Genomic DNA, 144,179 nt, shown 5'->3' with positions numbered 1-144,179 from the left:
AGGCATTCTAGAAACTTCCTCTCTTGGACCCAACTAAATTTTCCCAATCTACCTGCATATTGAAATCCCCCTTGACTATTGTAACATTACCCTTTTGGCATGGATTTCTATCTCCCATTGTAATTTTTAGGTCACATCTTTACTACTGTTTGAGGGTCTGTATACAACTTCCATCAGAGTCTTTTTACCCTTGCAGTTCTTTAGCTCTACCCACAATGATTCAACACCTTCCAATCCTATGTCACCTCTTTCTAATGATTTTATTTTATTTTTTACCAACAGAGCAATGCCACCTGCTCTATTTTCCTGCCTGTCCTTTCCATACAATGTGTATCCTTGGACATTAAACTCCCAGCTATAATCTTCTTTCAGCCATGATTGAGTGATGCCTACTGCATCAAACATGCCAATCTGTAACTGTGCTACAAGTTCATCTACTTTATACCGTGTACTGCACGCATTCAAACATAACACCTTCAATCCTGTATTCACCTGTTTCAATTTTGTCTGCCTTTTACATTGCAACTCATCCTGTTGGCTGCAATTTTACTCCATCAGCAGCCTCTCCTTACTTGGAGTCTCACTACACATTGCCTCTATTTGTAAACTAACTACCTCATCTTCAGCACTATCACTGCAGTTCCCACCCCCCTGTCAAATTAGTTTAAACCCACCCAAACAACTCTAGCCAGCCTGCCATCAAGGATATGGAACGTCCTCCTATCCAATAGAACCACTGAGCCTGCATCTCCAAACTGTTAAAGGGCTCTGGTAGGAAGCAAAATTTATGTCTCTGAAAATCATATATCACAACTTATCCAAATTTAGAAGATTGAGGACAAAGTTCAATTTCAGAGGAAATGTACTTGAACTAAAATTCAAAATCAGATCCTTGAAAACCATGACTCAAAGTAAAAGCCTATGTTTAAAAATGTATTTTTGAATTAATCTCTCAGTTCTGCAATATACAGCATCTGGTCTGGGACGTGGAGCATGGAACAAGAACATGGAACATGAAACAGTGCAAAGTAACGTCAAAGTTAAAGTAAATTGATTATCAACGTCTTGTACAGATAGGTCACCATATACTATTGTGAGATTCATTTTCTTGTAGACATTTACAGGAAAGTAAAGAATTACAATAGAATTTATTTTAAAAAAACTATACATAAACAAAGACTGACAAAGAAACAATGCACAAAAATAAATAATACTGAGAATATGAGTTGTAGAGTTCTTGAAAGTGAGTCTGTGGGTTGTGAAATCAGTTCAGAGTTGAGTTAAGTGAGGTTATCCAGGCTGGTTCAGGTGCCTGATGTTTGAGGGCTAATAACTTCTTCTGAACTTGGTGGTGAGGCTCCGGAGGCTTCTCTGCCTCCCTCCCGATGGGAGCAGTGAGAAGTGAGCATGTCCTGGATGTTGGGGGTTCTTGATGGGCTGTGTGAGCTAAGAACAGTCTTATAAAAGTCTTATGCCATATTGAAATTTGCCAAATTCCTTCTGTCACTGGCTGAATCAAAGATGGTGATGAATGAGCAAAAGGAAGGTGATTGAAAATCTGGCTGAGTGGTAGCACAACAACAACCTGCAAGGCCAAGATAATTAGTGGCTTCAGGAAGAGGAAACCAGAGGTCCATGAGCCAGTCCTTGTTGGGGATCAGCAATGGAGAGAGGCAGCAACTTTAAATTCTGAGTGTTATTATTTCAGCAGATCTGTCCATGGTCCAGCACGTAAGTGCAATTACAAAGCAAGTATGGCAGTGCCTCTACTTTCTGAGAAGTTTGCAAAGATTCAGCACGTCATAAGACCATAAGATATAGGATCAGAATTAGCCCAGTTGATCCATCAAGTCTCTTCCACCATTCTATCCTGGCTAATTTATTATTCCTCCCAATCCCATTCTCCTGTTTTCTTTAGATGTGGGGAGAATGTTTCCCATGGTGGGGGTATCCAGAACTAGTGGGCACAACCTCAAAATTGAGGGGTGACCTTTTAGAACAGAAATAAGGAGGATTTTTTAGCCAGAAAGTGGTACATCTGTGGAATGCTCTGCCACAGACTGTGGTGGAAGCCAAGTCCGTGTGTATGTTTAAGGTGGAAGTTGATCGTTTCCTGAACGGTCAGGTCATCATAGGATATGGTGTGGAAGCAGGTGTATAGGGTTGAGTAGGATCTGGGATCATCCATGATGAAATGGAATAGCAGACTCGATGGGCTGGATGGCCTGATTCTGCTCCTATGTCTTATGACATTATTATTTTATGGTCTCCTTGTGACCTTTGATGCCCTGACTAACTGGGAACCTATCAACCTCTGCTTTGAATATAGCTAATGACTTGCCCTTCACAGACAACCATGGCAAAGAATTCCAAAGATTCTGAGGAAGTGCCTAGGCTCACCCAATATCGGAAACATCCTCTCCGCATCCACTCTGTCTCAGCCTTTCAATACTTGAGAGGTTTCGACTAGGTCTCACGCATTCTTCTGAACTCCAATGAGTGCAGGACCAGAGCCATCAAATGATCCTCATGTGTTCACCCTTTCATTCCCAGAATTATTCTCATGTACCTCTTCTGGACCCTCTCAAATGCCAGCACATCTTTTCTTAGATGAAGAGCCCAAAGGTGCACACATTACTCTGACAAATGCCTTATAAAGCCTTGGCATTACATGCTTGCTTTTATATCCTTCTCCTCTTGAAATGAATGCTAACATAGCATTTGCCTTCTTTACCATCGACTCAACCTGCAAGTTAACGTTTAACAAATCCTGCACAAGGACTCCCAAAAATCTCTGATTTTGAAAATAGTTTATGTCTTTATTCCTTCTACCAAAGTGCATGACCCTACACTTCCCTACATGGTATTCCATCTTTGCTCATTCTCCCAATCTGTCTAAGTCCTTCTGCAGATTCCCTGCTTCCCCAACACTAAATGCCCCTCCACCTATGTTTGTACAATCTGCAAACTTGGCCACAAGATCTTCAATTCCATCATCCAAATCATTGCCACATAACATAAAAAGAAGCGGTCCTATTACTGCCCCTTACAGAATGCCACTAGTCACTGGCAGCAAACCAGAGTAAGCCCCCTTTATTCCAACTGTTTACCTCCTGCTGATCACTCAATGATCTAAGTATGCTAATATCTTCCTTATAATATCATGGGTTCTTATTTTGTTAAGCAACCTCATGTGCGGCACCTTGTCAGAGCCCTTCTGAAAATCCAAGTGAACAACATCCACTGGCTCTCCCTTATCGATCCTGCCTGTTATTTCCTCAAAGAATTCTGACAGATTTGTCAGGCAAGAATTCCCCCCAAGGAAATCATGCTGACTTTGGCCTCCTTTATCATGTGCCTCCAAGTACCTCAAAACTTCATCCTTAATAATGGACTGTAACATTTTCCCAATCACTGAAGTGAGGCTAACTGAGCTATAATTTTCTTTCTAATGCCTCCCTCCCTTGTTAAAGAGTGGAGTAACATTAGCAATTTTCCACTCCTCCAGAACCATTCCAAAATCTGGTGACTCTTGAAAGATCATTACCTCCACTATTCCTTTAGCTACCTCTTTCACAACCCTTAGGTGTAGTCCATCTGGTTTAGGTAACTTGTCTACTTTCAGACCTTTCAGCTTCCCAAGCACCTTATCCCTAGTAATAGCAACCACACTCACTTCTGCCCCTGACACTCTCAAATTTCTGCCATACTGCTAGTGCCTTCCACAGTGAAGATTCATGCAAAAATACTTATTAAGTCTGTCCACCATTTCTTTGTCCCTGATTACTGCCTCTCTAGCATCACTTTCCAGTGGTCTGATATCCACTCTCACCCTCTTTCAATTTCCTCTTTTAATTCAGCATATTTCTGGTGTTTTTCACTTACTGATTTCTGTAAGCTATGTGTGTTTGGGATGGCTATATCTATTAACTAAGTTGTTCTTGGTGATTTATCCTGTGTTATTATATCCAAACAGTTATTATGGATTATCCTATCTGTAATAATGGTTTGGTCATAATATAATTTGTGGTATTCTGACTCTAAAACTGGATCAGTAAGGTATGATTTTTTTTATGAAGTTGTATTTTAAAGCGAGATTTTGGTGAATGATGTTGCCACTTGATTGTGCCTGTGTGAGTAATCAGATTGAGTTAAACTGCTACAGGATCCTGTACTGTGTTGGATTGTTTGTGGATTGTCTTGGCATTTTCTACATTTATCATCTTGAATTTGTTGGTCTTTTATTAGGTATTTTTGATAATTTTTTGTGTCCAAATTTGAGGAAGGACATTCTTGCTATTGAGGTAGTACAGCGTAGGTTCACAAGGTTAATTCCCGGAATGGCGGGACTGTCATATGTTGAAAGATTGGAGCAACTGGGCTTGTATACATTGGAATTTAGAAGGATGAGAGGGGAACTGATTGAAACATATAAGATTATTAAGGGATTGGACATGCTGGAGGCAGGAAGCATGTTCCCGCTGATGAGTGAGTCCAGAACTAGAGGCCACAGTTTAAGAATAAGGGGTAGGCCATTTAGAACAGAGATGCAGAAAAACCTTTTCACCCAGAGAGTGGTGGATATGTGGACTGCTCTGCCCCAGAAGGCAGTGGAGGCCAAGTCTCTGGATGCATTCAAGACAGAGTTAGATAGAGCTCTTATAGATAGCGGGGTCAAGGGATATGGGGAGAGGGCAGGAACGGGGTACTGATTGTGTATGATCAGCCATGATCACAGTGAATGGCAGTGCTGGCTAGAAGGGCCAAATGGCCTAGTCCTGCACCTACTGTCTATTGTCTCAAGTTTTTCCTTTATCACACTATGATCTAATTTCTTTGCTTTTTGATATTCCAGAGACTTATATGTTTCATATTCATCCATCGGTTGTATGGTACCCAGCTGCTCTGTTTGTATTCTATTAGCTCTATTGCATCTTTCTTTATGTTTAACGCTTTGCATTTACCCAGTCCAAAGTTCATGTTTATATCTTTCAAAAATAGTTCTACTATTTCAATTAATTGCTTTAGCTTTATTGATGAAGGAACATATAATTTCGAATCATCCATTTATAGATGTTGTATTAAGGTATAGCTCATTTCATTGTTTCAGATTTGGTACCCAATTTTTGGTCGATTCAGTAAAGCAGAGAGTAGGTTTAAAGTTAGACAGAACCATACTGGACTTAAAGGGTCACCTTGGAAAATGCCTCGGTTTATTTTGTTAATGGTGGTTGTTTTTTGTCGTTGTTAATGGATAGGGTGATTATAGTATGCCAATGCTTCATCAGATGTTGAAGGATTGGGTCTAGTTTATATATATTAAGAACTTCTATTAACCACGAGTGTGGGATGGAGTTAAAGTAGCAACATGAAAGATTTCTGCGTTTCTGCTGGGCTTGATTTAGAATTACAGTTGTTCTTTCACACCCTCCTTTCGGCTCTTCTGTAAGTATATTGTGGTTATCTCAGTGAGTGGTGATTTGTTGCAAGATATGTGATGTTACAATTTTATATATAGTTTGTAAACAGGTAATAGGATGATATTTTGATGGATCTTTTGTGACTTCCCCTTTAGGTAAGAGATGTGTTTTACCTTCTGTCAAAAATTCAGCCACTTTTCCTGGATTTTTAAGAAAATTTTTGATATGCTTTATTAGGTATGGATGAGGGCAAGTAAATTTTTATACCAATAATTATGAATATTACCACTTCCAGTACTTTTCCAGCTGTGGATATTTTTTTAACCTCTTTTAGTATATCCATTGTAACTTCAGTTATTTGCATTTCTTGAATCGTGTGCGTGCGTTCTTTTCGCTCCCTAACCCAGCTTGCTTCTTGATTGTGCGTCACCCTGTTTGACCAGATATTAGACCAAAAGTTCTTTATCTCTGTTTGTTGGTAAGTCTGTGCTGGGGTGGTGATGTTTTGGTGCACCAAATTTAGCTTCAATGTCCTGTATTAACCTTTCTCATTGTTCCTGAACTGATATTTCTGCTTCCTTCATTTCAAGAATAAATCTCACAACGCTCTGACCACATTATCAGTGATGTAACCTGAGTGTTTTGGATCTTTCAGCGTCAGACATCCTCACCCAGGTGACCCAGCAGTGGTTGATCAAGCCGTGACTTGTGTTCAGGTAACGTGCTGCAGATCCCCATGGACTTGTTCTCCTCATCAGAGCCATCCTGAGGCTTTCTCTGCTACCTCAGTGACGTTACTGTTGGCTCTCTCCCTCCTTGTACCAGCGATGCCCATTTATGCTGAGGTTCTCTGTGGAGAGGCTGCCCTGTGAAGGCCTGGCAGCCCACTTCAGCCCACCTCCAGTATTCTCGGACCAGTTCCTCATACCTGGAAGACCATAAGATATAGGAGCAGAAGTAGGCCATTCAGCCCATCAAGTCTACTCCACCATTCAATCATGAGCTGATTCAATTCTTCCAGTCATCCCCACTCCCCTGCCTTCTGCCCATACCCTTTGATGTCCTGGCTAATCAAGAACTTATCTATCTCTGCCTCAGACGCATCCAATGACTTGGCCTCCCCAGCCAATCTCCACAGATTTACCACCCTCTAACTAAAGTAACTTCTCTGCATCTCTGTTCTAAAAGGACGTCCTTCAATCCTGAAGTTGTGCCCTCTTATCCTAGACTCCCTCACCATGGGAAATAACTTTGCTATATCTAATCTGTTCAGGCCTTTTAACATCCAGAATGCTTCTATGAGATCCTCACTCATTCTCCTGAACTCCAGGGAATACAGCCCCAGAGCTGTCAGTCATTCTTCATACAGTAACCCTTACATTTCTGGAATCATTCTCTGGAATCTTCTCTGAACCCTCTCCAATGTCAGTATATCCTTTCTAAAATAAAGAGCCCAAACTGCACACAATACTCCAAGTGTGGTCTCACAAGTGCCTTATAGAGCCTCAACGTCACATCCCTGCTCTTATATTCTATACCTCTAGAAAGGAATGCCAAAATTGCATTTACCTTCTTCACAACCGACTCAACCTGGAGGCTAACCTTTAGGGTATCTTGCATAAGGAATTCTCTCATCTAAATAATAGTCTGCCCGTTTATTTCTTCCATCAAAGTGCATGACCATACACTTTCCAACACTGTATTTCATTTGCCACTTCTTTGCCCATTCCCCTAAACTATCTAAGTCTCTCTGCAGGCTCTCTGTTTCCTCAACACTACCCACTCCTCCACCTATCTTTGTATCATCAGCAAATTTACCCACAAATTCATTAATCCCATAGTCCAAATCATTGACATACATCATAAAAAGCAGCTGTCCCAACACCAAGTCCTGTGGAACTCCATTGGTAACCGGCAGCCAGCCAGAATAGGATCCCTTTATTCCCACTCTCTGTTTTCTGCCGATTAGCCAATGCTTCACCCATGTTAGTAACTTCCCTGTAATTCTATGGGCTCTTATCTTGTTAAGCAGCCTCATGTGTGACATCTTGTCAGAGACCTTCTGAAAATCCAAGTACACCACATCCACTGCATCTCCTTTGTCTACCCTGCTTGTAATTTCCTCAAAGAATTGCAGTACATCTGTCAGGGAGGATTTTCCTTTCAGGAAACCATGCTGGCTTTGGCCTATCTTGTCATGCGCCTCCAGGTACTGTGTAATCTCATCCGTAACAATCGATTCCAACAACGTCCCAACCACTGATGTCAGGCTAACAGGTCTATAGTTTCCTTTCTTCTGCCTCCCACCCTTCTTAAATAGCTGAGTAACATTTGCTGAGCATCCTGGGCAATGCCAGCCACTAACGGTAATCATAGTTTTTATTATGCATTGCACTGTACAGCTGCCACAAAACAACACATTTCACAACATATGCCACTGATATTAATCCTGATTCTGATTCTGTGTAAAAAACATAATCTAGTGTGTGGTGTCACAGTGCTCGAGAGAGAGGGAGGAGCCAAGCCAGATGATGGATCACTACAGGAATATTTGCATATGCTTGTGACAGTTTTGTCTTTTTAACCACTCAGAGAGGTGAATGAGAGCCTTCTGACTCCAGCGGATGTGAACTCATCTAAGTGAAATTAATGAACCTCAGCTCTAATACTCTGAAGTAGCTGAGGCTCACTCCACTCTGCAAGGTGTATTTTTAGCAGGAATTTGCAGTGTTGTGTTTTAACTTGTCTCCAGCACAAGTGTATTCTAGTGGGGAAGGAGGCTAACAGACTCTAAGAGCTTGCCTGGCTGGTACTGAGGGGACCAACCCAGTCGGATGCTTCCTGCATACCCGGAACATCACTCCCGCCGTGCACTGCCCACAGGATGACTGCAACGGGGAAGCCCACCTTTTCGGGGGGTGCTGCCTTGCAAAGGGGGAGTGAAGAAAGATGCAAGGGCCTGTGTGACAGTTCATCCCCAGCAGCTGCATGACAGAGGACTCCCTGATCTACGGGCTGTTCCCAGGGACACACACAGCAAGCGTGCTGGCACACTCATCACTGACTTGGCAAAAGATTCTGTTTTTGTCTGCCAGAAAGGTGTCGGTCTGCCATCACGATGAGACGTCTGCCAGAAAGGTGTCGGTGTGCCAACACATTGGGATGTCCGTGGATGCTGCTGGCTGGCACACTTCAGTCTGCAGGACGAGCTGAGGGGTGCAGCCACGACAAGGGCATAATGAAGGAGGACCACAGAATAGGGGTCTTCTGCTGTTAGAGAGAGGGGCCAGGTTGGGAGAGAAAGCTTCTCAATTATTGTCATCGTTTAGCACACCAGGGGGGTCACATGAGATGTGACAGCTGTCCTACTGGTGTGTAGAAATGGAATAAAACAATACCGAAATTACTGATTATGAATGTAAGAAGGAAAAGGCATTGCATAGTTTATTCTTGTAATTTGTTTATCAGGAATAAAGTTTATTTTGATATTTTAAAAATTGCTGTACCTTTACACCACACACACACACAGTGTTTCTGTTCTTACCAGGAGGAAGCAGAGTCTTTAATTCAGAATTCTATTCTGTAAAAATAATGGTCAGAAGGGATTGAAGTAATTGTGGAGCTGCTATCAAGGTCAATTTTGTTGTTATTCAACCGTACACATGAATACCACCAAACAAACAACATACCTCCGGACCAAGGTTCACAACACGGTAAATATAACTCACACACATAACACATAAAGTAACATTACCACAAATAAATTAACAAATAATTAAAAATAAAACATGACCCAAGAGGCAGCCACTCAGCCCATCGACTAGTAGACTAGTCCAAACAATCCCACTACCAGTTCTCTCCATGCTTCCCTGCAACCTGTTCTCATTGCAGAACTCCGACATTGCTGCTGGCCAGGAGTTCTGGACCGTCAGCAGAACGTGGAGAAACCGGCAGTGTTTGGCTTATGGTATCCGAAGAGAAAAAGGAGACTGAGCTTTAATGAAAATATTCCGAATTATGAAAGAATTTGATGGTATGGACAGGGGAAATGTATCATGGAATGTGGCCATGGAACAGTGAAGTGGAGTGAAGCCATAGTTTTATTTGTCACTTGCATAGAGACATGAAATCATACAGTGAAATGTGTCATCTGCATCAATGACCAACTCAGTCCGAGGATGTGCTAGGTTCAGTTTGCAAGTTTCGCTATGATTCTGGCACCAACATGGAATGCCCACAGCTCACTAATGCTAACCTATACATCTTTCGGATATGGGTGGAAACCGGAGCACCAGAAGGAAACCCATTCAACGGGGAGAATGTACAAGTACAAACTCCTTACGGGCAGCTGTCCGAATAGAACCCGAATCACAGTTGTGTAAACTGTTACGCTAACCACTACACCACTGTGTTACCTTGTTGTCATGTAATGAGCTATTTTGTGTTTTATATTTGTAATTAATTTAGATAACTTTGTAGAGATCTGTTTTCACTTTGGCACAAAAGAGTCTTTTTCTGCTGATCAGTGTCAAAAAAAAAGCCAAATTAGATCCACTGTGATTCCATGTTATAAAACAATAAAACATGAAAACTGCCAAGGCGGTGAACACTTTTTAGAGGTTATATATATATATTTTAAATAAGTAGTGCAAAAAGAGAGAAAAAAAGGTACTGAGGTAGTGTCCATGAGTTTATTGTCCATGCAGAGGGGAAGAAGCTATTTCTGAATCATTGACTGTGTGTCTTCAGAGTCCTTGATGGTAGAATTGAGAAGAGGGCATGACCTTGGATGATGGGGGTCTGTCATGATGAATGCTGCCTTCCTAAGGCATTGCTCCATGGAGATGTCCTGGATTCTGGGGAGGTTATTGCCCATGATGGAGCTGAGTCAGTTTACAACTTTCTGCAGCTTATTTCATTAGTGAGACTGATGGTGGGGAGCTGCGTTAACTCGGTTGCTGCGCCGAGTAAACAATCATTCCTCAGGATCGCCTGTTGCGAAGGAGACAGCAGAGCCTACTGTGCCACTGTGCCATGCTGGTTTGGAGGCTGGACCTGCCCATCAGTGCTGCCCTCTAGTGTGCACTTCTGGGAAGACAAGCTGGATTGCATTTCTCTCTCAAACAAGGGAAAATCTGCAGATTCTGGAAATCATCTTGTGCGCATTGCTTTTGTCTGTGGTTGCACTATGTAATATGAGGAACTACTGCAGCTTGTTCTTGCAGAAAAGTGGCTGTTGGACAATATCCAAGCACCATTAATCCACAAGCCATGACACTCAAGGATTTTGGCTATATTATTATTATTTTTGGTATGTTTTTTGTAACTCTATATTTTTCTGCTATTATATATGCTGTGTGTGACTGTTGGCACTGTATTGCACCTTGGTACCAGAGGGCAGTATGTCTCTCCAGGAGTTACCAGTGGGTGTGAGCTAAGACCAACACACAATCTCTGGAAAAACTCAGTAGGCCAGGCAGCATCTGTGGAGGGAAATGGACAATCCTTGTTTCAGGTTGAGACCCTTCACTGAAATGCCAATTTCCACTTATCTCCATAGATGCTGCTTGACCCATGAGTTCCTCCAGCTTTGAGAGTGTGTTGCTCTAGATTCCAGTATCTGCAGTCTCTTTTGACTCTAGGCTGGGGTTCTCAACCTGTGGCCCATGGACAATTTGGTTAATAGTAGGAGACCATGGCATAAAAAAGACCATAACCATAAGATATAGGAATAGAATTAAGCCATTTCACCATCGGGCCTGCTCCGCCATTTTATCATGGCTGACCAAAATTTCTTCTCAGCCCCAATCTCCTGCCTTTATCTCATATCCTTTCATGCCCTGACCAATCAAGAATCTGCCTTAAATATGCATGCCTGTGGCAACGAATTCCACCGATTCGCCACTTTCTGGCTAAAGGAATTCCTCAACATCCCCATTTGAAAAGGATGCTCCTCTATTCTGGTCTTGGACTCTCCCACCATAGGAAACAACCTGTCCATATTCATTCTATCAAGGCCTTTCACCATTCGATAGTTTTCAATGAGGTCACCCCTCATTCTTCTGATTTCTAGTGAATACAGGCCCACAGCCATCAAATATTCTTCATATGACAACCCATTCAATGCTGGAATCATTTTTGTGAACCTTCTTTGAATCCTCTTCAGTCTCAGCACATCCTTTCTAAGATAAGGGGCCCAAAACTGCTCACAATACTCCAAGCAAAGCCTCACCAGTGCCATTATAAAGCCTTTGCATCACATCCCTGCTCTTGCATTCTAGTCCTCTTAAAATGAATTCTAACCTCGCATTTGCCTTCCTCACCACAGACTCAACCTGCAAATTAGCCTTTAGGGAATCCTGTACAAGGACTCCCAAATACCTTTGCACCTCAGTTTATGTATTTTCTCTCCATTTAGAAAATGGTCAACTCTTTCATTTATTCTACCAAAGTGCATGGCCATACATTTCCAAACACTGTATTCCATCTGCCAATTTTTTGCCCATTCCCCAATCTGTCTAAGTCCTTCTGTAGCCTCTCTGCTTCCTCAAAACTACCTGCCCCTCCACCTATTTTCATATCATCTGCAAACTTTGCAACAAAACCAACAAACATAAACAGAATTTGGTCCCATCATAGACCTCTGAGGAATGCCAATAGTCACCAGCAGCCAACCAGAAAAGGCTCCCTTTATTCCAACTCTTACCCTCCTGCCAATCAGCCACTGCTTTATCCATCTTTCCTGTAATACCATGGACTCGTAGCTTGTTAAGCAGCCACATTTGTGGCTCTTTGTCAATGGCCTTCTGAAAATCCAAGTACTCAACATGAACTGATTCTCCTTTGTCTACCCTGCCTATTATTTTTTCAAAGAATTCCAACAGATTTGTCAGTCAACATTTTCCCTTGAGGAAACCACACTGACTACAGCCTATTTTATCATGTGCCTCCAAGAACCTTGAGACCCCATTCTTAATAGTTATCTCCAACATCTTCTCAACCACTGAGGTCAGACTAACTGGCTTATAGATTCCCTTTCTTCTGTCTCTCTCCCTTCTTGAAGAGTGGAGTGACATTATCAATTTTCCAGTCTTCCAGAACCAAGTGATCATTACTAATTACAATGATCTTTACTAATGTCTCCACTATCTCATCAGCCACTTCTTTCAAAATCTTGGTGTGTACACCATCTGGTCCAGGTGACTTATCTACCTTCAGACCTTCCAATTTCCCAAGAATCCTCTCTCTTGTTATGGTAACTTCACATACCTCACGACACCTGATACCTGGAACTTCCACCATACTGCCAGAGTATCCACAGTGAAGACTGATGAAAAGAACTTATTCAGTCCATCTGCCATTTCCTTGTCCCCCGTTACCACCTCTCCAGCATTGAATTCCAGCAGTCCGATATCACTCTTGCTTCTCTCTTACACTTCATGTACCTGAAGAAACTTTTGGCATCCTCTTTAATATTATTGGCTAACTTGCTTTCATATTCCATCTTCACCTTAGTGACTTTTTAGTTGCCTTCTGTTGGTATTTAAATGCTCCCTAATCCACTAACTTCCCACTAATTTTTCTCTATTATATGCCCTCCCTTTGGTTTTTATATTGGCTTTGACTTCTCCTGTCAGCCACGGTAGTGTCATACTACTTCTTCCTCTTTGGGATGTATACATCCTGTGCCTTCCGAATTGCTTCCAGAAATCCAGTCTTTGCTGCTCTGCCGTTATCCCTACCTATGTTTTCTTCCCCCAATCAGTACTGGTCAACTCTTCTCTCATGCCTCTGTAAATCCCTTTTCTCCACTGTAATACTGATACATCTGACTTAGCTTCTCCCTCTCAAACTTCAGGGTGAATTTGATCATATTATGATCACTTGCTCCCAAGGGTTGTTTTATTTTAAGCTCTCTAATCAATCCTGGTTCAAAAGGTTGGGAGCTCCTGCTCTAGGCTTTAAGTACTGGTTTAATAGGGTTCTGGAACAGTTGGCAATGCTGGGAGGGTTGAACCAGGCAGTCAAATTGAAATATAACAGCATCCACACTCCTAAAAATGAACAGCAGATTTACTGAGCGATAATTCAAAATCAAGTTTAATTGTCATTCACCCATACACATGTATACAGCTAAATGAAACAATGTTCCTCTGGGGGCAAGGTGCAAAACATATGATAATATTGGTAACAATATGTGGCAATAACATGAGACAATATTGCTGATCAACATGTAATCGTGAGATCAGTACATAATGTAACATTACAATGACTGGAGATATTACCTATATCCACAGAAAGCCCTGACAACAGGTAATGCAATTACATTAGACTATGAACAATCCTCAAATTACTTAGAAATAATAATTTTATTGTTGTTTTTGTTGACTTTACATATTATTTATTCTTTCCAGATATAGCCCAAGTAATTTATGAACCTGTTCTCTGATTTAATTTCATGTAATACCCCATCTTCCACTGAGATCCATTAATCCTCTTGCATTGACTTTATTTCATAATCTGATTTTAATATATTTCACTACCCGGTTTTCATTACTCCACACTGCTTGGTTTTATTTTATTTTACAGCCTAATTCTATAACATTTCAATGGCTAATTTAATTACATTCCATCACCCGATTTATATATTTCATAACCCAATTTTATTACATCTCACACTCTGTGATTCTGATAGTATCACATTCATGTGAATTTAATGCTATTGACTAGTCTAATGCTGTAAAAAAAATTGTGGATTTAAAAAAAGACTTTAGTAATATTGGCAATGAATGTAGGATTATATCAAAACGTCAGAGAGAGAATGGCTGGACTTTTTCTTGTCTGTGATCATCTGCTGCCTTTCCACTACCACAGAACTTCAAACTTACTTCAAGAAGAAAAGATTACTAACAGGTGTTGATTTGTGTAACTCTGCAAGCCAGACTGCAAAGCTCAGAACGCTGGGCATGGGATCGGCAACCCCCTCCCTTAAACCCCCAAACTACAGAAACACCAACAGATCTCATTCCAGGGACAGAAAGGATCTCCAAAGATGGACTACACCTGGGGACAACTTGAAAGACTAGGCCCGAATAGAGGATTCTGGCCAACTGCCAGTAGGGGTGATGGGACTACAAAAATTTAAAATAAGGTTTGTGAGATGTTGATTCTTCCTTGAGGTTTTTATTACCAATCAGTTCTTGTAAATTATTCCATCAGTAAGTTCAAAGCGGAGTTTACTGTCATATGCACAAGTACGTGTATATATAGTTGCAGTGAAAAACTTCCTTGCTACAGCATCACAGGCACGTTGCATTAGATCAACAGCGTTGACAGGAGAAACAGAAATTAGGCATAAATTTTATACTGTTTTTACATGAAAGAGGAATAATTAGAACAAAAACAAATTCCACTTTAGTACAACTTGATCAAAGTGGTCATAGTGTTGTTAAATGGTACTGATGAGAGTTTTAACACAAGAGATTCTGCAGTCACTGGAAATCTGGAACAACCCACAGAAAATGCTGGAGAAACTCAGTAGGTCAGGCAGCATCTATGGAAATGAATAAACAGTTCATGTTTTGGGTCAAAACCCTTCACCGGCACTGGAAAGGAAGGGGTTTATCCTGGAAAGGATTAGGGTGTTCAAGAGCTGATGATTGAAGGAAAATAGCTGTTCCTGAACCTGGTGGTGTAACATGGAAAACATGCTTGCAGCAGCATCACAGACAAAGAGCAACATATAAGCAGGATTCACAAGAAAAACCATGTTAAACACAAATTACACATATCTTTACAAGAAAGAAAACGGAACAAGTCCATTTTCCTGCAAAGTGATCAAAATTCTCACAGAGTTGCTAAACTCCTGTGATTATGGTTTTGTTAAGTGTCAAGATCACAGGCCATCCATCATTGATCCTGGTGATTTGAGATACCCTAGTTCTACTGAATGGGTAAAAATCACGGCCCTCCAAAGTTTTCAAAATGGTACGTTACAATGTTTGGAAGTTGACCGCTGAGGGAGGGTGTAGTTTCCAGATGTGACAACAGAGGGCAGCAGAGGGCAAATTGATACCTTGTGAGAAACTCGAAAGCCTATTGTCAGATGCATAAATCCAGGTCTGCGCAGGTGAAATGAATAACATACTCACAGCAGCAACACAGGCACAGAGCATTGTCTAAATAACATTAATGAGAAAATAAAAAATTAAACATAAATTATACACAACTTCTACATGCATTTTGAATAAAAAAAAAAGTTTAGTGCAAAATAATCAAGTTTTCATTGGGTTGCTAAACTGTAGTGATCAACTTTCCCTCTAAGCCTACGACAATCCCGACTTAAACCTAACCTAATCATGGGACAATTTACAATAACCCACCTGGGTCTTTGGACTGAGGAAGAAAACCCACATATTCCACAGGGAGGATGTGTAGACAGTCCCTGGAAATAAACCTCAAACCTCACTGCTTCGAGCTGCAATAGCGTTGTGCTAACCACTACACTATCGTGGAATCCTGTACTGTATTACCAAGTAATGATGACTAATGCACAATTTTGCTGTGTGATCTTGTCATCATAATAACAACTCTCAACACTTAGAGCACAGGGACCTCTTCCATCGATTACATTGAGTGTGTTGTTTCCTCACTGAGATATATCTGCACTTTGAAAGTTGACTGCCTACCCACACTGGAATTGGAACTGTTTTACTGTGGTCACATGCACTATTCCAAATGCCAATCAGACAGATCATTTCATTACAGCAATGCGTTCAGATGGTACAAGTAAAATAATAACAGTTCAAAGTTGAACATAAATGTTTTATCATAGTACATAAACATCATCATATGCAACCCTGAGATTAATTTTCATGTGAGCATAATCAACAAATCTATAGAACTATAAGGGAGAGAGGCAGAAGAAAGGAAACTATAGTCTGGTGAGTCTACCTCAGAGTTAGGAAGATGTCGGAGCTGATTATTTAGATAGATAGATAGATAGATACTTTATTCATCCCCATGGGGAAATTCAACTTTTTTTCCAATGTCCCATACACTTGTTGTAGCAGACAACAAACAACATACAATATTGTATGTTCTAATTACATACAATATGATATGCATCTAAATCAATATCTCAAAAAGCATTTATAATAGCTTTTAAAAAGTTCTTAAGTCCTGGCAGTTGAATTGTAAAGCCTAATGGCATTGGGGAGTATTGACCTCTTCATCCTGTCTGAGGAGCATTGCATCGATAGTAACCTGTCGCTGAAACTGCTTCTCTGTCTCTGGATGGTGCTATGTAGAGGATGTTCATTGCCATTGCAAAGGAAAAAGTGTTAGGCAAACTCATAGGTGTTAAGTTGGATAAATTACCTTTGCCAGATGGACTAGATCCCAGGGACTTGAGAGAGGTTGCCTTAGACAGAGCAGATGCATTGGTCATGATCTTTCAAGAATCATTTGATTCTGGAATGATCCCAGAGGATGGGAAGATTGAAAATGTCACTCCACTCTTTAAGAAGGGAGGAAGGCAAAGGAAAAGAAATTATTGGCCAGTTAGCCTAACCTCAGTGGTTGGGAAAGTATTGGAGTCTATTATTAAGGATGAGGTTTTGGGGTACCTGGAGACTAATGACAAAATAAGCCAAAGTCAGAATGGTTTCTGTAAAGGGAAATCTTGCCTGACAAATCTGTTAGAGTTCTTCGAGGAACTATTAAGCAGGATTGACAAAGGAGAAACAGTGGATGATACGAACTTGGATTCTCAGAAGGCATTTGATTAGGTGGCACATATGAGGCTGCTTAACAAGATAAAATCCCATGGCGTTACAGGATAGATACCAGCATGGATAGAGGAATGGCTGACAGTCAGGAAGCAGTAAGTGGGAATAAAGGGGCCTTTCCTGGTTGGCTGCCAGTGACTAGTGCTGTTCCTCAGGGGTCAGTATTGGGACCGCTACTTTTCACATTGTTTGTCATTGATTTGGATAATAGAATTGATGGCTTTGTGGCAAAGTTTGTAGATGATACAGAGACAGGTGGAGAGGTAGGTGGTGCTGAGGAAGCAATGCTATTGCAGCTGGGTTTAGACAAATTGGGAGAATGGGCAAAAGTGGCAGATGGAATACATTGTTGGGAAATGCATGATAATGTATATTGTAAAAGAAACAATAGCGCAGACTTTTATCTAAATGGAGAGAAGGTTCAAATATCAGAGGTGCAGAGGGACTTGGGAATCCCAGAAGGTTAAGACGCCCAGAAGGTTAATTCACAGGTTAAGTCTGTAGTAAAGAAGGCAAATGCAATGTTGGCACCCATTTCAAGGGGAATAGAATATAAAAGCAGGGAGATAATGCTGGGCCTTTATAAAACACTAATCAGGCCGCACTTGGAGTTTAGTCAACAGGTTTTTTGAACTTCATGTGATGTGCGCTGATGGTGCTCACCAGTGGCAGGCAGAGACTGGGCAGAGCCCTTAGCAATCTCACCCGACACCCATAAACCCCGCCGGCGATCTCACCCGACGCCCCTCGGCCCCGCCGGCAATCTCACCCGACACCCCTCGGCCCCGGCCGGCAATCTCACCCCGACACCCCTCGGCCCGGCCGGCAATCTCACCCGACACCCCTCGGCCCCGGCCGGCGATCTCACCCGACACCCCTCGACCCGGCCGGCAATCTCACCCGACACCCATCAACCCCGCCGGCCATCTCACCCGACACCCATCAACCCCGCCGGCGATCTCACCCGACGCCCCTCGGCCCCGCCGGCAATCTCACCCGACACCTCTCGGCCCCGCCGGCGATCTCACCCCGACACCCCTCAGCCCGGCCGGCAATCTCACCCGACGCCCCTCGGCCCGGCCGGCAATCTCACCCGACACCTCTCGGCCCCGCCGGCGATCTCACCCGACGCCCCTCGGCCCGGCCGGCAATCTCACCCGACACCCCTCGGCCCCGCCGGCAATCTCACCCGACGCCCCTCGGCCCCGCCGGCAATCTCACCCGACGCCCCTCGGCCCCGCCGGCAATCTCACCCGACGCCCCTCGGCCCCGCCGGCAATCTCACCCGACACCCCTCGGCCCCGGCCGGCGATCTCACCCGACACCCCTCGACCCGGCCGGCAATCTCACCCGACACCTCTCAGCCCCGCCGGCAATCTCACCCGACGCCCCTCGGCCCCGCCGGCAATCTCACCCGACGCCCCTCGGCCCCGCCGGCAATCTCACCCGACGCCCCTCGGCCCCGCCGGCGATCTCACCCGACGCCCCTCGGCCCCGCCGGCAATCTCACCCGACGCCCCTCGGCCCGGCCGGCAATCTCACCCGACGCCCCTCGGCCCCGCCGGCAATCTCACCCGACACCCGTCAGAACCGCCGGCGATCTCACCCGACACCCCTCGGCCCCGCCGGCGATCTCACCCGACACCCCTCAGCCCGGCCGGCGATCTCACCCGACACCCCTCAGCCCGGCCGGCGATCTCACCCGGCGTCCCTCGGCCCCGCCGGCCATCTCACCCGACGCCCCTCGGCCCCGCCGGCAATCTCACCCGACACCCATCAACCCCGCCGGCAATCTCACCCGACACCCCTCAGCCCGGCCGGCGATCTCACCCGGCGTCCCTCGACCCGGCCGGCCATCTCACCCGACGCCCCTCGGCCCCGCCGGCAATCTCACCCGATGCCCCTCGGCCCCGCCGGCGATCTCACCCGACGCCCCTCAGCCCCGCCAGCGATCTCACCCGACACCCATCAACCCCGCCGGCAATCTCACCCGACACCCGTCAGAACCGCCGGCAATCTCACCCGACACCCGTCAGAACCGCCGGCAATCTCGCCCGACACCCCTCGGCCCCGCCGGCCATCTCCCTCGGCGTCTCCCGGCCCAGTGTGAGACCTCGCATAGGGACCGTGTATATTTGGTTGAGTCCATTCTCAGTTTTTGACATGTAATGGGGAGGATGTTGATAATTGTTGAGCACTGTACTGCACTGAGGGGAGGATGGTAGGCTGATCGATAGTGAACACTGTACTGCACGGAGGGAAGGATGGTAGGCTGATCGATGGTGAACACTGTACTGCACGGAGGGGAGGATGGTAGGCTGATCGATAGTGAACACTGTACTGCACGGAGGGGAGGATGGTAGGCTGATCGATAGTGAACACTGTACTGCACGGAGAGGAGGATGGTAGGCTGATCGATGGTGAACACTGTACTGCACGGAGGGGAGGATGGTAGGCTGATCGATAGTGAACACTGTACTGCACGGAGGGGAGGATGGTAGGCTGATCGATAGTGAACACTGTACTGCACGGAGGGGAGGATGGTATGCTGATCGATAGTGAACACTGTACTGCACGGAGAGGAGGATGGTAGGCTGATCGATGGTGAACTCTGTACTGCACGGAGGGGAGGATGGTAGGCTGATCGATGGTGAACACTGTACTGCATGGAGGGGAGGATGGTAGGCTGATCGATAGTGAACACTGTACTGCACGGAGGGGAGGATTGTAGGCTGATCGATGGTGAACACTGTATTGCACGGAGGGGAGGATGGTAGGCTGATCGATGGTGAACACTGTACTGCACGGAGGGGAGGATGGTAGGCTGATCGATGGTGAGTGCTGTACTGCACGAGGATGATGGTAGGCTGATTGATGGTGAGTGCTGTATTGCACAGAGGGGAGGATGGTAGGCTGATCAATAGTGAACACTGTATTGCACGGAGGGGAGGATGGTAGGCTGATCGATGGTGAACACTGTACTGCACGGAGGGGAGGATGGTAGGCTGATCGATGGTGAGTGCTGTACTGCACGAGGATGATGGTAGGCTGATTGATGGTGAGTGCTGTATTGCACAGAGGGGAGGATGGTAGGCTGATCAATAGTGAACACTGTACTGCACGGAGGGGAGGATGGTAGGCTGATCGATAGTGAACACTGTACTGCACGGAGGGGAGGATGGTAGGCTGATCGATGGTGAACGCTGTACTGCACGGAGGGGAGGATGGTAGGCTGATCGATGGTGAACACTGTACTGCACGGAGGGGAGGATGGTAGGCTGATCGATGGTGAGTGCTGTACTGCACGAGGATGATGGTAGGCTGATTGATGGTGAGTGCTGTATTGCACAGAGGGGAGGATGGTAGGCTGATCAATAGTGAACACTGTACTGCACGGAGGGGAGGATGGTAGGCTGATCGATAGTGAACACTGTACTGCACGGAGGGGAGGATGGTAGGCTGATCGATGGTGAACGCTGTACTGCACGGAGGGGAGGACGGTAGGCTGATCGATGGTGAGTGCTGTACTGCACGAAGATGATGGTAGGCTGATTGATGGTGAGTGCTGTATTGCACAGAGGGGAGGATGGTAGGCTGATCAATAGTGAACACTGTACTGCACGGAGGGGAGGATGGTAGGCTGATCGATAGTGAACACTGTACTGCACGGAGGGGAGGACGGTAGGCTGATCGATGGTGAGTGCTGTACTGCACGAAGATGATGGTAGGCTGATTGATGGTGAGTGCTGTATTGCACAGAGGGGAGGATGGTAGGCTGATCAATAGTGAACACTGTACTGCACGGAGGGGAGGATGGTAGGCTGATCGATAGTGAACACTGTACTGCACGGAGGGGAGGTTGGTAGGCTGATCGATGGTGAGTGCTGTATTGCACAGAAGGGAGGATGGTAGGCTGGTGAGGAATGTGAAGTTGTTTTTCCGAGCTTTCAACGGACTTGCCCATCTTGGGCTGTGATGTCAGCCTCTCCGTCCAGAATTACCTATTGTCACAACACACTGCTATCTTCACGGAGAGGTGCTGATGTCAAAAACTCTTGGAGATGAAATGAAAAATGATGCTTCAAAATGGTTAACTTTATTAAATAAAGACCAGTTCACTGAAGAATGTTTAAAAAAACTGTGTGAAATCCTGGATAAAAAGCACACCAAATCGCCTGCTACAGACAGAAATCCAGTGGCTTCGCAAAGCAAGAGTTCTCAACTGGGTGTTTGAGCTGGAAGGTGAATTACAGGAATACTTTCAGGAAAATAGTAGGCCAGATTTTGCTGAATGCTTTGAAGATGAAAAATGGTTGCAGAAACTAGCCTACGTAACAGACATTTTTCATCATATGAACCGGTTGAACAAGTCTCTGAAAGGCCCTGGAGAAAATACTTTGACTTCAAGTGACAAAATCCTTGGATTTAAAAGGAAACTGAATCTTGGAAAAAAAAATCATGTTGCAAAAGGAAATCTTGAAATGTTTCTACTGCTGCTTGGGTTTGAGAGTGAGGAAGGATCAGAAAGTCACAATGCTTATTGAAAACCACCTGGAAGAACTGCAGAACAAAATTGAACAGTATTTTCCCTCCCTTTCAACACAAGAGTGTGACTGGGTGAGGCAACCTTTCTCTGAATCTTCTGCTCACCCTGAAAACTTGAGAAGAGGAAGAACTTTGTGAGCTGCACTCTGATCATGCACTTAAGATGGGATTTACTGACCTGGCCCTGGACAAGCTCTGGATTTCTCTGGAAGAAGAGTACCCCGTCATTCATAGGAAAGCAATGAATATGTTGCTGCAGTTTTCAACTTCTTACGTGTGGAGCAAGCTTTTCCTTGTTTAAGAAGCATCAAGAGCAAGGATAAAAGTCACCTCATTTCAGTTGAAAGTGAAATCCGTGTGTGCTTATCTCAAGTTCGACCCAGAACTGAGTATTTATGCAGCAAAAAACAAGATCAGGTTTTACATGCTGGGCCTATATTTGAGCCTGATCTTCTCACTTAGTAAGAAAATGCCTTTTCAAAGTCTCGTATAAAATTGTGTCTTAGATTATATTTTTATTCATATTGCTTTGGCTTTTGATTTTTAGTAACTTTATTATTCAACATTGTCAATAATTTTTCATGTTGTAAATAGCATTAATTAGAATCAATTTACAATTATTTAAATTAAGTATACTGAGCCTACCTTTAGAAAAATTAAAACCTGTTTTGGCTTGAGCCAGGTATTTAACAGAAATGTATTACATTTAACTTGTGAGTTTTTAAAACTTATGAAAGGGAACGAGATAATTTCAAGAAAGGTAAGCTAAGCTTAACTACCTGTTTTTTTTCAAGAAAGGTTGGCTAAAAATTCATTCTCTACTCAAAAGAGAAATTACAAGAACTTTTGGATTATTACTATATATCCACAATTTACTGATCACGCTAACATACCGTGAGCTGAGATATAGTATTTTTTATGCAGGGGTTCCCTGAGACCTGAAAGTTATTTCAAGGGTTCCTACTGAGCAAAAAGGTTGAGAAAGGCCGTTCTAGAGTTTAATTTGCAGGTTGAGTCTGTGGTGAGGAAGGCAAATACAATTTTAGCATTTATTTCAAGAGGACTAGAATATAAAAGCAAGGATGTAATGTTGAGGCTTTGTAAAGCACTGGTGAGGCCTCACTTGGAGTATTGTGTACAGTTTTGGACCCCTTATCTTAGAAGAAGTATGCCGAAACTGGAGAGAGTTCAAAGGAGGTTCACTAAAATGATTCCAGGATTGAATGGCTTGTCAGATGAAGAACATTTGATGGCTCTGGGCCTGTATTCACCAGAATTCAGAAGAATGAGGGATGACCTCATTGAAACCTATTGAATGGTGAAAGGCCTTGGTAGAGTGGATGTGGAGAGGATGTTTCCTTTGGTGGGAGAGTTTAAGACCAGAGGAATTTGCCTCAGAATAGAATGTCCTTTTAGAACAGAGATTAGAAGAAATTTCTTTAGCCAGAGAGTGGTGAATCTGTGGCATTCTTTACCACAGGCAGCTGTGGAGGCCAAGTCTTTATATATATTTACAGCAGTGGTTGAGAGTTTCTCGATTGGTCAGGGCATGAATAGATACAGGGAGAAGGCAGGAGACTGGGGCTGAGAGGAAAATTGGATCAGCCATGATGAAATGGTGGAACAGACTCGATGGGCCAAATGGCCTAATTCTTCCCGTATATCTTATGGTCTTATAACAGAATCAATGAAAGACCACCTAACTTGGGCATTCAACCAGAGTGCAAGAAGACAACAAACTGTGCAAGTACAAAAAGCAGAAACAATTATAAAAATTAAATAAGCAATAAATATCAAGAACATGAGATGAAGAGTTATTGAGTCCTTTGGCTGTGGGAACATTTCAATGACGTGGCAAGTGAGGTTTTGTGAAGTTATCTGTTTTCATTCCAGAGCCTGATAGTTGAGCAGTAGTAACTGCTCCTGAATTGGGCAAACCCTGAAGCTCTTATACCTTCTTCCAGTTGACTGCTCGTTTCCACGGATGCTGCCTGACCTGCTGAGTTCATCCAGCTTGCTTGTACGTGTTGACTTGACCACAGCATCTGCAGTGTACTTTGTGTATACCTTCTTCCTGATGGCAGCAACGAGAAGAGAGCATGGCCTGAGTGGTGGGGTCCCTAATGATGAATACTGCTTTCCTGCGACAGCGCTCTGTGTAGATGGGCTCAATGGTGGGGAGGGCTTTACCCTTGGTGGGCTGGGCTGAATCCACTGCTACAGTTACAGAGAAAGTGCAGAGCAGGTGGACAATAAAGTCCACGGTAGATTGTGACCAATCAAAAACCTATCAACCTTATTGCACTGCAGAACTATTCAAGAGTCTGATAACATTGGGATAGAAGCTCTCCTTGAGCCTGATGGTTTGTACTTTCAGGCTTTTGTATCTCCTAACCAGTGGGAGGGGGCAGAAGAAAGAATGTCCCAGGGTTAGAGGGTCTTTTATTATGCTGGCTGCTTTACTGAGGCAGTGAGAAGAGTAGTCAGAGTCCCTGAAGGGAGGCTGGTTCCTGTGATGTGCTGAGTTATGTCCACAACTCTGAAGTTCCTTGCAGTCACGGGCAAGCAGTTGCCATATGGAAGCTGGGATGCATCCATACAGAATGCTTTTTAAGGCGCATTGATAACGGTTAACGAGGACATGTCAGATTTCTTCAGCCTCTTCAGGAAATATTGAAGAACTTGCGCACATTCGCCACCATATAATAAAGTATCTATCTATCTACCACGACCCCCCCTCCCCTTCCTGATAACTGCGGTGAAGTTTGTCATCTGGCCCGGCAGGTGTCGCTGCGGCAGAGTTTGTTCTCCTCTCCTGCAGGTGTATCTCTGTGCTGTAGATTTCACCATGACGGGGTGTTCCTGACTCTTCCTGCAGGTGCCGCTACAGTGAGAATGAGCCTCCATCTTCCCGGCCTTCGAGGGTCGCTGTGGGACGGTTTGTTCTCGGCAGATGTCACGGGGACGGGAGGGGGTTTGTCCTCCCGCTCTGTAGGTGGCGCTGTGGCGAGAGGGGACTGTCTTCCCATTCAGTAGGGTTTTGTGACTGTGGAATGTGGGTGTAATCCTCCCGTTCAGTAGGTGTCGCTAAGGAGGTTTGTCTTCCCATCAAGTAGGAGTCATGGGTGCTCCTCCGCTCCTGTGGGTGTCGCTGTGGCGAGGGGACCACGGTTCCCGGACGGGCCGCGGTGAAGAGGCAGCCCCGTGCTTTGTTGCCAGGCGGGTCGTAGTGAGAGTCCGGTGCCCTGCCCGAGAGGTGAGGTGGGGGTGGGGGAACTGAGGCCGTACCTGGGCTGCGGGGTGACAATGGGACCCGGGGCTGGGTTTATGTGTAGGGTCCTGACCGCACGGCCGGACCAGGGAAAGACGGGTCTCCCCTGGGTCCGGAGTCCCAATACCTGACGCTGGTCCAGCCCCAGTCCCCTTCTCCTCTCCTCTCCTCTCCTTCCTCCGCGCCCCACTCCCCGCTCAGCTCGGGCAGACATCTTCGCTGTCAAGCCCCGGGCAGCACAGGCCCATCTCCCAGGTCTCTTCGGGCGACCGGCTCGGCGAAGCAGCTCTTTCCGCAGTAACAGGAACTAACCTGCCCACCACAACCGGTCTGCGGGTCGGGCAGCGTCTGTAGGGACATGAGGAATTGTGGACGTTTCAGAATCGGGTCTGTTATCACAGACTTCAGTTTGTTGTTTTGTGACAGTGGTGTAGTGAAAGGCATACAATCAGTGCAAATTACAAAAATAAACAAAAGAATCAGAAATCTGGTGGCAAAGGGGAAGAAGCTGTTCCTGAATCGTTGCGTGGAGTCTTCAAGCTCATGTATCTCCTCCCCAGTGGTAGTAATGAGAAGAGGGCATGTCCTGGATGGTGGGGATGTTTGCATCCATGATTGAGCTGGATAAGTCCACCACCTGCTACAGCATCTGTTAAATTCCAAAGAGTTATTTCAGAAGGTCCATAATTGCAAAGAAAGCACCGCAGCACCTCGGCTTAAGAGTTTGGGGGGATTCTGCATGACGTCTAGAACTTTGACAAACTTATATAGATGTGCGGTGGAGAGTGTACTGACTGGCTGCGTCACAACCTTCTATGGAAACACCAATGCTTTTGACAGAAAATCCTGCAAAAGGTAGTGTGTTCAGCCCAGTACATAACAGTTAAAGATCTCCCAACCACTGAGCACATCTATGTGAAATGCTGTTGTAGGAATGCAGAATCTGTCATTAGAGATCCCCACCACCCCGGCCGTGCTCTTTTCTTGCAGCTGTCATCAGGTAGAAGGTACAGGAGCCTCAGGACTCGCACCACCAGGTTCAAGAACAGTTGCTACCCCTCAACCATCAGGCTATTGAATAAAAGGAGATAACAACACTCACTTGCCTCATCATTGAAATGTCCCTACAATCAATGAGCTCACTCGTTATCTCATGTTCTTGTCATTTATTGCTATTATATTTGCATTTGGACAGTTTGTTGTCTTCTGCATTCTAGTTGATCTTTCATTGATCCTGTTACAGTTACTATTCTATAGATTTGCTGAGTGTGCCCGCAGGAAGATGATTATCAGGTTTTATATGGTGAAGTGTACTTTGAACTTAATCTTGCGAATTGGAGCTTGCATACCAGGAGGTGATTCGACCAGTCAAAATGCTCTCCACCGCACAACTGTAGAAATATGCTAGTTTCTGGTGACATATGTAACAAATCTCAAACTCTTTACAGTTTACAGCTGCTGTTGTGCCTTCTTCATGATTACCTCAATATGTTTGGCCCGTGATAGATTCTTTGGTGTATTGACTCCCAGGAATTTAAAGTTGCTCTCCCTTTCAATGTACTTTTAAGCAACTTAATGATCTTACAGATTTCACAATCTTATGAAGGACTCAGCAGACTTAACTCTCAAGCAAGTAGGTGCGGCATCTTTAAACAGATGAGGGTTCATCACCACAATTGGGAACAAGACAGGGCAGTGAACCTCCAAGCCAGGCTGAAACACAGAGGGATAAGGCCCTCTCTACCCAGCATCTTGCTAGCAAATGTGCAATTGCTGGAGAACAGAACTAAAGACCTGAGGGTGAGATTGCTGTATCTGAGGGAAATGAGAGATTGTTGTGTTCTATATTTTAATGAGGCAGTGCTTACTCTCAGCTCGCCAAATATGATGATCAGACCGGTAGCAATGCATGCAGTGTGCTAGAGGAGCTCAACAGGTCAGGCAGCATCTGGATGGGAATAAACAGTCGACATTTCAGGCCGAGGCCCTTCCAGCAGGACCCATATGCTGATCGGAAAAGACGAGGTGGAGAAGTGTGCTTCATGGTAAACTCTGTACTGCTCTGATGTGGTGGTGGTGGTGTTGAACTCTTCTTCCACAACCTTGAACACTTAATGGTCAAATACCATCCAATTTATTTCCCAAGGGGGTTCTCCATAATCCTGACTGCTGTTTACATACCACAAGTGGCCAACAGCACATAACCTGTAGCAGCAGAGGTCCCAACACAATAAACCACTGTTAAATTACGATGAGGAATGCCTACCATTACATGCCTAGACTGCATTTTGATAAATCTTAACACGTGGCTCTCCTCCTACCTGCATACACACAGAGACTAAAGACCAAATCTCCAGAGATAAGGACAACAAAGAGGGAGGCATAAAAGTGGTTATGGGATTGCTTCGAGTAAGTGCACTGGCCTGTGTTGCAGAACTCATTTGAGGATCGGAATGAAGACAGCATGATTGACTCGGACTTTATTAAAACAGTTGTAGACGAGTGTGTCCCCACAAAATCATTCCCAGTCTGCCCCAACCAGAAGCCCTTGATGAACCATGAGATCCACAACCAGCTGAGGGTAAAAATCAGAGACGTTCAACTCTGGCGACCAGGTAAAATACAAGAGGTCCAGGTACAATCTCTGGAAAAACATCTTACAGACGAAGAGGTAATTCCGGACTAAAATTGAATCAGTGAAATATACTTGACAGTTATGGCAGGGCTTGAATACCTCTTATAAAGTTAAATTGAGCGACATAGGCAACAACAAAGCTTCGCTTCCAGATGCGCTCAATGCCTTCTCTGCTCACTTTGACCATCAAAACATAGAAGAAATATCACAAACTCGCACAGCCCCCAATGATTCTGTGATTTCAGTGTCAGGCTGACGTGTGAGCATCCTTCAAGAGGCTGAACTAAGGGAAAGCATCTGGCCCAGACGGGGTACCTGGCCAAGTACTAAAGACCTGCCTGATCAACCAGCTGGAGTGTTCACTGAGATCTTTAACCTCTCACTTCAGAGTTTGAGCAGGCTTCATTTATACAGGTGCTAAGAAGAACATGGTAGCCTACCTCAATGTAAGTCCAGTAGCACTTACATCCATGGTGATATTTTTTCAGTGTAGGCATTACTGGCAGAGGCTTCGCAGTAGTGAATTTAAAAACGCAAACACGAGGTAATCTGGAGATGCTGGAAATTCAAGCAACACAGTGGCCACACATTTTAATTCCATGTCCCGTTCCCATTCTGATATGTCTATCCATGGCCTCCTGTACTGTCAAGATGAAGGTTGGAGGAACAACACCTTATATTCCATCAGGGTAGCCTCCAAACTGATGGCGTGAACATTGATTTCTCTAACTTCTGTTAATGCCTCTCCTCCCCTTCTTACCCTATCCCTGATTTATTTATTTATTTCCCCTCTTTTTTTCCTCTCTGCCCAATACTCTTTGCCTGTTCTCCATCTCCCTCTGGTACTCTCCTCCCCCTTTCTCCCTAGGCCTCCCGTCCCATGATCCTTTCCCCTCTCCAGCTCTGTTCCCTTTTGCCAATCACCTTTCCAGCTCTTAGCTTCACCCCTCCCCCTCCTGTCTTCTATCAATTCAGATTTCCCCCTCCCCCTCCTACTTTCAAATCTCTTACTATCTTTTCTTTCAGTTAGTCCTGACGAAGGGTCTCAGCCCGAAACGTCAACAGTGTTTCCTTCTATAGATGCTGCCTGGCCTGCTGCGTTCCATCAGCATTTTGTGTGTGATCCATGGTGATAGGTTGTTTTGAGAGGTTGATGATGAAACATATCAGCTCCTGCCTGAGAAGCAACTTGGATCCATAACAATTTGCATCCTGAAGCAACAGGTCCATAGCAGATGCCATCTCAGTTACTCTTCACTCAACCCTGGACAGCAAAGAAGCATACACCAGGACTGCTCAGGGTTCAACACTATCATCCCTTCAAAATTAATAAGCCTCATGACCCTAGCCTCAATATCTTGTGCAGTTGGATCCTCACTTACAGACCTCACTCAGTTCAGATTGGCAACAATATCTCCTCCATAATCTCCATCAGCATCAGTGCACCACAAGGCTGTGTGCTTAGCCCTCTGCTCTACTCACTTTATACCTATGACTGTGTGGCTAAGCACAGCTCCAATGCCATATTTAAGTTTGCTGACAACACCGCTGTTGCAGGCCGAATCACAGGTGATGACGAATCAGAATATAGGGGAGAGAGTGAAAATCTGGCTGAGTGGCCAGATTTTCTCTTACTCAATGTCATCAAAACCAGCTGATTATTGACTTCAGGAGGAGGAAACCGGAGGACCATGGGAATCAGATGCAGAAGGAGGGTCAGCAGCTTTAAATTCTTCAGTGTTGTCATTTCAGAGGACCTGTCCTGAGCCCAGCACGGCAATGCCTCCATTCCCTTAGGATTGCGAAGGTTCGGCATGGCATCTAAAACTTTGACAAACTTCTGTAGATGGGTAGTGGAAAGCCTTGTGTAGAAAAAACCAGTGCCCTTGAATGGAAGACCCTACAAAAAGACAAAAAGTAGTGGAAACAACCCAGTCCATCATGGCTAAAGCCCTCCCTACCATTAAACACATCTACATGAAGCGTAGCCATAGAAAAGCAGCATCCATCATCAGAGACCCCCACCACCCAGGACGTGCTTGCTACTACCATCAAGAAGAAGGTACAGGAGCCTTGGGACCCACACCACCTGGGTCAGGAACAGTTATTACCCCTCGATCATCAGGCTCTTGAACAAAAAGGGATCACTTCAGTTACCCCATCATTGAAGTGTTCTCACAACTATGAATTCACTTTCAATGACTCTTCATCTCATGTTCTCTATATTTATTGCTTATTATTATTATTATTATCTCTGTCTTTTGTATTTGCAGTTTGTTGTCTTTTACACACCAGGTTGGTGTGGTCTTTCATTGATTGTTTTATAGTTAATTCTATTATGCATTTATTGAGTATGCCTACAAGAAAATAAACCTCAGGGTGTATATGGTGACATATATGTACTTTCATAATAAGTTTACTTTGAGCTTTCAATGAAGCCTGGGTGTATTTCCTGACTTCCTCTTCCTGAAGTCTTCAAACAATTCCTTGGTCTGTTTGCTGTTGAGTTGGAGTTGGGACAATGCACTAGAACCTGAAACTTCGCCTATTCCTTATTGCTCCAGGTTCCAGTATCTTGTGTCTGTAGAATATTTTTGATATACTCTCACCAAAGTTTCTATATACTTACAGTTCAACAATTGTACACCTTTGAACAGAATCTGTAGAGGCTGCTGCAAGGTTTCAAAACAAAATGTTAATTATCCCATCTTCATAGATGCAGCCTGTTCACTGATAACCCCCTACCTTCATAGATGCTGTCTGACCTGCTGATAATCTGCTGCCACCCCTGTGTCTTTGCTTGACTTGTAGATGACATCTTGGTCAACATTTCCCAGTCTGTCACATACACTAAGGTAATTGGCACCATTAGTGTTCCGCTCGCTACCCCAATGTCAGCCAGGATTCCCCACCTGAGCCTGTCCCATCTGCCTGCATTTGACCCATCTCCCTCTCTTCTTGCTGTTACCATCAGGTGCAGGATTCTTGGGTCTACTTCGCTAGGTTCGGGAGCAGTTGGTGCCCTGTAGCAATCAGACTCCTGGACCAGTTTCACTCACCTCAGTGCTGAACTCTCTCCGTGACTGCACTCACTTTCAGGGTCTTTGCAGTTCATGTTCTGTGTGTTATTTGTTTACTTTTTTATTGCTTACACAAATTGTTCTTTTCTTTCACACATCGGATTGTCTTTCTGCGTGGGGTTTCTTGTGGATTCTATTTTGTTCCTTTCTTGGTAGCAGCCTGCAAGGAGACAAATATCAAGGTTGTATATGGTGTGCATACTTTGATAATTAATGTACTTTAAATTTCCAATTTATTCAAAGCCTGTTCATTTCATATAGAGTTTATAGAGCATTAGAACACAGGAACAGGCCCTTTGATCTATCTACCTGTACCAAACTTATTATTCTGTGCAGTCCCATAGACCTGCACCTGGACTACAATCCTCCATACCCCTCCCATCCATGTATCTATCCAAACTTCTCTTAAGTATTGCAATGGAACCTGCATTTACCACTCGGTCCACACTCACTCCAACCTCTGAGTGAAGAAGTTCCCCCCTTAGGTTCCCCTTAAATATTTCACCTTTCACCATTAACCAAGATGCTCTTGTAATTGATTATCATGTTGCAGTCTTTGACAGTGTTCTCTCTGCACCTGTTGCAGGCTGAAGATCATGCCAGCTGAAGAAGCCCCCTCAACCCAGACTACAGATGGCCCAGGTCCAGATGAGGCTCCTACTGCCCCAGTGGCTCACCCGGAGAGCCAGCAGTCATTTGGATTCATCACTGAGGGTTCAGCTGACCCTGATGCCTCCAACAGCAGACCATCCACTTCGGCTGCCTTCCCTGTGGCCGAGGTGCAGACTGCTCCGAAGGTACTCCACATCGACCGTCAGCAGATCCAGGTGGTGGAGCAGAGTGCCCAGGTTATGGAGCTGCAGAGCCTGGGAGTGGATGTCTATGACCAGGATGTGCTGGAGCGAGGAGTTTTACAACAAGTGGACCAAGCTATTAATGAAGCCAGCCAAGCAGCCAGAAGAGCAGAAGCAGAAAAGGAATACTATTCATTATTGGACGAGTTGAGGTATGAAGTCATGCTAGAATGAAATGATTGAATTTAACATTCTGTGCTTGGTTTCTGAAGAATGCTTCTAGGCTGTCAGTTTGTGTCCTGTGAATGTCACAAACTCTGGAATGTGATCCCATCAAGCTCTGCAACTCCAAAACCCAAAAGTAGTGTAGCGGCTAGCATAATGCTTCACAGCTCCAGTGATGTGGGTTCAGTTCCAGGCTGGACTTGTACCTTCTCCCCGTGACTGCATGGGTTTCTTCCTTTGTCTGTTTGGAGTTTGTACATTCTTCCCATGACCGTGTGGGTTTCCTCCGGGTGCTCCAGTTTCCTCCCACATTCCAAAGATGTATGGGTTAGGGTTCATAAGTTGTGGGCATGCTATGTTGTCACCGGAAGCATGGTGACATTTGCGGGCTCATTGCCAGCACATTCTTGGACTGTATTTGTTGTTGATGCAAAAGATGCATTTCACTGTATGTTTCAATATACAGTGCCTGTGACAAGGCTAATCTTTCCTGAGGTATTGCTCAGTTGGCAGTTCTCAGTAGGAAAATAGAAATCTTGTTTTGGGATTCAGAATTTATTTTGCCTGAAATGTTCACTGTCAGGGGCACAAAGTGTAGAAACAAGGATAATTCCTTCCGTGGTCAACCATAGCACTCTATCCCATCTCTCCCAAGTTTCAGTGGAACACTTAGAGTCACACAGTACTACAGCATGGAATCAGGCCCTGTGGCCCATCTAGACTGTGCCATGCTATTATTCTGCTAAGTCCCATTGAGCTGCACCTGGACCATAGCCCCCCACATCCTCTCATCCTTTTTACTTAAGCCCATCACTCCTCTTGGGAATCAGCCACCGACCATATCTCACCAGATTCCTCTGTCCCAGATCAGTCTTTTACATTATCTCCAGGGGTATCATCTTGGTGAATCCTTCCACTCCCAGGGAAGAGTTCTCCAGAGCTTCCACTGGCGTTCCTGTAGCACTGGGATGGGTTGCTCAACTCTCTTCCTTTCATAGCCAGTCTCTCCCATCCAAGTACTTAAACAATTTCTCTTCAGTGCTGAAATCGAGCCCACATCCACCACTTCCTCTGTGTGTTCCATATTTGCATTACCTACTGAGTGCCCCTAAAATGTTGAAAAGGGAGAAGGAGCATACTGTTGCAAAGTAAGAAATCACAATTCAAGAATTCTGGATGAAGTTGATAGCTGCTGGTGAATTGAGATACTTCTACTTTTTAGATTTAAAGCAAAAACAAACACTTCAATTTCAGGATCTGATTCAGATTGAGATTCACTTTATTTATCACACATTCATTGAAACATACAGTGCAATGTGTCATTTGTGTGAACAACATCATAAGGATGTGCTGGGGGCCACAAGCTCTGCTGCTAACATAGCCAGGCAACACTTCCACCATGCTCAGCAAAACAATGCAGAACACAACAAGCAACAAAACAACAACAGTAAAATGAGCCCTATTTCTCCCTACCAAGCACCCACATACTCACACGAACACAGTCCCTCCAACCCCAAGACAGGCCGCCTCTGGCCTTCAACAGACTTGCAGATTGTAGACACTGGGCTTCGACTTCCCCAGTGGACTTGTAGACCCAGGCCTCGGCCATCAGATCTCAGCAGTTTGCTTCCACTTAAATGCCACATTCAGCCATGTCTTGTTGCTGATACTGATGAAAAGGAAGTCATTTTGGAACCTTGGATGTGAACAATATTGCAAACTAGCATTTCAGAGTTCCATTACAATACTGACCACAAACTGAGTTCCACCTGACCTCAGCTGTTACACGCTGAAATTTAATTTCATCTCCAAGTTGAGATTGACTACTGATCTGTGTTCTGCCGAGCATTATGAGCATGCTATGTTGGTGTGGAATGTGTGGCAACACTTGCAGCTTTCCCACAACACCTCCTTGGGTGTGTTGCTTGTTAACACAAGCACCACATTTCACTGTATGATTTGATGTACACATAATAATTAAATTTAAATCTTGAATCTTCTTCTGATGGAATTAATGCAGCAATTGCCAGATTAAAAGTTAAGAATGTTTTCTGCTTTGAACTAGTTTGTGTGACACTTTGTATACTTTCCATCCATTGTAGGTCCACTACAACATGTCTGAAACACACCAACAGGATCATTGAGCAGTTGACTCCTCATGCTGCTACAAATAAAGACATAAGCAGGAAGCTGGAGTCCGTGAAGAGGCAGAAAGAAAACAAGGTAAGACCCCTTTGCTCCATATCTCGCACTAGGTACTTGGATTTCAGACCATAAGATCATTCGGTACCACAATCTGCTCCACCATTCCATCATGTCTGATTTATTATCCCTCTCAACCCCGTTCTCCTGCCTTCTCCCCATAACCTTTGACACCCTGACTAATCAAGAAGCTATCAGCCTCTGCTTTAAATTTACTTATTGACCTGGCATCCACAACCGTCTGTGGCAATGAATTCCACAGATTCACCACCCTCTGGCTAAACAAATTCTTCCTCATCTATGTTCTAAATAGAAATCCCTCTATTCTGAGGCTGTGCCCTCTGGTCCTGCACTCACCCACTACTGGAAACATCCTCTCTACATTCCCCACCTAAAGGCCTTTCAATATTCAATAGGTTTTGATGAAATCCCTCCCCCCGCCCCATCCCCATTCTCTTAAATTCCAATGAGTACAGGCCCAGAGCCATCAAATGTTCCTCATACATTAACTCTTTCAATAGGTACATTTAATATCAGGTAAATGTATACAATATAAATCTTGAAATTATTTTTCTTTGCAAACATCCACGAAAGCGGAGGAGTGCCCCAGAGAATGAATGACAGTTAAAATGTTAGAACCCCAAAGCCCACGCATGCACAGGCCACAGCAAAACAACGACCCCCCCCCCCCCCCACGTCCACAAAAAAGCAGCAACGCCCTCCACCGAGCACTTAAGCATGCAGCAAGCATCAATAAAGGCACAGACTTGCAGTACCCCACAGACTACTCACTCACCTGGTCATTCGACATAACTCTGGGTCTTCATCTCCCTCTCTGTCCCCCTCCTCCTCTCCCTCCCCCTATAAGGAAAAAAGAGGTGTCCCTGTTTCACAGCAAGAGGGGAGACGTAACAAACAACTTACTGATTTACGATGTTAAAAGTCTGTCGCTTTGCTTTTTCTGAGCTCTGCACCCAGAGAGTTGTCACCAGAAAGGCGCAGCTCTTTGAACACACAACCCCCGGCAGCTAGCCTGCTGCCCCTGATGTTCCATGTTCTCCCATGACGCTTTAGTCACCATGACGCCTAGAATCAGCATGTCTCCAGAGCCACAGAAATCCGGAACCCAGAAGGCACGCTCGCCTTCCAGGCTGCGTCCTTAGGATATCAAGAAGCAGCTGCTAGTGAGGCCCTGAGAGCTGGTCCCATTCCTGCAAAGAATCCAAGTCAGAGTGTAATCCCAGGTCAGGGTCTGCAAACGAACCTTGAAAAGAAAGATAAGAGATATCAAAGATAGAAATAGAGCTGTTTCCAAAGATGCAAGCAAAGGAGTTGCTGTTTAGCGCCATCTTGACTTCACTCCACCCCTCTGTTACTTCACTCCCGGAATCATTTTTGTGAACCTCCTCTGGACCCTCTCCAATGTCAGCATATCCTTTCTTAGATAAGGGGCCCAAAACTGTCCAAGTGCAGACTGACTGATGCCTTAAAAAATCTCAAACTTTTCAGTACTAACTACTTCTATACCAACCTACACTAATTCTATACAATCTTCTTTCCCTCCGGCCCTCCCTTTGATCTTTGAAGGAAGATTAGTAGGTTCCCAAATCTTTGTCAATGGCATGACAGCTGCTGTGTCCATATGGTGTCCCTAACCTCTGTGGCTCAGCATTTGACACAAGCTAGGATTTTGTGAGAATTCTTTACCTTCATTATTTTCTGAGGAGTGAGTAAAACCCACTTCAGAATTGGCCTATGAGACATTAAATCAGATAGAATAAAATTCATTTATAACAGTGTTCTCAGTAGGTCAGACATAGAACAGCACAGTACAGGGCCTTTGGTCCCAATGTTGCTAGTCCAAGATAAATCTAACCCTTCCCTCCCATATAGCCCTGAATTTTTCTTCCATTAGTGTATCTAAGTCTTTTAAAAGTCCCTAATGTATCTGTCTTTACCACCACCCTTGGCAGGGTGTTGCACACACCAAACACTATGTAAAAAAATCTTACCTCTCACATCCCCCCCCCATACTTTCCTCTTAAGGTAATGCCCCTTCGTATTAACCATTTCTGCCCTGGCACTTGGACAGGTACATGGATAGGACAGCTTTTGCGGGATATGAGCCAAATGCAGGCAAACGTGACTAGCTCAGACAGGCTTCTTTTTCAGCATGGTCTGCATGGGCTGAAGGGCTGGATACCATGCTGTGTTACTCTGTGAATCTGGCAGTTTGAAAGCCGAGACTAGTGAAAGAAAGGTACAGCCTAGTGATTCCATAAGACCATAAGTGATAGGAACAGAATTAGGCCATTCGGCCCACTGGGCTGCTGCACCATTTCATCATGACTGATCCATTTTCCCTCTCAACTGCATTCTGTCCGTAACCTTTCACACTCTGACTGATCAAGAACCTATCAACCTCCGCCTGAAATATACCCAATGACTTGGCCTCCACAGCCACCTGTGGCAACAAGTTCAACAGATTCACTATCCTCTGGCTAAAGAAATTCCTCCTCATCTCTGTTCTAAATGGACATCCCTCTATTCTGAGGCTGTGCCCTCTGGTTCTAGACTCCTCTACTATAGGAAACATCCTCTCAAACAGCCATTCTATTTAGGCCTCTTAGCATTCAATAGGTTTCAATGAGATCCCTCCTCATTCTTCTAAACCCTAGAGAGAACAAACCCAGAGCCATTAAATGCTCCTCATATGATAATCCTTTCATTTGAATTATTCTTGTGAGCCTCCTCTAAATCCTCTCCAATGTCAGCACGCGTCAGCAGCTGAAAACTGCTCACAATACTCCAAGTGAGACCTCACCAGACTTACAAGGCCTCAGCATTACATTCTTGTTTTCATGTTCTAGTTCTCTCAAAATGAATGTTAACATTGCATTTGCCTTCCTCACCACTGACTCAACCTGCAAGTTGCCCTGTAGGAAATCCTGCATGAGGTCACCCAAGTCCCTTTGCATCTCATATTTTTGAATTTTTCTTTGCCCATTCTCTGTCTAAGCCCTTTTGCAGCCTACCTGCTTCCTTAACACTACCTGTCCCTCCACCTATCTTCATATTATCCACAAACTTGGCCACAAAGGCATCAATTCCGTCATCCAAATCATCGATGTATGATGTATGAAGAAGAGGTCACAACAGGACCACCACTACTCACCGGCAACCAACCAGAAAAGGATCCCTTTATTCCCACTCTTTGCCTCCTGCCAATCAGCCAATGCTCTATCCATGCTGGTATCTTTTCTGTATCTTGTTGAGCACCTCGTGTGGCACCTTGTCAAAGGCCTTATGAAGATCAAAGTACACAACATCCACCAATTCTCCTTTGTCTATCCTGCTTATTTCGTCAAAGAATTCCAACAGATTTGGAAAATTTTCTCTTGGTGAAACCATGCTGTCTTTGACCTATTTCATCATGTACCTCCAAGCACTCTTAAGACCTCATCCTTTACAATTGACTCGAACATCTTCCCAGCCTCTGGGGTCAGACTAACTTTCATCCACCTCCCTCCCTTCTTAGAGTGACATTTACAATTTTCCAGTCCTCTGGAACCATGCCAAAATCTAGTGATTCTTGAAAGAATGCCTCCCCACTCTCTTCAGCTACCTCTTTCAGAACATTGGGGTGTAGTCCATCTGGTCACCTACCAACCTTCAGACCCTTCAGCTTCCCAAGCACCTTCTCTGTAGTAATAGCAATTGCACTCACTTCTGCCCCTGAAGCTCTTGAATTTCTGGCACACTGCTAATATCTTCCACAGTGAAGATGGATGTGGTGCAGGCAGGTTCTATTGTTGCTTTCGATTATATTGGTAAGAGAAAACAGATAAGGATGAGCCAGTTCTGAAACAGCTGGAAAAATGGGTTGAAAAAATTCCAGATGGAATTTAATGCAAACAAGTGTGAGGTATCGTACTTGGAGAGGACCAACCAGGGTAGGTACTGCACAGTGAGCGGTAGGGCACTGTAGGATGTGGTAGAACAGAGGGATATGGGAGTACAGATCCATAATTCCTTGAAAGCGGCATCACAAGTAAACAAGTTCATAAAGCTTTTGGCACATTGGCACCTTCATAAGTCAATGTACTGAATACAGGAGTTGGGATGTTATGTTGAAATTGTATAAGACTTTGGTGAGGCTTAATTTGGAATATTAATGTGCAGTTTTGGTCTGATGGAATAAAATTGAAAGAGTACAGAGAAAATTTACGAGGATGTTCCCAGGACTTGAAGATCTAAGTTATAGGATGAGACTACAACAAGAGGTCATGGGTTAAAGGTGAAATATTTAGGGAGAAAATGAGGGGGAACGTCTTCACTCAGAGGGAGGTGAGAGTGTAGAACAAGCTGTCAATGCATGTAGTGGATGTAGGGTCAATTTCAACATTTAAGAGAAATTTGGATAGATAGATAGATAGATAGATAGATACTTTATTCATCCCCATGGGGAAATTCAACTTTTTTCCAATGTCCCATACACTTGTTGTAGCAAAACTAATTACATACAATACTTAACTCAGTAAAAAATATGATATACATCTAAATCACTATCTCAAAAAGCATTAATAATAGCTTTTAAAAAGTTCTTAAGTCCTGGCTATATATAGGTATATATAGGTATATGGATGGGAGTAGTATGGTCCAGGTGAAGGTTGACGAGGCAGATTAATAGGTCAGTACGGACTAGATGGGCCATAAGGCCTGTTTCTCTTCTGTGGTGTTCTATAACTATAAGGGGATTGAGAGGGAATCAGATGCTCTGACAAGCAGTTGGTATAGACCTAATGGGCTGAATATCCTTCTGTGGTATGGCCGTTGTATAAAGTTTTCTAATTACTGCAACAGAGTTAAAAACTGATGCAGAAGGTGGCTAACTTTTTTTTCATTCCTAAGGAGAAACAGTTGAAGAAAATCACTGCGAAACAAAAGCGTCTACAGGTGCTGCTCTCTGGTGCTGATGTTCAGAAGCTTGAAGCTGAATTTGAACCTTGTGAAGAAGGTAACATGGCCAGATTTAGATGCAGAATCATTTATTTATCACAAATACATCAAAGCTTATTGAAATGTGCTGGTTGAGTTAACAACCAACACAACCTAAAGATATACTGGGGACAGTCCGCAGGTGCTGCCACACATTCTGGCACCAACAAAGGATGTTCAACAGAACATGACGTCACAAAACTCAGCAAGCAATAAACAACAACAGCAAAAGAAGCCCTGTTCCTCCCTCCCACCCACCCCTAATCTCTGCATAATAACTACAGTATTTTCTCTAAAGATTTTCATTGCCAAATTTTCATCAAGTTTACTGATATATCTTTTTGTTGACTGATTCAAAATGTTCTGTGGCTTTATTTTATGAAGCTACAGACAAAAATGAAACTGCTTGAAGAATTGAGCCATTCAAGCATCAGGAAAGCAGGCAATGAGAGGATATTGCAGGTAGACAGGATCGTGGAGCTGAAGCGATGAGCAGATCAGCTGTGACCTTATTAAATGGTGCAGTGGGCTTGAGAGGCAAGGATGTCCACCTCCTGCAAACTGGTCACCCAATGTATGTGGCATTCCTCTGATGCAGAAGAAACAACATCATAAGTACAAAATGCAAAACACTTAAGTTGGAAGTGTAAGTGAATTCTAGAAAGTCTGGGGATCTCGGCCCAAAATGTCAACTATTTATTCCCCTTCATTGATGCTGCTTGACCTGCTGAGCTCCTCCAGCATTTTGTGTGCATTAGTCTGGATTTGCAGCATCTGCAGAATCTCTTGTGTAAAGGACAGATGTTGTATCTGTAGTTGCATGGGAAAGTGCTATGAAAGAGGATTAATAGATAGATAGATAGATACTTTATTCATCCCCATGGGGAAATTCAACTTTTTTCCAATGTCCCATACACTTGTTGTAGCAAAACTAATTACATACAATACTTAACTCAGTAAAAAAAATATGATATGCATCTAAATCACTATCTCAAAAAGCATTAATAATAGCTTTTAAAAAGTTCTTAAGTCCTGGCGGTAGAATTGTAAAGCCTAATGGCATTGGGGAGTATTGACCTCTTCATCCTGTCTGACGAGCATTGTAGTAACCTGTCGCTGAAACTGCTTCTCTGTCTCTGGATGGTGCTATGTAGAGGATGTTCAGAGTTATCCATAATTGACCGTAGCCCACTCAGCGCCCTTCGCTCAGCTACCGATGTTAAACTCTCCAGTACTTTGCCCACGACAGAGCCCGCCTTCCTTACCAGCTTATTAAGACGTGAGGCGTCCCTCTTCTTAATGCTTCCTCCCCAACACGCCACCACAAAGAAGAGGGCGCTCTCCACAACTGACCTATAGAACATCTTCAGCATCTCACTACAGACATTGAATGACGCCAACCTTCTTAGGAAGTACAGTCGACTCTGTGCCTTCCTGCACAAGGCATCTGTGTTGGCAGTCCAGTCTAGCTTCTCGTCTAACTGTACTCCCAGATACTTGTAGGTCTTAACCTGCTCCACACATTCTCCATTAATGATCACTGGCTCCATATGAGGCCTAGATCTTTGGTGATCTGGAACTATAAACCAGGGAATTGCTGAGGAAAAAGTTCCTTCAGGACGCTGAAAGGAGAGGACAAGATGTATATTGTGTTAGAATCACATTGAAATTGATGACGCTTATTGAATTTAGAAAGTGAGAGGGCAAGGAGAGTTAAATCCTTGGGAAGAGAAGGGGTTGTCAGAGCAGAGATGTGAAAAATGGAGGAGATGTGGTTAACTTGGCTCACTAATTAGGTATTCTGCTTGACAAATATGTTAATATTTCCATTCCTGAATGATCGAAGTAGCAGATTTTACTGGTTTCTAATATGTTCTATAAAACCCTGGTTAGACCATACTTGGAATATTGTGTTCTGTTCTGATCACCTCATTATAGGAGGATGTGGAAGCTTTAGAGGGGGTGCAGAGGAGATTTATCAGGGTGTAGCCTGAATTAGAGAGCATGTCGTATTAGGATAGGTTGAGCGAGCTGGAGTTTTTCTGTGTGGAGCGAAGGAGGATGAGAGATGACTTCACAGAGGCTTACATAGATTGGACAGCTAAAGACTGCTTCGCAGGGCGAAAATGGCTAATAAGGGGCAAAATTTTAAGATGATGGATGAAAGTATACGGGGATGTCTTGTCTAAGTTAGGTTTTTTACACAGAGGCTGGTGAGTGTGTTGACTGCCCTTCCAGGAGTGCTGGTAGAGTCAGGAACAATAGGGGCCTTTAAAACTCTATTTAGATAAGACACATGGATGAAAGAAAAATGGAGGCTTTGTGGGAGGGAAGGGTTAGATTGGTCTTGGAATAGGTTAAAAAGCTGGCACAACATACTGGGCTGAAGGGTCTGTACTGTCCTGTATTGATTATCTTCTATGTAGAGCATAATTATAACAATTATCTGTAGAAGAAGTATTTCTGTTGAAAATTGCTAAACTCTTGCTGGATTATCCTTGTGTTCATCCCAGAACCAGGCCCTTCAACCCTGGGAAGTATGTTGATGCCTGCGCAGGAAACAGAGTGGGAGCACCTAATCCGTACAGGACAGATGACTCCTTTTGGCACTAAAATTCCTCAGAAAGAAACAAAAAAGGAACCTCGCAAGATCATGCTTAATGACACTTCGGATTTTGAAAAGTACCTCGCTGATCAGGCACAGATGGCGGCAATACGGAGGAAACCACTCATTAAGAAGAGCAAGATAAAGGCAAGAATTAGCAATCAGAATAAAACTATAACTTCCAGCGGCCATGCGTCGGATTCAAAGCATAGCCATAAGAAGAATGGCACCAGGTCTAAAGCAGACCAAAAGCTAAAGAAACATTTGCGGAAATTGCAGAGCAAAGCCCTTGAGATTAAATTTAGAGCAGGAGTCCCAGTGAGGAAGAGCTCATGTCTGCAGTCAATAGCAGAACGAGAGGACAAAGGCTATGATAGTGAGGACTCCCTCTATGTGCCTGACGAGGAGCTGCTTGATCTAGATGAAGTAGCTGATGACAGTGACGAGTTAGTGGATCATGACCGATTCAATAAAGTAAAAAAGAAAAGGCAAAAAGTTCGGCATGTGGACGCAGATTTCTCTGCAAGCTCAGGGGATGAAGCGAAACACAAACTGAGAAAATATGTGGATGATGGAAATGAGGATCTGTACCGGAAACGATTAAGGTGAGCAGGCTTTTGCTTTATAACGAATAAGGCTACTTGACAGTTGCAGCACAGGGTATTGTGTTTATTTTAATTATTTATTTATTGGGGTACAGCACGGAACAGGCCCTTCTGGCCCTTTGAGCCTCACTGCCCAGCAATCCCCTATTTAACCTTAGCCTAATCATGGGATAATTTACATTGACTGATTAAGCTACCACCATTGTACGTGTAGAAACTGGAGCACCTGGAGGAAACCCACACAGTCACAGGGAGAAGGTACGAACTCCTTATAGACAGTGCGTGAATTGAAGCTGTGTTGCTGATACTGTAAACCGTAATGCTAACCGCTATGCTATGGTGCCATTATTTAATCACTGTGTGAGTGAAAATGTGGATGTATTAAAATAAAGCAAATTTGGAGGATTGAATTTTTTCTGAAGGATTCCTGATCCAATGCAGATAATGGATAAAGATCATCCTTGTGAGCCTCCTCTGAACCCTCTCCAATGCCAGCACATCTTTTCTTAGATGAGCCCAAAACTGTTCACAATACTCAAGGTGAGGCCTCACCAGTGCCTTATAAAGCCTCAGCATCACATCCCTGCTCTTGTATTCTAGACCTCTTGAAATGAATGCTAACATTGCATTTGCCTTCCTCACCATCGACTGCACCTGCAAGTTAACATTTAGGTTGTTCTGCACAAGGGCTCCCAAGTCCCTTTGCATCTCAGGTTTCTGGATTTTCTCCCTGTTTAGAAAATAGTCTGCACATTTATTTCTACTACCAAAGTACATGACCTTGCATTTTCCATTTTCTTGCCCATTCTCCTGATCTAAGTCCTTCTGCAGCCTACCTGTTTTCTCAACATTGCCCCTCCACTAATCTTCTTATCATCTGCAAACAAAGCCATCTATTCCATCATCTAAATCATCGATATACAGCATAAAAAGAAGAGGTTCCAACACCAACCCCTGCTGAACACCACTAGTCACTGGCAGCCAACCAGAAAAAGGATCCTTTTATTCCCACTCGCTGCCTCCTACCAATCAATCAACCAATGCTCTAACCGTGCCAGTAACTTTCCTGTAATACCATGGGCTCTTAACTTGGTCAGCAGCCTCATGTGTGGCATTTTGTCAAAGACCTTCTTCTGAAAGTCCAAAAATATAACATTCACTGCATCCCCTTTATCTAACCTACTTGTAATCTTCTCAAAGAATTCCAACAGGTTCGTCAGGCAAGATTTTCCCTGAAGGAAACCATGCTGACTTTGGCCTGTCTTGTCCTATGTCACCAAGTACTCCATCACTTCATCCTTAACAATTGACTCCAACATCTTCCCAACCACTGAGGTCAGGCTAACTGGTCTATAACTTCTGCTGCCTTCCTCTTATTTCAATTTTCCTGTCCTCTGGCACTATGTCAGAATCCAATGATTTTTGAAAGGTCATTACTAATGCTCCACAATCTTTACCGCTAGCTCTTTTAGAACCCTCGGGTGTAGTTCATCTGGTCCAGGTGACTTGTGTACCCTTAGGTTTGAGCATCTTCTCCCTTGTAATAGTAACTGCACTCACTTCTCTTCCTTCACACCGTTCAACACTTGGCACATTGCTAATGTCTTCCACAGTGAACACTGATGCAAAATACTCATTTAGTTCATCTGTCATCTCCTTGTCCCCCGTTATGATTTCTCCGGGTGATTTCTCAGTCAGTTATTTTTTATAGCAGCCCAATATCCACTCTCATCTCTCTTTTATATTTTACATACCTGAAAAAGCTTTTACTATCCACTTTGTTGTGTGCTAGCTTGCTTTCATATTTCATCTTTTCCCTCATAATGATTCTTTCAGTTGCTCTCAGTAGGTTTTTAAAAGCTTCCCAATCCTCTACCTTCCTGCTAATTTTTGCTCTGTTGTATACCCTCTCTTTTGCTTTTAAGTTAGTATTGACTTCCCTTGTCAGCCACGGTTGTACTGTTTTGCCAGCTGAGTATTTCTTCGTTTTTGGAACACATCATTTTTTCCAGAAGCTAATGCCATTGCTGCTCTGCTGTCATCTCTGTCAGGATCTCCTTCCAATTTACTTTGGCCAGCTCCTCTCTCATACCACTGTAATTTCCTTTACTCCACTGAAATAGTGCTATGTCAGACTTTATTTTCTCCCTGTCAACTTTCAAGTTGAACTCAATCATATTGTGTTCAATGTCTGCTAAAGGTTCTTTTATCTTAAGCTCCCTAGGCTTCTTTAATGCTTGACGGGATAATTCATTAGTTTTCTAATCACAAACTCTTAATGGAAATTAATTTATTATGTGCAACACACAAAATGCTGAAGAAACTCAGCAAGTCAGGTAGCATCTATGGAGGAGAATAAGCATTAAATATTGAGAAGATTAGATAAAAAGTCCTTGATGGTGAGTCCATAAGAACAGTTCAGTGATGAGGCAAATGAAGTTAAGTTATCCCCTTTGCTTCAAGAGCCTGATGTGTGAGGAGTATTAACTGTTCCGAAACCTTGTGGGGTGAGTTCTGAGGCTCTTGTATCTCCTGCATGTAGAGAGCATAAATGTGACTTGTGCCTGTCTTACAAGTGCCAAGCACTATTACTTTAATGTTTGTTTGTAATAATGTCATCACCAGTGAGCTTTTTTCCTAAGAGAAGTGGAACACATGTATATTTTTGCTTGAAGCCACTTGTTTTTAAACTTTTAATACATTTCCTTTAATAATAGAAGACGAAGCTGGATGTCAAACTAATTTCTTTAGGAATTTCTTAAGTCAGAGGGTAGTGATCAGTGGAATTCTTTGCCACAGATGGTTATGGAGGCCAAGTCATTGGATATATTTAAAGCAGAGATTGATAGGATCCTGATTAGTCATGGTGTCAAAGATTATGGGGCAAAGGCAGGAGAATGGGGTTGAGAAGGATAATACATCAAACATGATGGAATGATAAAGCAGTCTTGATGGACCAAATGGCCACATCCAGCTCCTATGTCATATGGTCTAATTCCATTAGGTCTTAGTTACATCAACTATGTCAAACACTTCATGTCGATTCATTGTAAGAGTGAAGTTAAAATTCTAAATTCAGCATTTTGTGAATGTACTTGAGGCTTTTAATGGATTACTAGTCACATCTTTAACATTGATTGGTGATTACCATTTCTGTTACAGTTTAACAACAACTATGTATATAGCACTTTGAAATTAACAACAGTGTCCCAAGGTGTTTCACAGTAGAGTTATTAAAGTACCGTAAATCTATTCATTATCCATCTGTAATTGCATGTAATTAAGAATGAGGAGATCAATTCAACCCTTTTATACCTCCTTGCAGAGCAAAATGACAAACTTTTTTTCTCTTAAGGGCCTACAAGTAGTTTTTAGGGAGTGTGGAAAGAAGTTTAAAAAGCTGGACCTTGGAGATAATAATGTTTATGCTGTGTGATAATGAATGGAGAGTTAGAACTGTGGAGCAAATAAATGAGAGGAGAGGGTGCAGGGCTCAGGGCTTTACTTTTCTGAAATTTTGGGATAGATAAAGCCTGTACAAGTCAGTTGGGTTATGTCTCACTGGGTTTGGAATCCAGTATCCCTCTAGGGAGATTTGATAGTGCTTTAGGGAGTAGATATGGAGGGAGAGAGTTGTTACAATTCAAGATACAATTTTAAAATTGTTTTGTGTCATTTCCAGTAGTCAGGTGTAAAGGTGAACAAAGTCATTGTTACTCCCAATCTCGTGCAGCACAAAAGAAAACACAATAACATAAAGAACACAATAAGTGTAAATACATAAGATAACTTACCTACTTGATTGTATGTCCATAACGTGACACTAGGCATAGGACTGACTGTCTGTGCATAAGGTGACTGGCAGGAGATGATAAAGTAGTGGTGGTTGGGAGTGTGGAGGGGTGATGTAGGGGAATGTAACTGGGAGAAATGTACATAATTCACAACCACCAACATTGAGTTGGAGTTTCTCTTTAAGGGCTGATCTGACGTGACGGCATTGTTACGAAGGGATTTTTAGCATGCTTTAGTGTTGAGGCTTTGGAGTTCAATAAAATGTGTTAGGAATTTCCTTAAACATAAAATGTCTCACTTTGTTTTTTTTGTGAAAACCTACATTGATGACCCTGCTAAATGCCAGTTTGGGTTGTCAACCATTGACTTTCTCAGCCATCTTATCTCCACGGAAGGTGTGAAAACCCTCCCATCAAAAGTAGCCACTATTATGGATTCCTTACTGCCCTGCACTACTAAAGAAACTACAGGAGCTTTTAGACATGATGAATTTCTATCACCACTTCATTCCACGAGCTGCTGAACTTATGCCCTCCTAAGAGTGAGTGAGGCCTCTGTCGGTCAGAGTTGATCATGGATGTTGTGACTTGGCTGTCTAGATACACGAGCCTGGGCAGTTTGATATGGAGAATGTTGCCCGTGTAACAAGCTTCCTCTCTCCACGCATCTGGTGAAGCCAAAGGAATAGCAGAGGCTGATAGCAGCAGCATCGCAGGAGTTTCCAGTCAGCATTGAATTCAATGTATTACTGCCTTAGGGGCTCCAGCTCCGCATTTGTCCCTTGGGGTTTACTCCCGAAGCCTTCCCCATGAGTGGATATAGCTGCAAGGTAGCGGATATTTGAAATCAGAGTTTTCCTTCTCCTGATGAGCCCCATCTGCCCAAAGCGACTGCTTTTAAGGCAACAGTATCCCACCTTTTCCCCTTCCCATCAGTAGAAACAGTTCTGCCAGGCTTAGTAGCTAAGCCACACATGGAAGCTGGGAGCTGCCCCTATATAGTGTGCTTAAAGCCATTACCCCTAATCATGTGCTCTACTGATGCCTCAGACTATGCTGTGGGTGCTGTGCATGAACAGTTGGTATGTGGCAGCCACTCGCCTTCTTCATTCGGCAGCTCCATCCCCCTGAGAACACGTTTGACTGTAAGCTTCTTGGTCTGCATCTGGCCGTCCGCCAATTTCGTTTTCTTCTAGGGGGTCGCCATTTCTCAGCATTGGTTGACCACAAACCCCTTGGGCATGTGATGGCCAAAACTTCTTGGCTTGTGGTATAAATCTAAAACTGTGCGTCATTCCTACCGTAAATTATAGTGGAGGTAGCATCATGCTATGGGGGTGCTTTTCAGCATCGGAGACTAGAAATCTGGTCAGGATTGATGAGATGATGAATGCTGCTGAATACAGAGAGATCCTGGATAAAAAACCTGCTAGCCTCTGCCAGAAAGCTTAAACTGGGGAGGAAGTTTATCTCTCAGCAGAACAGCAACCCAAAGCACACTGCCAGAACAACCATGGAGTTCTTGTCCTCGAGTGGTCCAGTCGGAGTCCTGACCTTAAACCAATTGAACATTTTCAGCAAGTCTTCAAGATTGCTCTCTGCTACCACTCCCCAACTAACCTGCCACAGCTTGAGCAATTTTGCAAGAAGGAATGGGCTAATCTTGCTCCAGCACATTGTGCAAAGCTAAAAGCTACTTACCCAAGAAGACTATTGGCGGTAATAGCTGTGAAAGGTGGTTTAACTAAGTACTGAGCAAAGGAGCATGAATACTTTTTGAACAGCTGGCATTTTAGTTTTTCAGTTTTTAATTTTCACACTTTGCAATTTTTCCTGTGTTTTGGGCTTTATCGTGATAAAAGTCAAGTCAAGTCAAGTCACTTTTATTGTCATTTCAACCATAACTGCTGCTACAGTACACAGTAAAAATGAGATAACGTTTTTTCAGGACCATGGTGTTACATGACACAGTACAAAAACTAGAATGAACTACGTAAAAAAAAACAACACAGAGAAAGCTACACTAGACTACAGACCTACACAGGACTGCATAAGTGCACAAAAACAGTGCAGGCATTACAATAAATAATAAACAGGACAGTAGGGCAAGGTGTCAGTCCAGGCTTCGGGTATTGAGGAGTCTGATAGCTTGGGGGAAGAAACTGTTACAAAGTCTGGTCATGAGAGCCCGAATGCTTTGGAGCCTTTTCCCAGATGGCAGGAGGGAGAAGAGATTGTATGAGGGGTGCATGGGGTCCTTCATAATGCTGTTTCCTTTGCGGATGCAGCGTGTAGTGTAAATGTCCATGATGGCGGGAAGAGAGACCCCAATGATCTTCTCAGCTGACCTCACTATCTGCTGCAGGGTCTTGCGATCTGAGATGGTGCAATTTCCGAACCAGGCAGTGATGCAGCTGTGATACACAGGAAAAAAAGGATAGGATTCACAGGATAAAAGGAGCATGTGATTCACAAATAAAAATTATCAGTTAAATTGACCAAAATCCTGGTTATAATACTCATTTATATGAGCAAAGTGTTGGGGGCTAAATATTTTTACAAGCACTGTATAATAGAATTCACTCTAAAGTTAGATATATCAGTATTACAGTGGAGTAAAAGGAATTTGAGGCATGAGAGAGGAGCTGGCCAAAGTTGATTGGAATGAGACACTAGCAGGGTGATAGCAGAACAGCAATGGCTGGAGTTTCTGGGAGCAATTCAGAAGGTGCAGGAAAGATATATCCCAAAGATGAAGAAGTATTCTAAAGGGAGAATGAGGCAATTGTGGCTGATAAGGGAAGTCAAAGACAGCATAAAAGCAAAGGCGAAGGCAAATAATTTAGCAGAAATTATTGGGAAGGTGTAGGTTTGAGAAACTTATAAAAACCAACAGAAGGCAACTAAAAAAACCATATGGAGAGGAAATATGAAGGTAGGCTAGCCAGTAATATAAAAGAGATACCAACATTATTTTTCAGATTTATAAAGAGTAAAAGAGATATGAGAGAAGATATCAGACCATTGGAAAATAATGTTGGAGAGGTAGTAATGGGGGCAAAGAAATGGCAAACGAACTAAAATATTTTGCGTCAGTCTTCACTGTGGAAGACACTAGCAATATGCCAGAAATTTGAGAATGGTAGGGTCAGAAGAGAGTGTCGTTATTACTAAGGAGTGGGTGCTTGGGAACTTGAAAGTGGATAAGCCATCTGGGGTAGATGGACTACACACCAGGGTTCTGAAGGTAACTGAAAGGATTGTGGAGACATTAGTAATGATCTTTCAAAACTCACTAGATCCCGGAATGATTCCAGAGGACTGGAAAATTGCAAATGTCACTCTAAGAAGGGAGGAGGGCAGAATAATGGAAATTATAGTCCAGCAGTTAGTCTGATTTCAGTGGTTAGGAAAGTGTTGGAGCCCATGAATAAGGATGAGCTTTAAGGGTACTTGAAGGCACATGATAAAATAGGCCGAAGTCAACATGATTTCATTAAGGGGAAGTCTTGCTTGATAAATCTGTTGGAATTCTTTGAGGAAGTAACAGGCAGGATAGACAAGGCAGAGTCAGTGGATGTTATTTGCTTGAATTTTCAGAAGGCCTTTTACAAGGTTCCATGCATGAAGCTGCTTAACAAGATAAGGGCTCATGGTATTACAAGAAAGATACTAGCATGGATAGAAGATTGGCTGACTGGCAGGAGGCCAAGAGTGAGAATAAAGGGGGCACATTCTGGTTGTCTGCTGATGATTAGTGGTGTTCAGTGTTGGGACTGCTTCTTTTCACGTTATATGTCAATGATATGATTGATGGCTTTATGGCCAAGTTTGCGAACAATGTGAAGATAGGTGGAGGGGCAGGAAGTACTGAGGAAGCAGGGAGTCTGAAGGAGAATGGACAAAGAAGTGGCAGATGGAATATAGTAAGAAAGTGTATGGTCATGCACTTTGGTAGAAGGAATAATAGCATAAGCTATTTTCTAAATAGGAATAAAATTCAGAATCAAAGATGCAAAGGGACTTGAGAATCCTTGTGCAGGATTCCCTAAAGGTTAATTTGCAAGTTGAGTTGGTGGTAAGGAAGGCAGATGCGATGTTAACAACACACACAAAATGCTGGTGGAACGCAGCAGGCCAGGCAGCATCTATAGGGAGAAGCACTGTTGACATTTCAGGCCGAGACCCTTCGTCAGGACTAACCGAAAGGAAAGATAGTAAGAGATTTGAAAGTAGGAGGGGGAGGGGGAGAAAGTAGGAAAGGAAAGATAGTAAGAGATTTGAAAGTAGAAATGCGAAATGATAGAAGAAGATGGGAGGGGGTGGAGTGAAGCTGAGAGCTGGAAAGGTGCTCCCCTCCTCCTTTCTTTCTCCCTAGGCCTCCTGTCCCATTATCCTTTCCCTTCTCCAGCTCTGTATCCCTTTTGCCAATCACCTTGCTGCCTGGCCTGCTGTGTTCCGCCAGCATTTTGTGTGTGTAACTCATCTCCTTCTACCTTAGGTCACAAACTTATCAATCACCCCTGCTGTGGACACTTTCTGGAGGTCCAAGATCCATATCCTCCATGACCGCTGGACTAAGTGTGTAAATGTAGGAGGGGACTATGTTGAAAAATAAATGTGCTAGGTTTTCTAAAATTGACTTCTCCCTTATCGATCACCCCTTGTAGATTGTCTATGATTAAGTTAGGTTAAATCGGTGGGTTGTTGGGCAGTATGTCTTGAAGGGCTGGAAGAGCCTGTTCGGTGATGTATCTCTAAGTAAATATTAGATATTTCAAACTGCAGGGCAGTGATTTGAGATTTCTGAAGGGTACATTTCTGTTACTAAACAGCTGTAATGCAAGGGAAAAAAATCACTGGAGACTTTGGGATTAAAATCTGACAAATCAGAATAACTCCCCAGTTTGCAGTGCAGAGTCTTAAAGCTCTGTTGGATATTTTAAGTTTCCTGTCAGTTGTTTGAAATAACTGTATTTGAAAGCTAAAGTGTGTGATTTGTTATATAATGGCAGTGTTTATGCAGCATCACATTCTGAGAGTAATTGATATGCCAATTGAAAAGTTGCCCAGTGAAGCTGCCTTGGAAGATTATAACTAGTTTGACAACAATGCAAACTGCCTTTTTATTAGCAAAATGTAATCTGAATGAGATCTATTGGAGGCAGACTGAATTGAGAATCCAATTTTATACAGCAGTGTCCTCTAGTGGTGGAGAACACTGACACTGGTCCCAGCCGTCATCCGACCTATTGTGTGTATTGTGTGCCTCTTATAACTCAAGGCAGACTTATCAAAAGGACTCACTACCAGAGACTGTCGTTTGTGATTCTAAACAACAATTAGCTTCTAAACTGCATTAGAGGAAGTTCTATTCTTGCCGTAGTGAAAATACAAATAGTAAACTTGACTTTTACAAAAACAATGTTTAAAATTAAAATATCAAAAATTAAGGTTGCCCCTGATTTGCCACAGACAATGTTTTCCCAGGAGTGTACCATATAGTTGGTTGTTCCATCACATCCTTTGTTACAGATTGACTCAGATCAGCTATCAGCAACGCAAAGCCATACATTTCCAACACAGTGAAAGGCCTAGATAGAGAGGATGTTTCTTATAGAGGGAGAGTCCGGGACTAGAGGGCACAGCCTCAGAACAAAAGGACGTCCCTTTAGAACAGAAATGAGGAGGAATTTCTTTAACCAAAGGGTGATGAATCTGTGGAATTCATTTTCAGAGATGGCTGTGGAGGTCAAGTCATTAGGTATATTTAAATTGGAGTTTGATAGGTTTTTGATAAGTAAGAGCATCAAAGCCATGGAGGAAAAGACAGAAGGGTGGGGCTGAGAAGGAAGATAAATCAGCCATAGTGGAATGATGGAACAGACTCAGTGGGTTGAACAGCCTAATTCTGCTCCTATATCTTATGCACATGCTCACATGCTATTTCAAAATTTGGAAAAGTAACAGAAAATGTTCAGAACACTCAGCAACCTAGCAAACATCAGTGGAAAAAGAAGCAGTCAATAAAGACAGAGGGTGCTGCTGGTTGTTTTTGTAATTGGGTGTCTGTGAGTGGGGTGTTGCTGTTTGTCATAAAAATGAATGATTTGATGTAGATGTGGTCAGTAGGTTTACAGGTAATGCAAAGTTTGGTGGTGGTAGTATTGATTTAATGGGTCTTAAATGACATATAGTACCAATATGTTGACCAAATAGCACTGTAATCCATATGAAGGGGGACCTCACTGAAACCTATCAAATGTTGAAAGGCCTCAATAGAATTGATGTAGAGGGCACATTTCCGATGGTGGGAGAGTCTAGGACCGGAGGACAGTCTCAGAATAGATGGATGTCCATTTAGAACAGAGGTAAAGAGGACTTTTGTTTAGACAAAGGATAGAAGAGAGATGGCCTTATAAATAGAAGAGGATGCATTTGGGAGTATTAATGAAACTGGGATTGAATGTTGGAATGCTAAGGAGTTGTGGGGATATTGGTTATAAGCCCAAAGGTCAGTGAGGAAGGCAACACAGATAAAATGAATAGCTACGATGGCGTATGGGATACTGGCTTTCATTTGTTAGAGCATTGAACATAAGAACAGGGTGGTCATCCATTGGGCAGAACAGCTGGAGTACTACATACAGTTCTGGTCACAACACTACAGGAAGGATATGTTGGAGCTATAGAGGGTGTAGAGGAGTTTCATCAAGATGTCGCCTGAGATGGAGCAGTTCAGTTGTATGGAGAGACTGAGCCTGTTCCCCCGTAGCAGAGTATCTTAACAGGAACATGATTAAGGTATATAAAAATTATGAGGCGTGCAGCCTCATTCTGCACTTCCATTCTATACTTAACTTTTTTAAAATGTACATTACTTTGCTTAAAAACTGTCTTGATTCTCACAAAAGCAATTCTGCAGCAAGTTTTTTGCCAAGGCATAAAAATAGTGATGGTACATATATTTTGAAATGGCCGAACAGGGAATTAAACGATGGAAGTTATTTTAACCTCGTTATGTACACCTTTAATTTCTTGCTCAAGTGTATAATTAGCTTTATCAATCTTAATTTGCTGGATGATTCTAGACCAAATAAATGCTTGCATTATGGCACTTAAAACACATCAATGAAATGCACTCAGATATGACATGTAACTGTGTCTCCATCTTAGTTTTATTGAATAGCCCAAATACTAAATTAGAGAAGTCAGCTGAGAATGCTGTGTTGAATTAAGTGGATGAGATATTACCTTAACAGGCTAACAATATTAAAAACACAGTATGGAGCCAAGAAAAGAAGTACTTCAAGAAATCAAATTCCAATTCTTATTATCCTTTTATAGCGGAATAATTCCTGTTTATGAATGCTTGACTAATTTATTCAAACTCAAATGAAATACTGCCTTCAGTTCTTTCAAGTCTACTATTTCTGTCTTTCCAAGACATTTGTACAAAAGTTGCAGGTTTTGTTTGCTACTTCATTACAATCACTGAGAAATTATTGTGGGGTGCACTTTTATTTTTAAAATGTACAAATTTATTATCCACCCATTTTTTGTTTAGTTTTTCATTGCTTTAGCTCACAGCCAATCTCCTCTCAGCTGACAGGTTATAGAGTCTGATTGGGAACTTTGTCACAGTGAATATGAACTGTAAGTATTGACACGATTATGAAGAGGGCACACCAGTGACTATATTCCATTAGGAGCTTGAGGAGATGAGGTATATCACCAATACTCTAGCAAATTTCTACAGATGTACAGCGGAAGCCATCCTAACTGGAAGGGCCATCACACAGGATCAGAAAAAGCTGCAGAGGATTGTAGACTCAGCCAGCTCCATCATGGACACTTACCTCCCCATCATCGAGGAGATCTTCAAAAGGTGATTCCTCAAGCTGATATCCATCATTAAGGACCCCCACCACCCGGGACATGACCTTTTCTCATTGCTACCATTAAGGAGGAGGTATAGGAGACTGAAAAAAACAGACAGGACATTTTAAGAAGAGCTTCTTCACCACCACAATCAGATTTCTGAATGGACAGTGAACCAACCTGTGAACTCTACCTCAATATTTTTGCTCTCCTTTTTTTTGCATTACTCATTTAACTTATATTTCTTACTATAATTTATAGTCTATGTGGAGCTTCTTCACACAGAGAGTGGTGGGAGTGTGGAATGAGCTACCAGTTGAAGTGGTGAATGCAGGTTCACTTTTAACATTTAAGAAAAACTTGGACAGGTACATGGTTGAGAGGTGTATGGAGGGATATGGGCCAGGTGCAGGTCGGTGGGACTTGGCAGAAAAATGGTTCGGCACAGCCAAGAAGGGCCAAAAGGGCTGTTTCCATGCTGTAATGATCTATGGTTCTTTGCACTGTACTGCTGCCATAAAACAACAAATTTCATGCTATCCTTCAGTGTTAATAAACCTGATTCTGATTCAGAGACAGATCCTTCAGTTTTTTCTCTTTCCCAGTAGAAGTTGTTCACAAGCCTCTTCAAGAATAGGATAACAAAAGAATAAAAAAAACAGGATTAGGAACAATAATCTCTCCCACTTTTAATATATCAGCCCAATATATTGGCCTCTCAAAGTTCAAAGTAAATTTAGTTTCAAAGTACATATACATCACTGTATAGAACCCTGAGATTAATTTTCTTGCAGGAATTCTCAGTAAATCCTTTAACCATAACAGAATCAATGAAAGGCCACACCAACAGAGCAGACAACCAGTATGCAAAAGACAACAAACTCTGTAAATACAAAAAGAAAGAAAAAAAAAGAGATAATAATAAATCGGTAAGCAATAAATATCGAGAACATGAGATAAAGAGTCCCTGAAATTGAGTCCGTAGGATATGGGAACTGTTCAGTGTTGGGGCAAGTGAAGTTACACCCTCTGGTTCATGAAGCCTGATGGTTGAGGGGTAATAACTGTTCCTGAACCTGGTGGCGTGAGTCCTTAGGCTCCTATACCTTCTTCCTGATGGCAACAGTGAGAACAGAACATGACTTGGCTGCTGGGGGGTTCCCTGATGATGGATGTTGCTTTCCTGCAACAGCAATCCATGTGTATGTGCTCAATGATGTGAAGGTTTTTACCCATGATGGACTGGTCTGTATCCACTACTTTTGGTAGGATTTTCCATTCAAGGTCACTGGTGCTTCTATACCAAGCTGTAATGCAGCCAGTCATACACTACACATCTACAGAAATTTGTCAAAGTTTTAGATGTCATGCCAAATCTTCGCAAACTCCTAAGGAAGTAGAGGTGCTACCATGCTTCGTAATTGCACTTACGAAGACAGATTTTCTGGAATTATAACACTGAGGAATTTAAAGTTCCTGATCTCTGATTCCTCCAATGAGAACTTGGCTTATGGACCTCTGGTTTCCCCCTGAAGTCAATAATCAGCTCTTTGGTCTTGCTGACATTGAGTAAGAAGTTGATGTGACACCATTCATCCAGATTTTCAATCTCCCTCCTATATGTTGAATTGTCTCCACCTTTGACTCAGTCTGCAACTGTGGTGCCATCAGCAAACTTTAATACGGCATTGGGGCTGTGCTTAGCCATCCAGTCATAAGTGTAAAGTGAGTAGAGCAGGGGTCTAAGTACACAGTGTTGTGCCCATGTGCTGATGGATATTGTGGAGAAGATGTTGTTGCCAATCAACTTTCATTGTACTCTTAATTTTTTACTGGCATTTAACCAAGTTGAGAGTTAAACATTCTTAATTAAAAGAGACATGAAGGTCACTATGAAATGATTATGGTACATTTTTGCAATATCTTATTCTGATCAATAAAACCAACTGCAGCTTGAGTATCCGTTATCTAAAATGCTTGGTGCCAAAAGTGTTCTGGATTTTGGGACATATAATGAGATAGCTTGGAATCACCATCATTCCCAACTATGTGCTACTGGTAGGTAGTCTTTGTCTTACACATGTTCATCACACATGTACTGATGCAGCTGTTCAGCATGTTAGATTTTCATCATCGAAGATCTTGGCAAACTCATCAATGAATTTCTGTGCTGCTTCATGATCAGGGAGATGTGTTATTGCCATAAAACTTTTAAACATTAATGCCAAGCGTTTTCTTAAATTTCCGCAACCACTCTGTTGAATATTCACAGTTACCTTCAATTTTCAGTTTCTTGTGTTAGATATTTGCTTGTTTTATGATCAGCATGCTGTTAAGCAGCATATATTCACCATAGTTGAAAACTATTCAGAAGGTGACAGGCTTTGTGAGACACTTTGATTTCAGGTGAGTAATTTCAGATTTGATTTTCTTTTCCCATAATTTTATCTACAGCAGATTGTTTTGCTGCTTTTACATATTAAGAGCATTGACATTGCTATTAGTAAATCCACCACCAATAATGACTTGACGTTGATCAGAACTTAACTGAACTAGTCATATAAGTCCAGAGGTTGAAGCCCATCGGCCAGAGCCAAATCTCAGCAAGTCCACTGAGGCGGTCAAGGCTTGATATCTGCACGACTGAGTCTGAATCCGCTAAAGGCCTGTCCTGGCGTTGAGGATCTGTGTGTGTGGCTGGGAGGGAGGAATGGGGCTTGTTTTTTCTCTTGTTGTGTTCTATGTTGTTCTGCTGAGCATTGTGGGGATGCTATGTTGGCACTGGAATGTGTGGTGACTCTTAAGGGCTGCCTCCAGCACACCCTTGGGTAATTGGTACATATAGCGCATTTCACTGTATGTTTCTGTGTACATATGACAAATAATTTTGAATCTTCAATCTTGCTGCTGTACCAAAACCAGGTTAAAGGCTGAGAGTGATGAGTGATTCATCTTTCTCAGCTGCTAGGAGATGACCAGCAAGATTTAAAATGATTTGCACCTTTCCAGACAAAACAGCCCCTCTAATTATCATCTTATTAGAGCAACGTGGTAACATAGCAGTTAGAATGCAGAACATAGAAATCTACAGCACATTACAGGCCCTTTGGCCACAATGTTCTGCCGACTATGTAACCTACTCTAGAAATTGCCTAGAATTTCCCTATTGCATAGCCCTCTGAGCTCCATGTACCTGAGTCTCTTAAAAGACCCTATTGTATCAGCCAGAACTACGGTTGCTGGCACTGGATTCCTCGCACCTACCACTCTATGTGAAAAGCTTACCTCTGACATCCCCCACCCCCATACCTACTTCCAAGCACCTTAAAACTATGCGCCCTGTGTTAGCCATATCAGCCCTGGGGAAAAGCCTCTGGCTATCCACAAGATCAATGCCTCTCATCATCTTATACTCCTCTATCAGGTTACCTCCCATAAGACATGCTCCCCAATCCAGGCAATATCCTTGTAAATCTCCTCTGCACTCTTTCTATAGTATCCACGTCCTACCTGCGGTGAGGTGAGCAGAACTGAACACAGTACTCCAAAGGTCTGACCAAGGGTTTAAATAGCTATAACGTTACCTCAAGGCTTTTGAACTCAATCCTATGGCTGATGAATGCCAACGCACCATTAGACTTCTTAACAACACTGTCAACCTGCGCAGCAGCTTTGAGTGTCCTATGGACACGAACCCCAAGATCTCTTTGATCCTCCACACTGCCAAGAGTCTTGCCATTAATGCTATATTCTGTCTTCAAGTTTGACCTCCAAAATGAAAGTGTTAGCGCAAAATGTTAGCATAAAGCTTTACAGTTCTAACAATCAGAAGTTTGGAGTTCAGTTCCCGAAGCTGTTCTCAAGAGTTTGTACATTCTGTCCGTGACTGTTTTCTCTACATTATAAAGACATACCAGTCAGGATTAGTGGGTTGTGGGCATACTGTGTTGGCGCCAGAAACATGGCAATGCTTGCAGACTGTCCGCAGCACATATTCGGAGGGCACCACAGTAGTGTAACAATCAGCATGATGCTTGGTGGGCAAGAAGGGCCTGTTCCATCCTGTATCTCTTAATAAATCAATAATAAATCCACTGATGGATGCACAGTTGATCATCTACAAAGTGCACTGTGGTTACTTGCTTACCTTCCACACTGGAAGCGCACAGCAAACCTCAGATGCTGTGGAAAGGATAAGCTGTGAAGCCACAGGGAAAACACTTCAGGCTGGATTATCTTTAAGACAGAGTCTTTTCCGAATTGGAAATGTGTTGTCCATTCTTCATTGTTGATGGGTGAAAATTATCAGTCTCTGCATAACAGAACTGTGGGAGTACCTGAGGATGGCATGGTAGACTAGCAGTTAGCGCAATTGCTTTACAACACTAGAAATCAGCAATTGAGTTTGATTTGATTCCCAACACTATCTGAAAGGAGTTTGTCTGTTCTCCCTGTGATTGCATGAGTTTCCTCAAGGTGCTCCGGTTTCTTCCCACATTTCAAAGATGTAAGATGTATGGCTAGGATGAGTGAGCTGTGACATGCTATACTGGTGACAGAAACACTTACAGGCTGCTCCTAGCATATCCTCAGACTGTGTTGGTCATTGACACAAAATAACCCATTTCAGTGTATACTTCTGTGTACGTGTAACAAACAAAAATAATATTTAAAACCTCCACGATGTGTTTACCGTGGTAGCTCAAGAATGAGACACATCACTGTCTTCTCAATTGGGTTAAAGATGGGCAATAAATGGTGATCTTGTCACACTTGTGATGTGAATGAATGGGGAAAAATAGCTCTTTTGTGACCTTTATTATTCTGATTTCTACTGCATCCTGAACTTCAACATTCACCACCTTTTGTTCACTTCTTTTACCTCTCAGGAAATATATTTTAAGTCTTAGAGCTGCTCAGCTCTACCTCTGTACATAAAGGGGATGCAGTGGATGTTGTATATTTGGACTGTCAGTAGGCCTTTGACAAGGTGCCACACATGAGGATGCTTTACCTTCCTTTTCCCTTTTTACCTTCTCGTTTTGATAAAGGCTTTGCCCATTTATTTTACAGTTCTGTTTTTCTGTGTTGCTTCCCTCCACAGCTGCCAACAGACTTGCTGTCTGCCTCTGCCATAATCTGTTTTAGTTTCAGGTGGACAAGATCCATATTTTTTCACTTCTATTTTGATTCTAAATTAAAGTTAATGCTTCAGTCATAACTCATTGATTCCATATTCGGGGTACTACTCCTTATTCCCTGCTGCTCACTTGATATAAACCAAAAATGAGAAGTTAACAGCAGCCAAATTCCACGTTATTACAGAGACAAGGAGAAATTTTTTTAGCCAGAGGGTGGTATTCATTGAGCAGTTTTGGGCCCCTTCTCTAAGAAAGGATGTGGTAGCATTAGAGAGGGTTCTGAGGAGGTTGATGAGAATGATTCCAGGATGAATGCATTAACGTGTGAGGAGCGTTTGATTGGTCTGGGTCAGTACTTAGTGGAGTTTAGAAGAATGAAGCGAGATCTAATTGAAACCTATCAAACACTGAAAGACCTAGACAGAGTGCATGTAGAGAGGATACTTCCAATAGTGGGGGAGTCTGGGACCAGAAGGCACAGCCTTAGAATAGAAAGATATGCCTTTAGAACAGAGATCTCAGGTGAATGGAGCACCATTTACCCAGGTGAATGGCGCTAAAGCTGAAAGAAGGAAAAATTGAGACCACAGGAAGGGGTGTTCAGAATTATTAAAAATCCAATCTAATTCATTGGAGCCAGAAATGTATTTATATGATCAGATAAACTTTACATTCATCTCCTTTCAGTCTAACCATTTTATATGCCCAAATAATTCCTTGATCCTCCTCATTTTGGATTTTTTTTCAGATTCCAGCTTTTGAAGTAAATATGCATAGCTGTCGTTGCACAAGTAACGTGGGTTATGATTACGAGTCTTATATTGAACATGCATAACCCTGTCTGCTGCATTCCATAGATCTGAATTCAGCTGTTTAAGTGCTCTCGGTGCTGCTTATAATGAATGGCTTTTGGGAAAAGAAATCAATCTACATAAGTTACTGTAGCACTTGATTGATTTTTTTCTCTAGTGTTGAAAATCTAGCAGTGTTTTTGATTAGCACTACCAGAGTAAGTTTCAAGGGTCCATGAGTGATAAGATTCTCCATTTTGTCTTGATTTCTTTTGCAGATTGAGGGTGGATTGGTGAACAGACAACATACTGAGAGTTGGGAATGAAATGGGTCAAATCGGGTTGGGAAGTCATAGTGAGTGGGATGGGACCCCTGCTGGCCACATTCACTATTAATGCTTTGGATGGGGACCAAGGATCATATATCCATGCATGCTATTGATGCAGACCTGTTGGTGATGGGGTGGCAGTATGAGATATGAGGTGCATGCAGACAATCTTCATGGAGACACAGAAATATTTCAGATCCAAGAAATGTCAGGATCTGAAATCTTGGAGGCACTCAGTAGATCAGGCAGCGTCTATGGAAAGGAATGGGCAGTTGATATTTTGGTTTGAGATCCTACATTGGGACTAAAGAAAACTACTTTAAAGACTGCCCAGAAGAACTTCAGAATCAGGTTTATTACCACTGACATATGAAATGAAATTTGCTGTTCAGTAGCAGAAGGACAGTGTAAGACATAAATTATTGCCATAAAAATAATAAATAAATATTGCAAAAGAGAAATCGTGAGGAAGTGTTCGTGCACTCTTCAGAAATGGAAGAGGAGAAATGTAGACTATAGCTCTTCAGCAGTAAAGTGGAGATACAAGAAATTCTATGGATGCTGGAAATCTGGAACAACACACAAAACTCAGAAGGTCAGGCAGAATGTGTGGAGGGAAATAGACAATGAACATTTCAAATTGAACCACTTCATCTTGATGAGGAGTCTTGGCCCATAATGTCACCAGAGAGTCTTCAGCCAGTTAAATTAATTAGTGAGGGCAAGGTGCAAGGGTGGCATGGTAGTTTTGTATTTGTCAGTGACAATAACACTGGTTCAAATCTGCCACTGTCTGTAAGGAGTTTGTACGTTCCCCCCTTGACCGCGTGGTTTTTTCTGGGTGTTCCAGTTTCTGCCCACAGTCCAAAAGGTTGGTTGGTTAATTTGTCATATGGTATAATTGAGTGGCACAAACTCGAAAGACTGGAAGGACCTGTTAGCATGCTGTATCTTTAAATAAATTAAATTTATGTTAGAAAATGTGGAATCATTTTGTAGAGAAAAATTAAAACACAGCTTTTTTTCCACAAGTTGGGAGCTTGAAGTTTAGAGGGTCCTGGATGCCTTTGTGTTTAAACCACTGAATGGTGATGTTCAGATACATAGAAACATAGAAAATAGATGCAGGAGTAGGCCCTTCGGCCCTTCGAGCCTGCACTGCCATTCAGAATGATCATGACTGATCATCCAACTCAGAACCCTGTACCTGCTTTCTCTCCATACCCCCGATCCCTTTAGCCACAAGGGTCATATCTAACTTCCTCTTAAATATAGCCAATGAACCAGCCTCAACTGTTTCCTGTGGCAGAGAATTCCACAGATTCACCAGCAAGCAGGTAAAAATATTAACTTTATTGTCAAAGAATTTGAGTGCAAAAGTGGAGGTATATTGCCGTATCTACTGTATACAGGGAGATGTGGGTCTACAGATGCTGGAATCTGGAGCTATAGACAATATACTGAAAAAACTCAGATGACCAAGTGGTGGGAGGAAAGGAATTAGCTGTGTTTTAATACATCAATGTTTCAACCTGAGATAACAACAGTTTCTCCCCTCACAAAGGTGCTGCTTGACTAACTGAGTTGTTCCAGAAGATTGTTTGCAGTAACTATATTGGGTCCTGGTATTTGAAATTTTCTTGTGTAGGTTTGGACTCCCTATCCAAGGAATGATATACTACAAATGAGAACACAAGAAATTCTGCAGATGTTGGAAATCCAGAGCAATACACACAAAATGCTGGAGGAACTCTGCAGGTCAGGCAGCATCTATGGAAATGAATAAGCAGTCAATGCTTTGGGGCTGAAACCTTTCACCAGAACTGGAAAAGAAGGGGGAAGATGTCAGCATAAGGACATGGGCAGAGGGGAAGGAGTCAAGCTAGATGGTGATAGGTGAAGCTCGCCCAGCGAAGGGAGTGGGGGATGAAGGAAGAAGTTGAAAAGGTAAAGGCCTGGAGAAGAAGGAATCTGATTGGAGAGGAGAGTGGATCATGGGAGAAAGAGAAGGAGGAGAGGCACCAGGGAGAGGTGATAGGCAGGTGAGGAGAAGAGGTAAGAGGCTAGAATGGGGAATGGAAAACGAGGGGAGGGGAAAATACTGGAAATTGTAGAAATTGATGTTGGAGGCTATGCAGACAGAATATGAGATATTGCTCCTCCAACCAGAGAGTGGAGAGTGGTCTCATTGTGGCAAAAGAGGGGGCTATGGACTGACATATCAGAATGGGAATTGTGATTGGAATTAAAATGGTTGGCCAGGAAGTCCTGTGTTTTGGATGGAGGTGATTACTCTTTATATATTCCCATAGATACTATAAACGAAGGTGTGCAGTGAGAATTCACCAGATTGACTATTGTCATATTAGAAATGCCCCTATGAAGTGAGTTAAAGCAGTCTGGGCTCTGTTCCTTTGAATGGAACTCTCATTGAAATCCATAACGTTAGGTCAGATGTGATGTTTCTTCTGGCTAGTGTCTAGAACTGGAGGTCACAGTCTCAAATTAAGGTCTTCTTCCTTAATGATTCTTCAGAATATTATTCTTGAGATGTTTGTGAAGATTCAATCACTGAGAATATTCATGACCCAGATCAATAGATCTTTGAATGTTAGTGGAATCAGCATGTTGTAGGGAACTGGCACACAGTTAAGAGATCAGGCAGAATTTTATTAATAAGTGGATACTGAACATCAAGCGGACAATTGGTTTTTTCAATTCCATATGTTCTTCCCCTTTTTTTGTGTGTATCCTGAGAAACCCACGCAAAATTCTGGAGGAACTCAGCAGGTTAGGCAGCATCTATGGAGGAAAATAAACATTCAATGTTTCGGGCTGATGACTTTTGTGTTTATCGTTATGTTGGCTGTCTGTAGCTCTCCTGTTTTCTCCTATGTTGTTGCTCCATTTTGGGGTGTATTTGGTTAGTCAAGTTGCTCCATTGTTGCTCCATTTTGGGTTCATATTCATAAGTCAAGTAGAATTTTTCATCTGTTGTACCTGGTTTCTGTACTCCTGTACTGAATTACTGCACTTAAGGTAAACTTTTACAAAATCTGCATGGTGTATAGCTCCTGATTCATGAATATGGTATATTAAAAGTAAGACCATGGACTAATGTCACAAGCACAAGGAGCTAGAATAAGTAAAGTGACAGAGATTTTCCGAGGATCATCACCTTGTCGTGGTAAAGAGGTGTCTGACTTCCTGAGATCCCAGGAGCGATCCCATTTGGAGTTTATCTCCTGTTAGGGTCCCCATGGCAATAAGGTCAAGGGAGAGGCTCCAGACAAAGAGCAATCCAACCATGACCTGATCAGTGGAGCTGGCAGAAGATGATGATACATCACAACAGCAGTGAAGGCAAAGGAAGGCTGCAGCAGTGAAGGGTCTCCAGTTGTCTTGCGTTCCATGCCAGTGGACCTTGACCTCAATCTGTCAAGGACTGTATGGTGTCTGCAATCGGTCTCCCCACCTAGTCACACTCAGGCGTTCTCCGTTAAGGGAATAATCCCATGTGAGGTAATACTCAAATTGACTGATTGCACTACTATAAAGTAAGAAAATTCGGTGCGATCTTCCAACCCAGCAAGAACTGCTTCAGTAAAGCTGAAGGAAGTTAGGTTCTTATTAGGAATGTAATGATAGCTAATACAATAAGAAATCTTATTACCTGTCTGTCCCATCAGGGGCAACAGACTCTGTTCTGTAGGGAGAGCATGCAGATTAGCAATCTTTGCAGCGCACAACAGTTTGTTCAGTGCTGTCTTCAAATTACTGTTAGAATCAACTTGTTAATCTACCAAGGTGCTTTATCAGGTGTTGGTGTATATTGTGTTTTACCTTCCTTCATATCCTACTTGTGGTTATGTATCAGAATCAGATCCAGAAAATACTCAAAAGAATTTAAATCCTGAAATTAGTAGTAACAAAAATGCTGTTAAGTAGCACTGCTTAGGTTTTGTACGGTGTGTTTACAAGGCAATAGACCTCTCTTTACCAGAAGAATTTAAGCTTTGAAACAGCATATTTCTTTATAGGAGTAATAGAACAGGCTTGAATTAGCAGTGATCTATGAACGGTGGCTACTTTATCAGGAACAGTATACCTGTACACCAACTTGTTAATGTAAGTATCTGATCAGCCAATTATGTGGCAGCAACTCAATGCATAAAACATGCAGGCATGGTCAAGAAGTTCAGTTGTTGTTCAAACCAAACATCAGAATGGGGAAGAAATGTGATCTAAGTGACTTTGACTGTGGAAGTATTGCTGGTGCCAGACAGGGTGGTTTGAGAATCTCAGAAATTTCTGATCTTGTGAGGTTTTCACACACAATAGTCTCTAGAACAGGGGGAAAATAATAATAAATAAAATAAAAATAATAATATTAAATAAGTAAGTAAATCAATTACAGTATATGTATATTGAATAGATTTAAAGAACGCCAAAAAGTAGAAATTCTGTATATTTTAAAAAGTGAGGTAGTGTCCAAGGGTTCAATGTCCATTTAAGAATCGGATGGCAGAGGGGAAGAAGCTGTTCCTGAATCGCTGAGTGTGTGCCTTCAGGCTTCTGTACATCCTACCTGATGGTAATAGTGAGAAAAGGGCATGCCCTGGGTGCTGGAGGTCCTTAATAATGGATGCTGCCTTCCTAAGACACTGGTTCCTGAAGATGTCCTGGGTACTTTGTATGCTAGTACCAAAGATGAAGCTGACTAGATTTACAACCCTTTGCAGCTTCTTTCGGTCCTGTGCAGTTGTTCCCCCCCCCCCCCAAACACCAGACAGTGATGCAGCCTGTCAGAATGGTCTCCATGGTACATCTATAGAAGTTTTTGAGAGTATTTGTTGACATAACTAAATCTCTTCAAACTCCTAATGAATTATAGCAGCTGTCTTGCCTTCTTTATAACTACATCGATGGGACCAGGTGAGATCCTCAGAGATCTTGACACCCAGGAACTTGAAACTACTCACTCTCTCCACTTCTGATCCCTCTATGAGGATTGGTATGTGTTCCTTCGTCTTACCCTTCCTGAAGTCCACAATCAGCTCTTTTGTCTTAGCGACGTTGAGTGCCAGGTTGTTGCTGCAGCACCACTCCACTAGTTGGCATATCTCACTCCTGTACGCCCTCTCGTCACCACCTAAAATTTTACCAACAATGATTGTATCGTCAGCAAATTTATAGATGGTATTTGAGCTATGTCTAGCCAACCTATTGTGATGATAGGCAAATTGCTATGGATCCAGGTCCTTGCTGAGGCAGGAGTTCAGTCTAGTCATGACCAACCTCTCAAAATATTTCATCGCTGGCGATGTGAGTGCTATCGGGCGATTATCATTAAGGCAGCTTATATTATTCTTCTTAGGCACTGGTATAATTGTTGCTTTTTTGAAGCGAGTGGGAACTTGCTTCATCACAGGTACAATCCTCCCCACCATTGAGGCCATCTTCAACAGGGAGAGCCTGAAGAAGTTGGCATCCACCACTAGGGACCTTCACCATCAGAGACATGTCCTCTTCTCATTCCTATCATCAATGCCTGAAGATCACGCTCAATGTTTCAGTAACAACTTCTTCACCGCTACCTTCAGATTTTCGAACAATACATGAACACTACCTGTGATTATTCCTTTTTTGGGCTATTTGTTTATTTTGCAATTTATAGTAATTATATGTCTTTGCTCTGTACTCCTGTTGCAGAGCACCAAATTTCACAGTATACTTCAGGGCAGCTTGGTGGCCTAGCAGTTAGTATAATGCTATTACAATGCCAGCAGCCTGGGTTCAATTGCGCTGCTGTCTAAGGAGTTTGTATTCGTCCCTGTGAGTTTCCTCCAGGTGTTCAGGGTTCCTCCCACATTCCAAAGATGTACAGGTTAGCAGGTTAATTGGATGGCGTGGGCCCTTTGGGCCAGAAGGACCTGTTACCTTGCTGTATCTCCAAAGTAAAAAATATATACTTCGTAGCCTCTTTATTGTGTACACCTGTACACCTGTTCATTAATGCAAATATCTAATTAATCAATCAATCATATGGCAGCCAATCAATGCATAAAAGCATGCAGATATCATCAAGCGGTTCAGTTGTTCAGACCAAGCATCAGAATGGGGAAAAGTGACTCTGACCATAGAATGATTGTTCGTGCCAGATGAGATAGTTTGAGTATCTCAGAAATTGTTGATCTCCTGGGATTTTCATGTACATTAGTCTCTAGAGCAGGGGTTCCCAACCTTTTTTATGACAATGAGCCTTACCATTAACCAAAGGGTCCGTGGACCCCAGGTTGGGAACCCCTGCTATAGAGTTTACAGAAAATGGTGCAAAGAAACAAGAAAAAGATCTAATGCACAGCAGTTCTGTGGGTGAAAACACCTTGTTAATGAGAGAGGTCAGAGGAGAATGGCCAGACTGGTCCAAGCTGACAGGAAGGCAACAGTAACTCAAATACCCATGTGTTACAACAGTGGTGTGCAAAAGAGCTTATCTGAATGCACAGGGTCGAGCATTGAAGTTGATGGGCTACTGCAGCAGAGGACCATGAACATACACTCAGTGGCCATTTTTCTTAGATTCAGGAGGTACCTAATAGAGTGGTCATTGAGTGTATAGTATCTTTAATAATCACAGATGTTCAAAGCCATTTTGCAATCAATGAAGTGTGGCAGTCATTGTGAGCAAAGCAAGCTCTTGAACACAGTTCTAGCAAGTTTGGTTGTGGGACTATACAGTATGTTATTGAGTAAGACCAAGCTGTTTGCTGAACTTTAAAGGAGACATGATGCAATGGAGAAACTGCAGAGCAACAGTAAAATTTTCTGCTTAACACTTCACCCTCTTAATGATATGATCAAGGATGAACTTTATTCGCTATATACATTTACATGTATTAGGAATGTGCTGTGGGGTGTTGGCCAGAGAGCAATGTGCAGCAAAAAAGAACAACGTTCAACAATTATAAAGAATTATATAACAATAAAGTTAGAGGTTAAATTGTGGATGTGGAGTAAAATGTGCATAAATTCATAAATGCCAGCATGTATTTACAATGCAAGTCACTTTGTAAAAAGTGGTTAAAAAATGTTCACAGAGCAGTGCAGTGACAGGGTTAATAGATGGAGGGCAGTGGGGGTAACTAGATTAACTGCCTGTGTGAAGAATCTTTTAAGATGGTGTGAAGTTTTTGTTTTAATAACCCTATTGCACTTTCCTGAAGAGAGCTTTTGGAAAAGTTAGTTTGCTAGGTGAGTTGTGTTCGCGTGTTCTTTTCCGGCTGCTTCTTCGTTCTGGACACAGGACAGAACTGCAGCCAATGAGTTTTTCAGCTGACATGACAGTTCACCATAGTGCCATTAATACCATAGTACCATAAAGGTGCCATTAACTGAAAAAGAACTTTGGTACTCTGCCTGGGCATTTTCTGTATTGTAACCAAATTTATCTTCACACAGGAAATGGAAAAGAAAACGCCTATTGGAAAAGGAGCAGCGCCAAGCCAGCGGGGAAGCTGCTGAATCAGATGAAAGTGATGCAGAGTTTGATGAGGGGTTCAAGGTGCCAGGCTTCTTCTGGAGAAAGCTATACAAGTACGTACAGCCATGAAAAAGATGATTAGGATGAAGATAAGGTTCCTTTATCTTTGGAAGCAGCATGAAAGTGTGGAGATTGGTGTATAGTGAGGGCAAAGTGGGGCATGGTTAGCAGGAGTGAATACACATCTTTCACATCTGGAATTGCCACTTTGTGTGTGTATCCTTCTGTCTAAGCAGCTGTAAAATAAATTGTCTCAGATACTCTTTGAGTTTTCAGATAACGTGAGAATGGTACTCAGTGCCATTGGGCGCCATGGTTGCTAGTAGTTAGCGCAATGCTATAACAGCTCGGGACATCAGAGTTTGGAGTTCAATTCCAGCAGCATCTGTAAGGAGTCTCTGGACATCCTCCCTGTGGAATGTGTGGGCTTTCCCAGGTGCTCCTGTTCACTTACACAGTCGAAAGACAGGCCAGGTTGATTAACTGGTCATTGTCAATTGGCATGTCATTTGATTAGGGTTAATCAGGATTGTCAAGGGTTTGTTGGGGTAGTGTGACTCAATGGGCTACTCTTCACATTACCGCTAAATAAATAAGTACAAGTGAAATTACAGTGGATTCCTGTTAATTGAGACACATTGGGACCAGTACATTTTGGCCCAATTAAACAGCTGCTCCAATTAGAGTTTCATGGAAATAGTTAAGAGGTATAAAAAAAAAGATAAACTACTGTTTAACTGTGACAATTATGTATTCAAATGAAATACATAACAAATCAGAACATTACCAATACTGCTACAGTACGATAAAGCACTATTAGTTCCTTATAGTTATCAATGAAGGAATTTATCCAGTGTACACTGACAAAATCTAGCATAGACACCTAGTGTAGGTAATAGACTGCCTTCATACAATGTGCTCAACGATTACATCCTCCAAATCTTCATTTTCATTGTAATATTCAAGAGAATTATCAATATCTTCAAATTTTTCATTGTTCCTAACTTGTTGAAGTAGTGAAATTGTTCTATTTTCTCTCCCAGCTGCTTCTGGCATCTCCAAGCTTGAATTCTTGAAACCTGAGTGACCAAAACATTCTTGAATTGTCTCACTGTTTATTTCTTGCCAACTCACTGCTTTTTGAACACAAACACATACAACTGATGCTATTTAAAAACTGTTTGCTGTAAGTATGTTTAATGGCCCTGCACATGACTGACAGTAATTATAAACTATTTGGCAACAGTCTCTTGTCCCAATTAAGCAACATAGTGTCCCAAATAATGAAGGGAATCCTGGCTGTTTTCTCAATTAGTTTTTGTTCTTTAAGAGTTGTCTCAGAATTCACTGTAATTGGTGAAGTTGGTAGACAATACATTTATTTTATTGGTGTTACAGAGCCACTCAATTGCTGTTTAGTTAATTCTTTTACACGTTTATCTGCTTCAGGCTTTGGCCAAGCAGTGAAACTAAGTAATGCATAAATTTCTGTCTTGGTGGAGCCTGCTTTCAATGTTATCAGTTCATGTTGATGTAGGAAGGAGCAGTGCAGACTTTCTTATTTTCCTCAATCATTTTATCGACCATTGATGCAATTAATAACTGTTCCTGAGTGAATCAAAAATGAATCATTCTACATCTAGCAAATTAGTAGTAAAATTCAATTCCTGCTTAAAATCCATTAATGTTTAGTTTGCAAAAAATATGTGTTCGTAAACTGTTACAGGATTTATTGTTTACTTAAAATATTGGCAAAAACACAACACAGGAGAGTCAGTATGGGCTTGCATAAGAGCAGGCTAGCTTATTCCCTTTCCCTTTGTTCCTACAGTTCTTCCCTTTCAGATTCTTTTCCAGCTCCCTTTATAGAAACTATTATTTAATTTGTCTCCACTACTAAGTACTTTACAGGCCCTAATCATTCACTTCCTTAAAGAAAAAAAATCCTTTTTCTAAATGTCACTTTAGATTCTTTGCCCAGTCACTTTCATTCCGTTTACCTTGTACTTGACTCCCAGTCAATGGCAAAAGTTGCTGTCGATCTATTCTGTCTGTATCCCTTATGATTTTACAGGCTGTACCTCTATCAAATTGCAACCACTAATGTACCAAAGAGAACAACCAAGCTTCTTTACACTATCCTCATTAGTTGCCCTTCATTCTTGTCAAAAACACTTCTCCTAAGCTGTCAGGCTGAACAACACCTCTATCCTTTTACCCAGCCCACCAGCACTACAAACTTCAAAGTATATTTATTATCAAAATACATATATGTCACCATATACAGCCCTGACATTCATTTCCTTTCAGACATTCACAGTAAATCCAAGAAACACAGTAGAATCCATAAAAGACCACATCCAACAAGCCGGGCAAGCAGTCAATGTGAAAAAGACAACCAACTGTGCAAATAAAAATGGAAAAAGTAATAATAAAATAAATAAATAAGCAATAACTGTTGAGAACATAAGTTGAAGAGCCCTTGAAAGTGAGTCCATAGGTTGTGGGAATAATTCATTGCTGGAGAAGGTGAAGTTATCTCCTCTGATTCAAGAGCCTGATAGTTGAGGTATAATAACTGTTCCTGAACCTGGTGTTGTGAGTCCCGAGGCTCCAGTATCTTCTTCTTGCTGGCAGCTGCCAAACGAGAGCATGGTCTGGGTGATGTGGGATTTTTGATGATGGATACTGCTTTCCTGCAACAGCATTCCAGTGGTGGGGAGGGCTTCACCCGTGATGCGCTAGGCTTTATCCACTATTTTTTGTAAGATTTTTCATTCAAAGGTATTGGTATTTCCATACCAGGCCATGATGCAACTAGTCAATATACTCTCCACCGCACATCTATAGAAGTCTGTCAGTTTTAGATGTCATAACAGCATAAGATATAAGAGCAGAATTGGGCTATTTGGTCCATCAGGTCTGCTCCACATTTCATCATAGTTGATCCAGTTTTCCTCTCAGCCCAATCTCCTTCCTTCTCCCCTTGTCCTTTCATGCCCTGACCAATCAAGAATCTATCAACCTCTGCCTTAAATATACACAAAGACTTGGCCTCCACGGCTGCCTGTGGGAAAGAATTCCACAGGTTCATCACTCTCTGGCTAAAGAAGTTCCTCCTCATCTCTATTCAGAGGCTGTGTCCTTTGGTTTTAGACTCTGCCACCATAGGGAACATCCTTCCAACATCAACTCTATCAAGGCCTTTCACCATTGGATAAGTTTCAATGAGATCACCCCTTATTCTTCTGTATTCTAGTGAATGCAGGCCCAGAGCAATCAAACTCTCTTCATATGACAAGCCATTCAATCCTGGAATCATTTTTATGAACCCTCTCCGGTTTCAGCACATCCTTTCAAAGATAAATTGCCCAGACCTGCTGACAATACTCCAAGTGAGACCTCACCACTGGTTTATAGGTCTCAACATTACGTCCTTCCTTTCAGCATCTAGTCCTCTTGAAACGAATGCTAACATTGCATTTGCCTTCTTCATCACAGACTGAACCTGCAAATTAACCTTTATGGAATTCTGCACAAGCGCTCTCAAGTCCCTTTACATCTCAGTTTTTTATATTTTCTCTTCATTTAGAAAATAGTCCTTTCATTTCTTCTACCAAAGTGCATGACCGTATACTTTCTGACACTGTATCCTATCTGCCATTTCTTTTCACATTCTCCTAATCTGTCTAAGTCCTTCTGTAGCCTCTCTACTTCCTCAAAACTATTTCCCTTCCACCTATCTTCATATCATTTGCAAACTTTGCAACAAAACCATCAATTCCATCAACCAAATCATTGATATATAATGTAAAAAAGAATCAGTCCCAACACAGTACCCTGTGGAACACGCTAGTCATGGGCAGCCAGCTAGAAAAGGCTCCCTTTATTCCCACTCTTTCCCTGCTGCCAATCAGCCACTGGTTTATCCATGCTAGAATCTTTCCTGTAATACCATGGGCCAGTAGCTTGTTAAGCAGTCCCATGTGTGGCACCCTGTTAAAGGCCTTCTGAAAATCCAAATACATAACATCAAACTATTTTCCTTTGTCTATCTTGCTTGTTATTTCTTCAAAGAATTTGAACAGGTTTGCCAGGTAAGATTTTCCCTTGAGGAAACCATGCTGACTACAGCCTATTTGATTCCATGCCTCCAAGTACCCTGAGACCTCATCTTAATTATTGACTCCAACATTTTCCAAACACTGAAGTCAGACTAACTGGCCTAAAGTTTCCTGCCTCTCTCCCTTCTTGAAGAGTGGAGTGACATTTGTAATTTCCAGTCTTCTGGAAACATCCAGAATCTAGTGATTCTTGAAAAATCATTACCGATGTCTCCAAATCTTTTCAGCCACCTCTTTCAGAACTCTGGGGTGTACACCATCTGATCCAGCTGACTTATCTCTCTTCAGACCTTTCAGTTTCCTAAGAACTTTCTCTCTAGTTATGTTAACTTCACACACTTTGTGCCAGCTGACACCTAGAGCTTCCATCGTACTGCTAGTATCTTGCACAGTGAAGCCTGTCCGATATCCACTCTCACTCTCTATTACACTTTATGTATCTGAAAAAACTTGTGGAATCTTCTTTGATATTATTGGCTAGATTACTTTTGTGTTCCATCTTTACCTTAATGACTTTTTTAGTTGCCTTCTGGTGGTTTATAAAAGCTTCCTAATCCTCTAACTTCTCACTAGTTTTTGCTCTATTACATGCCCTCTCTTTGGCTTTTATGTTGGCTTTGACTGCTCTTGTTAGCCACGGTTGTGTCATTTTTCCTTTAGAATACTTCTTCCTCTTTGGGATATATATTTCCTGTGCCTTCCAAATTGCTTCTAGAAATTCCAATCATTGCTGCTGTGCCGTCATCCCTGCCATTGTTCTTTTCCAATCAATTCTTGTCAACTCCTGTCTCATGCCTCTGTAATTCTCTTTATTACACTGTAATACTGATACATCTGACCTTATCTTCTCCTCAAATTTCAGGGTGAATTCAATCATATTATGATCACACTCCCCTAAGGGTTCTTTTACCTTAAGCTCTCTAAACAATTCTGGTTCATTGTATAACACACCATGTAGAATAGCTGAACCTCTAATGGACTCAACCACAAGTAGGCACTCTAGGAATCCAGCAGCATTGTGGTTTTCCCAATCTACCTGCATATTGAAATCCCCCATGACTATTGTAACATTACCCTTTTGGCATGCATTTTCTGTTTCCTGTTGTAATATGTAGGCCACATCCTGACTACTGTTTGGTGGTCTGTATACAAACCCTATCAGGGTCTTTTTACCCTTACAGTTCCTTAGCTCTATCCACAATGATTTAATACCTTCCGACCCTATGTTAGCTCTTTCTAATGATTTGATTTCATTTTTTTAATAACAGAGCAGTGCCACTCCCTGTACCTTCCTGTCTATCCTTTCAATACAATATGTATCCTTGGACACTAAGCTCCCAGCTCTAATCTTTCAGCCATGATTCAGTGATGCCTGCAACATCATACCTGTCAATCTACAACTGCGCTGCAAGTTCATCTACCTTATTCAGAATATTGCATGCATTCAGATACAACACCTTCAGGCCTGTATTCACTCTTTTCGATTTTGTCCACTTTTTACATTGCAACTCATCCTGTGATTGCAATTTTGCCCTATCGACAGCCTCCCCTTACTACACATTGCCTTTGTTTGTAAACCAGCCTCCTCACCTTCAGCACGATTATCAGCCTTTACTACGGTACTTCTTGCATTGAAATATGTGCAGCTCAGGACACTAGTTGCACCATGCTCAACCTTTTAATTCTTAACTTTGTTTGGAGTCTTATCAATATCTATCTCCTCAAACTGTTCTGGTACTCTGGTTCCCATTTCTCTGCAACTCTAGTTGAAACACAACCGTGTGGCATTAACCAACCATCCCACTAGGATATTAGTCTCCCTCCAGTTCAGGTGCAAACCATCCATTCTGAACAGGTCCCACCTTCCCTGGAAGAGAGCCCCATGATCCAAAAATGTTATGCCCTCCCTCCTACACTAACTCTTTAGCCATGTATTAAACTGTATAATCTTCCTAGTTCTGGCCTCACTAGCACGTGGCACTGGTAGCAGTCCTGAGATCACAACCCTGAAGATCCTGCCCTTTAACTTACCACCTAACTCTCTGAAATCCTTATGCAGAACTTTGTCACTCATCCTACTTATGGCATTGGTCCCTACATGGACCATGACATCTGACTGTTCACCTTCCCACTTAAGAATGCTGAGGACTCAGTTCAAAATATCCTGGACCCTGGCACCCAGGAAGCAACATACCATCTGGGAATCTAGTTCTCACCCACAGAACCTCCTGTCCATTCACCTAACTAACGAATATCAATATAGTGTCCCTCTTCTCTCCCCATCCCTTCTGAGTCACAGAATGCCAGAGGGAGGCAGTGCAGAGTACCCCTGTGGCCATCCTGCACAGCAACAGGATACTTCGGATACTGTCAGGATGGGTGACCTAACAGAGGAAGGTCACAGTAGTTGGGTCTACGGTGCTCAGCCTCACAGTCATAAGTATAAACAGAGTAGAGCAGGGTGCTAAGCACACAGCCTTGTGGTGCAACTGTGTTGATGGAAGTTGTGGAAGAGATGTTGTGCCAATCGAAAGTGAGTGGGGTCTGCAAGTGAGGAAATCAAGGATCCAATTGCACAAGGCAGTATTGAGGCCAAGGTTTCGAAGCTTATTGATTGGTTTTGAGGGGATAATAGTATTGAATGTCAAGCTATAGTCAATAAAAAGCATCCTGACGTGTGCATCTTTGCTGTCCATATATTCCAGGGTTGAGTGAAAAGCCAATGAAATCGCATCTGATGTAGATCTATTGTGTTGTTAGGCAAAGTGGTGCAGATCCAAGTCACTTCTCAGGCGGGAGTTACATCCACGTCTCCGAGTGTACATGGTCTACATCTATGTTACTTGTACGTTGTGTTCTAGAGGGTTTCATTATATTTACTGTGGGTTTTTTGTTTGTATTGTGTACTTTATGCTTATTGTGTTTTTTATGGTGCTCTGGATCTGGGGTAACAATCATTTTGTTCTCCTTCACGCTCGTATACTGAAGTATAATAATAAACAATCTTGAATCTTCATCTCTCAATCATGTGGCAAATCTCTTCTGTTCCCCATGCAAAGCCTCTGTATTTTTACTTTTAAGTTTGGAACAGACAACTGGACATCGTACACCAGTTGTGGCCAAACCATTGCTTTAAAAAAATCATCATGGCATCCTTGTTCTTGTGCGCTCTACTTTTTTGTAAAAAGATCTCATGTCTCCCAATGTTCTTACAATCATTTTCTCACCTCATTATTTCCAACTAACTGCATGTAAACCACAAAATTGCAAAGTTCAAAGTACATTTATGTCACCATATACTACCCTGAGATTCATTTTCTTGCAGGCATTCACAGTAGAACAAAGAATAACAATAGAATCAATGGAAAACTACACACAAAGATGACAAATAACCTATGTGCAAAGGAAGACAAACTGCGCAAATACAAAAAAAATGATAATCAATAAATAATATTGAGAAAATGAGTTGTAGAGTCCTTGAAAGTGAGTCCATAGGTTATGGAATCAGTTCATTGTGTTGAAGTGAGTGAAGTTATCCACACTGGTTTAGGAGCCTGATGGTTGAAGGGTAATAACTGTTCCTGAACTTGGTGGTGTGGAACCTAAGACTTCTGTACTTCCTTCTTGATTGCAGCAGCTAGAAGAGAGCATGGCCTCAATAGTGGAGGTCTTTTTGTGTAACCCTGTTTGAATTTTGCTTTCTAATTTATATCACCAGTTCTTCCTATCAAAAGGCAATTCCTCACATCTCAGCATTGAACCTAATCTACCACATGCCCATTCAGCCATTATCTCATTGAAGTGTATATGACTGCGCTCTTCACATTTCGTTATTCCTCTGAGCTCTATGCCATCTACAGATTCAAGAGCAGCAACCTGTATTCCCAAAACCAGTGTATTAACATAAATAATTCTAAGAAATCCAATGGTTCTGAAAGCAATCTCCTAGAGAATTGCACTGCACATTCTCCTCAACAAAACAATCTTCAATTCCTGCTCTCTGTTTTCTGTTACTTAGCCAACTTTCCATTCACACTGTAACTATATAACAAAGTTAAAATGTTTAGTAAAATTAATTAGGCTTTCAAGCATTTTTTATTTAGTTTCGCAGCATCATGATTGTATAATGAGTTAAAAATTGCTAAATTAAGATACAATTACGATTATTATTTCTGGTTTTGAATTAGAGGTGATTTTGCTGCTAATGACTCATTTATAAATGCTTTGCATGATGTTGTACAAAATGAAATCTCATTTTCTCTTGCCAGGTATCAGCAGACAGGTGTGAGGTGGCTCTGGGAGCTGCACTGTCAGCAAGCAGGGGGGATTCTGGGAGACGAAATGGGACTGGGCAAGACCATCCAGATAATTGCCTTTTTGGCAAGCTTGAGTTACAGCAAGATAAGGACACGAGGCTCAAATTACAGGCAAGTGCCCCTCTGCAGACTGTCAGTCTGTGTAGCTCAATTAATATTTCATCATTTGTATTGCTGTTGTAGGAATGACTCGTGAATTTTTAATGACATTTCAATTACAATATTCCTTTAATTCTTTTAGTAGGACCATCAAAGGGAATTTTTACGAGATGTAGGAGCTGAGGGCAAGGGAAATTAAACATGTAACACATTTAATGAATGGCAAAACATTGGAACTTCATTTTGCAGAAGAGAAACACATGATGCCATGGGTCGATAAATGTATACGGTTACCCTTCTCAATAGGGTTTGTTTGCAAACTCAGTTATGCCTCAATATCAATATTTTGTGTAAACTGAATTTTAAATCATGTATATAAAAAGTTACCTTACTTTATTAAATCTAGTATTAAAATGTCCTTTGGCAGCATTCCATGTACACAGCTTTTACATAGCTATGAATATCTTTGAATGTTGTCACTCATTGCTTCAAAGATGCTATTATGCAGATGTAGGTTTTTGCCCCTCACCACTTGCACCTCTTGCTTTAATCTTGTACGCTGTAGGTTTAACACAAGGATGACTTTTCGTAGTGTCCTGGAAGATGAGGGGCTTCGTTTGGCAGAATTTTTTTCCATTTCAAAACCTATTGAAATTTACTGTTTGCCTATTTTAGATTTCCAGCATCTGCAGATTTTTATTTCCATTTTTGCTATTGATATTTACTATTGTGTATAACTTCCAGGCAATGAAAATATATCTAATTTTGAAGATAGTTTTATTATTGATTGTCAGTTATAATCAACAATATCGATTGTTGTTATTCCTCATGTTAAATTAGTGAAATATGAATGTATTAAAGTTGATGTCTATTTTTTTTTCTCTTTGGAATTGAAGGTATAATGGTTTGGGGCCTGTGCTTATTGTCTGCCCGGTAACAGTGATTCATCAGTGGGTAAAGGAATTCCACAGTTGGTGGCCGCCATTCAGAGTGGCAATTCTGCACGAAATGGGTTCCTTTACCAACAGGAAGGTAAGTGTTTGGAGAAGCTGATGTCATGGTATTATTATTGATAAATTGGTTTATAGAAACATAGAAAACCTACAGCACAATACAGGCCCTTCAGCCCACTAAGCTGTGCCAAACATGTCCTTACCTTAGAACTACCTACGCTTTATCCATACCCCTCTATTTTTCTAAGCTCCATGTAGCCATCCAGGAGTCTCTTAAAAGACCCTATCATATCCGCCTCCACCCCCGCTGCCGGTAGCCCATTCCACGCACTCACCACTCTCTGTGTAAAAAAAACATACTCCTGACATCTCCTATGTACCTAAATTGGTTTATTATTATCACATTTGTCAAAATACAGTAAAAAGAAACTTTGTTTTAAGAACATAGGGCGCTGAGTAGGCTACGGTCAATTATAGATAACTCTGAACATCCTCTACATAGCACCATCCAGAGACAGAGAAGCAGTTTCAGCGACAGGTTATTATCGATACAATGCTCCTCAGACAGGATGAAGAGGTCAATACTCCCCAATGCCATTAGGCTTTACAATTCTACCGCCAGGACTTAAGAACTTTTTAAAGCTATTATTAATGCTTTTTGAGATGGTGATTTAGATGCATATCATATTTTTTTTTACTGAGTTAAGTATTGTATGTAATTAGTTTTGCTACAACAAGTGTATGGGACATTGGAAAAAAGTTGAATTTCCCCATGGGGATGAATAAAGTATCTATCTATCTATCTATCTATCATAGAACATTATAACACAGTACAGGCTTTTCGGCTCATGATCTTGTGCCTACCTTTTAACCTACTAGATCAATCTAACCCTTCCTCCCACATAGCCTTCCATTTTTCTATCATCCATGGTGCCTATCTAAGAGTCTCTTAAATATTCCAAATGTATCTGCCTCTACCACCACTCCAAGCAATGCATTCCATGCATCCACCACTCTCTGTAAAAAAAAACTTAGCTCTGACATTCTCCCCCCCATACTTTCCTCCAATCATCTTAAAATTATGCCCCCTCTTATTAGTCATTTCTACTCTAGGGAAAATATCTCTCACTCTCCACTTGATCTATGCCTCTTATCATCTTGTACACTGCTATCAAGTCATTTCTTATCCTCTGTTGTTCTCAAGCTCACTCAGCCTAAACTCAGTCTCCAATCCAGTCAGTTTTCTGGTAAATCTCCACTGCAATGAAATTTGCACATCATTCATATAGATCATATTATTGTACTAGTACAAGGGAAAACAATAACAAAATGCAGGATTAAGTTACAGCTATAGAGAAAGTGCAGTGCAGGCTGGCAACAAGGTACAAAGCCATAATGAGGTAGATTGCGAGGTCAAGAGTCTATCTTATATTAGTGGACTATTCTATAGTATTGTAACAACAGGCTAGAAGCTGTCCTTGTAGCTGGTTGTTCAAGCAAAAACTGCATCAAGATGTTCATGAATGAAAGAAGATCCTAGTAGCGTTTTGATAGGAAATTGTGTTAAAAATAGAATGTGACGGCAAATGATTAATATTGAAATTTCCATGTAATTGTCTATTAGTCTGTTTAATAATGTACAGTGGATTTCAGTTAATTGGGACACATTGGGATCAGTACATTTTGGCCCAATTAAGTGGCTGCCCCAAGTTTCATGAAATAGTTAAAAAGGTACAAAAAAGACAAACTGAGTAATAAATTATGTATTTAAATAAAATATAGAACAAATTAAAACACAACATAGTACTAAAATTGACAGGAATTCATCCAGAGTATGCAGTGAGTATAATCAGTGCAGATAATGGACTACCTTCATACAATGTTTTAGACATTGCATTCCCCAAATCTTTATTTCCATTGTAACATTCAAGATGATTGATGATACCTACAAATTCTTCATACTTCCTAATTTGTTGAAGTAGTGAAATCATTTCATTTTCACTCTCAGCCATTTCTGGCATCTCTAAACCTGAATGCTTGAAACCACAATGAGCCAAACAGTTTGAAATTGTACCGCTTATTTCTCTCCAACTACCAGTGATAAGAAGTCTGCTTTTTGAACACAAAAGCATGTAACTGTTGCTATTTGCTCGAAGCATGGTGTAGTGTAGTGGTCACCAACCTTTTTAAGCCCAAGATCCCCTACCTCGGCCTTAGTAAAAGGCAAGATCGACCCCAGATCAATTAGTTACACGCATGTGCACTGGGGCAGAAAAGACCGGAAGTAAAACCCCGCAACCCGGAAGTAGAAATAATGTATAAACAGCAGGGGTACCCGCCCTTTTTTTTGCACCGTGGACCGGTTTAATATTGACAATATTCTTGCAGACCAGCTGACTGGGGGGGGCGTGGGGGGGGTGTTAAACATGACGGGAATACAGCAGTACTCGAAGCAGGTTCCTTATGTCCAGTTTATTCCGCAATTTAATTTTCGCGGCTCTCGGCACTTAGCTTCTGTCCCCGCCGCTCACATTTTTTCCGCTCACAAAACTCAACGGGTTTGTCTTTAAGTGCTGGGTGTTTGGACTCAGGGTACTGAAGCAGTTTTGAGTGCTTCATTGCCTCATTGGACAACCTCCGGGCCCGAACTCCAGCCTCCCACCCACCCCAGAAAGTAATGATCAGAAAGTTTAACTCTCTAAAAAATAATCGATACCCACAATGAATTACAAAGCCAACATATTTAAAATAATTTTAAAGAACATTAAAATGAAAATATTTCCCTGTAGAATCTTATCTCCCAATTGGCATTAAATGATATTATGTAGGTTTCTAAATGTATTTATTTCATTTTAATAATGTTATGCATTATTTGTATGCATTGATGAGAGTACAGCCACAGAGTCTTCCCAGCTATCTAATAATATACTTGTTAACTATTTGACACAGCAGAAAATTGATGTTTTCTTTGTTACAGGCAGAATATTTGGAAGTTTCTTACTTATTTTAATGTGTTTCTGTTTTCAAGTTGGTGTTGACAGTACTGAAATATGGAAACCAGTTATAATCTATTAGCTATGTGCAGTTCAACAGATTTTAATAGCCGGAGTAGAACAGATGAAATCCAAGATCTGGATAGAATTATTAATTGAAAGCAACTCCTTCTGCCAGTGAAACATTCACAATATTTTGCTGGTTTAATGTTGTCTTTGTGTATATGGATCATTTGTCAATCTGATTGATTTTAATAACTGGAAGTGAGGTAATGTTCTGGGGTTTGAAGATTCAAGATTGTTTAATGTCATTTCTAGTCCACAAGTGTAAAGGAGAACAAAATAATTGTCACTTTGGATCCAATGCAGTACAAAAAAAAGCGCAAAAGGTAAAGAACACAAAAATAATAAAAACACAATAAATAAATAAACATAAGGTAGCTTATATGCATAGATTTATTGTATGTCAATGAAGTGATGCTAGGCACAGGAGTGTCTGTACATAAGCAGACTGTAGTAATGATGGGGGATGAGGAGGGGTGGGTTATTAGGTGGAGGTGTTGATCTGCCTTACTGCTTGGGGAAAGTTACTGTTTTTGTGTCTGGTGGTCCTGGCCTGGATGCCACATAGCCTCCTCCTTGATGACGCACTAATCATATATTTCTCAGTAACCATTAAAATAAAATAAAACCTTTTATATTTTCTGCAATAATGGAAGTACTCAGTCTCCAGCTTTAGTGTTTAGCAGTGCGGAAAATGAAACAAAAGGTTTGTTTTATTTGTTCTGTACACTATTAAGAGCTTGACAAGGACCAGGCTTTTTACTTTGACACGGAGCATCTTCACTAGTGTTGTTTTCCCCTGTCAGCACAAGAACTTGTTTATTTAAAAATTTTGCTTGAAGGGAGTTTAAATTAATTACAGGTTCAGCAACTCATGACTGTGAACCTCCTTTGCTCTGTTCACTGTGAGTGGCCTTCATGCGCTGCATTTAAGTCCTGTTTTGCTGGTATCTGACATTGTGATTAATGGCTGTTGTTTTCAAACAGTCCACTGTTTGCCCTCTAGGAGGGATTGGTCTCCAGAGCATCAATAATAACAGCACCGCTTTCACAAAATGTCTTTTAATGATGGAAGAACTGTGTTCATTGAGTTAGGCTAATTGCAGGCATCGTTTATTAATTGCAAAAACTAGGGGAGGTTACATATTTTACAAGCACTTAATTTGAAATCACGGGAGATGATTTGAGAATTAGATCTGTTGATGGAGGTCTTACTGCATTTCATAATGGTTTTTGTTATAATTCTGTACATATAAAATAGAGAACATTACTATATATGTTATTGCAATCACAACCATGTATTTTGATCTTGCAGGAGAGACTTATTCATGACATTGCGGCATGTAATGGTATTCTCATCACCTCTTACTCCTACATTCGGATCATGCAGGAGTCAATTGCACGCTACCATTGGCATTATGTCATTCTGGATGAGGGGCACAAAATCCGAAACCCAAATGCTGCCATTACTGTTGCATGTAAACAGGTAACCTAATAATAATTTTACCTTTTCTGATGATTTGGATATGGGCAGCAAAGGTCACACTAAAAGTGCTACTCCCCCTAAGGTGGTTATGTTCATAATTAAATGACCTGCTGTACTGCTTTAAAGTTCAAAGAAATTCAAACTACTTTTATTATCAAAGTATCTACAGTATATATTATACAAATTGAGATTCGTCACCTTACAGGCACCCTCAAAACAAGAAACCCAAAAGAACCCATTAAAAAAAATCCACAAACACCCAATGTGCACACAGAAAAACAAAACAAAACATGCAACCAATAAAAGCAAGCAAACAACATTCAGAACAAAAGTGAGTCCAGAGACACAAAGCCCAGAGCAGCTGGAGCAGGCCGACAGACTCAGCCTCAGTTTGTCACACAGTGGAGCAAAACATCACACAGCTCCCAGACACGAAGCCAGGAGCAGGCTCTCAACCTCAACTCAGCACAATGGAAAATGGACCAAATGTCGCCGAGTAGCGAACAAAACCAGCCTGACCCTCACCTCTGGTTCCAGCGCCTTGCCTTTTCAATCCATCCAGACCAGTGTTTAAATTGTCCAAACACCTGGTCATTCCTCACTCTTATGAAGTGACCAGATGCTGATTACACTGACTAGTTTGCAACGACAGACGGATTATGTCTGGTTCATGAATAGAAATACCAAGAAGAGACAAATCATTGGCTCAGTCCTGTACATTTTGGAAATAAGCTAGGGGCTCAATGGCCTCCTTGTTAATGATAGCTTTACATGGTACTGATCAGACCACACTTGGAATATTGTGAGCAGTTTTGGGCCCTTTATCTAAGAAGGGATGTGCTGGCATTGGAGAGGGCCCATAGGAAGTTCACAAGAATGATCCTGGGAATGAAGGGGTTAATGTTTCAGGAGCTTTTATGCCTCCGGGCCTGTACTTGCTGGAGCTTCGAAAAATGATGGGAGATCTTATTGAAAACTATTAAAGATTGAAAGACTTAGATAGAGTGGACATGTAGAGATATTTCCTATAGTGGGGAAGTACAGGACCAGAGGGCACAGCCTCAGAACCGAAAACAGCTTAGATATGTAGCTCTGTTAATATACAAGGTATTCCAAGGTACTTTACAATGCAGAAAGAATACCGCAAATAAAATCATGGTCTTAACATTTAGAACATTCTGTTACCTCAACCTGCCTCAGCATTAAATCCGGATCTCCACTATATTTGGCTTTTGCGTTTACAAATAATTAACTTATTGGATTGATTTCTGTGATAAGAGAGTTGGGACATTTGGCTGATGTTAAATCTAAAAGTTTTTACCATCTCCCAGTTCTAGAAATTTGTGAATGTGGGTATTAGGAAGGAAGTTCTTAGTGTTGTTGAGGCAACCCATTGTCACCCACAGTGAGAGTTCGGGCGTATGTAAGAAATTAAATTCTAGGTATTGAAATTGCAACAGAGCATATAAATCTGGACTTTGGGCTGAAATATCAGAATTATTTGACCATGGGGACTAGAATGTTGCCCTCAGTTACTGTGCCATGGGCAGTTCATTGATGATGTTGGCAATGAATCCTTTGCTGGAGCAGGAACTTTGCTGCACATGAGACAGTCCAGGACAAGACCATAAGACATCGGAACAGAGTTAGGTTATTTGGCCCATCAAGTCTGCTCCACTATTCTCCTTAATTCCATTTTTCTGCCTTCTCCCTATAACCTTTGACGCCCAGACTAATCAAGAACCTGTCGACCTCTGATTTAAATATACCCAATGACTTGTCCTCCACAGCTGCCTGTGACAAAGAATTCCACAGATTCACCACCCTCTGGTTAAAGAAATTCTCCTCATCTTTGTTCTAAATGGATGACCCTCTATTTTGAGGCTGGGCTCTCTGGTCCTAGACTTCTCCAACTGTATGAAACATCCTCTCTATATCCATTGTCAAGGCTTTTCAATATTTGATAGGTTTCAATGAGATTCCCACTCATTCTTCTAAGCTCCAGCGAGTACAAGCCCAGAGCCATCAAATGCTCCTCATACATTAACTTTTAACCCCAGCAGCCATAGAAATGGATGATACGGGGATCATTAGTGGTGGTGAAATAAATATACAGCCAGCCAGCCAACTCAAGGTGAATATCAGTGTTCTTGATGTGTTGAATATAAGAGTTGAGCCAAATTTCATGCGTAAGAGGATACTATATATTACTGTGTCAGATCATTAATTTTGTGAAATGGTTTGAAAGTTACTGAAATTCTGTTTGAGAAAAGATTGCCAATGGCCCTTTGATATAGACCATAAGGCATGGGAGCAGATTTACGCCATTTGGTCCATTAAGTCTGCTCCTGATATATATGTCCTCTCCCTGCATTAGAGCCGTTCATTTTAATTGACAGAAACTAAGACTACTGTTGAATAACACGAAAGACACTAGAGGAACTCGGCAGGTCAGGCAGTATCTATAGACAGAAATGAACAGCTGACATGTTGCGTCAAAACCCTTAATCTGGACTGAAGATAGAGGGGAGATAATCAGGATTAAAGGATTGAGGGAAGGGGTGGTGCAAGAATTTGCAGGTGATAGGTGAATCCAGGTAAGGGAGGGAATGACGTCAGAGGATGGGAGGTAATAGGTGGACGGGATAGGAAAGGACAGTGGAGAATGTAATAAAAGGAAGAGAGGTGGGGAAGTAACTGGTGAGTGATGTGAAGATGGAGCAAATGGGAAGGGGAAAGACATGGGGTGATGGGGGCTAGAGGGAACAATGTAGTTTTATCTCAGTTAGGGATCTAGTGTAGAACAGGCCCTTCCAGCCCTTCAAGCCTCGCCACCCAGCAACCCACCAAGTTCATGCTAGCCTGATCACAACAATAATCTCTTACTGAATGTCAGCAACACCAAGAAGCTGATTACTGACTTCAGGAGGAGGAAACTGGAGGTCCATGAACCAGTCCTCATCAGAAGAATCAGAGGTAGAGAGAAGTCAGCAACCTTAAGTTCCTCTGTTATCATTTCAGAGGATCTGTCCTGGGTGCAGCACATAAGTGAAATTACAAATAAAGCATGGCAAACTTTCTAAGTTTGTGAAACTTTGTCAAACTTCTGTATATGTGTGGCGGAGTGTATATTGACGGACTGCAATACCAATGTCCTTGAACAGGAAATCCTACAGAAAGTAGTGGATATGGCCCAGTCCATCACGGGTAAAGCCCTCCCCACCATTGAGCACATCTGCACAGAACATTGTCACAGCAAAGAAGCATCCATCAACAAGGGACCCTCATCACTGGATCATGCTCTCTTCTCCCTGCTGCCTTCAGGAAGAAAGTACAAGAGCCTCAGGACTCACACCACCAGGTTCAGGAACAGTTGTTACTCCTCAATCATCAGGCTGTTGAAACAGGGGATAAGTTAGCTTCGCTTGCCTCATCGCTGAACTGTTCCCATAACCTATTGGCTCACTTTCAAGAGTTCTTCATCTCATGTTCTTGATATTTGCTTCTTATTTATTATTATTATTTCTTTTCATTTTCTTTTGTACTTGAGGGGTTTGTTTCACTTGCACGTTGGTTGTCCGCCCTGTTGGTGTGATTTTTCACTGATTCTATTATGTTTAGTAGATTTATTGAGTATGCTCACAAGAAAATGATCCTCAGGGTTGTATGCGGTGACATAAATTTACTTTGAACTTTTAAAAACGTGATCTGGGTGTCAGTAGGTACATGAAATGTAGGTACAAGAAATAACTAAGAAAGAATGTTCAAAGTAAATTTATAATCAAAGTACATACATGTCGCCATGTATAACCCTTAGATTCATTTTTTTGCAGGCCTTCATAGTAAGAAAGAAATAATAAATAAGCAATAAATATCAAGAACATGAGATGAAGAGCCTTTGAAATTGAGTCCATGGGTTGTGAGAACAGTTCAGTGTTGGGACAAGTATAGTTATCCTCTCTGGTTCAGGCGCCTGATGTTGAGGGGAAGTAACTTCCTGAACATGGTGGTGTGAGTTCTGAGGCTCCTGTACCTTTTTCCTGATGGCAGCAATGAGAAGAGAGTATGTCCTCGACGCTGGGGATCCCTGCTGATGGATGCTGCTTTTCTGCAGCAGTCCTCTATGTAGATATGTTCGATGGTAGGGGAGCTTTATCTGTGATGGACCGGGCTGTATCCACTATATAAAAATAGAGTATTTGACTTTACCACAAGGTGGATGGAGTGAAAGAGTAGAGAGTCTTGTCATAAATGTGCACGACGTTGGTGAGACCATACCTGGAGTATTTGCATGGCTTTGGTCAATTTATTTAAGGAGGTATGTACTTGCCTTAGTTTAAGCATAGGGGTTTGCTGGACTTACTCCTAGTGCAAGGGATGCCTCATGAAAGGTTTGAGCAAAATAAGAGGTGATTTCATTAAAACCAATAAAATGGTAAGTTTGGCGGTTGTACAGTGAGGGTTCTCATCCTAGTGGCTGAGTGTTGAATTAAGGAGCACAGACTCTGTGTAATGGGTCATCCACAAGGCAGAGACGGAAGGAATTTCTTTCCTCAGGGGTCATGAATCCTGAAATTCCCCACCAGAAATATGTGGATGCTGAATCATTGGACACATTAAAGCTGGAGAAAGAACCAACTACATTCCAGGAGGGTTTACAAGACTGAGGCAGGATAGTGAGTTGAGGCTGATTGTCCAATAGCAGAGCAGGATTGAAAGATTCAGGATTGTTCAATGTCATTTCTAGTACGTACACAAGTGTGAAGGAGAACAAAATAATTGTTACTCCAGATCTAATGCAGCACAAAAAACACAGTAAGATAAAGAACACAGTATTAATAAAAATACACAATAAATATAAATTCATAAGATGGCATATGCATAGATTGATTGAATGTCCATAAAGTGATCCTAGCCACAGGAGTGTCTGTATGTAAGATGACTGACAGGAAATGATAAAATAGTGGTGGAGGGGTGGGTTAGAAAGGCCATTTGACCTGGTTTTAATTTATTATGTGCTTATTTGAAAGATACCTAAATCATAGTCAGCAGTAGAATTCTTATACAGTGCTCCTATGTATCAGAAGCTGTCATAGGACATTAATCTATCTATGAGGTATTGAAGTTTGCACCAATTTTCTAAGGCCCATTAGCATGACACTATTACAGCACCAGTGACCAGGGTTCAATCTTGACACTCTGTAAGGAGTTTGCACATGTATAGTCTCCCTGTGACTGTGCGGGTTTCTTCCAAGTGCTCTGGTTTCTTCCCACATTCCAAAGACGTATGGGCTGATCTTAGTAAGTTGTTTGTGCCAGAAATCTGGCAACACTGGCAAGCTGCCCCCAACACATCCTCGGACTGTGTTGTTTGTAACCCAAATGATGTATTTCACTGTATGTTTCAATGTTTTGATATACATGTGACAAGTAAAGCTGATCGATCTTCTTTTTGTTTTCTAATCACCTTCATAGGCAGAATCATCACTTTGGAATTATTTGTATTTAAATAGTTAATCAAGTGTATTTGGCTCATGTTTTAGTATTTTAAAAATTCACACTGTAACATACAAAGATTTTTATTAAACTGTAGAGCACTCCCGTACTATTCAGATCACAGTAATCTTTCACCCGGATGTGGAATGTTTCATTAAAATGAACAGTGCAGTCTTTGGAAACAGTAAACTTTACACATGTATTCCCTGCTGATATTTGGCATTTCCAGAGAGAGAGACATAAAGGAAGCAGCCACAGACACTGAACTTTCTTGCAGGCATGTATGCTGTTTCTTTTCATTGATTCATAGAATACAAGAGTGTTGAAAGTAAGGCTAGCTTTTATCGTCCACCCCTAATTGCCTTAGAGTTGAAATTTAAAAAGCAATTTCAGGGGACAGTTAAAATTCAACCCTATTGCTCTTGGGTCTAGTCTGGAGTCATGTGTAGGTCAGGCTGAATAAGGATGGCAGAATCCCCCCTCTGTAAAATACATTAGCGTTTTTAAGACAAGTGCATAGTTTCATGGTCGCTGTTCTCAATAATATTCTTTAATTCAGATTAATTAATTTAATTGAATTTAAATATCTCAGCTGCTACGGTGAGAATTGAATTTGCATGTGAAAATCATTACATTCCAGAAACATAACCAATATGTTACTACAACCAGAATTCTATGATAGCTAATTATAAAATAGTTACAGAAAGAGAAATAAAATGATGAGAAAGATAATTAGTGCATATTAAAGATAATCAAAAGCATTTATTACAGTTGATTGTATAAAAGGTGAATAAGATCCCCTCTTTGTTTGCAGATGATGAAATCATATGCTTTGAAATTGTTTGAACTATCCTGATATCTTTCTTCAAAGAATGTTTGTGAACTTAATTTTGGCACCACTTTATTGAATCATAAGCTTTTAATGTAGATAAATATTTAAAGAGATGTATTTGATCAGAGTTTCACAGTAGTCTTGCACTCAGTGCTGTTAATGGATACTGCTTGCTGCCTAAGAGTAGCAAAATTAAACTGTAGTCACAGTATTTCTATACTGCAGAGCTATAAATTTTTTTTATATAGAAAGCTTGAAGCAGCTGTGTGAAGTCAATTAACAGCAACAAGTTTGGGGAAAAATGTTGATTCCATTACAAGTGTTTATTTTTTTTCCAGTTCCGGACTCCACATCGAATTATCCTGTCTGGTTCACCGATGCAGAATAACCTGAAGGAGCTGTGGTCCTTGTTTGACTTTGTTTTTCCAGGAAAGCTAGGAACATTGCAAGTCTTTATGGAGCAGTTTTCTGTCCCTATCACTATGGGAGGTTACCAGAATGCTTCCCCTGTTCAGGTAACACTCAGCAAGGTTGCTGCTTTCCATATTGTGTGATGTGTTTGTGTATTTCCATAGATGTGTAGTGGAGAGTATATTGACTGGCTGCACCACGGCCTGGTATGGAAACACCAAAGCCCTTGAACAGAAAATCTTACAAAAATTAGGGGCTACAACCCAGTCCATCAAGTGTGAAGCCCTCCCAATCATCAAGCACATCTACGTGAAACACTGTCGCAGGAAAGCAGCATCCATCATCAGGAACCCCACCACCCAGGGCACGCTCTCTTCTCACTGCTGCCATCTGGAAGAAGGTACAGGAGCTTCCAGACTCGCACCACTAGGTTGAGGAACAGTTATTACCCTTCAACCATCAGGCTCTTGAACCAAAGGGGTGCAAGCAAGTAATAATAAATAAATACTGGAGGAACTCAGCAGGCCAGGCAGCATCTGTGGAAAAGAGTACAGTCGACATTTTGAGCCGAGACCCTTCATCAGGACTGGAAAAAAGGATGGGTCTGAGTGAGAAAGTGGAGGGAAGGGAGGAAGAGCCACAAAGTGAGAGATGAAACCAGGACGGAACAAGGGGGAGATGTTAAGAGCTGGGAAGTTGATTGGTGAAAGAGATTCAGGTCTGGAGAAAGGGAAATCTGATAGGAGAGGACAGAAGGTCATGGAAGGAAGAAAGGGTGGGGGAAGCATTAGAATCAGGTAGGAAGAAAGGGTGGGGGAGCATTAGAATCAGGTAGGAAGAAAGGGTGGGGGAAGCATTAGAATCAGGTAGGAAGAAAGGGTGGGGGAGCATTAGAATCAGGTAGGAAGAAAGGGTGGGGAAGCATTAGAATCAGGTAGGAAGAAAGGGTGGGGGAGCATTAGAATCAGGTAGGAAGAAAGGGTGGGGGAGCATTAGAATCAGGTAGGAAGAAAGGGTGGGGGAGCATTAGAATCAGGTTTATTATCACCGGCATGTGACATGAAATTTGTTAACTTAGCAGCAGCAGTTCAATGCAATACATAATCTAGCAGAGAGAGAAAAAAAAGTAAAATAAAACATAATAATAAATAAACAAGTAAATCAGTTATGTATATTGAATAGATTTTTTTAAATGTGCAAAAACAGAAATACTGTATATTTTTAAAAAAGTGAGGTAGTGTCCAAAGCTTCAAAGTTTCATTTAGGAATCGAATGGCAGAGGGCAAGAAGCTGTTCCTGAATCGCTGAGTGTGTGTCTTCAGGCCTCTGTACCTCCTACCTGATTGTAACAGTGAGAAAAGGGCATGTCCTGGGTGCTGAAGGTCCTTAATAATGGACGCTGCCTTTCTGAGACAGTGCTCCCTAAAGATGTCCTGGGCACTTTGTAGGCCAGTGCCCAAGATGGAGCTGATTAGATTTCCAGCCTTCTTCTTTCGGTCCTGTGCAGTAGCCCCCCCCCCCCCCCCCCCCCCCGTACCAGACAGTGATGCAGCCCGTCAGAATGCTCTCCACAGTACAACTATAGAAGTTTTTGAGTATATTTGTTGGAGTGCCAAATCTCCTCAAACTCCCAATAAAGCATAGCTGCTGTCCTTCCTTCTCTATGACTCCATCGACATGTTGGGACCAGGTTAGATCCTCAGAGATCCTGACACCCCAGAGGGAGGTGATAAGATGAGAGAGGGAAGTAGGGAATAGGTGCTCAGCGAAGCAGCCTCCCAATCTGCGTTGGGTCTCACCGTTATACAGGAGGCCATACTGGGAGTACTGGATACAGTAGTTGACACCAACAGACTCACAGGTGAAGTTTTGCCTCACCTGAAAGGACTGTTTGGGGCCCTGAATGGTAGTGAGAGAGGAGGTGTAGAAACAGGTGTAGCACTTGTTCTGCTTGCAAGGGTAAGTACCAGGAGGGAGATCACTGGGGAGGGAAGAACAGACAAGGGAGTTGTGTAGAGAGCAATACCTGTAAAAAGCAGAAAGTTGAGGGGGGAGAAGGAAAGATATGCCTGGTGGTGAGATCCTGCTGGAGCTGGTAGAAATTACAGAGACTTTTGTGTTGGACACAGAGACTGGTGGAGTGGTAGGTAAGGACAAGAGGAACCCTATCCCTGGTGGGGTGTGGGCAGATGTGCGAAACAGAAGAGCTGCGGTTGAGGGCAGCATTGATGGTGGAGGAAGGGAAGCCCTTTCTTTGAAGGAGAACAACTCCTTAGTTCTTGATTGAAACACCTCTTCCTGAGAGCAAATGTGGCAGAAACGACACTTCATCTGTGAGCCTGTTGGGGTCATCTACTGTGTCCAGTGCTCCCAGTATAGAACATAGAATAGTACAGCACATTACAGGCCCTTCGGCCCACAATGTTGTTATGACCCTCATACCCTGCCTCCCATATAACCCCCCCACCTTAAATTCCTCCATATACCTGTCTAGTAGTCTCTTAAACCTCTAGTATGACCTCTTGTATATCGGTGAGACCCGATGCAGATTGGGAGACCGCTTTGCTGAGCACCTATGTCCTTTCAGCCAGAAAAAGCGGGATCTCCCAGTAGCCACCCATTTTAATTACACCTCCCATTCCAACATGTCAGTCCATGGCCTCCTTTACTGTCGCAATGAGGCCACGCTCAGGCTGGAGGAGCAACACCTTATGTCTGAGTAGCCACCAGCCTGTGGCATGAACATAGATTTCTCAAACTTCTGGTAATTCTCCCCCCCCACCCCGGTCACCATTCCCCATTCCCATTTCCCTCTCTCAGTTTATCACCTCTCTCTCTCTCTCTCTCTCTGGTGTTCCTCAATCTTTTCTTTTTCCCAAGGTCTTCTGTCTTCTCCTATGAGATTCACCCTTCCCTAGCCCTGCATCTCTTTCACCAATCAATTCCCAGATCTTTACCTCATCCCTCCCCCTCCTCCATTTCACCTATCATTTTGTGTTTCTTCTTGCCGCCCCCCTCCAACTTTCTTACTCTCGCCCATCATCTTTTTTTTCCCCAGTCCTGATGAAGGGTCTTGGCCTGAAACATCAACTACTCTTTTCCATAAATGCTGCCTGGCCAGCTGAGTTCCTCCAGCAGTTTGAGTGTGTTGCTTTGATTTCTAGCATCTACGGATTTTCTTTTGCTTGTAATAATAAATAAACAAATTAATTTGCTCCATCATTGAAATGTTCTCACAACCAATAGACTCAACTTTCAAAGAATCTTCAGTTCATGTTCTCAATATTTAAGGCTTATTTATTTATTTATTTATTTATTATTGTTTCTTTGTGTAATTGTTCTGTTTGCCTTCTGCACTCTAGTTGAGTGTCGAAGGTAGACAGTCTTTCATTGATTCTACTATCGTTATTATTCTATATATTTATTGAATATGCCCACAAGGGTTGTATATGGTGAGATATATGTACTTTGATAATAAAATTCACTTTGAACTTTGAATGAAGGATTCATCTTATGGGTGCAAACCAACCATTTGTATTTGCAACCTTTGCTACTTTAGAGTTCAAAGTAAATTCAGAGCAAGTTTCTTATCAAAGTATATGTATATCACCATATGCTACCCTGAGAGTCATTTTCAGATTCACAGTAGAACAAAGAAATACAGTAGAATTAATGGAAGAAGAGACAACACGTAAAGACTGACAAGCAACCAATGTGCAAAAGAAGACAAACTGCACAAATAGAAAATTACCAGAAGTAATAAATAAATAAATAACATTGAGAACTGGACTTGTAGAGTCCTTGAAGGTGAGTCCATAGGTTGTGGAATCAGTTCAGTGTTGAGATGAGTGAAGTTATCCAGACTGGTTCAGGGGCCTTTTGGTTGAAGGGTCATAACTGTTCCTGAACCTGGTGGTGTGGGTCCTGAGACGCCTGTACCTCCTTCCTGATGGTAGTCCTAAGAAGAGGGCATGGTGTGGATGGTGGGGTCCTTGCAGCAGTGCTCCTTGTAGATGTCCTCAATGATAGCAAGGACTTTTCTTGTGATGGGCTGGCCTGTATCCAATACTTTTTACTTTTAATATTGCCCGAAATTAAATCATTCATGACACTTGAATGCTCCACCCAGTAATAGTAGTTTAAAAAGACAAATAAAAGAGGAAATTTGAGGCTTAAAAGGGAACTGAAAAGACACAAACTAAAGAAAACAGTTTTCAAATTGGAAATGAGGGAAAAGACAGGAAGGAAGGCAGCAAAATGTGTGATTAAAAACCTCCCAAAAGTGTTTTCATTTTAAAATGCTGCTTATATCTGTTTCTTCCTGTACAGTAAATATGAAATTACTACATTTCAGAGTGTGAAGCTGTTTGTTCTGCCATTATTTCTTAATAAAGATACACTGTTGATGAATTTTGTTTTAGGATGGTGAATTAGATTTTATTTGCATAATAAAAACATTGTTTAAACTAATGCATTAATGAAGTAGTTGCCCATATCGTATATAGTAAACTGCCCTCTTCATCGAACATCTCCATTACGTTGCCATATGTTCTTTAAACTAAAAACTGCCCCCTGTTTGTGGAATAATGTTTTCTCTTTTAAGCTCTCTTTGGTCTCATAAGTGGACACTCATCTTTCTCTATAATGTAGCTTCTTGTAGGCCCCCTGCAGGTTTCTTTTTGATCTTTGGACCACTTAGATTAGTGATAAATGACATAGGGCTGAGATAGGATTAGACACAAAGATAATGTAGCATGATAAAAGGTCCATTTCCCTGAGGGAAGGACTTACACAGCTAATAAAACTTCCATTTTGAGTCCTCTTGAAAGCTCTGAACTGTACACTGTTTTCAAGCTTTAAATTTAGAACCAAATATCAGTATAATGGAGCATTGATACTATTAAAAGTTAAATATAAAAACCACATTTGCCACTTGAAGGATAAGCACAAATTGAGTATTGTTGTAGTTAATAGCAGTGTTGTGAATTAATTACCTTGCTTTCATTATTTCTCTGCTTTGTTTAACAAAATCAACATTCAAGAGAAGTTGACAGTCAGTTCTTAATGTGTTATAAAATGTGTGCGTTGTTTGTATTAAGTTTCAAGGCTCCTTAAATGCTGATTAAGTTTATTTAAAAAAACTGACTTCTGCTTTAAATACTCTTGTCAATGTGTCCCTGATAGTTAGTTAGTCATTACTGGGACTATGAAACATTTAATACTAAATTGTTGTTCTACATTTTTCTCAGGTACAAACTGCCTACAAGTGTGCCTGTGTTTTACGAGACACTATAAATCCTTATTTGCTGCGAAGAATAAAGGCAGATGTAAAAATGAATCTGGCTTTACCAGATAAGAGTGAACAGGTGAGTAAAATACAGGAACTTTAGGACTCAAGTAAATTTGTACCAAACATTTTATAATATTCTTGTTTTATCATATACCTCAGTCACTGCTGTGCACTGTAAACACCTTAAACCATTTTTATAATGGTGTTTACATTGTAATTGAATTGACTTTATTACTTCCTTCATAATACATGACTAAAAATCTTTACGTTATGTTTCCATTCAAATGCGCAATGTGCAATTATAGTAATTTATAATAAATATTATGTATGATGGGATAGACAATATAACATAGAAATACAGTTGCATCAGCATGAATTAGGCAGTCTGATGGCCTGGTGGAATAAACTGTCCCAGAGCCTGTCGGTCCTGGCTTTTATGGTATGTACCATTTCCCAGATAGTAGCAGCTGGAACAGTTTGTAGTTGGGGTGACTTGGGTCTCCAATGATCCTTCGGGCCCTTTTTACACACCTGAGTTTGTAAGTGTCCTGAATAGTGGGAGATTCACAACTACAGATGTGCTGGGCTGTCTGCACCACTCTCTGCAGAGTCCTGCGATTGCGGGAAGTACAGTTCCCATACCAGGCAGTGATGCAGCCAGTCAGGATGCTCTCAATCATGCCCTTATAGAAAGTTCTTTGAATCTGGGGGGACCATACCAAACTTCTTCAACCGTCTGAGGTAAAAGAGGCACTGTTGTGCCTTTTTCACCTCACAGCCGATATGTACAGACCACGTGAGATCCTCAGTGACGTTTATGCCGAGGAACTTAAAGCTGTTTACCCTCTCAATCCATTGATGTAAATAGGAGCTAGCCTGTCTCCATTCCTCCTGTAATCCTCAACCAGCTATTTTGTTTTTGCGACATTTTGCATGCTGGTATTTGTGTATTTTTGTTTACTTAATCCATACCCATGCTTCTAACTTTATTTTTATATATTTCTTTATTCTTTATAATTATTGAATGTCGTTGCATGTTGCACACCACAGAAAATGTGTAACGCATTGGATTAAGGAGAAGGAAAACTCTGATCTCAAACCTCTGCTGCCTTGCAGCTTTCTCCACTCATGGGGAAGGCTTCAGGGGTAAACCCAGAGGGAAAAATCCAGAGCTGGAGTCCTTAAGGCAGTCCTACATTTAATGGACTACCTTCATACAATGCAACCAATGATCGCATCCTCCAAGTTTTCATTTTCATTGTAACATGCAAGGTGATTGTCGATATCTCCAAATTCTTCATAATTCCTAATTTATTGAAGTAGTGAAATCATTTCATTTTCACTTCTGGCATCTCTGAGTCTGAATGTTTGAAACCGCAGTGAGCAAAACGGTTCTGAATTGTCCTACTGCTTATTTCTCACCAACTATCAGTGACAAAAATCACTGTTTTTTGAACACAAATGCATGCAACTGATGCTGTTTAAAAACTGTTCATTTGAAGCACAGTGTAGTGCTGGCAGCCACTCAAGTGCATGCAACTAACACTGGTTGGTAACTTCAGCAACGGTCTCTTAGCCCAATTAAGCCGCATAGTGTCCAAAATAAATGAAGGGAATCTCGGTAATTTTCTCAATTAGTTTTTGTTCTTTAAGAGTTGTCCAATATAAGCGGCTGCCTCGATTAACTGGAATCCACTGTAGTTGTACCTATTGCTGTTTTAGCTCAGAGTGTTTGACAGCAGAAACTAGGGAATGCACCTGGAAACTTGTTGATTGTTAAGACTCAACTGCTACACTCTGTATGCAGTTACCAACTGAGTTACCAGAAGTTGTACATTTCATATTGAAAAGGTTGATACTTTTTGAATGCTTTAGCTTTAGTAATAACTGCACTCATTTTAATTCTAAAGGAAGTTGAATATAATTCATTAAAGTTCTTGTTCTCAATGGGATTAGAGTACAGCACGATGGCAGGTTTGCTTAAAAAGCAGTTGAACAAAATAGACTGACTGACCTCCAGAGCTTGGCCGGTCCCTCTCCTTTGGAGCTTGGTGTAACAGTAGTTACATTAAATATTAAAATGCCATCATGAGGCACAGCAGGGGCGATGCATACAAAATAACAAAGATTTCAGTCATAGAAAAATAAGAGCACTTCACATCTGTGGGCACAGATGCTGATTGTGTTTTTTTTAAATTGCGCCTTATAAATTTTTAATTACCTATAGAAGTTAATGCTGAATTAAAAAGGAAGTATCATTTTTAATTTTATCCCAATAAATTTAATGACTTTTTAAAATTTTTTGTATTATTTCATTAATTAGTAGTCTGCCTTGGAGTTTGTCATCAAGTACATAGCATGCACAAATTGTAAACAGTACAATGTGTTTTTTCCAAGAGTTGACAGAAACATATCCCAGCAAAGGTGTATGTGGCAAAGGGAAACCAGTGATTAGTTTAAAAGCAGAACTAATCACACAATGGAATATTCATCAATAATACATAACACTTCATTGTTGTACTGCTGCATTACACCATAGATAAAACATCATCCCTTTATATAAGGTATGAATAATTCCGGAAGCATGTTGCTAACTCTGATTTTAGTTGTTTGCCTCTTTAGTGGCTGAGGATACCATTTATCTTTAAAGGAAGAGTGTTGGATTTTGCTTGGGCATAGCTTGTCTGGCTTCCTTGTAGTCCTTGAGCAATAGCTTAAAATTTTTCCAAGTAAATATTAAGAGATTGTGGAGACATAAACACAAGAGATTCTGCAGATACTGGAAATCCAGAGCAACACACTGAATTCGGGCCAAAGCCCATCAATCCTGATGAAGAGCTCTAACCTGAAACTTCAGCTGTCTAATCATTTCCATAGCTGCTGCCGCTGCTGCTGCAGGTTCCCCAGCATTTTGAGTGTGTGTTTTGTTCCAGAGATTCTGAAGAGTTGTGTTTATAAGGGCAGCTAATTTTGTCACAGTCTATTGAAGGACTTTCTCTTTGGATTTAGTGGGGAATTGATGACCCAGTGGAAATATTGTCAATTACTTGATCTTGCTTACTTTGAATATAGAACAGTGCAGGCCCTTTGGCCCACAAATTTGAGCCAACCTTTTAACCTAAGATCAATCTAATCCTTCCTTCCTACAGAGCCTTCCATTTTTCTATCATCCATGTGCCTATTTAAAAGTTTCTTAAATGTCCATAAAGCATCTGCCTCTACCACCACCCCTGGCAGCACGTTCCAAGCACCCACTCTATGTGTAAAGATCTTACCTCTGACATTCCCTCTATATTTTCCTCCAATCACCTTAAAATTATGCCCCTTGTATTATCCATTTCCTCTCTGGGAAGAATAAACATTCTGGCTGTCAACTTAATCTATACTTGTATCATCTTCTGCACCTCAATCAGGTTACCTCTCATTCTCCGTCGCTCCAAAGAGAAAAGCCATAGGTCACTCAACCTATCTTCACAAGATATGCTTTTTAGCGCAGGTAGCATCCTTGTGAATCTCTTCCGCACCCTCTCAGAAGCTTCCACATCTTCCTATAATAAGGTGATCAGAATTGAACACAATACTCCCAAATATGGTCTAACCAGGGCTTAATAGAGCTGCAACATTACCTTGATTGAACTCATTCCCCCAACTAATGAAGACCAACACATCATACAACTTCTTAATCACCCTATAAACTTGCTTGTTCCATTTCTTCTGGCCTTTCTGTTACTTGAGTAGTATAATCTAATCTGTTGTACAGGATGCAACTATCACTGGCCACCCCAATCCTTATGCGTGTGACATTCCTTCCTAAACTCCAGCAGTCCTTCTCTTAATAGAGTCCCAAGATTCAGATTGGCAATGATGAATATTTATAGGACCATAAAATAAAGGAGCAGAATTAGGCCATTTGCCTTCCTGAACACAGACTCAACCTGCAAGTTAACCTTAGGGGAAGCCTGCACAAGAACTCCCAAGTCCCTTTGCACCTCAAATTTTTGTATTTTCTCTCAATTCCATTTAGAAAGTAGTCAACCCTTTCATTTCTTCTACCAAAGTGCATGACCATGCACTTCCCGACTCTATATTTCACCTGTTACTTCTTTGCCCATTCTTCTAATTTGTCTAAGTCTTTCTGTAGCTTCTCTACTTCCTCAAAACTACCTGCCCCTCCACTTACCTTTGTATCATCTGCAAACTCATAGATAACTTCATTCACCTCAGCACTGAACTGATTCTACAACCTGTGGACCCACTTTCAAGGACTCTGCAACTCATGTTCTCAGTATTTGTTATTTATTAGTTTTTTTGTATTTGCATTGTTTGTCTTTTGTACATTGGTTGGTTGTCGGAGTAACAAATAAAATTCTGGAGGAACTTAGTCTATGCAGCATTTATGGAAATTAATTAAACAGGTAAGGTTTTGGGCGGAGACCATTCATCAAGTTGATTGTCAGTCTTTGTATATAGTTTTTCATTAATTCTGTTATATTTCTTTGTTCTACCATGAATGCCTGCATGAAAATGAATCACACATACTTTGATAATAAATTTACTTTGAACCTTGAATGGGAGGCACACGGCAGAGGAGTTCCTGCTGTTGATATTCACATGTTCTTACTGCCTTGTTCCTCTTGGTGCTAAAGTCACTGTTGAGAAGTACAGTCAAAGAAGCCTTGTTGAATAGTCATAGTGCACTAGGTAGACAGTACTCACCGGCAAGCATGTGTGCTGATGGCAGGGAAACTGTGGTGATATTTGTGACATTCACCGGGAACATTGCAGACGAAGGGCCTGAAGCATTGTTGAGGATCCCTACCACCCATTCCATAATTTCTTTGACCCACAACGATCAGAAAGGAGATACAGGTTCATCAGGACGAGGACTGCTAGAATGGGTAACAGCTTCATCCCTCAGCTTGTGAAACTAATGAATATTATGTCACTATCGAGATCTCATCACTAGGACAGTGAACTCTTTACTGTACTGTTTACTTGGGCTGCGTACTACATGCATTATGAATTGTATTTTATTAACTTATGGTACTATTTTGTTTTATATACCATGTGTAATATATGTTTTGTGGGAGCACTGTTTTCTGGAAGAACATCATTTTGTTTGATTTTATATATGTACAGTCAGATTACTATAAACTTGAACTTGGTGCATGAATGCTGCCTTTTTACCAGTACCCATTCAAATACCTCAGTAATTTAGATCTCATTATAGAATTACATACATCACAATTACTTGAGTTTATTCTTTATTCTTTGATATCTAATGTATGGTTATTCAGTATTTAAAGATACATCAGTATTTTATTGATTTATAGAAACACTGCATGTAAAATACTGTATATTTGTAACAAGCTATTTTTAAAAGGATGTTATTTTTTCTTCAAATATGGATTCAGAAAAATAGATATTTTCATAACTGTGACCTCAAATAAAATACCCATTGTAAACTTGACCCAAAATTCATACTTCATGTTTTCTGTATATTGTTAAGAAATAGTCTTTGGCTCTACACTATCGAGAAGATGAGATTCATATTGCTACAGTATGATCTAAGCAGCTTGGCAATAATCTGTTGTTTGATCAATAAGACCATTTGGCTTGAGAGGCACTGATCATGTAGGTTATCTTTTTCCATTACGTGTGTATAACCTCTACAACTCTCCTGTCTGTATTGTGCCTGTCCTTTAATCAGTCTGTTTACCAGAGTCTTGGAGTGATACAGTATGCAAGCAGGCCTTTTGGTGCACTGAATCTGTGCTGATCGTCAATCAGCCTTTTCCAACAACCCTGTTGTATGCGGTCCTCACGTTAATTCAAAGTTCAAACTAAATTAATTATCGAAGTACATATATGTTACCATATGAACCCTATGATTCATTTTCTTGGGGTATTCATGGTAGATACAAAGAAACACAATAGAATCAGTGAAAAACTGCACACAGCATAACTGATAAACGGCCCTTGTGCAAAAGACAACAAACTATGCAAATAAAAAACTAAATAACTAAACAATAAATATTGAGAACATGAAATGAAAAGTCCTTGGAGGTGAGTCCATCAGTTGTGGAATCAGTTCTGTAAGAGGATGAGTGAAGTTGGGTGTAGGTTCAAGAGCCTGATGGTTGAAGGGCATAACTGTTCCTGAACCTGGTGGTGTGAATCATGAAGCTCTTGTATCTCCTTCCCAGTGGCAGCAGTGGGAAGAGCATGGCCCCTGTTCAACCACTGAATACATACTAATGGCTACTTAACCTACTGACGCACAAGTCTTTGGATGTGGGTGGACACCAGACTATCTGGATGAAACCCACATAGTCACAAAGTGAACATGCAGACTCCACATGGACAGCATCTGAGCTCAGGATTGAACCGTGGTCTCAGGTTCTGTACTAATAGTGCCACTGTAACTTCCAGTTATGAATTGTACATGTTTGATGTGTAAACCTTGTCATACAAGTGTGATATCTTATTTAAATATTAGCTTTATTTGTCACATGTACATCGAAACATGCAGAGAAGTGACTCATTGGCAACAACAATTAACACAGTCCAAATATATGCTAGAAGCAGCCCACAAGTGTTGTCATATTTCTGCCACCAATATAACATGCCCACCTAACCCATACATCTTTGGAATGTATAGGAGCACCCAGGGGAAACCGATGCTGTCACAGGGAAAACAAACAAACTCCTTACAGACAGCAGTAAGGATTGAATTCTGATTGCACTAACTTTTACAGATTGCATGATACAACTTAAGCTGTAGTGCAAACAGAAATTAGCACGTTCACAGAACTTTGTTATATGGCGTTTGTGTTTTAGAATAAAAGAGTTGGGCTGAAGAATACTTCAAGGAGAAATGTACAAACTGACTGGAGTCCTTTTTTTTGTAGGTGCTGTTCTGTCGGTTAACTGAAGAGCAACGTGAGGTCTATCAGAGTTTTATAGATTCCAAAGAAGTCTATCAGATTCTCAATAGAGACATGCAGGTGTGGTTTGTTGTTAGTTTATATTCATCAAGGAAGCTTGGTTCCAAATAAAAGAGTTTGTAAAGTGAGGAATCATTTCTACTGCAGAAACTTTTCTTTAACATAAATCCTTGAGTGGTTACAGAGGATACAAATCTGAGTTTAAAACATCTGATCAGAAATTAAGATGTATTCAGTGCTTTGACATAGAAATTGATGGAAGATAGAAGTTAGCTTTATTTGTCACATTTACATTAAAACATCGAAACATACTTTAAAATGCAGTGGAATACAGTGAAATTTGCTGGGGACAGCCCACAGGTGTCATCATGCTTCCAACACCAAAATACTGTAGCATGTCTACAACTCACTAACCTTAACTGTACATCTTCGGAATGTGGGAGGACACTGGAACACCCTGAAGAAATGCACGCAATCATGGGGAGAACGTACAGACACCTTACAGACAGCGATGGGAATCAAACCCCAATCAGTGATCGTTGGTGCAGTAAAGCAATTGCTACACTATCATGCTCACCTGTAGTAGAACAGCACAGCCCCAAACACACTGCATACACTCACCCACACAGCCCTCAGTTTTGGTACCAAGTTTTCTTGCATATGCATATTCTTATGTCTGTGCACAAACATGTTGAAATTAAATCAGGTTTATTATCTGATTACAATTTTATAAAAATATATACATATACTGTATATGTAAAATCATATAGAGCAGAAGTAGTGAGGTAGTGTTCATGGATTCATTGTCCCATAAACAATGAACCCATGGATACTACTTCACTATTTTTGATGATGGTGGGGAATTAATATCAAATGTGCATACTGCTGAATGATTTTTTCTTTCTCTCCCACTCCCCACCCATTCTAACTCAGGTGTTCCCTGGCCTGATAGCTCTCAGGAAGATCTGCAATCACCCAGATCTCTTTTCAGGTGGCCCTAAAATCTTAAAAGGAGTGCCCGATGAACAGCTAACTGAAGAAGAACATTTTGGTTATTGGAAGCGATCTGGAAAAATGATTGTCGTCGACGCCTTGCTAAAACTGTGGCACAAACAAGGACATAGAGTATTGCTCTTTTCACAGTCGCGGCAGGTAGAATGTTTTAGCAGTAATATAAGGGAAACAAATTCATTTGTCCTACTCAACATAGAAAAGTGCCAAGTGTCCTTTGATTATTTATTTAGAAATCCAGCACAGTAACATGTCCTCCCAGCCTAAAGAGCCTGTGTCACCCAATTACACCCACGTAACCAATTAACCTACTTACCATACCTCTTTGGAACGTGGGAGGAAACCAGAGCACCCAGCAGAAATGCACATGCTCATGGGGAGTACATACAGATTCTGACATAAAGTGGCGGAATTGAACCTGTGTCGCTGGCGCTGTAATAGTGATATGCTAACCACTACACTACCATGCCGCCCCTAGAGTTTTTATTCTATTTTTAAATCCAGTCTTTGTTTAGTATTAACTACATAATGCTAACTTCTCCCATATTTTGATGCATTGTATGCATATCTTTTATAAATTCATTAAAGTAATGTTTAGTGCATTACATTCATTAAGTTGATGTGTTTACCAATGGTAAAATGCTTCATGGTATAGCTGTAACAGAACTGACAGTGCCAGATAATGTTACTTCAAAAAGATTTTGACATATTTCAACTGGAGAATAACTGATCAATATTCAGTTCATTCAGTCTGATTTTAAAATACAAACATATTTTGGAATAAAATTGCACAGCTTTCATTAGAGTTTTTATACTCCTGGTGCAAATATTCTATAGAATTGGAATCAGGTTTATTGCCACTGACATATGTCATGACATTTGTTGTTTAGTGGAAAAAGTACAGTGCAATACATAAAAATTACTATAAATTACAATAAGAATATATAAAAATACATAGTGGAAACAGCAAGCAAAATAATGAGGTAGCATTAATGGGTTCACTGTCCATTCAGAAATCTGATGGTGAAGGAGAAGAAGCAGTTCCCAAAACATTGAGTACTTTCTCATTGACAGTAGTAATGAAAAGGAGGCAACGCCTTTTGAAGATGTCCTTGATACTGGGGAGGCTGGTGCCAATGACAGAGCTGGCTGAGTTGACACCCTCTGAAGCTTTTTCTGATCCTGTGACTGGCTCCTTCATAGTAGACATTGATGCAACCAGTCAGAATGCAAACAGAAATTTGTTAGCAGCTACGGTGACATAAATTCCTAATGGAATATAGCTGCTGGCATGCCTTCTTCATAAATTGCATCAGTATGTTGGGCCCAGAATTGATTCTCAGAGATGTTGATACCCAGGAACTTGAAGGTGCGCATTCTTTCTCTTGATGAGAACTGATATGTCTTCTCCTGTTTTCCCTTTCCTGAAGTCCACTATCATTTCCTTGGTCTTACTGACCTTGAGTTCTATATTCAATACACATGGCAATTTGTATGTGTTCTGTTACAAATATGTATGTTCATTTCTGATTTGTACAATATATCCGTGAGTACTTCCATAAGGATATCTTTCCATGTACTAAATAATTTTTTTAAAATCTTCTGTGCATTAGATGCTGGACATCCTGGAGCTGTTTGTACGAAATCTAGGCTATACTTATTTTAAAATGGATGGATCTACTACGATACCTTCCAGACAGCCACTCATTTTGAAATTCAATGAGGTAGGAGCTATATACAGGTACTGCAATACTTGTACTTAAGTTTCGGCAACATGTTTTATTTTTGTACTTGTAAAATATGCACAGCTTTTTGATAGATATAAAACAAAATGTGTTTTATTGTTGCAGAATTCTTCCATATTTCTCTTCCTTCTAACCACTCGTGTTGGTGGCTTGGGCATTAACTTGACCGGGGCAAACAGAGTTATTATCTATGACCCTGACTGGAACCCAAGTACTGACATACAGGTGAGCCTTTTTTCACTTTATATCAGAGCAAACTGCACTGAATCGGCTCTGTGCTTCCATCTCTTGCCTGCAGTTCACATAAGGCCACAAACATGGATTTAGAAGAGTTATTAAACATTATGTGTTCACAATTGCAGGCTGAATTTGTAGCATTGAGAACAACAACTCAAATCTGCCATCAATATAGAGGTTGATAGATTCTCAATTAGTCAGGACATGAAGGAGTATGGGGAGAAAGCAGAAGATTAGGGCTGAGATGGAATTTGGATCAGCTATGATGAAATGGTGGAGCGGACTCTGGGCCAAATGTCCTAATTCTGCTTCCAAATCGTATGGTCTTAATATATTTCCAGTGTACTGGGCACCACAGTAGTTTAGTGGTTAGTGCAACAGCTCGGGATGCTGGAGTTCAGAGTTCAATTCCAGCACTATCCATATGGAGTTTTGTACAATCTCCCCGTGACCCAGTGGAGTTTCCTGCAGGTGCTGTGGTTTCCTCACATTGTCCAAAGACGTACTGATTAGTAGGTTAATTGATCATTGTAAACAGTCCCATGATTAGGCTAGGGTTAAATGGCTGGGCTGCTGGGCAGTGCTTTGGGTCAGAAGAGCCTGTTTTGCACCATATCTTGAAATAAGTAAATATTTCAGTGTGTTCTCAGTTGGGATTGCTATTTTCAATTGTTCCGATATTTTATTTGCTAATGTTCTGTTCATTACAAATTGTTACAGGTTTTATGAGCTGTACATACTGAAACAATCTCAATGACTTTGAAACGTCTGATCCTGTGCTAACACTAAACAGCTCACTTTGTGTTGTGAAGAGTATTCTCAAATAAAATGTTGCCTGACACACATTTGCTTGGGTGTATGTATTGTGGTGATTCAGCTGGCAGCAATTACAGCAAGCATAAAGCCAGTAGAAAACTTAATTAAAAACTGCTGGAATTCAAATAATATGGCTGTTTAGTGCAGGTGGGGCTATAACAATGTTTTCCTGAACTATCATATGGCTGTAAACCTTTGCTGTAGAAAGTTTCTCTGTAATAAAAGCCCAAAGTTTCAGCAATAAAAAATGTGGAAAAGGGCCAGTAACATCATGAAGGATCCCACATACCGTTCTCATGGACAGTTTGTCCCATTCCGACCAGGGAGGAGACTATATAACATCTCATCCAGGACCACCAGACTCAGGCAATAAAGTTGATCAACACCTCCACCCACTAACCCACCCCGCCACACCCCAGCACTACTACTTTATCATTTCCTGTCAGAGTCACCTTATTTACAGGCACTGCCATGCCTGGGGTCACTTTATGGATATACAATCAATCCATGTATATAAGCTATCTTACATATTTATACTTAATCATTTTTATTATTGTGTTTTTTGTGCTGCATTGGAGTTGTGTAACAATTGCTTCATTCTCCTTTACACTTGTGTACTGGAAATGATATTAAACCATCTTGAGTCTTGAATAACTCATAGCTGTAACTGTTTAGAGCAATGAAGTGTGCACACCCTTTGATTCTGAAGCACTTTGCAGAGTGACGGATGATATTCACCAAGTCCTTCTTTTAGGCCCGAGAGCGTGCCTGGAGGATAGGCCAAACGAAACAAGTGACTGTTTACAGATTACTGACAGCTGGAACAATTGAAGAAAAGATCTATCACAGGTCTGTTCACAACTGGGGATATCTATTTGTGATGTATCCTGTCACATTGAACTATATAAATTGCTGTTTGATTTTGTAGAAAATACAAATTATCCCAGAATCCATTTTGTTTTATTCTAAATGACTTTACAAGCCAAAACATTTTAATTTCACACTGGGTGACCAGCAAGATATTGCTCTTGTTTTTTCCCCTCTCCTGAGTGTTTAGAAGTACAGTGTATTGTTCCAACTTCTTCCAGATAGAGATGTAATGGAAAAGAAATGCAAGGAAAACAAAAAAAAGGTTTAGAACAGATACGAGGAATTTCTTTGGCCAGAGGGTGGTGAATCTGTGGAATTCACCACCACAGATGACTGTGGAAGCCAAGTTACTGAGTATATTTAAAGCAGAGGTCGATATGTTCTTAATTAGTCAAATCATCAAATGTTATGGGGGAAGGTGGAAGAATGGGATTGAGAGGGAAAATACATCAGCCATGATGGAATGGCGGAGCAGACTCAATGGGCTGAATGGCCAAATTCTGCTCCTGTGTCTTACGCTCTAAAAGAAATGCAAGGAAAACAAGAAAACTCTGCACAGCCTCAGCAAATAAATCAGAGTGGAAAAGACTAGATTCCCATTGGACCCCTACAAATTACAAGGGGTTCATGGAGGCATAAAGATAAGGGGCAGGGGTTCCCAACCTTTTTATGCCATGGACTCCGAGGGATCTGCAGACCCCAGTTATAGAGACATAAGAGACTGTGGATGCTGGAATCTTCAGCAACCTTGACCAGAAGCATTAATTGTCTATTTTCATCTACAGATTTGCCTGACCTGCTGAGCATTTAAAATTATGTCTCAGTCCAACTGAGACGACCTAGTAACATAGCAGTTAGCATGACGCTATTTACAGCACCAATGACCAAGGTTCAATTCCTGCCATTGTCTGTAAGGAGTTTGTACATTCTCCCCATGTCTGCATGTCTTTCCTCTAAGTGCTCCGTTTCCTTCCCACATTCCAAAGACATATGGATTAGTAGGCTAATTGGTGACATGGCTCATTGGGCCAGAGGAGCCTTTAACCATGCTAGACATTATCTCCAAATAAATAAGTACTTCAATAACAGTAGAACACCCCCTGTTATCTGCACTCAGCAGTTTGACTCCTTCATGTAAAGTAAATCAGAATGAACTAATATAGAAAGAAATCAAAATAAAATTAATAAATTCACTTTTTTATAGTGTTTAACCGTATGTAGCAATGGTACATGCTGCTGCAATTGTTTTTTTTTACCTACATAATCCACTCTAACAGGAGAATTTACATGAGAACCAATAGTTCAGCTAAGCTCTGGGGGAAAAGCCCTTGCTGGATATCTCCCCAGTGGACAATATTAAACTGGTAGTAGATAAGTGCATTTTAAATATCTTGTACATAATTATTTGCTGATCTACAAATTCAAACATTTTTGTCTGAGATAAATATTACTATAATTAGGAGATGAAACAATTTGAAGACATAAATTCACACTAGTAAAGTTTATGAGGTGTGGAAAGCCTATGTGATTATTTTTTAAATGAGTGCTGTAGTCCAATGTAGTTCTTAAAAGTACAACATAGCCAACACGACCTGTGATTTTAATTTTCCTTTTTTTTATTGCTAAAGTAATTATGATGAAATTGTAAATCTTTTTACAAGTAGTTTCTTTAAATAAATGATGTCGTTCTCACTTAATTGCAGACAAATTTTCAAGCAGTTCCTATGTAATCGGGTATTGAAGGATCCCAAGCAGAGGCGTTTCTTCAAATCTAATGATCTCACCGAGCTTTTCACATTAAGCAGCCCAGATGGTTCTCAAGGAACAGAAACAAGTGCAATTTTTGCAGGTATTATCAAATTTAGTGTTCACAAGTAAAATAATGCATTGTAAAAGTGAGTACCAGGATTGTAATTCACGTTTGCTGCTTTTCATCATCTTAAAGTGTGAGTTTTCAAATCCCTATAGAGTACTACAGCACAGAAACAGGCCTTTTACCCAAATAGCCCATGCTAAACTATTATTCTGCTTAGTCCCATCGATCTGCCTTCCATGCCCTCCCATCCATATACTTATCCAAACTTAAGTGTTTCAATCAAACCTATATCCACCACTTCCAGTGGCAGCTCATTCCACACTCTCACCACCCTCTGAGTGAAGAAGTTCCCCCTCAGATTCTCATTAAACATTTCACCTTTCACTCTTAATGTATGACCTCTTGTTCTCGCTTCACCCAACCTCAGTGGAAAGAAACCCTGCTTCCATTAACCCTATGTATACCTCTTTCAAATCTCCCCTCTTTCTCCTGTGCTCTAGGGAATAAAGTTCAATTTCAAGTTTAATTGTCATTCAGCTATACATGAATACCGCCAAACGAAATGGCATTCCTTTGGGTCTAAGGTGCAATACATAGTACCAACAGTCATATACTGCACAAGGCACATATAGCACATATAAGATAGTAGTAAACATATAGTCAAACAAAAAATAAATATATAGCCCAAATCCTTCACGTGGGCTACAGGTTAAAGTACTATAACCTATTCAACCTTTCCCTATAAATTAAGAGTTCCCAACTTGGGGTCCACAGAACTATCGGTTAATGGTAGGGGTCTAAGACATAAAAAGGGTTGGGAAACCCTACTATAAATCATGTCTTCAAGTCCCAGCAACATCCTTATAATTTTTCTCCAAGCTCATTCAATCTTATTGATGGTCAGTTCCACAAATAATACACACATTCTGCATCCCACCATTCTCTGTGTAAAAAAGACTACCTCTGACATCCCCACGTACTTTCCTCCAATCAGCTTAAAATTATTCTCCTCATATTAGCCATTTCACTCTGGGAAAAATCTCTGGATCCACTCTATCCATGGTTCTTATCATCCTTTATCAAATTACCTCTCATCTTCTTTTGCTCCAAAGAGAAAAAGATAACCCTCATCTTATCTTCATAAGACAGGCAGCATCTTGTTAAAAATCCTCCCTAAAGCTTCCATAGCCTTCCTATAATGAGACGAACAGAACGGAACACAATATTCCAAGTGTGGTCTAACCACGATTTTATAGAGCTGAAACATTACCTCACACTCTTGAACTCAATTCCCCAACTAATGTAGGCCGGCACCCCGCCCTCTGTATGTCTTCTTAACCACTGTATCAACTTGCACAGCAACTTTGAAGCTTCAATGGACTTGGACCTCAAGATCCCTCTGTACCTCCACACTGCTAAAAATCCTGCCATTCATTCTGTTGTTTGCTGTTAAATTCAACTTTCCAAAGTGAATGACTTCACACTTTTCCGGATAGTTAATTGGTTAATTTGCTCCCAAAAGAGGTGAGTAATGGCACAGTTTATTTCCTGTGAGAAAATGAACTGAAAAATCAGATGGTTGGGGAAAGTGTATGATTCCAGCAAATAGGAATGGAAGGGAAGGGTGAATTTGTTCTCGTGTTTCATGGTCTGAGGCTTGCCAATGTCACTTTACAGCAAACTAATTTATTTTGAAATGCAGTTAAATAGGTTTGTGCATAACATTCAATGGCCACTTTATTAGGTACAGGAATGGAACCCACTGTGGTTTTCTGCTGCTGTAGCCCATCTACTTCAAGGTTTAACATGGTTGGAAGGACAACATCAAACAGGCTGAGATGCTAAAACATGTCAACATTGAGAAAGGGTGTGCTGGAACTTTTGACAAACATTAGAATATATATACTCAGTGACCATCTTATTAGGCACCATCTGTACATAATAAACTGGCTACTGAGTTTATGTTTGTCTTTTACTGCTGTAGCCCATTCACTTCAAGGTTTGATATATTGTGTGTTCAGAGATGCTCTTCTGCACATCGCGGTTGTAACATGTAGCTATTTGAGTTATTTTTGCCTTCCTGTCAGTTTGAACCAGTGTGGCCATTCTTATCTGACCTCTCTCATTAACAAGGTGTTTTCTCCCTCAGAACTGCCACTCACTGGATTGTTTTGTTCAGTTTTGGGTTTTTTTCCCGCACCATTCTCTGTAAACTTGACTTTGTGTGAGAAAATCCCAGGAGATCAGCAGTTTCCGAGAAACTCAAACCACCCCCCCCCCTCCCCGACCCAGCACCAACAATCATTCCATAGATAAAGTCACTTAGAAATAGAATCATAGAAATCTACAGCACATTACAGTCCCTTTGGCCCACAATACTGTGCCAACCATGGAACCTACTCTAGAAGCTGCCTAGAATTTCCTTACCACATAGCCCTCTATTTTTCTAAGCTCCATGTACCTATCTAAGAGTCTCTTAAAAGACCCTATTGTATCCACCTCTACCACCTTCGCTGGCAGTGCATTCCATTCACCCATCACTCTGTATGGAAAAATCTTGCCTCTGACATCCCCCTTGTACTTACTTCCAAGCACCTTAAAACTATGCCCCCTCATGTTAACCATTTAAGCCCTGGGTAAAGATCTACAAGATCAATGCCTCTCATCACCTTGTACACCTCTATTCGGTCACCTGTCATTCTTCGTTGCACTAAGATGAAAAGACACAGTTCACTCAACCTATTCTCATAAGGCACACTCTCCAATTCAGGCAATGTTCTTGTAAATTTCCTCTGCACTCTAGTCTATAGTATCCATGTGCTTTCTGTAGTGAGGTGACCAGAACTGAACACAGTACTCCAAGTGAGGTCTAACTAAGGTCTTATATAACCATAAGATTACCTCACAGCTCTTGAACACAGTCCCAAGGTTGATGAAGGCCAACACACACCATATACCTTCTTAACAACACTGTCAACCTGCATAGCAACTTTGAGGGTCCTGTGGACATGGACCCCAAGATCTCACTGATCCTCCACACTGCCAAGAGTCTTACCATTAATATTATGTTCTGTCTTCAAAATTGACCTGCTGAAATGAACCAATTCACTTAGATCACATTTCTTCCACATTCTGATGTTTGTTCTGAATGACAACTGTACCTCTTGACCTCGTCTGCATGTTTTTATGCATTGAGTTGCTAACACATGGTTGGTTGATTAAACATTTGCATTAACAAGAAAGTGTACAGCAGTATCTAATAAGGTGGCCTTTGAGTGTACATTAAGTACTGCAACTATTATATCATTCTGTTTGCTTTTTGACAGGCACGGGGTCAGATGTTCAAATGCCAACCCCACTCAGAAAGAAAACAGGAAAGATTCTCGCTTCTTCACAGAAACGAAAAATCCCTCTGTCATACCCAGATACAGATATACCTTTTAATTTGTCACAGCATTCGTCTTCCCATGGTGATTCACAGCAAAACCATTCAGACAGACTTCCTGATAGTTCACAAAGCGAGTTGAAAGAGGGCAATAATTGTGAGAGTTTTGAAACTCTGCCTCAGGTAAAACTAGAAACAACATTTTCTCAATGTCCAATGAGCGTAAGTACAGAATACCAAGGCTTGAATATTAACTGTGATGAAGGTGAACCCACTGATCCACTACAAGAGACGTCTAGCAGCAATTCTATTTGTGCAGAATATAAACCCATGATGCATTCAGCATCTGTCAGTGAAGCTGGACTCTCCGATGAGCCAGGACAAACTGTGTCAGAAGAGGAGAGAAAAAGTAATCACCTAATTTCAGAAACGTTGCAAAATATGACAGATCCCGGCAAAGGTTGTAGACTACTTCAGAAGCACCAGTCTAAAACCAAACATCAGCTCTTAAAGAGTGATCGGGATGGGGCTCTTTCAGACTGCGGACATAAAGATAAGCACAAGCGCAGAAAACACAAGCACCGCAACGGTGCCTACTTCGAAGGTGAGCTCATTCCACACCTGGTAAAGAGGCAGAAATTTAAAAAGAGAGACTCTGAAGAAGAGCAGAAAGAGAAGGAAATGCGCAGACAGAGTGATGACTACGTGTTGGAAAAACTCTTCAAAAAGTCCGGTAATTTTGGTCATTTAAACTTTATGTTTGGCGTCTTCACAAAAATAACATTAAGTAGACAGCTTTCTTTTACGTGTTAATGTGAAATCAAATGTTTCAAAAAATATATTCAGTGGCAAAATTTAGGTACCTCCTGTACCATATAAAGTGGCACTGAGTACATGTTTATGGTCTTCTGCTGTTATAGCCCATCTATTTCAAGGTTTCACATATTGTGCATTCAGAGATGCTCTTCTCCACACCACTGTTGTAACGTGTGGTTATTTGAGTTACAGTGACCTTCCTGTCAGCTTGAGCCAGTCTGACCTCCTTCATTAATAAGGTATTGTCACCAAAAGAATTGCCACTCACTGGATTATTTTTGCTTCTCGTACCATTCTCTGTAAACTGTAGAGACTGCTGTGTAAGAAAATCCCAGGAGATCAGCAGTTTCTGAGATACTCAAACCACCCTGCCTGGCACCGACAATCAAAGTCACTTAGATTCAATTTCTTCCCCATTCTGATGTTTGTTCTGAACAACAACTGAACCTTTTGACCATGTCTGCATGGTTTTATGTATTGAGTTGCTGCCACATGATTGGCTGATTTGTTATTTGCAGGAACGAGCAGGTGTACCTAGTGAAATGGCCACTGAGTGTACCTTGGAAATGCATTGTGAGATACCTAATTGTGCTATTTAGCACAGTGTTTAGCCTTCATTAAATCTATTTGAGCAGGAGGGCAAATTTAAAGGCATAGATTAAGTGGATAGCCAGAAAATTTTCCCCAGGGTGGAAATGGCTAATATCAGGGGGCTCCATTTTTAAAGTGATTGGAGGGAAGTATAGAAGGGGTGCCGGAGTTAAGTTTTTTTTACACAGAGCGGTGAGTGTGTAGAACACCCTGCCAGGTGTGGTGGTAGAGGCAGATACATTAGGAACATTGAAGAAACTCTTTGATAGGCACATGGATGACAGAAAAATGGGGGTCTATGTGGGAGGGAAGGGTTAGAATGATCTTAAAGTCGGTTAAAAGGTCAGCTCAACATTATAGGCTGAAGGACCTGTACTGTTCTATGTTCAATGTAAGCAAGGTCATGTAATTGACAATATTTCCACTGGGTCATCAATTTCCCCATAAAACCAGAATACAGTAATCAGACATAGAAAGGTCATGGTAATAACCTCAAATAGACATGGAAAGAGGTGGGGAGGTAAATACAATGGAAATTTTCTTGGCTCAGTTGCACAGTACAGAATCCTTGCCAACTGCACCATTCTCTGCGACGTTAAGGATTCATACAGTTCAAGGCACATCACAGGAATCAGCAAATGGGTGTGCAAAAGCTCATCCACTGACGATCAATAAGGTATTAACTAAATAAAGTGGGGCAAGATGGCATATATTTCCTGCTTAAAATTTGTGTTATGAGTTCATAATATCTGAATCAGAATCAGGTTTAATGTCAGTGGCATATGTCATGAAATTTCTTGTTTTGCAGCAGCAGTACAGTATAATACATAATAAAAACTATAAATTACACTAAGTGTGTGTGTGTATAAAAATTAGCAGTGCAAAAGGAAAGAAAAGTAGTAGTGAGGTAGTGTTCACTGTCCATTCAGAAATCTGATCACAGAGGGGGAGAAGCTTTTCCTAAGTTGGAAGCTGAAGTCATAGGAACAGAATTATGCTGTTCAGCCCATTGTACCTTCTCAGTTCGACTAGTTTAACTTAGGATGAAAACAGGTGCAGAATTGGAATTTAATTTTGCAGTGTTCTCTTGCTTTCTTGAGGAATCCACAGTGTGATGAAACATGATGTTATCATGGAATCATCTAACCCTGATTATGTGCTAGTTGAAGCAGAGGCTAATCGAGTTGCTCAGGATGCTTTGAAAGCACTGAAGGCATCAAGACAACGTTGTTTGACTGTCTCTTCATCCAGGAACAGTAGCAGTCCATCACCGGGAGCAGTTGCTGGTCCAAAGTAAGTTACTGACAACAAACAGTGTAATACTTCCCTTGTTCTTACAACATAGAGAGAGATTATTTGTCCTATCAAATTTATACCAGCTTTCAGAGCATTCCATTTGCTCCATTCTCTTTTCCATAACCTATTCTCTCACATTTCCATCCTCACTCCCACTCAGTTCTCCCTTAACTCACGTACATCAGAGTAACTTAAAGTAACCAATTATCTAACCAACCAACCATCAAGTTCAATCTCCAGTTCAGGTTTAAGACAAAGTTGTTGGAGCGGTGGAACCTATCACACACTGTACAACCCATAAACATGGAGAATTTCAGATTTGACTTGGTTTTTAGCTCTAATAAAAATAAGACTTACCGTAGTTTGGCGAAATAGGGATTGTTAGCAAAGCTAGTTGTTTATGTCCTGTCTTTGGTCACCGTGCACTATTAGTGTTGGGCTACATTCCCAGCTGCATAGGCTGTTTCAGTGGCCTAATCATGAAGGGTCAACAGATTCTCATAACGTAAACGCAGCAATCTGTTGAACAGCAGCATTATGACCAGAAGATAAAAGCAACTTAGGTCATAAAACACAAGAGATTTTCACCAATAGACTTCCCAGCTCTTTACTTCACGCCCCTCCCCCCTGCCCCGGTTTCACCGATCACCTACTACCTTGTACTTCTTCCTCTTCTCCCCCCCCCCACCAACTTTCTTAGTCTGACTTCTAATCTTTTTTTCCAGTCCTAGTGACGGTTCTCGGCCAGAATGCTGTACAGCATTTTTACTTATTGTGTTTTGTTGTTATTGTGTTCTTTATCTTACTGTGTTTTTTTGTGCTGCATCAGAGCTGGAGTAACAATTATTTTGTTATGCTTTACACTTGTGTGCTGGAAATGAATTAAATAATCTTCAAACAACCTGAAGTATGATTTGATGCTCAATGGGCAGGGTATCAGGCTCTCTGTCCTTACACTCCTCTTTAGCTTTCTTTTTTCCAAGTAGCTTAAAGACTTTGTCAGCAAACAGCACTTTGTTGGATCTGGAATCCTTCCAGGGTCCAAACTGCAGTAACATCTTCCAGGCTCTCATTATTATCTAGTTTCTCATAAGCCTTTGCATAGCAATATAGTAACTTTATGTACTTGGGGTTGAGTTCTACAACGTTGGAGCAGTCCTGAGCAACTTCTTTCCATTTTTACTGCTGTTCAAATGTTTAAGATAATAAAGTAAATGCCCAAGATCATCTGAGGAAATTTAAGCAACTTCTACTACTAGGTAATAGCTCAGTCTCCTCAAACAGTTCTTGGCTTTGTTTGATAACATTGATGTGAAAACAAAATGCAACTGAAAATCATGTCGAAAAATTAACATGTGTAGATTACTTTAGTCAGTAAACTAATTGAACTTTTCTCATAGATGTCATCCAATTCTACCAATTATATTTTTAATCCTACTTTTAAGTAGTTTATGTGGTGATGTAGTTTCACACCCATTTGATTAGGATGAGAGCAGGTAGAGAACGAGGCGGCACAGTAGAGTAGTGGTTAGTACAATGCTTTACAGTACCAGTGCTTTACAATCCGGGTTCAATTCCCCACGCTGTCTGCAAGGAGTTTGTATTGAGCAGTAGTGCCCTGGGGAAGAGGCGCTGGCTGTTCGCTCTATCTATTCCTCTTAATATCTTGTATATCTCTATCCTCCTCCTCTCCAGAGAGTAAAGCCCTAGCTTCCTTAATCTCTGATCATAATGCATACTCTCTAAACCAGGCAGCATCCTGGTAAATCTCCTCTATACCCTTTCCAATGCTTCCACATCCTTCCTATACTGAGGCGACCAGAACTGGACACAGTACTTCCAAGTGTGGCCTAACCAGAGTTTTATAGAGCTGCATCATTACCTCATGACTCTTAAACTCTATCCCTCGACTTACGAAAGCCTACACCCCATAAGCTTTCTTAACTACCCTATCTACCTGTGATGCAACTTTCAGGGATCTGTGGACACGTACCTCCAGATCCCTCTGCTCCTCCACACTATCATGTATCCTGCCATTTACTTTGTACTCTGCTTTGGAGTTTGTCCTTCCAAAGTGTACCACCTCACACTTCTCTGGGTTGAACTCCAATTGCCACTTCTCAGCCCACTTCTGCATCCTATCAATGTCTCTCTGCAATCTTCGACAATCCTCTACACTGTCCACAACACCACCAACCTTTGTGTCATCTGCAAACTTGCCAACCCACCCTTCTACCCCCACATCCAGGTCGTTAATAAAAATCACGAAAAGTAGAGGTCCCAGAACCGATCCTTGTGGGACACCAGTAGTCACAAACCTCCAATTCAAATGTACTCCCTCCACCGCGACCCTCTGCTTTCTGCAGGCAAGCCAATTCTGAATCCACCTGGCCAAACTTCCCTGGATCCCCTGTCTTCTGACTTTCTGAATAAGCCTACCGTGTGGAACCTTATAGAGTATAACCTTAACATTGGACTATAGAGTATAACTATACCGTTATACTCTATAGTCTAACGTTACACTGTTATACTCTATAGTCTAACATTATACTTTTATACTCTGCAGTCTATAATTATACTGTTATACTCTATAGTCTTAACACTATACTTTTATACTCTGTAGTCTAACACTATACTGTTATAATCTATAGTCTAACACTATACTGTTATACTCTAGTCAAACGTTATACTTTTATACTCTAGTCTGATACTATACTGTTATACTCTAACACTATACTGTTAGTCTCTGTAATCTAACACTATACAGTTATTCTCTATAGTCTAATGCAAAACTGTTATACTCTGTAGTCTAATGCTATACTGTTATACTCTATAGTCTAACACCTTACTGTTATACTTTGTAGTCTAATGCTATACTGTATGAGCGTTATGCACATTGCCCTTTGTAAAATCAATTACCATTTCTCATCTTCTAGGTTAAGATTTGGTCAGAAGAAGAACCCACTGATCCCAACCAGCAGTCCTGCTTTCAAATCCACACCAGCAAAATGCAAGGTGACTTTTACTAATTACTTAATAAAATGAGTAAGGGAGTATTTGCGTTCTATCACTAGGGTGGCAATTAAAACAGTACAGCACAGGAACAGATCCTGTGGCCCATGATGTCTGCGCCAAACATAATGCCAAATTAAACTAAAAATCTCTTCAGCCTGTGCATAATCGATATCTTGCCATTACTTGAGAATTAAGATAATAGGGACAGATTGCCTGTCATTAGAGTCTTTTGTTTCCTGCATCAGAATCAGGTTTAATATCACCTGCATATGTCAGCATTTATCACCAGCATAGGGAAGAAACTGTTCCTGAAGCATTGAGTGTGTGTCTTCAGGCTGCTATACTTTCTGCTTTATGTTAGCAATGAGAAGAGGGCATGTCCTTGGTGATGGGGGTACTTAATGATGGATGCTGCCTTTTTGAGGCATCACATTTGAAAAATGTCCTCGATGCTAGGGAGGCTAGGGTCCATGATGGAGCTGGCTGAGTTTACAACATGTGCAGCTTTTTTCCAATCCTGTGCAGTGACCTCCATACTGGTGATGTCACCAGTTAGAATGCTCTCCACGCTGCATCCTTAGAAATTTGCAAGTGTCGTTGATGACACACTAATTCTCATTAACCTGTTAGGATGCTGCTGTACCTGAGAAGGACAATTTTGCCAGATCTCATTTCAGCAGCATTGATGGGCTGCCCAGCTCCTGACTGAGAGTGGCAGGCCGGGCCTCCGGAAAACTACACCACTCAGCAACCACCATGATCTGGTCTAAGCTAAGTGTCCAAATGCACTGATAAGATTAAAGATTAGCTTCATTTGTCACATCTACATGGAAACAGCAAAATATACAGTGAAACATGTCATTTGTGTCAGTGACCAACACTACCTGAGAATGTGCTGGGGGCAGCCCACAAGTGTAACCATGCCTCCAGCACCAACATAGCATATCCACAGCTCACTTACACTAACCTGTATGTCTTTGGAATATGGGGGGGGGGGGGGGGGGGCAAAACTGGGGCACCCAGAGGGATCCCACAAAATCACAGTGAGAATGGATAAACTCCTTCCAGACAGTGGCAGGAATTCTATGGGTAACCAATATCAGTAGTTTCATTTTCTAACTTTTTTTTAATAGCTACTGTAAGTGTTCAGGTATATTTAACTTGGTTTATCTCTATTAAGCTGTACTGTACTGTACAGAATAACCTTTGTTAATGAAGAAGACTGCTGTGAATCATTTCAGTAACATTTTCTCTTTGGGTTTATTTGTTGTGGTTAGGACTCTGTTGTACCTGAGAAGGACAATTCTGACAGATCTCATTTCAGTGGCATTGCAACAGAAGAGGACGCAGGTCATGTTCTTCCTTCGTCGTCTTCATTACTGGCCAAAATGCGTGCCAGGAATCACCTGACTCTCTCACAAACAATTGAGACTGGCGGGAGTTCAGAACCAGAGACAGCACCTCCCCCTGTTCCGACTGAGCATGATGATCTGTTGGTGGAAATGAGGAACTTTATTGCATTCCAGACTGGTAGCGATGGGCAGGCCACAACTGCAGAGTTGTTACAAGAGTTCCAGTCCAAGCTACCGTCAACACAGACAGTTGTGTTCCGAGAACTACTTCGAAACTTGTGCACTTTCCACAGAAGTTCCTCAGGGGACGGAATCTGGAAACTGAAGCCAGACTTCCGGTGAATGTTCTTGCCTATTCTATTGCTGTATGTTGTATCAGCGATGTAGCAGCTATTGAATTAATTTTATGAGTAAAGTTTAAATTATCCATGACAGATTTTGTAAAGCTAACAAAATATTCTTCAAGGTACAGTAACTGTCTCAGTTCTCATTTGTGCAGGAATAATACTGAAATGTTTCCAGTTTAGTCAGTTGCATAGACTTACGTAAAAGAAAAATATTTATGTTGAACTTTGAGATTTAATTTGGAGAAAATATTGCTACCTACCTCAAATAGGAAAAGCTCTAAAACTGCATGCTTTAAAATTAAATCGGTGACAGCTTCCATTTTATTACAGTTATGATCCCAATCTAATTGTAATTCACTGGCTCATTTAATCACTACTCTTAATAATGTGGATAATATTACAAGTAATAATTAACAACTGGATATTCTGCATCCTAAATATGCTGAAGTTAGATCTCCATTTGCTCACCTTTGTGAATTCAGAGATGATCAAGTTACAAATTTTAAACCTGGACCACCAAAGTTGCAATGAAAACAAGACTAGATTTTGTAAGAATGATATAGGACAAAGATTCAGAGTCACACCATGATCACTTCCCTGCCAATAATTCACCCTGGCATTTGTGCTGACAGAAGCTATTACTTGTGGCCAGTTTTCCTTCAATGTTCAAACAGGTAGAGGTTGCGATTTGCACACCACCAATATTCTGTTAGATATTTCAGTAACAATATGAGGAACTTGAATTTATGTAGCACCTTATCTCTTCAGGATATTTGAAGTTGGCAATCTGAATTGCTTTTCGATGTGCAGTCACTGTTCTGTGTATATGTAGATTATATATATAAATGTTAAGCAAGAATCCAGTAATATCAAAAGAATTGTCAACTGGAATGTTTGTTTTTGGTTTTGACAAGATTGTTGGCTAGAGTATTGTACATAGAGCTTTGAGCAATTCTTGTATGATATCATGGGACCTATTTTGCCAGCTTGAACAAACTTGTAGATCGAGATATGAAAATTAAAGAAAGCCTTCAGGCTTTTTTAAAAGCAATGTTATGGAATTGCATTAGGCAGCATCTATGAAAAGAACAAACGAGTTAAAGTGTCAGATCATCAGAACATGGTAAAGTTTGGGAAGAAGTGTGATGAATGGAGAGGTCAAAAGGAACATCTGTGATTGGATAGAGACCAGAACAACTGTGATCTGTTGGTTCTGGTGCTGGCTGGCTTATTAGCTACAGCTAATTTGCCTGGAGCAACTGTAGTTGGAAGGAGTGAAATGAGGCAGAGAGCAAAAACACAATGTTGGAATTGTGTGATTTAAATCATTGAAGTTGTTGGAAATCTGAATTAAGGATGAGATTTAAGGATGGTGTGTTGCCTCCCTGGTGCTAGGATCCAGGACATCACGGACCAATTGCAGGGAATCCTCAAGGGTGAAGGTGAACAGCCGGAAGTGGTAGTGCATGTCAGCACAAATAACATCGGGAAGAAGAGGAAGGACATTCTGCTGCGGGACTTCAGAGAACTCGGAGGAAGGCTGAAAAGCAGGACTTCCAGGGTGGTTATCTCTGGTTTGCTTCCAGTTCCTCGCGCTGGAGAGGGCAGGAACAGGGAGATAATGGATCTGAATGTGTGGCTGAGGAACTGGTGCAGGAAGCAAGGATTTACATTCTTGGACCACTGGGATCTGTTTTGGGGTAGGGATGAATTGTACAAAAGGGACAGGTTGCACCTTAATAGGCGGGGGACCAGCATTCTGGCAGACAGGTTTGCCACTGCAACACGGATGTGTTTAAACTAAGTAGTGGGGGGGGAGGGGATGAACTGGAATTATAAGGATGGAGTTAAAGGGAAAGTGAAAATAAGAAAAGTTAAAAAGGACAACAGAATCTATGGAGTAGAAAGCTCAAGAAGAGATCATACAGTATGGCCAAGTGAAATAGGAATTGATATGAAAGAAGAGGGGAGTAATGAATTAAAAGTATTATATATGAATGCACGAAGTATAAGGAATAAAGTAGATGAGCTTGAGGCTCAGTTGGAAATTGGCAAGTATGATGTTGTGGGAATAACAGAGACATGGCTTCAAGCGGACAGGGCCTGAGAAATGAATATTCAAGGTTATACGTCTTATCGAAAGGACAGCTGACTGGCAGGGGGGGGGGTGGCTCTGTTGGTGAGAAATGATATTCAGTCCCTTGCGAGGGGGGACATAGAATCAGGGGATGTAGAGTCAGTATGGATAGAACGGAGAAATTCTAAAGGTAGAAAGACCCTAATGGAAGTTATCTACAGGCCCCCAAACAGCAGTCTGGATGTAGGGTGTAAGTTGAATGAAGAGTTAAAATTGGCATGTCGCAAAGGTAATGATGCAGTTGTCATGGGGGATTTCAACATGCAGGTAGACTGGGAGAATCAGAATGGTACTGGACCCCAAGAAAGGGAGTTTGTGGAGTGCCTCCAAGATGGATTCTTAGAACAGTTTGTACTGGAGCCTACCAGGGAGAAGGCAATTCTAGATTTAGTGTTGTGCAATGAACCGGATTTGATCAGGGACCTCGAGGTAAAGGAACCATTAGGAGGTAGTGAACATAATATGATATGTTTTAACCCACAATTTGAGAAGGAGAAGGGAAAATCGGATGTGTCAGTATTACAGTTGAACAAAGGGAGCTATGGAGCTATGAGGGAGGAGCTGGCCAAAGTTCAATGGAACAATACCCTAGCAGGGAAGACAGTGGAACAACAATGGCAGGTATTTCTGGGAATAATGAAGAAGGTGCAGGATCGGTTCATTCCAAAGAGGAAGAAAGATCCTAAGGGGAGTAAGGAGCGGCCGTGGCTGACGAGGGAAGTAAAGGGCAGTATAAAAATAAAAGAGAAGAAATATAACATAGCAAAGATGAGCGGGAAACTGGAGGACTGGGAAGCTTTTAAAGAGCAACAAAAGATAACAAAAAAGGCAATACGCCAAGAAAAAATGAGGTACAAAGGTAAACTAGCCAAGAATATAAAGGAGGATAGTAAAAGCTTCTTTAGGTATGTGAATAGCAAAAAAATAGTTAAGACCAAAATTGGGCCATTGAAGACAGAAATGGGTGAATTTATTATGGGGAACAAGGAAATGGCAGACAAGTTGAACAGGTACTTTGGATCTGTCTTCATTAGGAAAGACACAAACAATCTCCCAGATGTAATAGTGGCCAAAGGAACTAGGGTAAAGGATGAACTGAAGGAAATTTATATTAGGCAAGAAACGGTGTTGAATAGACTGTTGAGTCTGAAGGCTGATAAGTCCCCGGGACCATGGTCTGCATCCCAGGGTACTTAAAGAGGTGGCTCTAGAAATCATGGACGCATTGGTAATCATTTTCCAATGCTCTATAGATTCAGGAACAGTTCCTGCTGATTGGAGGGTGGCTAATGTTGTCCAACTTTTCAAGAAAGGAGGGAGAGAGAAAACGGAATTATAGACCGGTTAGCCTGACGTCAGTGGTGGGAAAGATGCTGGAGTCAATTATAAAAGAGGAAATTACGACACATTTGGATAGCAGTAGTAGGATCAGTCTGAGTCAGCATGGATTTATGAAGGTAAAATCATGCTTGACTAATCTTCTGGAGTTTTTTGAGGATGTAACTATGAAAATGGACAAGGGAGAGCCAGTGGATGTAGTGTACCTGGACTTCCAGAAAGCTTTTGATAAAGTCCCACATAGAAGATTAGTGGGCAAAATTAGGGCACATGGTATTGGGGGCAGAGTACTGACATGGATTGAAAATTGGCTGGCTGACAGAAAAGAAAGAGTAGCGATTAACGGGTCCCTTTCGGAATGGCAGGGTGTGACCAGTGGGGTACCGCAAGGTTCGGTGCTGGGACCGCAGCTGTTTACAATATACATTAATGATTTAGATGAAGGGATTAAAAGTAACATTAGCAAATTTGCTGATGACACAAAGCTGGATGGCAGTGTGAAATGTCAGGAGGATGTTATGAGAATGCAAGGTGACTTGGACAGGTTGGGTGAGTGGGCAAATGTATGGCAGATGCAGTTTAATGTGGATAAATGTGAGGTTGTCCACTTTGGTGGCAAGAACAGGAAGGCAGATTACTATCTAAATGGAGTCAAGTTAGGAAAAGGGGAAGTACAACGAGATCTAGGTGTTCTTGTACATCAGTCAATGAAAGCAAGCATGCAGGTACAGCAGGCAGTGAAGAAAGCTAATGGCATGCTGGCCTTTATAACAAGAGGAATTGAGTATAGGAGTAAAGAGATCCTTCTGCAGCTGTACAGGGCCCTGGTGAGACCCCACCTGGAGCATTGTGTGCAGTTTTGGTCTCCAAATTTGAGGAAGGACATTCTTGCTATTGAGGGAGTGCAGCATAGGTTCACAAGGTTAATTCCTAGAATGGCGGGACTGTCATATGTTGAAAGATTGGAGCGACTGGGCTTGTATATACTGGAATTTAGAAGGATGAGAGGGGATCTGATTGAAACATATAAGATTATTAAGGGATTGGACACACTGGAGGCAGGAAGCATGTTCCCGCTGATGGGTGAGTCCAGAACTAGAGGCCACAGTTTAAGAATAAGTGGTAGGCCATTTAGAACAGAGATGCGGAAAAGCTTTTTCACCCAGAGAGTGGTGGATATGTGGAATGCTCTGCCCCAGAAGGCAGTGGAGGCCAAGTCTCTGAATGCATTCAAGAGAGAGTTAGATAGAGCTCTTATAGATAGTGGGGTCAAGGGATTTAGGGAGAGGGCAGGAACGGGGTACTGATTGTGTATGATCAGCCATGATCACAGTGAATGGCGGTGCTGGCTAGAAGGGCCGAATGGCCTACTCCTGCACCTACTGTCTATTGTCTATTAAAAGAAAATACCGTATACACCCATCAAGTTAGGTGACAGCTATGCAGACAGAAAAACTGAGATAGTGTTACAGGTTGATGTCCTCACATCAGATTGGCTCATTCTGGAATAAGCTGGAAAGACTGGTTATCTGAAATTACCAAATTCAGTGTTGAGTCTTGAAGGCTACTTTGTGGTTTCTGGGAAGATCAGATGCTGTTCCTTGAATATACATTGGAAGTGTGTAAGGAGACAAGGTTTGACCAGAATGGAATGGAGAAGTAGTGACAAACAGAGACAGCTGGAGATCACTCTTGGGTCTGTGGTAGATAGAGATGGGGTAATATATTTTCATCTATCTCTTCTCATCCTACCATTGAGCAACACAAATACTCCTTTCGGGTAAAGGAGTAATTCAACTGTACCTTCAGTTTGGTGGACTGCAGTTGGAGCTCACAATGCGGCCACATTAGTACTAGGTTTGGTGTCTGTTTTGAAGAATAGCTCTGTTCAGTCCAGAAAAGTGAAGTTCCAGTTGCCTGTTGCTTTATTTCCCTGCCCTCACTTTGACATGTCTTTGCTCTCTCAGCTGCTTGCCAAATGCAACATAACCCTGAATAGCTGACTTCAGTGCAATTATTTTACACACATCAGGGCTCAACGTTGAATTCAGTAATTTCAGATAACCAGCTCTTCCAGTTTGTGACAGAACTGGCCAGCTCTGGTGTAAGGTCATCTGCCTGTAACATTGATTTATTTTCTCTCACCACAAATGCTGCCTTACCCTCTGGATATTTCCATGTTCTCTTTTGTTTCAGATTTCCAGTAGCTGTAGTTTTCTGAATTTCTCAGTTCCACACTATTTGTTCTCTTTCCTCATTATCTCCCACGTACATCTGCAAATAGGGCATTCCGAATAACTGAACTGATAGTGAGACTGGGATGTTTATCATAAAAGGATAGGTTGGAAAAGCTGGACATATCCACTGGAGTTTAACAGAATGAAAGCGGAATTTGTAGGAAACAAGTAATATCTTGAGAGTTCTTGACAGGGTAGACGTCAAGAGGGTGCTCTCTCATGGGAAGATCAGAGCTCACCGTTTAATACTAAGGGACCATCTATTTAATTTTGAGATGAGGAGAAGTATTTATTTTCTCTGAGAATTGAGCATCTCTGAGAGGTGAAATGTTACCAGGGAGGCAGAACTGTGTTTCCTTCACAACTTGATCAGAAATGATCTAATTGAATCATAGACCAGGCTCAAAGGGCAAGAGTGTGGCCTATTCAGAATCAGAATCTGGTTTATTATCACTGGCATGTGTTGTGAAACTTGTTAATTTAGCAGCAGCAGTACAGTGCAATCCATGATAAGATAGAAAGAAAAAAGTAAATCAATTACTGTAAGTATATACGTATATTAAATATAGTGCCATAACAGAAATAATATATATTGTCATCACGCTGATACACAACGAGTGAAAGCAACACGCTGAGTCAAGCAGGGTCTGGTTGAACTGTTTACTGTTTTAATCCGCGCGCGCTTAAGTACCCGCTCCCCAGTATCACCCGCTCTTTGCGGGGCAGAAGTTGGCTTCTGGGCCGAGGTCTACCCCGCACTCAGAGCCCTCTCGGTTGCCACTGGCTGCAGACTCACCCGTGACTGCTGGAGCCGGTTCGCTTGCCGCGTGGGCGAGCTGCCACATGACCCCCTTTCCCCCCCCCGAACCGGTGCTAGGAGGTGCAGAGTCCGCAGCCTGCACACTGTCAGTTCTTTTAGGTGGCCGGCTTCGTTGTCGTGGGGGTGGCACCGCAGCCCGGCGTTCAAGGTCTAGATGCACCGGTTTGAGACGGTCAATGGTAAAAGTCTCTTCACGACCGCCGATGTTGAGAACACAGATCATCCCATTATGGTGCACTACCTTGTAGGGTCCTTCGTATGGTCGCTGCAGGGGTGGTCTATGCATGCCTCAACGAACGAAAGCTTACTTGCTCTGTTGTAGGTCCTTGGGCACGAAAGAGGGAGTTGTTCCCTGATGGGATGTCAAGACTGGGGCAAGTGTTCCAAGCCGCTCCCAGAGTTTAGTCAGGACCGCCGTAGGTGTGTCCTCCTGGCCACAGGGTGCTGGCACAAACTCACTGGGAACTGTGAGCAGGGCACCGTAAACAAGTTCGGCCGATCATGCGGCTAGGTCCTCCTTGGGTGCCATGCAGTTGCCAAGCAGCACCCAGTGGAGTTCGTCAACCCAGTCTGGCCCTTGGAGGCGTGCCATCAGGGCTGACTTCAAGTGCCTGTGGAAACGTTCCACCAGGCCGTTGGACTGCAGGTGGTAAGCAGTCGTTTGGTGGAGCTGGGTTCTGAGAAGTTGTGCCAGTGCAGACCAGAAAGCGGATGTGAACTGCACACCCCTGTCTGAAGTGACGTGGGCTGGGAGTCCGAACCGTGCCACCCAGATAGTAATCAGGGCTCTGGCGCATGTCTCCGTGGCCGTGTCAGCAAGTGGGATAGCTTCCGGCCACCTTGTGAACCTGTCCACCATGGAGAACAGGTATCTTGCTCCTTTCGAAACCGGCAGTGGGCCAACAATGTCCATGTGGACATGTTCAAACCTCCTATGTGTCGGCTGGAAGGGTTGCAATGCCTCACATGCCTCTGGATTTTGGAGATTTGACAGTGTGTGCATGTCCTGGCCCAGTGCCCAACCTGCTAGTGTAGGCCATGCCACACAAACCTGTCTGCGATCAGCCGGATGGTCGCCCGGATGGAAGGGTGGGCTAAACCATGCAAGGCGTCAAAAACGCGGCGCCTCCAAGCGGTCGGGACAATGGGCCAAGGTTGCTCAGTGGACGCTTCGCAAAGGAGCTCATTACCTTCGGGCCAATGGGTATGTCTTCGAGGCGGAGTCCTGAGACTGTGGTTCGGTACGCCGGCATCTTGCTGTCCAGTCGTTGTGCCTTAGCTAACACCACATAATCCACCCCCAGAGACAGAGAGCGCACTGATTGGACGGAGGTGCGTGAAAGCGTGTTGGCTACCATGTTGTTCTTCCCAGAGATGTGCTTGATCGTGGTGGTAAACTCCGAGATGTACGACAGGTGACGTTGCTGGCGGCCCGACCACGAGTCCGACACTTTGGCAAACACAAAGGTGAGGGGCTTGTGGTCTGTGAAGACCGTGAACTCCCTCCCTTCCAGGAAATACCTGAAGTGTCGGATGGCAAGGTGCAGGGCCAGCAGCTCCCTGTCGAAAACGCTGTACTTCAGTTCCGGGGGTCAAAGGTGCCGACTGAAAAAAGCGAGCGGCTTCCACTGGCCTTTGATGAGCTGCTCGAGCACGCCGCCAACTGCCGCGCCGGAGGCATCCACAGTGAGGGCAGTGGGGACATCGACCTGGGGGTGGACCAGGAGAGTGTTGTTTGCTAGCATGTTCTTGGCTTGTTCGAGCACGCCGCTGTCGCCTCCTCTGTCCCGGTGACCTCTTTGACTTTGCCGGACATCAAGCCGAAAAGGGGCCGCAGGATCTGGGCCACTGAGGGCAGGAAACGGTGATAAAAGTTAACCAGCCCAACAAATTCCTGCAGGCCTTTAACAGTGCTGGGTCTGGCAAATCGGCGGATGGCTTCAACTTTTGCCAGCAGGGGCACAGCTCCATGGCAGTCGATCCGGTGTCCCAAGACGTCGATGGTGGGTAGGCCAAACTGGCACTAGACGGGGTTGATAGCCAGGCTGGTGTTAAGTATGTCATTCAGGTAGATGAACAGAAAGTCCAGATCTCGCCCTACTGCGTTCATCAGGCGCTGGAACATCTGTGCCACGTTCTTGAGCCCGAACAGCATCCTGAGGAACTCAAACAGGCCAAAGGGGGTAATGAGAGCCGTCTTGGGTACATCATCCGTGTGGACTGGGATCTGATGATACCCTCGGACCAGGTCAATCTTCGAAAAGATGCGCAGGTTGGCCATAAAGTCCTGGATGTGTGGTACTGGATAGCGATTAGACATGCTGGCATTGTTCAGCCTCCTGTAGTTGCTGCACAGTCTCCAGCCTCCCGCGGACTTGGGCACCATATAGAGTGGGGAGGCCCACGGGCTGTCGGAACGCCGCCCAATCCCCACTCCTCCATCTTCTTGAATTCCTCTTTCGCGAGGCGGAGCTCGTCGGGTGGTAGCCTGCAGGCCTGGGCATGAAGGGGAGGTCCCTGTGTGGGGATGTGGTGCATCAGGCTGTGATTGGGGCCTGTTGAGGAAAACTGCGGCATGATGATAGATGGGAACTCCGATAACACTCTGGTGAACTTGTTGTCGGAATACGTGACGGAGTCCAAGTGCGGGGCCGGTAACCTGGCCTCACCGAGGGAGAAAGTCTGGAACGTCTTCGCTTCGACCAGTCATCATCCCTTCAAATCCACGAGCAGGCAGTGCGTACGGAGGAAGTCTGCACCCCATAATGGCTGTGATACTGCGGCCAGCGTAAATGTCCATATAAAGCGGCTGGAACCGAACTGCAAGGGGATGGATCTTGTGCCGTAGGTGCAGATGGTGCTGCTGTTGGCTGCCGTAAGTTCTGGTCCTTTTCTAGTTCGGGTATCGTGGCTCGAGAGGGGTAGGACACTGATTTCTGCCCCCATGTCCACCAGGAATCTGCGCCTGGAGTGCTTGTCCCAAACGTAGAGGAGGCTTTCATGGTGACCAGCCGCCGTAGCCATCAGCAACGGCTGGTCCTGGCGTTTCCCTGGAATGAACATGGCGGTTGGCAGCGGCGGGCCCCGGAACCCCACCTTTGATGATAAAAACACCCAAGACTCAGAAGTGGTGCCATCCCTTGGTGTGGGTGTTACGTGCTCCGCTGCTGGGGTGTGGGAGGGTTGGGCTTTCGGCCATTCCTCACCACTAATATTATTGGTGGTTCCACAATTTGGTTGGCGCGCCAAAGCACGTCCGCGCAGGCAGCCACCCTGCGCGGGTCTCTGAAGTCTTCATTTGCTAGCAGGAGGCGGATGTCTTCTGGCATTTGCTCCATGAAGATTTGTTCAAAAAGGAGGCAAGGCTTAGGCTTATGGCCATCTGCCAGTGCTAGCATGTTGCTCATCAGGGCTGATGGCGCATGGTTGCCCAGGCCGTCCATATGCTGTAACCGCGCAGACCATTTGCAGCGGGAGAGGCCAGATGTGCAGATTAACAGGGCCTTGAGTGCCTCATACCTGTCTGTTGCCGGGGGTTGATGCATTAAGTTGATAACGCGGCCCACTGTCTCCTGGTCGAGGGCGCCCACCACGTAGTAATACCTGGTGGTGTCTGAGACAATTTGCCTGACCTGGAACTAGGCCTCTGCTTGCTCGAACCAGACCAGGGGTTGAGTGGTCCAGAAGGTTGGCAGTTTAAGGGAAACTGCATACTGCAGAGCCGAGTCGTTCATGCTGGGTCCGAATGCTGTTGGACCGTCGGGGTCACCAATGTCGTCGCGCTGATATGCAACGAGTGAAAGCAACACACTGAGTCGAGCAGGGTCTGGTTGAACTGTTTACTGTTTAAATCCACGCGTGCTTAACTACCCGCTCCCAGCATCCCCCGCTCTTTGCGGGGCAGAAGTGACGTCGGCTCCTGGGCCGAGTTCTGCCCCGCACTCAGAGCCCTCTCGGTTGCCACTGGCTGTGGACTCGCCCGTGACTGCTGGAGCTGGTTCGTTTGCCATGTGGGCGAGGCGCCACAATATTTTAATAAAAAGTATTCATGGGTTCAATGTCCATTTAGGAATCATATGGCAGAGGGGAAGAAACCGTTCCTGAATCGCTGAGTGTTTGCCTTCAGGCTTCTGTACCTCCTTCCTGATGGAAACAATGAGAAGAGGGAATTCCCTGGGTGTTGGGGGTCCTTAATGATAGACACACCTTTCTGAGGCACCGCTTCTTGAAGGTGTCTTGGGTACTATGGAGGCTAATATCCAAGATGGAGCTGACTAATTTTAGAACTTTCTGTAGTTTTGGTCCTGTTCAGTACCGCCAGCTCCCCCTCCATATCAGACAGAGATGCAGCCTGTCAGAATGCTCTCCACGCTCCACAGTACAGAATCCAGAAGAACCCAATTTAAAAAGTAAGACCAACCCCCAGTGCCCACAGAGGAAGAGAAAGAAACTCAAATCAAATCATACAAACAATTGAAGCAAGCAACACCACCATTCCAAACCAAATTGAGTCCTTAGATCCAAATCCCCAGAGCAACCCGGAATAGGCTCAAAGTATTCAGTTCATTACCGGGACAAATTACTGCAAAGTTCACAGACACAAAGCACAGCAGCTAAGGGCATACTCACAGTGACGAGAGGAGCCCGCAGTCTATCTGAACCTTGTACTAGGACCTGGCCCTGCCGCCAGCGAATCACTCTGGGCCTAGATTTTGTTGCCCCAGAAGCCATTCTCGACTTCTCCAAATCAGCTCAATGCCCAGTGTGATCCAACCTCACAGAACATCCTGCCTTCCAGTCTATCTGGACCAGTGTTGAGATTCGTCAAACAATGGATTGTACCTGGCACTAGGATATGGCATCACAATGGTGAACCTCTCTGGGCCTTGAATACACCGACCAACAATTTGCTTCAGACCTGGTGGTCTCTGCCGAAGAACCCATTCTCAACCTCTCCAAATTGGCTCAGTGCTTAGAGTGATCCACCCTCGTACCCGAGTTAGATGAACAGGCATGGGAACTTCTCTGTCCCGTCTTCTCCCCTCCAAATTGAGCACTCCAACCAGCACAGCTCCAACTCCCAAGTGCGTCATTTTGCAGTGCAGCACACCAGCAGGGCAGATGCTGCGAATTCACTTTCCCTTTGCTCACTTTTTCATTGCTTCTGGTGATAATTTACTTCAAAAGAAGTATTACTAATAATGGTTTTAATCAAATTCCTTTGCTTTTGACTACTAGTAAGCTGTTGCACATGGTAGTGCCATCTAGGTGCGTCAGTGTTGATCATCAGCAAGATGGGGATGTTATCACCAGTCTGCCCAGATTACGGTCTTGCATTTAGAAAGTCAAGGATCCAAATGCAGAGGGAGCTACAGAAGCCCAGGTTCTGTAACTTATCCATCAGAACTATAGGAATGATGGTGTTAAGTACTGAGCTATAGTCGACGAATGGTATCTTGACATTGGTGTTTGTACTATCCAGATGATCTAAGGCCTTGTGAAGCTCCATTGAGATTGCATCTGCTGTGAACCTCTTGTGGCGATAGGCAAATTGCAGTGGATTCAGGTCCTTGCTGAAGCTTCTTGCTCCTGATGTGTACTCAGTTCTTTCAAAACAGATAGGTTCTGGATGTTAGGGAAATCAAGCGGTTTTGGTGAGAATGCAGGAAAATTGAGCTAAGGTAGTAAATCAGCCATGATGTTAATGAGTGGTGAAACATGCTCAAAAGAGCCCACTTCCTTCACACATGTTTGTGTGTGTAACAGGATGGCAGCACTGCTGTGTGCACCACATTCTTGTTATTCTCTCCATGTAATGTGGGAGAGCAGGTCCAAGGAATGAAACAGGAGACACTGATTTAAAAATTAGTGTATGTTGTGTTTATTTAACAGTGAAACACTAAGTCGGGTATCTAGCTAAACAAGTATGTATCTAAGCTACCCAAGACCACTACACCGTACATTCAGTTACCCTTTAAATGAACAGATACTCTGCTGAACCTCCCTGATACATAAAACCCAAGACGTAAGCATGCTACAAACAGATACTTAACTAAACAAACCGTGGGGGACCTGTCTATGTCTGCAATCCTCTTTCTCAGTGGTCCTCCAGGGCTGATCGCAAATTCAGCCTGGTCGGGTTGCATGGGTGGCCGAAACGAAAGAGAGCGAATCCTCTGCATGTTGCAACTTTTATACCCCTGAGGGTGCCTGGAACCAAAGATAGGCCCCATTGCACCTAAAATCCAATCGATGGGAAAAGAGCACCGCAAACTTTAAACTAACTAATCAGCACAATGAAAGTAGCTTTTGAACAGAAGCTACTCCTCCAGAGGACACTCCACCCATCACCTTCTGTGCAAACTAAACATTGGTGCTTCCAAACTTTGGCAAATTCTGATGAAAGGCTATCAGCCTAAAATGTTAACTTTGATTCTGCGTCCTCAGAGGGCCTGCCAAGCACTTCCAGCATTTCTGCTTTCATCAGGGTCCTGATTTAATGTTTCACTGCTAGTGATTTCACACAGTATCTAGAACAATATCCTACGCTAAAACTCCATAGTGCAGATGATGACAGATTATTTCAGAATAAAAATACAAGTGATTATGCACTTCAGATCATAATAAGTTGCTATTACTAAATAATATTTAATAATTTCAGATAACCAGCCTTTCCAGTTTGTGATAGAACTGGCCAGTATCAATATCAATAAATAGTAATAAGTTACTACTATTTCAGAATTTTGCACTATTCTGTAAAAGAGATTTAAATTAAAATCTTGTTAAGATTAAGAATGATTTTAAAGTTTTACTATTAATTATCTTCAGATGTTATCATTGAAAATTATCTTTAATTTTAATGAGAAGCTTTATTTTTTAGAGCTGATTAAAGCTTGTGTAGGTGATAGTGTTGCAGTTTGACATTGATGGCTGCCAATGATAAAGTCCAGAGCTCTCTTCCCAGCTGCTTTAGGAGTTCTGTGCTTACACTTTGTTTGGAAGTACAGTTAATTGGGACACATCAGGCCCAATTAGCTGGTTTCATGGAAATAGTTAAAATGATTAAAAAGAAGACAAACTATAAATTAAATTATGTATTTAAATGAAATACAAAACAAATTAGAGCATTACCAGTACATCTCTAGTACTGTAAAATTGTATATTAGTTCCTAATAGTTAAGTCATCACGGTGAGCAGATTCAGTGCAGACTCCTAGTGCAGATAATTGATACATAGCTTTGAATGAGTGAGTCCTCCAAGTCTTGATTTTCATTGCAACATTCAAGATGATTAATGATACCTTCAAATTCTTCGTAGTTACTAACATGTTGAAGTAGTGGAATAATTTCATTTTCACTCCCAGCCATTTCTGGCATTCTTGAAACTGCAGTGAGCAAAACAGTTCTGAATTGTCTTGCAGCATATCTCTCACCAACTACCTGTGACAAAAATCTCTGCTTTTTGGTCACAAACACACAACTGACAATATGTAAAAATTGTTCGCTGTAAGCACAGTGTACTGTCTAATGGCCACACAAGTACATGCGACTGACGCTTGTTAGAAGCTTCGGCAACAGTCTTCCATTCCAATTAAGTGGGTTAGTGTTCCAAATAAATAAAAGGATTCATGGTTAATTTCTCATTTAGTTTTTGTTCTTTAAAAGTTGTCCCAAATAAGTGGCTGTCCTAATTAGCCAATTGCCCAATTAACCGGAATCGACTGTATTTTGAAGCTGAATTGCAGAACCTTGAGGGTCAGCAAAATGAGCTTCCACTGTTCCTTAGTGTTTGTCAAAATATCTGTTCATAATTACAGTTTTCTTATGATTGCTTGGTGAATGTAGCCCACTTTTTCTCTGTCTTAAAAAGAAAGAGCAAAATTGTATCATAGACCTACACGAATGTCTTTAATAAAGCAGTGTGTAGGCACAGCTAATCCATAAAGGGAAGGGAGGTATAATCCATCATATCATAAACACAAGAGATTCTGCAGATGCTGGCAATCCAGAACAACACACACAAAATGCTGGAGGAACTCAACAGGCCAGGCAGCATCTATGCAGAGGAAAGAACCGTCAACATTTTGGGCCAAGACCCTTCATCAGGACCTACTTCTTGTTTTGTTCTGCGCAACTGTTTATTCTTCTCAATAGATGCTGCCTGGCCTGCTGAGTATTTATTTTATTCATTTAGAGATACATCACAGTAACAAGCACTTCTGACCCAATAACCCCACACCACCCTGTACTCCCATGTGACTAATTAACCATGCATCTTTCAAATATGGAAGAAATCTGGGGCAGCCGGGGGGAACCCACAGAGTCACATGAAGGACATACGAACTACAGACAATAGTAGGAACAACAAGTTCCTTGTGTGTATGTTCTGCAAAGGCCTAGATTTGACCCTTTGCTCTAAACTAAGATCTTCAATAAGGCAGAGATTAAGAGGTACTTTACTCTTGGTGCCTGGTGTTTTTGGATAACTATCCAGCTACAGAGCACAGACATTTATGACAGTCTGGTGTACTCACATCACTGCCTGGTGTAACATGTCAGCTCAGCTGGTAGCAGAACAACTCCAGCTCAGTTGGAAATCGATCTCTGCATTTGTCACACTTTATACTGTTGTGGTCAAATGCTGAGGGCAAAGGTTTTTGTTCATACTAATTAGATTTCCACAGTATTAAAATGTAGAAATATATTGTAAATTGGTGTTACTTGCTCATATTTGGTGAAAAATGTTCACTGTGGGTTACCATTTTAGGTTCATGTGATATCTTAATGTAAAAACTATTGGAGGTGGGGGAAATAAGTAGAATTAAATTACTGACTGGAGCTTCAAATGAAGAGAGAGGGTCCAGTAAGTAAAGATGTAAAATTTGAAGCATCAAATTCTGGTTTGGAAAAAGCCAGGAGGGTTCATCTCCGGTGTGGATCACCCACAGATTGCTCCATAGTCCTGCCAACAATACAGAATACATAATTTTACTTAAACAAGGGGGCATAATTCATGGCTAATGCAAGAGGGCATAATTTTTAAGGTGATTGGTTGAAAGTATAGGGGGGCTGTCAGAGGTAGGTTCTTTACACATTGAGTGGTGTAACACCCTGCCGGGGTGGTGGAAGAGACAAATATATTAGTGGTATTTAAGAAACTCTTAGATAGGTACATGGTTGATAGAAACACAAAATACTCTGCAGATGCTGGGGTCAAAGCAACACGCTGGAGGAACTCAGCAGGTTGGGCAGCATCCATGGAAACGAACAGTCAATGTTTCGGGTCGAGTCCCTTCGTCAGGACTGAAGAGGGAGGGGGAGGGTGGGAAGGAGAAGGCTGGTAGGTGCCAGGTGAAAAACCAGTAAAGGGAAAGATCAAGGGGTGGGGGAGGGGATAGGCAGGAAAGGTGAAGAAGGAATGCAAGGAGAAAGCACTATGGGTAATAGAAGGAGGTGGAATCATGAGAGAGGTGATAGGCAGCTGGAAGAGGAGGCAGAGTGAAACTGGGATGGGGAAAGGGAGAGGGAGGGAATTACCGGAAGTTGGAGAATTCAATGTTCATACCAAGGGGCTGGAGACTACCCAGACGGTATATGAGGTGTTGCTCCTCCAACCTGAGTTTGGCCTAATCCTGGCAGTAGAGGAGGCCATGTATGGACATATCCGAATGGGAATGTGAAGCAGAGTTGAAGTGGGTGGCAACCGGGAGATCCTGTCTGTTGTGGCAGACGGAGTGGAGGTGCTCGACGAAGCGGTCCCCCAATCTGCGTCCGGTCTCACCGATGTAGAGGAGGCCGCACTGGATGCAAGAGAGGAAGATGTAGGTCCCTACACCTCCTCTCTTACACTTATCCCTGCAAGCGTAAGTGCTACACCTGTCCCTACACCTCATCTCTTACCACCATTCTGGGCCCCAAACAGTCTTTCCAGGTGAGGCAACACTTCACTTGTGAGTCTGTTGGGGTAATCTATTGCATCCGGTGCTCCCGGTGCGGCCTCCTCTACATCGGCGAGACCTGATGCAGATTCGGGGACCGCTTCGTCAAGCACCTCTGCTCCATCAGCCACAACAGACAGGATCTCCCGGTTGCCACCCACTTCAACTCTGCTTCACATTCCCATTCAGATATATCCATACATGGCCTCCTCTACTGCCATGATGAGGCCAAACTCAGGTTGGAGGAGCAATACCTCATATACCGTCTGGGTAATCTCCAGCTCCTTGGCATGAACATTGAATTCTCCAGCTTCCAGTAATTCCCTCCCCCTGCCTTCCCCCATCTCAGTTTCACTGTGCCTCCTCCTCTAGCCGCCTATCACCTCCCTCATAGTTCCGCCTCCTTCTACTACCCATAGAGCTTTCCCTTTACATCCCTTCTTCACCTTTCCTGCCTACCCTCTCCCCCACCCCTTGATCTTTCCCCTTACTGGTTTTTCACCTGGCACCTTCCCCCCTCCCCCCACCTTTATAGGACCCCTGCCCCCTCCCTCTTCAGTCCTGACGAAGGGTCTCGGCCTGAAACGTTGACTCTTAGTTTCCATGGATGCTGCCCGACCTGCTGAGTTCCTCCAGCGTGTTGGTTGATAGAAAAATGGGAGGGGGCTATGTAGGAGGGAAGGGTTAGATTGATCTTAGGATAGATTTACAATGTCGTGGGCCGAAGGGCCTGTACTCTGCTGTAATGTTCTCTGTTCTAAACTTGGAATATAAAATTTGTCTCTTTCAAATAAAATTCAATTTCTTTGTTTAATTGTAGAGAAGCCATTCGTTATCATTACAACAATGTATTTAGAAGTTTTATTATTGATTTCAAAGTACATTTAATAATTATCAGTCTGTTGGCATTACTACAAGATCACATTCAATTTCTTGTCATTCAGCTATATTCATGTGTACCACCAAACGAAACAACGTTCCTCTGGACTAAGGTGCACAGCATAGCACATAGAACACACTCATAACTCATAAAGTAATATTACCACAAATAACAAGGTGCATTTATGACACAAGTTCAAAAGTAAACAGTGTAATGCCACTGACGCGACCTGGGTGACGGTGGGGAATTCAGTAGTCTTAAGGCCTGGGGCAAGAAGCTGTCCCATCCGAACAGTCCTTGTCCTAATCCTATGGTACCTCCTGCCTGATGGTGGTTGGGGGGCTAGGGGTGGGGGGGGGGGGAAGATCAAAGAGTTTGTTGGACAGATGGGAGGGTTTGAGGACAGCATACATACTGCCAATTCATGGCTGAATTGAGGACAGCATATGTACTGCCAGTTTGTAGCTGAATAAAATGAAAAATGAAAAACAAAACAATAAATTGCAGATGTAACTCAAATTTAAAAAGTGTTAAAGCAATGCACACAAAATGCTGGAGGAACTCTGCAGGCCAGGGTGAAACGTGAAATGAATAAACAGTCCACGTTTCGGGCTGAGACCCTTCTTCACACTGCATCCATGGAAAAGAGTATAAACAGTCAATGTTTTGGGCTGAGATCCTTCTTCGGGCAGCGTTTATGGAAAAGAGTAAGTAGTTGACATTTCAGGCCAAGACCCTTCATTGATCTTGAAGAAGGGTCTTGGCCCAAAAAGGTCAACTGTTTACTCTTTTTTGCAGCATTTTGTGTGGGTTGCTCTGGATTTTCAGCATCCACAGAATTTCTTGTGTTTGTGATTTTAAAAATGTTGAAAGTTTTCAACAAGTCTGGCAGCATCTGTGGAGGTAGAAATGTTTTAATGATTCACATTGGCAACCATCCATTAGAACAAGGCAAAGTTATAAATAAAATCCAGCCGACCAGGTGTTGGGGGAGGGAGGGACAGTGCTGGCAGAACAAAGAAAATGTTTCTCACAGTTGGAGACCATGCAAAACTAAATTGTGTTAGGTAATGGCAAAGAGAGGGTTGGGATAGTTTGTTACTGCAGCTGATCTGTCTCCAGTAGATGTAAATAAATCAATGGAGAAAGAGACAGAAAGGGAAACATATCATGATTGGAGCTGTGAGATATGACACTGAATAGTGGGAATCTGAAATTAAACAACATACTGGAAATATTCAGCAGCTTGAGTCATATCTGGAGGAGGAGCTCAGTTACAGGCTGATGATCTGATATTAGTCCTGCCCAGTTTCCATACAAACTGAACAGGATGGTGATCTGAGCTTGTTGAATTCAGGGGTATCTCATAAAACCACAAGATATAAGAGCAGAATTAGGCCATTTGGCCCATTGAGTCTGCTCCACCATTTCATCACAGCTGACCAATTTTTTCCTCAGCCCTAATCTTCTGCTTTCCCCCTGTATCACTTTATGCCCTGACCCATCAAGAATCTATCAACCTCTGCCTTAAATATACATAAAGTTTTGGCCTCCACAGCTGGCTGTGGCAACAAATTCCACAGATTTTCCACTATCTGGCTAAAGAAATTCCTCATCTCCGTACTAAAAGGATGCCCCCTCTATTCTGAGGCTGTGTCCTCGGGTCTTAGACTCTCCCACCATAGGAAAGATCCACTCATCAAAAAACATAGAGAAACCTACAGCACAATACAGGCCCTTTGGCCCACAAAGTTGTGCCGAACTTGTCCCTACCTTTGAAATTACTAGGCTTACCTATAGCCCTCTATTTTTTAAGCTCCATGTACCTATCCAAAAGTCTCTTAAAAGACCCTATCGTATCCACCTCCACCTCCATTGCCGGCAGTCCATTCCACACACTCACCTCTCTCTGAGTAAAAAAACTTACCCCTGACATCTCCTCTGTACCTACTTCCCAGCACCTTAAACTTGTGTCCTCTTGTAGCAACCATTTCAGCCCTGGGAAAAAGCCTCTGACTATCCACACAATCAATGCCTCTCACACCTTATATGCCTCTATCAGGTCACCTCTCATCTTCTGTTGCTCCAAGGAGAAAAGGCCGAGTTGACTCAACCTATTCTCATAAAGCATGCTCCCCAATCCAGGCAACATCCTTGTAAATCTCCTCTGCACCCTTTCTATGGCTTCCACATCCTTCCTGTAGTGAGGCAACCAGAACTGAGCACAGTACTCCAAGTGGGGTTTGACCAGGGTCCTATTTAGCTGCAACATTACCTCTCGGCTCCTAAATTCAATTCCACGATTGATGAAGGCCAATCCACAAACCTTTCACTATTTGATAAGTTTCAATTAGGTTACCCCTCATTCTTCTGAATTCTAGTGAATACAGGCCCAGAGCTGTCAAAAACTCTTCACATGACAAGCTGTTCAATCCTGGAATCAAGTTCGTGAACCTCCTTAGAACCCTCTCCAGTTTCAACACATTCTTACTAAGAAAAGGGTGAAGACAGAAGTTGGGATGCTGTTCTTCAAGCTTTGCTTGAGCTTGATTTCAGAAGGCAAAGACACAAATCAGGGTTCAAAGTAAATTTATTATCAATGTACCATATACTATGATGAGATTCATTTTCTTTCTGGCATTTACATGAAAATAAAGTACTGTAGAATTAATGAAAAACTATGCATAAAGACTGACAAACTACTAATGGGCAAAAGAGAAATTATGCAAATACATAAATAAATAAATATTGAGAACATGAGAGGTAGAGATCTTGAAAATGAGTCAATAGGTTGTGTTCAGTGATCATTTCAGTGTGGAGGCGAGTGAAGTTATTTACACTGGTTCAGAATCCTGATGTGTGGAGGGTAACAATGGATCCTGAACCTGGTGGTTTGGGTCCTAAGGCTCCTAAATCTCCTGCTCGATAGTAATAATGAGAAAAAGACATAGCCTGGATGGTGGGCGTCCCTGGTGATGGATCCTTGCTGGTCTCTTGTGGCTGTGCCACATCTGGATGTTCTCAGTCATGTAGAGGGCTTTACCTGTACACTGGCTTTTAGAGACTTTTCCATTCCAGTGCATTGGTTTTCCACACCAGGGTGTGGATTAGGTGGAACATTTAAAATAAGGGGTGACAAAGTTCAGATTTTGTTGTGCAAATGGAATGGGGGTGTTTGGCAAAGTAGTAGCCCAGACTACCTTTGTTTCTCCAGCATAGAGGAGACTAGGTTGAGAGCATTAAATGTGCACCAGAGTCAAGGAAGAGCCAGTTGCTTCATCAGTGAAGGAGTGTTTGTGACTGGACGGCGAGAAGTCCAAAGAGATCTGAAAGGTCTTGCTGCAACTGTGGGAAGGCAAGGAGAAAATGAAAGGGGGTGCTGCTTTTGGGAGAGGTTGTGCTGAGGGGGTGGGGTTGGGGTAGGGGTGCTGGGGAGGGCTTGATAGGGGACAGGGATGCTGATAAAGGGGTTCTGGGGAGGATTTTGGGGGTGGGTGTACTGGTGGAGTGGTTTGTGGGAGGGGTTTTGGGTAGGGTGGAGGACGGTTTTGGGGAGGGGTTTGGGGGAGGGGTTTTGGGTAGGGCGGAGGACGGTTTTGGGGAGGGGTTTTGGGTAGGGGTGCTGGTGGAGTGGTTTGTGGGAGGGGTTTTGGGTAGGGTGGAGGACGGTTTTGGGGAGGGGTTTTGGGTAGGGCGGAGGACGGTTTTGGGGAGGGGTTTGGGGTAGGGTGGAGGACGGTTTTGGGGAGGGGTTTTGGGTAGGGGTGCTGCGGGTGGGGGTGCTGGTGGAGGGGTTTGGGGGAATGGGTTTAAGGGAGGGGGTGCTCGGGGAGTGGATGCAATGGGAGTGGGTGCTGTGGAGAAGATGCTAGAGAGAGTGTGCTGGGGAGGGGTTTGGGGGAGGTGGTTAGGGGGAGTGGGTTGTGGAGAGTGCCTGCTGCAAAGGGTTGTTGGGGAGGGGATGCTGGAGAGGGGGTGTTGGGGAAAGGTTTGGGGGAGTGTGTCCTGGTCGAGATGAAAGAGTGGAGCACAGTGGAGGAGTGGACAGTCCCTCTGGGAAGGAAGGGAGGGGCTGATGTGTGTCGTGCCGGCATGGAGTTGGGAAAGAGAGCGGGACAGCTATGCTGACCAGGTATCTGATGCCAGGGTCGTTGTCATGCGCACAAGCATAGTGCCGCAGTGTCACATGGACATCGGTTCCGACAACTTGGATCAACGTTATGGACAGAACAGTTACATGGATTGGGGATTCGGCCAGGGCACTACATGCAACTAGAAACAACATTCTACAATAATAAGGAATTATATAAAAACAAAATTAAATGTATGGGTATGGAATGAAAATGTGCATAAACACATCAACACCAACATGTAGTTACAATAAACAGTACTATAAAAAAAGGTTTGAAGTGTTTACAGCGCAGAGCAGTGACGGGAGTAATGGACAGAGGGATGGTGGGGGATTAACTAAAATGACTGATCAGATTAATTGCCTGGATCACAACATACAGAACATAAACTTTACCAGTGAAGAAAAAGACTGCTAAAACATTGATGCAAATAAAGAAAAGAATCCGAAAAATAAATAGAATAGAAAACAATAAAAAATAGAATCAGAGACAAGTCTGCGGTAGTGGAAAAGCTATTCCGTGGTGTTCGCTTGCCGAGGTACACGTCGGTCTTCTTGATCAGTCAGGGCGTCAAAAGTTATGTCGGGAAGGCAGGAGAATGGGGTTGAATGGGATAATAAATCAGCCGTGGTGGAATGGCAAGGCAGATTCGATGGGCGGAATGGCCTAATTCTGCTCCTGTATTTTCTGGTCGTATGGTTCTGCGACTCTCCTTGCACTCAGTGATCCACTTCAGGAGCGAGAAGTTAAATCCTGCGGATTGTTCCCGAGGTCGCAGCACCGCCTGAAAACATTAACACGATAGAGGAATAGACTTGGTTTCTGGTTCCCAGCCGGTTGCAATCCAGATGATCAGTTCGGACACGTTAATATCAATCCGGATAATTACACTTCGTTGACCTGCCGCCTTCTTATCAATTACATTTTACTGATTATGCCGTCCAAAAATCTAACCTCCAAGTGCTCCGGGAACGCTTTGGATTAGATAAGCGTGTCAGCGGAATTGTTATGTACTAATGAAAAACAGCAACAGGCCTGCGAGGCTCCTCTAGATCTTCCCCGTGAGAAAGTGCTAATGAAAATATGGGCTTTTATTATCCTCGCCACCCCCGCACACATTAAATACTACTCCATAATCGTTCAATTGAGTCTTTAGTTAATGAATCTGTTCTGAAGAAAAGTTTGACAGGAAATTAAATTTGCTTCCGTTTATTTATTTGTTTATTTGTCCATTCATTTATAGATTGATACAGCGCGGAATAGGCCCTACCGGCCCTTCGAGCGGCGCCGCCCCGCAACGCCCCACAACCCCGACCTAATCACGGGACAATTTACAATGACCAATAACATACTAACCGGTAGGTCTTTGGACTGTAAGAGAGAACCGGAACACCCGGAGGAAACCCACCAGGCCACGGGGAGAACGTATCGACTCCTTGCGGAGGACGCCGGAGTTGAACTCCGAACTCCGACGACCTGAGCCGTAATAGCATCGCGCTAACCGCTACATTGCGCGCAGTTTCTCTCGAATTGACAGTAAATGTTCGTGGCGTGGAATTTATCAGAGATACTGTGATTATATAGGTTATGTCATTGTTTAAACCGATCTGTGGGATTGAAAATGCGTACAGCTCCTTGAGTCGCGTAAGAGTTAAACGGCGCCGATTGTCCAAAAAAACCCAGCAGACGATGGAAACTATAATAATATCTGGGAAACTTCACTCTTTTCTTGCCCTCTCCACGGATGCTGTCTGGCCTACTGAGTATGTCTGCTTTTCAACTGCAGATGTGTGAACAGGGGAGCGAGACACGGGTAACGGAGTGCTCACATTTTGTTGTTTCCACTTTAATGAAGCAAATCCTTTCACTGTTGCGGTGAACAAACAGCCCACGGGTAACTGAATATATCCCACATCCCTGAAACATCGAGTTTCTCCACCTTGATCAGTCTGGACAATTCATTGTGTGTTAACCTGTAAAATTAGCAATTCTCGTTCTGTGTGTTTCATTTAGAACCAGCTCCTACCCCCGGGCATCTGAAGTTATACTTGTTTTGTTAGTTTTTTTTTGTCTTTTTGCCCGCACGCTAGAGTTCCCCTTCGATCCGACCTCGAATGTAAGAACTTTTTAGAAAGATTTAAACCGAAAAGAAATATATTTATATAGAAAAGCTTGGTATTTCCACAGTTCAGTTATTCTTCGGTTGTTACAGAACGCGTTTCGTCTGCAGCTCGCGAACCGAGAGAGAACTGTCCCAGAATCACAGTCACGTGAAAATCTGCAGATGCTGGAAATCCAAGCACACACACACAGATGCGGGATGAACTCCTGTTCCAGTACTCTGAGTGCGTTGCAGAGAACTGTCCCAGTCCAGCTCCGAATCCTCGCACAGGTGGCGACGCAATTCGCCACCGATATTCCGTCCAGGTATCACATTATCCCTTTTGTTGGAGTTCAAAGTAAATTTGTTATCAAAGCACATGTATGTCACCATATACAGCCCTGAGATTCATTTTCCTGTGGAAATCTATAGAACAGTAACTATAACAGGATCAGTGAAAGATCAACCAGAAGACAACAAACTGTTCAAATGCAAATTTAAATAAAAAGCAAGAACGTGAGATGAAGAGTTCTTGAAAATGAGCCCGTTGCTTGTGGGAACATATCAATGATGAGGCAAGTGAAGTCATCCCTTTTGTTCAGGTTTGTTGATTGAGGGGTAATAACTGTTCCTGAACCTGCTGGTGTGAGTCCTGAGGCCTCTGTTCCTTTTTCCTGATGGCAGCAGTGAGAAGAAAACATGACTTGGGTGGTGGAAATCCCTGAAGATGGATGCCACTTTCCTACGACAGCGTTTCATGTCAATGTGCTCAGTGGTTGGGACGGCTTCACCTGTGAAGGACTGGGTCCTATCCACTCCTTTTTGTCTGATTTTCCATTCAAGGGCATTGGTGTTTCCATACCAGGCCGTGATGCAGCCAGTCGGTCTGGGTCACTCCTACAGAGGTAACATGCCAGCATAATGCGAACCTACAGATATCAGATTTTCTTCCAATTTAAACATTATTTTATCAAGACGTGCTAAAATTTAAAGGCACAAGATGCTGGAATCTGGAGCAACAAACAATTTGCTGGAGAAACTCAGAGGGCCAAGCAGTGTCTGTGGAGGGATATGTATTGTCAACATTTTGGATCGAGGCCCTGCATCATAAAATGTAGAATAACATACACAAAATGCTGGAGGAATTCTGAAAGCAGGCAGCATCTATGGAGGGGGATTAAAGAGTCAATAGTTCAAGCTGAGACCCTTTATCTGTTGAGGCCCTCCTTTGATCGCAGTTGACTGTGGATGTTGCGTCTCAGCTGTCTATGAGATACGCAAACCAGTACACAAGCCAGGGTAGTGCGATATGGAGAGCAAGCTGTTCCCATGCAGCAGGCTACCCTCCCCACACGGCTGGTCGGTCAGAGTCGAACTTGGGGATTCCAGCTCCGGATTTTTCCTCAAATCCTTTCCCATGAGTAGGTATAGACGCAAGGCAGTGGAGAGCTGAGACAGAGTTTTTCTTCTAAATGAGCTGCCACCCACGGCTGATGAGTCCCATCTGGTTTTAAGGGGCCAGTAACCTCCTGTTGCCCCATCTCCTGTCAGTTGAAACACTTCCACTGATTTAGTAACTGAGCCACCAATGAAGGCCAGGAGCTGAACTTGGTTGTTAGAGACTATTTCGAGACACACGCTATTGGGAATATTTACTAGTTAGCGGGAGTTAATCCCCACCACCACCCCCGGCTATGACAACTTAAGAAACCAACAGTCATCAGGACATCAGAAAATTCAGAACAGTTTAGTTTTGCTAAGTATAAAATAGTTACTACTGAAACTTGCTAAAAACAAACCTTGTGATTCTCTCAAATCTATTTGAATAATTGGCAGGGTTATATCCAAGAATTGTGTAGAGATGATCTAAATCTAATCAAGAAAGATTAATTAAGAAACTCATCCACTTTCTTCCTGGAAGTTCCTTCTCGATCGATGCAATTAGCAGAAATTTTAAAAAATCACAGTTTGACAAGAAACTGATGATTCTCTTTTTTTAAGGCAAGTTGGAAAGAAACCAACAAGTGCCATGTTTCTCATTTGGTTCAACAGTCACCTCTTGCCTTTCCTCTCTGCAGGAGCACAACCTGTCAGTGCACCAGCAAAGGAGATGAAGTGAAATTAACTCAAACAGCTCCAAAGGGAATCTCTAACAACTACATCGACACTTTGCCTTTAACATTGTCCTCCTGTACAATTCATGGCTTATCCTTTCTGTGCTGTTACACTTGACTAGATTATAGATTTGGCCAGTCAGTGGTGAATCTGTGAAATTCTTTACCACAGTCGGCTGTGGAGGCCAAGTCATTGGATGTATCTACACCAGAGGTTGATAGGTTGTTGATTAGTCTGGACTCAAAGGTTACAGGGAGAAGGCAGAAGAATGGGGTTGAGAGGGATTATAAATAAGTCATGATTGAATGGCAGAGCGGACTCAATGGGCTGAATAGCCTACTTCTGCTCTCGTGTCTTATTGTTTTATTATTGACTTTAGACCCTAAGACTATAAGACATAGGAGCAGTAGTAGGCCATTCAGCCCATCAAGTCTGCTCTGCCAGTTCATCATGGCTGATCCCAGATCCCACTCAACCCCATACACCTGCCTTCTCGTTATATCCTCTAATGTCCTGACCAATCAGGACT

The 144,179-nt window shown here is 42.3% G+C and overlaps 1 protein-coding gene across 1 annotated transcript; it reads left to right on the top strand.

The window, feature by feature from the left end:
• The first annotated feature begins 24,864 nt into the window (after nt 1–24,864).
• ercc6 (excision repair cross-complementation group 6) lies at nt 24,865–119,006 on the top strand. The gene is made up of 21 exons (XM_073025671.1): nt 24,865–25,010; nt 31,327–31,746; nt 33,862–33,982; nt 38,873–38,978; nt 41,473–42,169; nt 67,567–67,701; nt 76,041–76,199; nt 77,084–77,219; nt 81,512–81,682; nt 88,349–88,525; nt 93,671–93,787; nt 100,623–100,718; nt 101,592–101,810; nt 103,283–103,393; nt 103,520–103,639; nt 105,222–105,316; nt 107,041–107,186; nt 110,480–111,271; nt 113,046–113,238; nt 116,178–116,256; nt 117,534–119,006. Exons 2-21 carry the CDS (start codon nt 31,337–31,339, stop codon nt 117,948–117,950), a joined length of 4,497 nt encoding a protein of 1,498 aa, XP_072881772.1. The 5' UTR covers nt 24,865–25,010; nt 31,327–31,336; the 3' UTR covers nt 117,951–119,006.
• Nucleotides 119,007–144,179: the final 25,173 nt, after the last annotated feature.

Source organism: Hemitrygon akajei, chromosome 21 (assembly GCF_048418815.1).
Source record: "Hemitrygon akajei chromosome 21, sHemAka1.3, whole genome shotgun sequence".
In the NCBI taxonomy this organism is placed as follows: Eukaryota; Metazoa; Chordata; class Chondrichthyes; order Myliobatiformes; family Dasyatidae; genus Hemitrygon; species Hemitrygon akajei.
This window is presented reverse-complemented; position numbering and strand designations above follow the sequence as displayed.

Bases quoted from the DNA above. Each gene is read 5' to 3' on its own strand.
- ercc6 (XM_073025671.1), top strand. From the start codon at position 31,337: ATGCCAGCTGAAGAAGCCCCCTCAACCCAGACTACAGATGGCCCAGGT. The intron at 42,170-67,566 runs GTGAGCAGGCTT...ATCTTCACACAG, and splicing joins CTGTACCGGAAACGATTAAG to GAAATGGAAAAGAAAACGCC. The intron at 111,272-113,045 runs GTAATTTTGGTC...TGCTTTCTTGAG, and splicing joins AAAACTCTTCAAAAAGTCCG to GAATCCACAGTGTGATGAAA.